The 126,529-nt window shown below is 62.4% G+C and overlaps 14 protein-coding genes and 2 long non-coding RNA genes across 46 annotated transcripts in view; 9 read left to right on the forward strand and 7 right to left on the reverse strand.

Moving 5' to 3' along the window:
- Positions 1 to 13,364: 13,364 nt before the first annotated feature.
- LOC125127660 (uncharacterized) lies at positions 13,365 to 25,506 on the reverse strand. 3 transcript variants are annotated; one of them, XR_007135022.1, is made up of 5 exons: positions 16,505 to 17,137; positions 16,126 to 16,277; positions 15,174 to 15,274; positions 14,201 to 14,594; positions 13,365 to 13,582 (listed from the first exon to the last, which is right to left on the reverse strand). It is a non-coding gene; the product is annotated as an uncharacterized LOC125127660 (long non-coding RNA). The 3 variants fall into 3 exon arrangements; XR_007135021.1 differs by lacking the exon at positions 13,365 to 13,582 and adding an exon at positions 25,384 to 25,506 and having other exon boundaries at positions 14,167 to 14,594; positions 16,505 to 16,896; XR_007135020.1 differs by lacking the exon at positions 13,365 to 13,582 and having other exon boundaries at positions 14,167 to 14,594.
- Positions 25,507 to 30,995: 5,489 nt separating this feature from the next.
- On the forward strand, positions 30,996 to 33,174 carry GNG13 (G protein subunit gamma 13). Its single transcript, XM_047781035.1, has 3 exons — positions 30,996 to 31,358; positions 32,731 to 32,862; positions 33,005 to 33,174. Exons 2-3 carry the CDS (start codon positions 32,765 to 32,767, stop codon positions 33,108 to 33,110), a joined length of 204 nt encoding a protein of 67 aa, XP_047636991.1. The 5' UTR covers positions 30,996 to 31,358; positions 32,731 to 32,764; the 3' UTR covers positions 33,111 to 33,174.
- On the reverse strand, positions 33,152 to 42,034 carry CHTF18 (chromosome transmission fidelity factor 18). The gene is made up of 22 exons (XM_047781033.1): positions 41,899 to 42,034; positions 41,479 to 41,679; positions 41,257 to 41,407; positions 40,948 to 41,116; positions 39,676 to 39,774; positions 39,529 to 39,581; positions 39,247 to 39,385; positions 38,531 to 38,740; positions 38,022 to 38,119; positions 37,611 to 37,734; positions 37,374 to 37,525; positions 37,186 to 37,279; positions 36,858 to 36,956; positions 36,617 to 36,747; positions 36,236 to 36,407; positions 35,337 to 35,561; positions 35,107 to 35,256; positions 34,887 to 35,017; positions 34,231 to 34,375; positions 34,018 to 34,131; positions 33,578 to 33,635; positions 33,152 to 33,494 (listed from the first exon to the last, which is right to left on the reverse strand). The coding sequence occupies exons 1-22, from the start codon at positions 41,990 to 41,992 to the stop codon at positions 33,358 to 33,360; spliced, it is 2,946 nt and encodes a 981-aa protein (XP_047636989.1). The 5' UTR covers positions 41,993 to 42,034; the 3' UTR covers positions 33,152 to 33,357.
- A 212-nt stretch (positions 42,035 to 42,246) lies between these two features.
- On the forward strand, positions 42,247 to 45,474 carry RPUSD1 (RNA pseudouridine synthase domain containing 1). Of its 3 annotated transcripts, XR_007135023.1 has the most exons (7): positions 42,247 to 42,408; positions 42,947 to 43,157; positions 43,231 to 43,354; positions 43,486 to 43,588; positions 43,729 to 43,830; positions 44,258 to 45,001; positions 45,164 to 45,474. XR_007135023.1 is itself a non-coding variant. In XM_047781036.1 (6 exons), the coding sequence occupies exons 2-6, from the start codon at positions 42,955 to 42,957 to the stop codon at positions 44,683 to 44,685; spliced, it is 960 nt and encodes a 319-aa protein (XP_047636992.1). In that variant the 5' UTR covers positions 42,247 to 42,408; positions 42,947 to 42,954; the 3' UTR covers positions 44,686 to 45,474. The 3 variants fall into 3 exon arrangements, 2 of the variants coding, with proteins under 2 accessions (XP_047636992.1, XP_047636993.1); XM_047781036.1 differs by having other exon boundaries at positions 44,258 to 45,474; XM_047781037.1 differs by having other exon boundaries at positions 42,947 to 43,136; positions 44,258 to 45,474.
- Positions 45,475 to 48,519: 3,045 nt separating this feature from the next.
- On the forward strand, positions 48,520 to 57,877 carry LOC125126782 (mesothelin-like protein). Its single transcript, XM_047779179.1, has 16 exons — positions 48,520 to 49,150; positions 49,916 to 49,998; positions 51,016 to 51,136; positions 52,513 to 52,633; positions 53,653 to 53,738; positions 53,853 to 53,979; positions 54,063 to 54,253; positions 54,521 to 54,611; positions 54,821 to 54,962; positions 55,294 to 55,481; positions 55,562 to 55,717; positions 55,786 to 55,913; positions 56,433 to 56,563; positions 56,650 to 56,744; positions 56,936 to 57,191; positions 57,565 to 57,877. Exons 2-16 carry the CDS (start codon positions 49,983 to 49,985, stop codon positions 57,858 to 57,860), a joined length of 2,145 nt encoding a protein of 714 aa, XP_047635135.1. The 5' UTR covers positions 48,520 to 49,150; positions 49,916 to 49,982; the 3' UTR covers positions 57,861 to 57,877.
- Positions 57,878 to 58,310: 433 nt separating this feature from the next.
- LOC125127664 (mesothelin-like) lies at positions 58,311 to 66,594 on the reverse strand. Of its 2 annotated transcripts, none has more exons than XM_047781039.1 (11): positions 66,434 to 66,594; positions 61,523 to 61,610; positions 60,946 to 60,989; positions 60,743 to 60,842; positions 60,330 to 60,508; positions 60,071 to 60,226; positions 59,565 to 59,707; positions 59,359 to 59,486; positions 59,005 to 59,099; positions 58,601 to 58,787; positions 58,311 to 58,523 (listed from the first exon to the last, which is right to left on the reverse strand). In XM_047781039.1, the coding sequence occupies exons 2-11, from the start codon at positions 61,605 to 61,607 to the stop codon at positions 58,429 to 58,431; spliced, it is 1,212 nt and encodes a 403-aa protein (XP_047636995.1). In that variant the 5' UTR covers positions 61,608 to 61,610; positions 66,434 to 66,594; the 3' UTR covers positions 58,311 to 58,428. The 2 variants fall into 2 exon arrangements, with proteins under 2 accessions (XP_047636995.1, XP_047636994.1); XM_047781038.1 differs by lacking the exon at positions 66,434 to 66,594 and adding an exon at positions 61,738 to 63,236.
- A 4,615-nt stretch (positions 66,595 to 71,209) lies between these two features.
- Positions 71,210 to 82,036, reverse strand: LOC125127671 (uncharacterized). 7 transcript variants are annotated; one of them, XR_007135028.1, is made up of 8 exons: positions 81,915 to 82,036; positions 81,209 to 81,280; positions 80,770 to 80,908; positions 80,423 to 80,649; positions 75,058 to 76,555; positions 72,920 to 73,036; positions 72,603 to 72,781; positions 71,210 to 72,219 (listed from the first exon to the last, which is right to left on the reverse strand). It is a non-coding gene; the product is annotated as an uncharacterized LOC125127671 (long non-coding RNA). The 7 variants fall into 7 exon arrangements; XR_007135026.1 differs by lacking the exon at positions 81,915 to 82,036 and having other exon boundaries at positions 75,058 to 75,286; positions 75,595 to 76,555; positions 81,209 to 81,499; XR_007135029.1 differs by lacking the exon at positions 81,915 to 82,036 and having other exon boundaries at positions 75,058 to 75,844; positions 81,209 to 81,499.
- Positions 75,521 to 82,855, forward strand: CIAO3 (cytosolic iron-sulfur assembly component 3). 3 transcript variants are annotated; one of them, XM_047781040.1, is made up of 11 exons: positions 75,521 to 75,621; positions 76,543 to 76,638; positions 78,280 to 78,423; positions 78,728 to 78,860; positions 79,524 to 79,658; positions 79,901 to 80,019; positions 80,148 to 80,277; positions 80,636 to 80,708; positions 81,148 to 81,285; positions 81,643 to 81,867; positions 81,957 to 82,855. In XM_047781040.1, the coding sequence occupies exons 1-11, from the start codon at positions 75,556 to 75,558 to the stop codon at positions 82,267 to 82,269; spliced, it is 1,572 nt and encodes a 523-aa protein (XP_047636996.1). In that variant the 5' UTR covers positions 75,521 to 75,555; the 3' UTR covers positions 82,270 to 82,855. The 3 variants fall into 3 exon arrangements, with proteins under 3 accessions (XP_047636996.1, XP_047636997.1, XP_047636998.1); XM_047781041.1 differs by having other exon boundaries at positions 81,710 to 81,867; XM_047781042.1 differs by lacking the exons at positions 81,643 to 81,867; positions 81,957 to 82,855 and adding an exon at positions 81,411 to 81,585.
- A 24-nt stretch (positions 82,856 to 82,879) lies between these two features.
- On the reverse strand, positions 82,880 to 86,287 carry HAGHL (hydroxyacylglutathione hydrolase like). 3 transcript variants are annotated; one of them, XM_047781055.1, is made up of 9 exons: positions 86,195 to 86,287; positions 85,637 to 85,820; positions 84,793 to 84,857; positions 84,586 to 84,703; positions 84,400 to 84,508; positions 84,221 to 84,324; positions 83,943 to 84,044; positions 83,557 to 83,636; positions 82,880 to 83,241 (listed from the first exon to the last, which is right to left on the reverse strand). In XM_047781055.1, exons 2-9 carry the CDS (start codon positions 85,739 to 85,741, stop codon positions 83,073 to 83,075), a joined length of 852 nt encoding a protein of 283 aa, XP_047637011.1. In that variant the 5' UTR covers positions 85,742 to 85,820; positions 86,195 to 86,287; the 3' UTR covers positions 82,880 to 83,072. The 3 variants fall into 3 exon arrangements, with proteins under 3 accessions (XP_047637011.1, XP_047637012.1, XP_047637010.1); XM_047781056.1 differs by having other exon boundaries at positions 83,943 to 84,041; positions 85,637 to 85,908; positions 86,195 to 86,278; XM_047781054.1 differs by having other exon boundaries at positions 85,637 to 85,908; positions 86,195 to 86,276.
- Positions 86,288 to 86,448: 161 nt separating this feature from the next.
- On the forward strand, positions 86,449 to 90,567 carry CCDC78 (coiled-coil domain containing 78). 7 transcript variants are annotated; one of them, XR_007135024.1, is made up of 13 exons: positions 86,452 to 86,897; positions 87,132 to 87,251; positions 87,329 to 87,415; positions 87,628 to 87,780; positions 87,875 to 87,931; positions 88,060 to 88,118; positions 88,223 to 88,301; positions 88,389 to 88,517; positions 88,718 to 88,905; positions 89,148 to 89,339; positions 89,994 to 90,060; positions 90,139 to 90,235; positions 90,342 to 90,567. XR_007135024.1 is itself a non-coding variant. In XM_047781043.1 (13 exons), the coding sequence occupies exons 1-13, from the start codon at positions 86,838 to 86,840 to the stop codon at positions 90,451 to 90,453; spliced, it is 1,404 nt and encodes a 467-aa protein (XP_047636999.1). In that variant the 5' UTR covers positions 86,458 to 86,837; the 3' UTR covers positions 90,454 to 90,567. The 7 variants fall into 7 exon arrangements, 6 of the variants coding, with proteins under 6 accessions (XP_047637005.1, XP_047636999.1, XP_047637001.1 ...); XM_047781043.1 differs by having other exon boundaries at positions 86,458 to 86,897; positions 90,135 to 90,235; XM_047781044.1 differs by having other exon boundaries at positions 86,462 to 86,897; positions 89,166 to 89,339; positions 90,135 to 90,235.
- On the reverse strand, positions 90,564 to 92,823 carry ANTKMT (adenine nucleotide translocase lysine methyltransferase). Of its 4 annotated transcripts, none has more exons than XM_047781051.1 (5): positions 92,113 to 92,823; positions 91,466 to 91,570; positions 91,252 to 91,353; positions 90,948 to 90,998; positions 90,564 to 90,815 (listed from the first exon to the last, which is right to left on the reverse strand). In XM_047781051.1, the coding sequence occupies exons 1-5, from the start codon at positions 92,806 to 92,808 to the stop codon at positions 90,594 to 90,596; spliced, it is 1,176 nt and encodes a 391-aa protein (XP_047637007.1). In that variant the 5' UTR covers positions 92,809 to 92,823; the 3' UTR covers positions 90,564 to 90,593. The 4 variants fall into 4 exon arrangements, with proteins under 4 accessions (XP_047637007.1, XP_047637006.1, XP_047637008.1 ...); XM_047781050.1 differs by having other exon boundaries at positions 91,213 to 91,353; XM_047781052.1 differs by having other exon boundaries at positions 91,213 to 91,353; positions 91,799 to 92,161.
- Positions 92,824 to 102,427: 9,604 nt separating this feature from the next.
- FBXL16 (F-box and leucine rich repeat protein 16) lies at positions 102,428 to 114,280 on the forward strand. Its single transcript, XM_047781057.1, has 6 exons — positions 102,428 to 102,716; positions 109,118 to 109,758; positions 111,004 to 111,512; positions 111,826 to 111,910; positions 112,213 to 112,276; positions 112,514 to 114,280. Exons 2-6 carry the CDS (start codon positions 109,132 to 109,134, stop codon positions 112,660 to 112,662), a joined length of 1,434 nt encoding a protein of 477 aa, XP_047637013.1. The 5' UTR covers positions 102,428 to 102,716; positions 109,118 to 109,131; the 3' UTR covers positions 112,663 to 114,280.
- A 1,766-nt stretch (positions 114,281 to 116,046) lies between these two features.
- On the forward strand, positions 116,047 to 121,227 carry WDR24 (WD repeat domain 24). The gene is made up of 8 exons (XM_047781059.1): positions 116,047 to 117,219; positions 118,269 to 118,446; positions 118,581 to 119,253; positions 119,720 to 119,838; positions 119,917 to 120,038; positions 120,117 to 120,221; positions 120,301 to 120,641; positions 120,801 to 121,227. The coding sequence occupies exons 1-8, from the start codon at positions 116,739 to 116,741 to the stop codon at positions 121,152 to 121,154; spliced, it is 2,373 nt and encodes a 790-aa protein (XP_047637015.1). The 5' UTR covers positions 116,047 to 116,738; the 3' UTR covers positions 121,155 to 121,227.
- Positions 121,228 to 121,402: 175 nt separating this feature from the next.
- On the forward strand, positions 121,403 to 124,224 carry JMJD8 (jumonji domain containing 8). 5 transcript variants are annotated; one of them, XM_047781067.1, is made up of 10 exons: positions 121,403 to 121,564; positions 121,639 to 121,737; positions 121,941 to 121,989; positions 122,070 to 122,166; positions 122,251 to 122,319; positions 122,411 to 122,530; positions 122,618 to 122,685; positions 122,765 to 122,899; positions 122,980 to 123,075; positions 124,008 to 124,224. In XM_047781067.1, exons 1-9 carry the CDS (start codon positions 121,473 to 121,475, stop codon positions 123,058 to 123,060), a joined length of 810 nt encoding a protein of 269 aa, XP_047637023.1. In that variant the 5' UTR covers positions 121,403 to 121,472; the 3' UTR covers positions 123,061 to 123,075; positions 124,008 to 124,224. The 5 variants fall into 5 exon arrangements, 3 of the variants coding, with proteins under 3 accessions (XP_047637023.1, XP_047637024.1, XP_047637022.1); XR_007135032.1 differs by having other exon boundaries at positions 121,423 to 121,564; positions 121,639 to 121,755; positions 122,765 to 122,894; XM_047781068.1 differs by having other exon boundaries at positions 121,424 to 121,564; positions 121,639 to 121,755; positions 122,498 to 122,530.
- STUB1 (STIP1 homology and U-box containing protein 1) lies at positions 123,108 to 125,769 on the reverse strand. Its single transcript, XM_047781065.1, has 7 exons — positions 125,508 to 125,769; positions 124,816 to 125,014; positions 124,562 to 124,727; positions 123,989 to 124,076; positions 123,776 to 123,832; positions 123,572 to 123,688; positions 123,108 to 123,494 (listed from the first exon to the last, which is right to left on the reverse strand). The coding sequence occupies exons 1-7, from the start codon at positions 125,664 to 125,666 to the stop codon at positions 123,369 to 123,371; spliced, it is 912 nt and encodes a 303-aa protein (XP_047637021.1). The 5' UTR covers positions 125,667 to 125,769; the 3' UTR covers positions 123,108 to 123,368.
- Positions 125,770 to 125,849: 80 nt separating this feature from the next.
- The window catches only part of LOC125127679 (uncharacterized), a 1,414-nt gene continuing 734 nt past the window's right edge, over positions 125,850 to 126,529 (forward strand). The window contains exons 1-3 of one of the 3 annotated variants that reach the window (XM_047781070.1): positions 125,850 to 126,064; positions 126,137 to 126,230; positions 126,380 to 126,529. The exon at positions 126,380 to 126,529 is cut by the window's right edge and continues 10 nt beyond it. In XM_047781070.1, coding sequence (XP_047637026.1) covers positions 125,937 to 126,064; positions 126,137 to 126,230; positions 126,380 to 126,529 — 372 coding nt within the window. In that variant the 5' untranslated portion in view covers positions 125,850 to 125,936. The remainder of the gene's footprint in view (positions 126,065 to 126,136; positions 126,231 to 126,379) is intronic. The other 2 variants (XM_047781069.1, XM_047781071.1) reach the window with 2 other exon arrangements.

Below are 126,529 nucleotides of genomic sequence, written 5' to 3' on the forward strand. Positions count from 1 at the left end.
ACGTCAGGCAGGGCAGCGTGTCCAGCAGCACAGCCAGGCCGCACGGTCAACTGCAGCAGATGAGCTCTGGTCCCCAGCATCAAGGGAGCTCAGGGCCGCGGGAAACAGGACTGGAGGAGAAGGCCAGTGGGGAGAGGAGGGTGGTGCATCCCACTGCCCAGGGGGCGTGATCACCTGCATCTTCAAGGTGCCACTGAGCTCCTGACAATGACAAGAGGCAAGGAGGGGAGTTTCCGTTGTGGCTCAGTGGTTAACGAACCCAACCAGTATCCATGAGGATGCAGGTTCCATCCCTGGCCTTGCTCAATGGGTTAAGGATGCAGTACTGCTGTGAGCTGTGGTGTGGGTCGCAGACACAGTGTGGATCCCGCGTTTCTGTGACTGGTGTAGCCCTGCAGCTACAGCTCCTACTCAACCCCTAGCCTGGGAACCTCCATATGCCACAGGTGTGGCCCTAAAAAAAGAGGAAGGAAGGAAGGAAGGAAAGAGAGAGAGAAAGAAAGAAAGGAAGGAAGGAAGGAAGACAATTCAAAGGTTTTCAGTATTTCAATGTAGTGCAACCATCACCCCCATCAATTTCAGAATATTTTCATCACCCAAAAGAAACCCTGCACTGCTTCCCAGTTTTCCCTCAAACCCCCACCTCCAGTCCCTGGCAACCAGTCATCTACTTTGTCTATAGATTTGCCTATTCTGAACATTTTATAGAAGTGGAACCATGCAATACGTGACAACCACAGAGATACGACACAGGAGAGAAGGAACCTGCCTGCTTCTCGGCCAGTTCCCAGCAAACGTGGCTCAGACACTTCTCCTGATGACACCATCCCCACGGCTGGGGCAGTGAGGCGGCTGTGCCACTCAGGGCCACAGGAGCTGTGTCCCTGGGTCTCTGCCTTGTGAAGACAACTCTAAACAGGGAGGGACCAGGGCAGGGAGACAGCTGCTACGTGGCCACCAACCAGGAAGGGGCCTGCCTGGCCCACTGGGGTGCGGAGAAGGACAGGGCCTGCACGCCAGGGATGAACCCCGCGCCCTGTGGTGACCAGAAGGGGGCCCTCCCTCTCCAGGGCACCGGGTCTGCACCTGCCTCCACCCCACCCCAACCCCCGCTCCAACGCTGGCAACCCAGAAGACCCCAGACTCGGCCAGGCCCTCCACCCACACACCTTTAGCAGGCAACCCTCCCCCACCACATCCAAGGCCTGACCCCCAGCCTGCCAGCCCGCCCTCCGCCCCCAGCCCACCTGACTCCTTCCCCCACGACCCCCCTCAGCCGGGGCCCCAAGCACACCCCTCACCGAAGCTCCACGCCCAGCCTGAGCCCCCTTGTCCCCACCCCGCTCAGCGGCCCCCTGCCTGCTTGTGGCCCCCACCACGCTGCCCACCAGCCAGCTGCTCAAACTGACTGCCCTGGGGACCAGCCGGAGACCCACTCGGCGCACCGTGAATTAACCCGAACCCAGCCCTTTGCCGTACACCCCGGTTCACTCCGCTTCTCCCGCCCCCCACCCCCCATCTCGGAACAGGCGGCGGGGGCCTCTTGTGCCTGGTGCTCAGCCCTCCACCTCCAGACGCTCCCCTCTCTGCTCAGGTCCGACGACACGGGGCAGGGGGCGCAGGGGGCACAGGGCAGGGGCCCAGGGGAGGAGGGCTCCCAGTGTGGGCGGGGCCTGCAACAGGATGTGACACGGGCAGCAGGCCTCCCTCGAATGCAGCCTGGCGCCAGTCCCTAAGGGCGTCCCACGGCCCCGCTGAGCCTGGTGGAGAAGCTCACACACAGGGATCGCACCTCCCCGGAGGGAACCCCGGGTTCTGGATGAGCAGAGGCCCCTGCCAGCTGGGCAGGGACCCCACCTGCCGAGCCGAGCCGCCGTGGTAAAGAGGCGCGGTCCCTGGCCCCAGGGATCCACCACAGGCACAAAGGAAGCATTGGCCCCATGGGTGGAAATACAACAAAACTGCTCACAACGCTCTAAGTCCACAGACCATTAACAGTGTCAAAAAGCAAACAGAAAAAGACTTCCATGTGGAAATTTCATTTTTTCCTCTTTTTTTTTTTTTGCTTCTTAGGGCTGCACCCACAGCATATGGAGATTCCCAGACTAGGGGTTAAATCAGAGCTGAAGCCACTGGCCTACAGCATGACCTGAGCAACACAGGATCCAAGCTGCAACTGTGACCTACACCACAGCTCATGGCCACACCAGACGCCCAACCCACTGAGCGAGGCCAGGGATCGAACCCGAAACCTCACGGTTCCAGGTCGGATTCATTTCCACTGTGCCATGACGGGAACTCCCATGTGGAAATTTTTTGAACTATTAACTCTTGGATGAGTGGGGAAATACAACCAAAATTATAGAATTTCTAAAAAATAAGGATACAAAAATGCTACCCATCAGCATCTGAGATGCATTTAAAGAACTGATCACAGAGACAATTCACGGTAATAAATACTGTTGTTTAAAAAGATGAGAAGGAGTTCCCGCTGTAGCACAGCTGGGTTAAAAATCTGACGGCAGGAGTTCCCGTCGTGGCTCAGTGGTTAACGAATCCGACTAGGTACCATGAGTTTGCAGGTTCAATCCCTGGCCTTGCTCAGTGGGTTAAGGATCCAGCGTTGCCGAGAACTGTGGTGTAGGCTGGCGGCTCTGATTCGACCCCTAGCCTGGGAACCTCCATATGCCGTGGCAGCAGCCCAAGAAATGGCAAAAAGCCAAAAAAAAAAAAAAAGTGTAACGTTTGGAGTTCCCGTCGTGGCGCAGTAGTTAACGAATCCGACTAGGAACCATGAGATTGCGGGTTCGGTCCCTGCCCTTGCTCAGCGGGTTAACGATCCGGCGTTGCCGTGAGCTGTGGTGTAGGTTGCAGACTCGGCTCGGATCCCGCGTTGCTGTGGCTGTGGCGTAGGCCGGTGGCTACAGCTTCGATTCGACCCCTAGCCTGGGAACCTACATATGCCACGGAAGTGGCCCAAAGAAATAGCAAAAAGACAAAAAAAAAAATCTGACGGCAGCGCCTGGGGTTGCTGTGGAGGTGCAGGTTCAATCCCTAGACCCGTGCAGTGGGTTAAAGGATCCGGCGTTGCCACAGCTGTGGCAAGGGTCGCAGCTGTGTCTCAGACTCAGTCCCTAGCCTGGGAATTTCCATATGCTGCGGGTGGCGCCATAAAGTTGAAAGAGTTTTAAAAATTAAAAAATATAAAAATGAATACACACTAAAACTTCAAACCAAAAAAGCTTAGAAAAAGAAGTCAGTCAGTCAATAGAGAGCATAAGAAAGGAAATAATCAAAATGAAAACAGGCATTATGTGGTAAAGAACAGAGAAAAAACACAGCCATGATTAGCAAACCAAAATCCTCTTTTTTTTTTTTTTTTGTCTTTTGAGGGCCTCGCCTGCGGCATATGGAGGTTCCCAGGCTAGGGGTCCAATCGGAGCTGTAGCAACGCAGGATCGGAGCCGCATCTGTGACCTACACCACAGCTCCCAGCAACGCCGGATCCCCAACCCACTGGGCGAAGCCAGAGATTGAACCCAAAACCTCAAGGTTTCTAGTCGAATTTGTTAACCACTAAGCCACGGGAGAACTCCAAAGTCCTCATTTTTAAATTAACGGAATAGGTCATCCATTAGTTAACTGAGGTAAAAGGAGAAAACCAAATACACAAAATAAGAAATAACAAGGGGAAATCAACAGTGAAACAAAAGCAAGAGTAAAAATCCCGAAGGGCCACTTTGCCTGGGTGTCTACAAATAAACTGGAAACCTGGGTAAAAGCGAGAATACCCTAGGGCAGCACAGCACCAAACTGGCCCTGCTAGAGGTGGAAGTTTAGACCTGTTTCCACCGAAGAAGTAAAGTTACCGGGAACCACCTCTCCCGCCGCCCAAAAAAACGCAGTGGGCCTGGATAATTTCACAGAAAAATTCTACCAAATCCTTAAGGACCGGGTGGTCTCAAAACTTTACAGGTCACCCCACAGCACTGGAAATAAGGGGGCAACTTCTGTACCGTTTTTTCTAACGCAGGAAAAACACCGGTAACCTAACCATGATAAGAGAGTATGGAAGAAGTATCGTTTATGGACACTGAGGCAAAAGCACTACCGAAACATTATCCAACAGAGTACGACTGCGTGCGAGGAAAATAAAACACTGCAACTGGAGTTCCCATTGGTGCTCAGCGGTTAGCGAACCTGACTCGCATCCCTGAGGACGTGGGTTTGATCCCTGGCCTCGCTCAGTGAGTTAAGGACCCGGCGTTGCCACGAGCTGTGGCGTAGGTGGCAGACGAGGTGCAGCCCTAAAAAGAAGAAACCACAACCAAGGGCGATTTATCCCAGGACTCCAAAACTGTCGCACCGTCAGAAATCTCATACATGAAATTCACTATATTGAGATTCGTGAGAAAAGGCACATGATTCCCTCATTAGGTACCAAAAAAAAAGCCCTGACAAAAGATAATGCCCATTTGTGATTAAACATGTATAGGCAGTAAGGAAGACAGCAACTGATAGATATTTTCTTCACGTAAAAACAAACACACACCGTTTCCTAAACCCATCGCCCCGGACCGAGAGACACGACACTGCATCTCTGCACGACGCAGCAGCCACTGCCGTCAGACCAGAACCCCCAGTGAGGACCCCAAGAGCTGGAAAAGAAACCAAAGTGTCTCTCTTCGCAGAGGCGATGATCGTGCACGGGAAACCCCACAACAACGCGGTGCAATTAAACATCGCGTGATGACGGAACGTTCCGTACCCGCCACAGCTGACACACTCGGGACCCGATGGCACGTGCAGCCACTGAGCCTGGAAAGGGGGCTCCTGCGCCTGAGGAACCAAGCGATTGGTTTCATTTCATTTTATTTTTCCACGCCTGTGATGAACTACAGCAGCCACCCAGGACTATCAGGCGGGACGGCAGGCTTGGCCCGAGAGAGTCAACGGGGAAAACGGACTCAAACAAAAAGCAAGTTCCGTGGCAAGAAATGAACACAGAGAAATCCAGAGTGTCACATCCGCACAAAATAACTGGTTGGGGAGTTCCCGTCGTGGCACAGCGGAAACAAATCTAGCATCCGTGAGGACCCGGGTTCGATCCCCGGCCTCACTCAGTGGGTTAAGGATCCAGGGTTGCTGTGAGGTGGGGTGGAGGCCGCCGGCTACAGCTCTGATCAACCCCTAGCCTGGGAACCTCCCTATGTCGACGGTGTGGCCCTCAAGGGCCAAAAAAAAAAAAAGAAAAGAAAAAGAAAGAAGGAAGGAAACCAAGAAGATGAAACATTCGGAACAAAGTTAACACGTGTGCAAAAGTCATTATTTGGGGAGTTCTCTGATGGCCCAGTGGGTTGAGGCTCTTTTCTCACCACTGGGCCTCCAGTTTTCGCTGTGTGCATAGGTTCAACCCCTGGCCCAGGGGTTCCCACATAGTGCCTGTGTGACAAAAAGAAAACACACACACACACAAACCCCAAGAGAGAACCTGAAATAAACACCATAACTCTTATTAAAAAAAAAAAAGTCAGGAGTTCCCATCATGGCACAGTGGTTAACGAATCCGACTAGGAACCATGAGGTTGCGGGTTCGGTCCCTGCCCTTGCTCAGTGGGTTAAGGATCAGGCGTTGCCGTGAGCTGTGGTGTAGGTTGCAGACGCGGCTCAGATCCCGCGTTGCTGTGGCTCTGGCGTAGGCCAGTGGCTACAGCTCCAATTCAACCCCTAGCCTGGGACTCTCCATACGCCGCGGGAGCGGCCCAAGAAAATAGCAACAACAACAAAAAAAAAAAGAAAAAAAGAAAAAAAAAGTCATTATTTGGTCAAGTAAAGACCTGTGAGCACAAACGGCAGACTAGAGGACATCTAGCGCTGCACCAAGGCCTGTGCTGGGGCTGCCGGGGACACATGCCCCAGGCTTAGGAAACACACCCTTCAAATGTCTAGGATGCACCCATGACGCAGCTTAATCTCTGAGGACGAAGCAGACACAGGAAACCGGAGTGATCTGGGAGAAAGGAATGCAGGATCCACGGTAATCTTGTTTTTTTTTTTTTTTTTTTTCTGTCTTTTGTTGTTGTTGTTGTTGTTGCTATTTCTTGGGCCGCTTCCGCGGCATACAGAGGTTCCCAGGCTAGGGGTCGAATCGGAGCTGTAGCCACCGGCCTACGCCAGAGCCACAGCAATGCAGGATCCGAGCCGCGTCTGCAACCTACACCACAGCTCACGGCAACGCCAGATCGTTAACCCACTGAGAGAGGGCAGGGACCGAACCCGCAATCTCATGGTTCCTAGTCGGATTCGTTAACCACTGCGCCACGACGGGAACTCCAGGATCCGCGGTAATCTTTTCACGACTCTTCTCAAAACAGGCGATCATCTCACAAGACAAAGTTAAAAAACTGTACTATACACGTCCAAACTCTACAACCCAGCACCTCCTTGCAGGAACTTGGGTCACACGTGAGCCCGTGAGGGGAGCTTCTACAAGATACTTGGTTGGGTCCAGACTTTGCTACTATCTTCTAATGACACTCAATTGCCCACATCCACACAGCAGCTCCTGACGCTGACCCAGAAGGGCTGGGCAGGTGCAGACAGCGCCCCCCGCAGAGACCACAGAAGGTGTGAGGGGAATGTGGAGGGCTCTGAGCTCCCACAGTACCCCCAGGACACCAACAAACATGGGGAGGTGGCCGTCTCTTGGGGAGGAACTGGGAGCACTGGGAAAAAACTCATGTTGTTGAGGGGACAATGTATTTCCCTAAAAATTAAATTAAATGTTTTAAAACTGTAATAATTTCTCTCTCTTTTTTTTTTTGTCTTTGTCTTTTTAGGGCCACACCCAAGGCATATGGAGGTTCCCAAGCTGAGAGTCAAATCGCAGCTGTAGCCGCTGGCCTACAGCACAGCCACAACAACAGGGGATCAGAACCATGTCTGCAACCTACACCACAGCTCAGGGCAAGGCTAGCTCCTTGACCCACTGAGTGAGGCCAGGGATCGAACCTGCGTCCTCATGGATGCTAGTCAGATTCACGTCCGCTGAGCCACAACAGGAACTCCAAAACTTGAGTATCTAATACCATCAAATACAAGAGCGTAGAGCCGGAACCCTCTGTGGGCTGAATTATGTCCCCAAAACAGAGATCTTGACACCTTGACCCCAGCATCTCAGAACGTGACCTTGTCTGGAAATAGTCTTCGCAGATATAGTTAGTTAAGAGCAGGTCCCACTGGAGCAGGGTGGCCCTAACCAACCATGACCGATGACCTTATGGGAGGAAGAGGAGGAGGGGACACAGACACAGAGGGATGAGGAGGAGACGGAAGGGGGACGTGGCCACAGGCCAGGATGCCAGGGTTGTGGGCAGCAGTAGAAGCTGGAAGAGGTAGGAGAAGCCTCCCCGGAGCTTCAGAAGCTTCCTGGTTGATCTTGACTCCTGATCTTGACCTGATCCTCACCTCCAGACGGCGAAGGGATGCGCTTTTGCGGCTGGAAGCCCCCAAGCCTGTGGTGTCTGTCAGGAAGCCCTGGGAAAGTGACACAGACGATGCGTCCAAGGTGCAAATTCCATCCAAGGCCCAGCCAGCCTGGGCCCCCTCCTCCTTCAGTCCCTGTCACAGGATGTAGCCGGGGCCCCAGGCTGCAGCCAGAAACCATCTCGGGCTTGTTAAGTGCAAATGTGGGCTCTTTGAAATGCTAATAAGGATGGGGGGGGACCGAATAATGGGCAAGGCTGGGGCCTAAAGGAGCTGGGAGGGGAAAGAGGCACAGGAGGCAAACAGGAAGCAGGGGTCTGCACACACAGTGCCACGTCCATGCCCCGCCTGCCCGGCGGGGGTGGAGCCCAGACCAGAGAGCGGAGGGGACAGCGACAAACGCCCAAGAGGAAGTCGAGGGACAGCTCTGCCCAGCATGGGTCAGGACTCGACCACAATGACATCTGCTGCACAGCCCCAGGCAATCAGGGAAGCTAAACAGAACTGTGTCCACCAGGAGAGGTGTGTACACACACACACACAGACCCCCAGGCCTGACTCCATCTTTACGTAAATGACCTCATTCCCATAAGCCAGGCCTCCTTAGTATCCCAAACGCTGGAGGAGGAGACGAGGCAGGCGACGGGCCTCTGCTCACCAAAGTTCTGAGCGGGGGCCAGGCCCTCAGCGCCCAGGTCCCTTCTGCCTCTCTAGTCACCTGTTCCCAAACCAGCTCCGCCCTTTCTGGAATGCGCAACCCTGAAGGTGCTGAAGGAGAGGACGAGGCAGGTGTCCTTACCGAGGAAGGGACCACAGAGCCGGTGGTCACGGCTGTGGGGCTGGGCGGGGTCACGGGCCACGGACCAGGACGGAGAAGAGACAAGACCTCTGAGCAGCGGGCATGCGAGTCCGCGGCTGAGACCCAGGTCGCACACACGCAGCGGCAGCACCCTGAGCAAGGCTGTGGAACTGGGTGGAATCCGAGGCACAGTCTCAACATAAGCGGCTGCAGGGCAGGTGCACAGACAAAGGTTCACATGTTCCGAGCTCCCCCCCCCCACGGCCCCTGGAATACCCGCCAATCCCTGCCACCCGCTGAAAGGCACCGGGTTCTGCAGAGCAGCCACAACCAGGGCAGGGCCGGGACAGCAGAGCCGCCACATCTTCAGTCCAGACCATCAGCACTGACCCACGAACAGGCGCAGGGCTCCCCACAGCCGAGGCGCGGACACTGGGACAAAAACACGAACTAAGAAACGGAACGAGCAGAGAGAATTCAACAAGGAACAAGACCTTTCAGGCTTCAAGGTTACTGAGGGGGAAGGAGGCCTGGTGGACACGGTGCTGATGGAACCATCAGGGGGACAGGCCCAGAAACAGGCAGCGTGGAGATGGCCCTGCGTCCTGCCAGGCCGTGCTGGGGGCGGCCGTCCAGCCCAGTGTGAGGCAACATCAGGCAGATGCCAACTGGGGTCCCTGGAAGGCCAGGCCCCCTCTCTTTAGAAACTGAAGGTCACCAAGTCCAGACAGCGGGGAGCTGTTCCCACACTGGCCAGCCCGCCAGGCGCACCACGCGTCCCTGACCAGCACGCGGTCCACCTAGGCAGCCCTGGGGTGCGCTGCCGATGTGTCAGTGTCTCCCCTTCCCCAGAGGACCCCGCAGCCCAAGAGAGCTTCCACGCTGAATTTACTTTGTTTTTCCCTAAGAACTTGCTGACCCTCCCCCAGCACAGAGACCATTCCAGAATCTAGGTGGGCCTGACCCAGAGGGAAGACCCCAGGGTCTTAGCTCTGCTCCAAGAGATCTGAGCTCTGCCCCTAGAGCAAGTTCCTCCCTCCCAGGGGGGTGGCCAGAGCAGCGGCTCCCTCCCTGGCCTCCACCCCGCCTCCCCCATCCCCTACCCCTTGTCCTAGGGGCCCCCCTCTCCATTCTCCAGCTGGTCCCCCATGGTGGCCAACGGGACCCCTGAGGCATGGTCACCCTCTCTGTGTGATGAGAACTGAGACAAGCTGTGCTTTCCTGGCCAGTGACAATGAAAGCGAACCTCCCCCTAAAACCTCTATGGGGGGATGGACCCACGTGGCCCAGGCCGGGGTTCCAGGCAGCAGCGCCTCCTCCCCCACCGTGCCCCCCGAGGCCCATCCTGCCCACTCACCCTCCGCGGCTGCCTGGTGCAAGCTCACGGCTTCTGTCTGTATTTTCTCTGGAGCCCGACCCACGGGCTCTTCTGAATTCTCTTTGAGATAAAAATCAAAAGCAAATCTTTAAACGCCATCTCCAAAAACCACAGAATGGCTGGAATTAAAGAAAAATAAAGCTTGTGGTTTTCCTCCCAGGAACTTCCTGCTAATCTGAAACGCACTGAGTCAGCAGCACCTCAGAGCCCAGACGGAGGTTCCCGGGGCCTCGGCCTTGGGACGGAGTCATCCCAGCAGGTGACCGGTCACTCTGTCCCAGCATGCATCAAGGGACATGGACAGGAGCCAGACCTGCTGGCCTAACGTCCTGTGTGCAGTCCATGTGGGGGACTGAACAGGGTCCCTAAGGATGGCCAGTCAGGTGGGGCCACAGAAGAGAGACAAACAGCTCGGGAAGACAAAGCTTATTAGAGTCGCAGGTCCCAGAGACGGGGTCACACACACAGGGCCATGGAGAAGCAGAACGAGGGGAAGACCTGGGACGCCTTTCTCAGTTCCAGGGGGTAGGGGCACAGCTGTCCCCACCCGTCTGATCCCTGGTCCTGGGTGACTTCAGGCAGGAGTTACACTGGCAGCATGTAGGAGAGGTGGATAAGGAAGTGCTGTGGCATCTGGAAGTACATGGGTTTTTGTTTTGCTTTTTAGGGCTGTGCCTGTAGCATATGGAGGTTCCCAGGCTAGGGGTTGAATTGGAGGTACCGCTGCCGGCCTACACCACAGCCACAGCCACAGCCACAGCCACGCAGGATCCAAGATGTGTCTGCGACTGCGCCACAGCTCACAGCAACACCGGATCCTTAACCCACTGAGTGAGGCCAGGGATTGAACCTGCGTCCTCATGGATACTAGTCAGATTCGTTACCACTGAGCCACAACAGGAACTCCTGGAAGTAGGTTTCTCATGAGGTCAAAATATCACAAAATACAGAAAATTGTGAAACACGATGAGTATACATGAACACTGGATTATGACATTTTTGGAAACGGGGTCCTTGAGCATGCAATTAGGTGAAGGATCTTTAAGATGAGGTCATCCTGGATCAAAGTGGCCCTAAATCCAGTGACCAGTCTCCTAACAGAGGAGAAACCACGTGAGGACAGAGGCAGAGGCTGGAGAGACGCAGCCATAGCCCAGGCACACCTGCAGGCCCAGGAGCTGGACAAGCCCAGAAGGAACCCCCAGAGCCCTTGGAGGGTCGCAGCCCTGAGACACCTCCACCTCTGACTCCACTCCAGACAGAGAGAAGTCTCAGGCCCCCATCTGTGGGCATTTGCTGTGGCCGCCACGGGACACTCATTCAGTCAGGCTCTTGACTTCTGCCTCCAATGACCCACCAGATGCCCTCACGCTGTTTCACCCGCACGGCAGTCACAGGGGGTGCCCTCGGCCGAGCCAGGCGTCCTCCTGCTCCTCCTTCTCAACCAGATGCCATCTCCACGCCCGGGGGCCCAGGAGTCCCACCCAGGGAGTGGTTACGAGGCCAGGAGATTCCCAACCCAGCTTCCACGACAGACATCGGAGCGATGCACCACACCGTGATCCACGCCTGCAGCAGGACGCGGCTCAGCCCGCGACACAGGCTGCCGTGTGGGCAGAGACAGGCTGCGCGGTGAGAGAAGCCAGACACAGACGGACAGACAGCGTGCAGTTCCTCTCACTCAAGGACCAGAGAGAAATTGGAAGGTGAGCAGGACTGGGCGCAGCACAGCTAACGGACTCGGACTCGGGGTTCCAGGTGGGGCAGTAAGAATCTTCTGGAACCAGACAGCGGTGGTGGTTCACAATGCCGTGAACAGGCTAAACGCCTCTGAGCTGTTCACTTCGAAATGGCTCTCCTGTGTCACGCGGACAGATCCTCAAAAAAGAGAAGCTGCAGGAGTTCCCGTCACGGCACAGCGGAAACAAATCCAACCAGGAACCATGAAGTTGCAGGTTCGGTCCCTGGCCTTGCTCAGTGGGCTAAAGGATGCGGCGTTGCCATAAGCTGTGGTGCAAGTCGCAGTTGCACCTCAGATCTAGAGTTGCTGTGGCTGTGGTGGAGGCCGGCAGCTGCAGCTCCGATTCGACCCCGAGCCTGGCAACCTCCATATGCCTCGGGGGCGGACCTAAAAAAAAAAACAAAAAAAGAAAGGAAAAAAAAAAAGGAGAAGCTGCAGGCCCCTCAGCGGAGCTGGACAGGAAGTCATGAACGAGGCCTCCCCCCGCGCTGTCTGGGGGGCTCTCCCTAGCTGCTTTCGCCGGGTTCCCTGGGGCCCTCGCACCCCTCCACAGCTCAGGCTGTGCCAAGCCCCTCCACCTCTCCTGTTTTCTCAGCACCGCCCCCACCACGTGCCCAACTGATACCCCTGCCCGACAGACCTCACCCCCCAAGAAGGCAAGAGGAAGACCCCAAACCAACAGCACGGCCACACCTCCACCTGTCTCAGGTGCACCCAGAGGGGCCAGGCCTTGAGCACCAGAGGCTCCCAGGTGCAAAGAAGGACCTCAGGCCCCAAGACCACACAAGCCGGCCCCACGCTCTGCCTGGGCTAAGTGAGCTCTGGCCTCATGCGTAGCAAAGGCCTCGGGCGCCCAGAGCCACCCAGAAAGGGCCTCGCAGGAGCAGAGATGTACGCCGCCCCGGCACCCAGCACCAGCAGCGCCTCTCCAGGAGGTGACGGGCGCAGCTCGCAAGGCAGCCCCGGGGCAGTGAGAGCAGGCATCAGACGCCCTGTGCCCACGTTCACAGCAGCACAGCCCAAGCATCCCTCCAGGATGAGCAGAGCGTCCGTCCACACAGGGACTGTGACTGAGCCTCAAAAAGGAAGGACACTGTGACACGCGCCACAACACGGATGCACCTCGAAAACACAAAGCTGAGAAGCCCGACACGTGAGGCACCAGCGCCTGACTCCACATGGAGCACCCAGAACAGACGGGTGCACGGCGAGAGCAGAGGAGGAGGCGCCAGAGTGGTGAGCAAGGAGGGGCCATTGATGGGGACAGGTTCTCTTGAGGGATAAGAATATTAACCAGGAGTTCCCGTCGTGGCGCAGTGGTTAACGAATCTGACTAGGAACCATGAGGTTGCGGGTTCGGTCCCTGCCCTCGCTCAGTGGGCTAACGATCCGGCGTTGCCGTGAGCTGTGGTGTAGGTTGCAGACGCGGCTCGGATCCTGCGTTGCTGTGGCTCTGGCGTAGGCCAGGGGCTACAGCTCCGATTCGACCCCTAGCCTGGGAACCTCCATATGCCGCGGAAGTGGCCCAAAGAAATAGCAAAAAGACAAAAAAAAAAAAAAGAATGTTCTAGAACCAGGCAGAGGAGGTGGCTGCACAACTCTGTGTCAAATCCTACTGAACTGTTGAATTTAAAATAGTTAACATGGAGTTCCCGTCGTGGCTCAGCAGTTAAAGAATCTGACTAGCATCCATGAGGACACGGGTTCAATCCCTGACCTCAAGCAGTGGGTTAAGGATCCGGCATTTCTGTGAGCTGTGGTGCAAGCTGCAGATGCAGCTTGGATCCAGTGTTGCTGTGGCTGTGGTGTAGGCCGGTGGCTACAGCTCCGATTCAACCCCAGCCTGGGAACCTCCATATGCCGCAGGTGGGGCCCTAAAAACCAAAAAAATAAAACAAAATGGTTAATTTTACATGATATGCATTTCATCTCAATTTTTAAAAAAGAAATTGGTAGAAAAAACCAGTGTTTTCATTTTGAACGTGGAAAAGTGGTGGAGAGAGGGCTGGAGCACAGGGGCTGGTGAGTCTCACTTCCTCTGGCGTCTCTGCCGGACACAGCAAGGTTCTCAGCACTGTGAGCAACCCGGGACAATCGGGACGGGGCGGTACGTGTGTGCACCTGTGGGTGGGCTCTTGTGTTTGTGTGCACACGTGGGCGTGTTCCAAGAAGGCGGGCTCTGTCCAAGAGAAATATCACATAAGCAACGGATACATTTGACGTTTTCTAGCAGCCACGCACATTCAAGAAGTCAAAGACGACAGAGGAACTCCCTTGATGACTAACCCAAAAGATCCGGAGCATCCCCACCTGACCACGGAAGGACCTTCTGAGACACTAAACCGCTGTCACTGTCCGGCACCAAGCCTCCGCCTCCCGAATGCATTCGCCTGTCCCGAGCAGCCACCCCTTCCTTCCAGGGCTCAGCGGCCGTGTGTGGCTGGCAGCGCCAGGAAGCCACCCCAAATCTGCTCCCCGCCAGGCGCCCCGCACAGGGGAAAAGGGACAACCAACCAAGAGAACAGCCCACAGCTGCCAGTGGCCCTGTGCGTGACAAAGGCAGACTCTGTCCCAGCGGCTGCCGTAACCGGACACTGGCTCCAAGGTCTGGTCCAGAGCCCCAGGGGCAGCCAGTGGTCACACCTCACCCGTCAGGGCCCTCCCGCCTCTGGGACTTCACTCATGTCCCCTGAACCCACGATCCCACAAATGTTCCAAGAGATCTGGGCACCCCCTTGAAATAACAGCAAGAAACCAATAAAATTGTTCCTTAAACTTTCAGCTGCCAAAAAAGTACCTCTGGGACGTTAAAATTCGGGGGCGGGCATGGAAGGAACGCTTTTTGGCGGGTGTCCCGAGTCTGCCGAGGCTGGCACCGCAGAATGGGGAGGCTTTCACCCCCATTCGTGACCAGGTCCTTCTGCCCACAGGGGTCCTCTCAGGCTCCCAGGCACATGCGCTAGGATTTGCCCGCGTCTGAACACAGCACAAAAATCTCCTTTGCTGCAAGCGGGCCGACTTCTTCCCACGCGGTTAACTGAAAATGCTGGGACATGTGGGGGCGAGACAGTCTGAAATCTGCTCAAGGTCTCTGCTGAACTCCATGTGGAGTTGAGACATATCCACTGATTGCCGGGAACAGATTTATTATCCCACCGCCTGCGGTCCTTCCCAGCGGCGCTCACAGGCATCTAGTGGCAAGAAGCAGAAGCGCGGGAAGTCAGGCGAAACGGAGACCCCGGCAGCCTTGAGGCCGCCTCGTGCAGTCCTCACAGAAACCCCACCCTGACGCGGCTCTCCCCAGCCTTGAGGATGGCTCTCAGAACCTACACTCCACACAGCTTCACCAACCAAGGCTGGGCCAGGCGCCCCAACCTACAGTTCGTCGTGTGAAATGAACGTAGGTTTTATTTTTATACATTTTCCCAAATGCAAACCATAGCTTTTTTTTTTTTTTTTTTGGTATTTTCAGGGCTGCACCCACAGCATGTGGAGATTCCCGGGCTAGGAGTCGAATCCGAGCTGTTATCTGCCGGCCTACACCACAGCTCACGGCAACGCCAGAGCCTTAACCCATAGAGCGAGGCCAGGGATGGAATCTGAGTCCTCACGGAGACTAGTCCGGTTCGTTAACTGCTGAGCCACGGTGGGAACTCTTTTTCTCTTCTATTCTTTTTGTGTGTGTGTGTGATAGCATAAAATTTAGTGTGATTTTTTTCAGGCCAGGCCATTTTGTCTTGAAATCCTGACAGTGGGGGCAGGGTACCCACCTGAACATCACTCTTCTGGAAACGCCGACTCACACATTTGCACGTCATCCTTGCACAGGGGCCATGCTCATGCCTCTGTCATTCCAGTTTCAGTGCGTGCGCTGCCGAAACAAACACCACATGGAATTTCATTTAAAGAAACTGACAGTCCCATGAATAACCCCCATGTCCGCTCCCCCTGCCACCTTAGGGGGCTTCCCCGATGGTTTCGTCGGCTCCTCCAGACCCATCTAAGCTGGTGTTCCTGCAGAATAATCTTTCTTCCTTGTTGTGGCGCAGGAAGAAATGGCAGCTGCCTTTGTAATTCACCACATCCCCAAATGGTAACACAAGACGGTTGCCTATTGGAACCCAGCTCTGCTCAAAGCGGCAGGTTGGGAGGCAAACGCTACTATATTTAGAGGGTAAGACAGGGGGTTAACTTTGCCAAGAAGGAGACAGACAAGGAATTGGATTAATTTCTTTCGTGCAGCAAAATACTCTACCGGCTTACGGCTCTCAAGGACTAATGACTAACAAGCTTTATTTACTCAAGAGAAGAGAGGAAAAACACCCTCCCCAAGGAGGAGCCCAAGGCCCAAAGCTGTCCTAGGCCTGAGGAGATTGGAACAAAAGCCAAATCCCTCGTGCATCGAATGCAGAGAGGCTCCCGGAGAGCTGCGGGCCTCAGGGCTTTTAGTGAACACACATCCGCAGGCACCTGTTTGCTGGGAACCAAGGGAGAAAAGCAAAGACCCTGAAAAACCAGGGGTGAGGGGCGGACCAAAAGGCCTTGGGGACCAAAAGGCATCTAATTTTATCTGGCTTCTTTCCAACAGTAAAATCTAATCCATCATTTTCTCTGGGTGAAAGCTCTTAATGAAAATGTAAAGAGTGCAAGTGAAATTTAGAATCCTCTGAGGGTTCTGCTGGGAAGATGTCTAACAGCCACACAAGACTCGCTGCAGACAACCTGCCAAGAGAACAGGCCATGTGGGAAGCGGTAGCGCTGCAACGTGGCTCCCAGGGGTCCACGCCCTTCGCCATCTCAGGAAACAGCTCCTCCTGCCGAGGGTGGGGGGTTGCTTCCGAGACCCCAAAGTACAGCTCTCGGCGGGAGAATCCCTGTGGGAGAGGCTGGGTGACGAGAGGCAGCCTCTTGGCACCCACACACGTTCAACCCTGACACCGTCCCCCCGCACTGTCCCCGCTCAGAAAGGGAGGGAGTCTCGCTGGTCTCCCTCGTGCCACCATCACCCCTGTCCAGTTCCAGACGTTTCCATCGCCCCAAAATGAACCTTGCAGCCATTAGCAGTCACTCCCCACCCCCTCACCCAGCCCCTGGCACGCACCGCTCTGGTCTCCATCTCCGGATGTGCCTGTTCTGGACGTTTCATACAAGGGAACTCAGGTCAAATACCTGACAGTGGTCCCTGTGTCTGGTCTGTGGAGGGACCACACTCTACTTATCCATCACCCGTCGTCGTCGTCGTCACATGGGGGCCGTTTCCACCTCGGCTGCCGTGACTGCGCAGGAACAAAGGCGGGCAGGCAGGGGTCTGGCAAGGGCCTATCTCCAGTTCAGCTCTCTCAGGGGTGGACCCAGGCATGGAGCTGCGGGGTCACCTGGGAACTCGGTGCTTAACCTTCTGAGAAACCAACAGTCTTCCACAGCAGCTGCTCTGTTTCACATCCTCATCGGCCACACATGAGGGTTCCAATGTCTCCACATGCTCACCAGCACCTGTCATTTTGCAATTCTGTGTTATCACAATCCCCAGAGAAGGAGGGAACGGTTCTTGCGGCAGTTCTGACCTGCACTTTACCAGCAATCTCTTTGGGTCCTTGTTGGGCATCGACCTATCTTCTCTGGGGAAATGTCTGTGCCATTTTTTTTAATCTTTATTTTTTGCTTTTTAGGCCCACACCCGCGGCATATAGAGGTTCCCAGGATCAGGGTCGATTCAGAGCTACAGCTGCCGGCCTGCACCACAGCCACAGCCACGCCAGATCCGAGCTACTGTCTGCGATCTACACCGCAGCTCACGGCAACACCAGATCCTTAACCCACTGAGCGAGGCCAGGGATCAAACCCACGACCTCGTGGTTCCCAGTCAGATTCCCTTCCACTGCGCCGCTATGGGAACTCCTGTTTGTGCCATTTTTTTTGACCACACCTGCAGATATGGACATTCCCAGACCAGGGATCAAACCCACACCTCAGCACTGACCCAAGCCACTGCAGAGAAAAAACCAGATCTTTAACTGGCTGCGCCACAAGGGAACCAGCTTGTGCATTTTTCTTGCTTTTTAGGGCTACACCCATGGAATATGGAAGTTCCCAGGCTAGAGGTCCAATTGGAGCTGCAGCCACCAGCCGACACCACGGCAACACGGGATCCGAGCCACACCTGCGAACTACACCACAGCTCACGGCAACGCCGGCTCTTCAACCCACTGAGCGAGCCGGGGATCCCCATGTCCTTGTGGATGCCAGCTGGATTCATTTTCGATGCGCCACAATTCCCTCTGTGCACTTTTTAATTGGGTTATTTGTCTTTCTCCTGTTTCCACCTATCTTTCTTTAGCCCTGTACTGAAGGCAGCCCTGGGCATGTGGGGTCCCCATGCCCACGTGAGGCTCAAAGGGCCCTCCCAGGATAAAGACTGAGACTTTTGGTCAGTATTTAGAAACTGGAGGTGGGTTGATCTCAGCCTGTGAATGATTTCCTGGGTGTTCCTTGGTTAAGGATTTTTCATCAAAAGATATTATCATCAGAATTCCCATTGCGGCTCAGCAGAAACAAACCTGACTAGTATCCATAAGGACGCAGGTTCGATCCCTGGCCTCGCTCAGTGGGTTAAGGATCCGGCATTGCCGTGAGCTGTGGTGTGGGTCGCAGACGTGGCTCGGATCCCGCGTTGCTGTGGCTCTGGCATAGGCCGGCGGCTACAGCTCCGATGAGACCCCTAACCTGGGAACCTCCATGTGCTGCAGGAGCGGACCTAGAAAAAAAGGCAAAAAGACAAAAAAATAAAATAAAATAAAGGAGCTACTAAATGGAAGCTCCCTTGTGGTACAGCGGGTTAAGGATCCAGCACTGCTACAGCTGTGGCACAGGTCACCACTGAGGTATGAGTTCAATCCCTGGCCCGGGAATTTCTGCGTGCCAAGGGTAGGGTCAAAAAAACAAATTAATAAACAAAGCTACCCCAAATTCAGAAACTATGTTCTTATCTATACGAAAATATGGCTATGACCTCTCGGACTTGCAACCTGAAAAATAAGGTTTCTATACAAACATTCCGACTCACTGCAGCACGCCTCTGGCCAGCACCTCCGCACCTGGTTACGGTGTGGCTTGCAGGAGGGGCGGTCAGCTGCTGCTCGCAGGTCGCTCCCAGCTCCTCCTGAGGCCAGAGGTTCACCAGAGCTGGCCAAGGCCGCGTGTCTCCCATTGGCCCAGGCAATGCGGCCAAGGGACTCACGGGTCTCTCTGAGCACCACGGAAATGACCAGTTTGGGACACAGGAGGTGGTGCTCGGCCCATCTCCTTTGTGTTTCCTATGTAGGACATTCTGAACCCAATTTAAACCAAACACAGGAAAAAGCTAAATTTTATTTTTCAATTTTCCGCTATGTGTGGCTTCCCAAGATGACAACAAACTCCCCACCCTGCAGAAGGCATGCCCCTCCTTCTCCACGGCCTGCACGGGTCCCCTCCTGCACTGGAACCTCTTTTCTCACCCACCTTCACGGCCTGACAATGGTGGGTTTGGGATGAGAACCCATCACTTGTCTGCCAAGGGATCATCTTGATTCTCCCACGTATCCTGGCGATTTTTGCAAGTGTGACGTCCCACACAAGGCGAGTGGGGCAGAAGGAGGGTGCGGGGTCCCCAGCCCCTCCTCTCCCTCTGCCTCACCCACATCCATGTCTGGCCAAGTGACGGAGCCTCTGTGGTGAAGGAGGCTGGACGCAGGAAATAGCTTCTCCTCTACCCTCTACTGTTCAGTAAAACTGAGGTGTGTGGACGAGAGGGACAACACATTAACAGGAGAAAAAAGTTCATTCATTCATGTTTTGGCACTTGGGTGCCAAGCAAAGTAGCTGGCTCTGGAAACGGTTTCAACTGGATGCTCACATACCTGGTTCAACAGGGGAAAGAAGCTGGGAGAAAAGCCTTCTTAGAGGAAAGACAAGTCTCTTTAGAAAAGACGACTGTTTAAGAGAACAATCAAACATAGGAAACTCTGTGATGTGTCCGCCTACACAGGTCGGAGCGTCTTTCCGTCACTTTCAGGGCCGCAAAACTCCCCCCAGAAAGGGACGTGGGACAGAATTTAGTCACAGCATCCCCCGGGAGCAGGCCCGCCCTGCAGGAGGAATTTACGGCAGCCTTGCTGCCCAGAATCTGCTCTCAGTTGGGTAAGGGACGCTCCAAGAAGGCTTCTTTCTGCATCTACCGATTCTCACTTGCCTTCAGCTCAAAATGAACCTCAAGCCAAGGTGCTAGGTTTCGGCGCAACCGGTGCCCTTCACAGCCCTTAACCAGAGCAGGCTCAGCCCATCACCCAGCGCCACGACCAATTCCTCCTGCTATGCGGGCTCCAGCTCCGCCTTCCGCTGAGACCAGGCCCAGCGCATCTTTCAAGGGCCACTCCATCTCCCGAGTGAGGGTGAGGAGGGCACCCAGTGAAGGAGGAACCAAGAGGAGAGCGTGGCCCTCATGGCAGCCCGGGAGCCCACCGTGGAGCAGGGGCGAGGTACCGCGTCTGGTCTTCAGTGCTGAGGAAGGGGGCGGCCGGACATGCCAAAGACTCCCCTAACCAGACCCACAGGCTGCCCCAAGTAAGTACAGGTCACGAGAACACCCTCTGACAGAACCCCTGCAGCTGGCTGCTTCTGGGCACCGGGCTATGCTGATAAGCATCCTGTCCCTTCACCTGCAGGGTTTACTCTTCCAGTGAAACCGCGACTGTGTTTAGGGCACCTGATACCTCTCTGTGACAATAACAAAAGGCGAGGAGCTCCCACTGTGGCTCGGGGGTTACGGACACAACATAGTCTCCCTGAGGACATGGGTTCAATCCCTGGCCCCGCTCAGTGGGTTAAGGATCTGCATTGCCACAAGCTGCGGCACAAGTCACAACTGCAGCTTGGATCTGAATCCCAGCCTAGGAGCTCCGGTCACTGCTGCGGCACAAGTCTGTTCCCTGGGTGGGGAATTTTCATATGCTGCAGGTGCAGCCAAAAAAAAAAAAAGAAGAAGAAAAGAAAAAAAGAAAGGAAAGCCAGGAGCCTTGAGTCTTACTCAGGATCCTCACTCGGTAAGGACGTGTCAGCAGAGAGTGATGGAACGGAACCTACATTTTCTAGGAAGGAGACACTCTTCCACAAAGCAGTTGTCACCAGGACAGTGTGGGGTGAGGCCCAGATGGCCGTGGGACTCCAGGCTGCTCCCACCCCAAGCACTGGGAAGGTGGCGAGGATGGCCTGGAGCGGGGGCCCCCCACCTCTCAGTCCAGCCCACTCCATGTGGAGCACCTACCAGTGCCTACAGTCACCCCCTGGTCCATGACACACCCTCGCTGCCCGCCTCCCCTCCTGCCTGCTCCCCGTGGAGCCTGGCCCTCCGCAGGAGCCAGTCTCCTGTGACCAGCACAGCCAGGGTCCTCGAAGCCTCACGTGGATCCTAAGGGGCGAAGCCGATGGAAGCAGGCTTTCAGAGTGAGGCCTCCCAGAAAAGCCAATGGGGGAGTTCCTGCCGTGGCTCAGCGGTTCAGGAACCCAACCAGGATCCATGAGAACGCGGGGTCGTGGCCTCACTCAGGGGGTTAAGGATCTGGCGTTGCTGGGGCTGGGGTGTAGGCCGGCGGCTGCAGCTCCAATTGGACCTCTAGCTCAGGAACCTCCAGATGGTGCGGGTGCGGCCTTAAAAAAAAAAAAAGAAGAAAACACCCAAGGGGGATTCCGAGGAGACAGCAGCCCGAACCCATAACCCCATTAGCTTCCCGGAGAGCAAGCCCAGCCGGGAAAGAGCAGGCTGGCTGGGCAGGGGTACCCGCCGGATCCAGGGAACATGGGCTAAGCCAGGGGAACATGTGCTCTCTGGACAGAGCCCAGCCACTGGGACCAAGGAGCCCGTCCCCAAAGCAGAGCCTCCGCTCCCCCTGCTGCAAGGCTCCCAGCCAGGTGCCCGGGTCAGGTGCTCATGGGTGTCAGGCCCTCATTTCCCTCAGCCCTGCTTTGTCACGGCTGCTTCTACAACATTGTGAGCTCTCCCCCCCACCCCACCGCTGCCGTCCCCTCGAGCACCCATCGCCCCCCACACTGCCCGTCCCAGGTGAGGTGTCTCAGGGAGGGAAGCAGGACACAAGAGGCCGCGGTCCGAGAAGCAGTCAGCGTCTCCTCGCCCAACCACGAGAAAGACATTCGACAAACCCCAGCTGACGGACATCCCGCAAAAGCCCCGCGCGGCGCACTCGCAGGGGCTGAGGCCATCGAAACCATCCCTGAGACCCTGTCCCAGGGGAGCCCAGGGGTCCCGGGGCGGGAAGCGGGCACCGGGCTGAGCGCCAGTCAGCACCGTGCTGCTATCAGCTCAGAATCCTGACAACCCTGCCTGGTGGACACAGAGGTGTGACACGGCATGAACGCGGCAGGGGGCACAGAGGGACTCCGTGCCTCCAGCTCGGTTTTTCTATAAACCTACAACTGCTCCAAAAAATTAAAGTCTATTAACTATGGCTTAAGAGTAGCAAGACACCAAGAGAACCGCAGCAGCCCGATCTCTCCACAGACCCTCTGCCGCAGCCCGTGTCCTGGGTCCTCCGGGAATCGCAAAGAGCTGGGCCTCAGCGAGACCGAGGGGCAAGGCAGCCCTGACGACAACGCAGATTTCCGCAAGCTCGTCGTGCCTCAGAAAACTCTGCTAAATGTTCCCGTCTGACCTTCCTCATCGACAAAAAAGGAATCAAAAATCAGCACATCAACGTGGACAGAACACCAGAAAGGGTGCAAGGTGGCCACACATGGTTCTCGAGGTGCCTCCCGGGCCATGAGGTCCGACTTTCACGGGGCTGCTAAGAACTGTCTTTCCGGAGTAGTAGTATCCGACTAGGAACCATGAGATTGTGGGTTCGATCCCTGGCCTCGCTCAGTGGATTAAGGATCCAGCGCTGCCGGGAGCTGCGGTGTAGGTCGCAGACGTGGCTCGGATCTGGCGCTGCCGTGGCTGCAGTGGAGACTGGCGGATGTAGCTCCGATTCAACCCCTAGCCTGGGAACCTCCATACGCCACGGTGCGGCCCTAAAAAGCCAAAAAAAAAAAAAAAAAAAGAACTTTCTTTCTCACGCCTGTTCTCCAGAAAGGATACACGAGATGCTCCTGAGGCTCCCTACGTGACAGGTGGAGTCAGAAACGCCTGAAGGCAGAAGCCGAAACTGCAGCGCCTTTAAGCAACGTGCACAAGCCTAAAACCACAGCTGAACAAAACTGTTTTTTGTTAAGATGCCACATTTACCTGCAGCGGATTTATCATCACCGGTTTTCCGTTAAAAGTATTAAGTGTAACAGCGTCTCCATTTTTGTTCCTAACACAGTAAATACCCTGCTGTCATCTCATAACAGGAGCTTGAAAAGGTTCAGAACCAAAGGGTCCCGAGACAGAACAGGAAAGGCGGGCCTGGCCTGCGGACATGGGACAGCGACAGCGGCTGCATGGGCCTGTGTCCCCACCTAGTGGCAGGGCCAGGCAGGCAGGCAGGTGCACCAGCTGACCCAGGTCGGAGCCGCGCAAAATTCCGGGGCCTCAGGAGATGTCATTTTGGATGATTCAGGTGACGGGAGCGTGAAACTGTCCTGACAGGGCTGCTGGGACACTGGCGGGAGACCTAGCTCCACAGAGCTCGGCCCAGACCCGCTCAGGGCCCCCAGACACCGGGGAAGCACCCCCCCCCCGCGCTGCCACTGGCACATCTGCCCGTCAGAGACCGACCCCGGGAGGGAGATGTTGACCCAGGCACTGCCCAGCACACAGCGGCTGTGGAGGAGCAAGAAGCGGCCTCAAAGCCAGAACTCTGGACTCACCAAGCCAGGGTGGCAGGGGCGCGTGGGTGCTGAGCAGCACCTCTGGCCTCCACCCACTCAGCACCAGAACTACTCCCCATGTGAGCCGCCGTCTACACCCTGGCAGACGGTGGCAGGGCAAGACCCGACATGGGTCCCAGGAGAGCAGGCTCACGGCTCCTTTCCTGGGCCCTCATCTCCTGGACTCTGTCTCCAACAGGCCCCTTCCACTCCCTGCGAGCCTCGCCCACTTGCCGTCCAAGCCACAGGCCGCGCGACAGCGGCACCTGGAGTCCACCACTGACTCACATCACAAGACACCCTTTGTCCTCTGCACCCAGCTTGCAAATCGAACGCAAATCTGCCTCGTGTCCAGCTCCCCGACAGACCTCAAGACGCAGCCAGAACAGTCATTACACGGCTCGCTCAGGTCTCTAGAACCCTTTGGGGGGAAAGGGGGTCCCTGAAGGGGACAGAGTGGGTGGGGAGATCTGGGATCAATGGAAGTCAGAGGGGCGAGATGGGTGGGGGGCCTGAGAGAGGACTTGAAGGGATACATGGGTGGAGGAACCTGAGAGGGAGAACCTGGGGGGGGACCTGAGGGATGACACAGGTAGAGAAACCTGAGGGGGGGGACCTGAGAGGAGGGAAGGGAGGGAGGACCTGAAGAAGACCTGAGGGGGGGACATGGTGGGGGAACCTGAGAAGGAGAACTGGGGGGGGACCTGAGAGAGGACATGGTGGGGGGACCGGAGGGGAGGGACCTGAAACTGGGGGGGGACCGAGGGATAACATAGGCAGAGGGACCTGAGGAGGGGACCTGAGAGGAGGGAACGGAGGGGGGACAAAGTGGGGGGACCTGAGAGAATAGGGGGGGGCCTGAGGGATGACACAGGTAGAGAAACCTGAGGGGGGGGACCTGAGAGGAGGGAAGGGAGGGAGGACCTGAAGAAGACCTGAGGGAGGGACATGGTGGGGGAACCTGAGAAGGAGAACTGAGGGGGGGGGACCTGAGAGAGGACATGGTGGGGGGACCGGAGGGGAGGGACCTGAGAGAACCTGGGGGGGGACCTGAGGGATGACACAGATAGAGGGACCTGAGGGGGGGACCTGAAGGGGGGGGACCTGAGAGGAGGGAACAGAGGGGGGACATGGGGGGGAACCTGAGGAGAACTGAGGGGGGGATCTGAGAGAGGACATGGTGGGGGGACCAGAGGGGAGGGACCTGAGAGAACCTGGGGAGGACCTGAGGGATGACACAGGCAGAGGGACCTGAGGGGGGGACCTGAGAGGGAGAACCTGGGGGGCGGACCTGAGGGATGACACAGCCAGAGGCACCTGAGGGGGGGACCTGAAAGGAGGGAACGGAGGGGGGACATGCTGGGGGAACCTGAGGAGAACTGAGGGGGAGGGACCTGAGAGAGGACATGGTGGGGGGACCGGAGGGGGAGGGACCTGAGAGAAACTGGGGGGGGACCTGAGGGATAACATAGGCAGAGGGACCTGAGGAGGGGACCTGAGAGGAGGGAACAGAGGGGGGAAAAGGTGGGGGGACCTGAGAGAACTTGGGGGGGGGCCTGAGGGATGACACAGGCAGAGGGACCTGAGGGGGGCACCTGAGAGGAGGGAACGGAGGGGGGACATGGCAGGGGAACCTGAGGGGGACCTGAAGACCTGAGGGGGGACATGGTGGGGGAACCTGAGGAGAACTGAGGGGGGGACCTGAGAGAGGAGGGAACGGAGGGGGGACATGGTGGGGGGACCTGAGAGAACCCGGAGAGGGGGGGCTGAGGGATGACACAGGTAGAGGGACCTGAAGGGGGGGACCTGAGAGGAGGGGACAGAGGGGGGACATGGCAGGGGAACCTGAGAAGGAGAACTGAGGGGAAGGGACCTGAGAGAGGACTTGGTGGGGGGACCGGAGAGGAGAGAACGGAGGGGGGACATGGTGGAGAGACCTGAGAGAACCTGGGGGGGACCTGAGGGATGACACAGGTAGAGGGACCGGAGAGGAGGGACCTGAGGAGGGACCCCCGAGGGGAGCCACAGACGGCAGACTGAGAAGGGGACGCGGGCTGGGCAGCGGCGGCTCGCCCGCTCCGTCGTCCGTCTCCAACGTGGCCCCTCTGGGCACGGAGCTCCGCGGCCGGTCACGCTCACCCATGGCAATGTCCGTCCCCCTGCGAAGCCATCGGCCATGACCTAACTGGGGCCAGAGAAGCCGGGTCAAGGGAACCCCGAGAGCCGGAGGCGCCAGCAGCTGCCTCCACGCCACGGCCGCCCCCTTTCCCCATCCCTGACCCGGAAGGGCTGTCCCGAGGGGCGGGGAGATTCGAGCTCCGCGGGGGCCGCGGCGGCGGTGGGGCTCGCGACCCTGGGCTGGGCTTCGCGGCCCGCGGTGCCCGTGACCCGGACGGGTGCGGAGCCTGCCGGCAGGCCTTCCCCCACAGAGCCGCAAATAACTGTCTCCGTGATGCACACCCACGTTAATGCCATTAAGAGCCCCGGAAACCTTCGTTCGGCTCGAGTGCGCTAGACAAACGAGCCGTCCGCCTCCGTCCTAGGGCTCAGTGACGGCATTTGTCGCGTCGCGGTTTCCCGTCGAATCCCGGCCTTGCGAGGAACCCACCGACCCTGCTCTGCGGCCTGAGGTCGCGGCGGATGAGTTTGGGGGGACCGCCGGCCCCCTGCGCTGCCCGGTCCTCCCCGGGCCGGGTCCCCAGGGCAGACTCGCTCTGGGCGAACCCGAGCAGCGAGCCTGGCGCACCTGGGAGCCCAGAGCGTGGGGAGGGCCCGGCGCGTGCCCGTCCCCGCCCCGCGAGGTCCGTGGTCCAGGGCGTGTTCCCGGGACAGCCGCAGGCCAGAGCTTGCCCCTCTCGGGGATTGCAGTTCGCTTGATCCTCTCCCGCGTCAGACGACAGACCTTCTCGCCGGGAGATTTAGTCCCAGGGGTGGAGAGTGTCTAGATTCCTGTAGATCTGCCGTCTGCCTCTCAGACTGGGCAGAGGAGGCCTCTGCACAGACCCCGTCAGGAAGTGGCAGGCGCAGCCCAGCTGAGGGACCCCAAACTGGACCTGGGCGAGTGACCGTCCACCCTCCCGGTGGAGACCCCGCCCCCTGGCTCAAGACAGGGGTCTTTTCTGAAAGAGACCTCGGGGATACTTTAGGGTCCCCATTCAATCACTTGGGCTGTGTGGTCACCAGAGCTTCTGATGAGATAAGCAGATGGCCAGGAATTCCAGGTGTTCCAGGTGTTGGAGGGAAGAAGCCACTTCAGTGAGGGACACTAAGCCTGCAGAAGAGGCTGGGACCTGGGGGATAGCCCCAGAGCCCCAGGCCTCAGTTTCCTGCTCAGCCAATTGATCAGACTTACCCTGGGCAGCGAGCAGGCTGGCATCTTGCGCGCCTTGGGGCGAGGCCCCCACCTGACAGGGCGATGTCCCTCCAGGTGTCCCCCTCCACTTCTGTGGAAAAGCTCTGGACACGGAAGCTCTTTCTAGGAAGCCTCTTCTGTCCTCCTCCACGTGGCAGGTATTGCTGGGGACCAGAAACACACCTGTCGGAGTTCCCATCGTGGTGCAGCCAAAACGAATCTGACTAGGAGCCATGAGGTTGCGGGTTTGATCCCTGGCCTCACTCAGAGGGTGGGGGATCCAGCGTTGCCGTGAGCTGTGGTGTAGGTTGCAGACATGGCTCGTATCCCGCGTTACCATGGCTGTGGTGTAGGCTGGCAGCTGCAGCTCCAATTAGATCCCTAACCTGGGAACTTCCATATGCTACAGGTGTGGCCCTAAAAAGCAAAAAAAAAAAAAAAAAAAAAAAAAAAACTTGCTGAAGCCCCAAGTCCCACCCCAACTTGGCTGCTGGCCCAAGGAGGTATCCTGGGTGGTGTGCTAGGCTGGTCGGCATTTGTTTCCTCTGGAAGGCAGCAGGGGTGAGCTGTTCCTGGAATTGGCCCACAGCTGGCTGTGCTCATGCTGGACCAGCCTGGCATCACGTCATCAGAGGCTGTGTCGGGTCAGCTGTGAGACAGTGCAAGGGGCCCTCCACAGGCCCCCAGCCCCACTTATATGGCCACATGCTGCCACTGCCCCATGCTCAGGGAGGACCTGACAGTGCAGCTGCAAGTTGAGAGAGAGGGCCCCCACGGTGACCTGACGTGTGCCTCTACCCTGCTCACCCAACTTTGTGGCACCTTTGGGGGTGCAGACCTGTAGACTCACCAGCAATGCGAGGGACGCCTGAGTGGCATCTGCCTCATCAGGAGGGGCCCCTTGTGACCTGTGGGCACTAGAGTGTTCTGTGCTTGGGCAGGTGCAGACCCTGGGCCCCAACTACATGGTGAGCTGGTCCTGTTCCTGAGCCCCAGGAGTCCTGAAATACAGACCACGTGTGTCTTCCCACGCCCCATGCTGGCTCTGCCAGCACCATGACAGGACTGGAGCAGGAATGAGATGGAGTCACCTATGGACCACAGAGCTGTCACGTCCCTGAAACTTTGTGACTCAGAGGCCATGCTGACTAGAGTCCATGATTCCCTGGTGTCATTTGTTGTTTGTTTTGCACATGTGAGTCTAAGAGCTTAAGTTACTTTCGAAAATCATTTTCAGGGAGTTCCCCTTGTGGCTCAGTGGAAACAAATCTGACTAGCATCCATGAGGATACAGGTTCGATCCCTGGTCTTGCTCAGCAGGTTAAGGATCCAGCGTTGCCATGAGCTGTGGTGTAGGCAGCAGACGTGGCTCAAATCCCACGTTGCTGTGGTGTAGGCTAGCGGCTATAGCTCCGATTCAGCCCCTAGCCTGCAAACCGCCACATGACACAGGTGTGGTCCTACAAAGACAATAAATAAATAAATAAAATCAACTATACTTTAAAAAAAATCATTGCAAAATTTCAAAGATTATCCAAGAACTACCTTTTTTTTTTTTTGGCTTCTTAGAGCCAAACCCGCAGCATATGGAGGTTCCCAGGCTTGGGGTGGAATTGGAGCTACAGCCACCGGCCTACCCCACAGCCACAGCAACACTGGATCCAAGCAGCGTCTGCAACCTACACCACAGCTCACGGCAATACCAGATTCTTAACCCACTGAGCGAGGCCAGGGATCAAACCCACATCCTCCTGGATGCTAGTTGGCTTCATTAACCGTTCAGTCTCGAAGGGAACTGCAACAACTACCTGTTTTTTAAGAGCTCTGTTTAACTGGGGGAAATAAAAAACCTCTCTGGTATCTTCCAATGCCCGCATTTGCCTATGCCAGTTTTGTTTCCAGGGATAGGAAATAAGTTGGTATGCCCCCTGTGGCCACTGTCACTGTGCTTCAGGAGGGGGCTCAGCCTGTTGTAACCCCAAGGGTCCCATGTCCACCCTGGGATGGAGTGCTGGCAGGCTGGGCCCCTGCCGTCCCCCACCAGGCCTGGGTCCTGCTGTGTAGGCCATTTGTCTTTGAGTTTCCTCACAGGAGGCCAGGCCTGTGGCCCTGGGAGGACTATATGTAGGATCTGTCCCACCAAGGTCTGAAGAGAAGCTGCAAAGGGGAGGTGGTCTCACATGGGCCTCGTCACACCTGCACATCAGGCTGGATCTGCCGGGGCTGTGTGCTCCCTTGCTGGGGCGCCATGCATGGAGAGCCCCGGCCTCCAGAGGACCCTGAGGGAGAACTGGCAGCAGTGGGGATGGCGCTGGGTCACCAGTACTCCCTGCACACTGAGAAGGGACTGGGTGAGAGGCTGGCCCTGGCCCCAGCCCCTGCCCGGCAAGGCCATGGGGCAGTGTGGCATCTAGACAGCACCAGGCTGCAGGCGCCACCTGGTCAGGACATGCCCTCCTCCTGCACCCCCATCCTCCTCAGAGACCCGCCCCACACCTCTGATCCTTCCTGAGCCCTAAAAGCGGCACACGGGGACCCCAGCTCAGGGTCTCCCTGCCCCCGACCCCAGCCCGCACTGCCGCCCCAGTCAGGACTGGAGGTGTGCAGCCAGGAGCTGCCGTTTCTAGGCCAGCAAGGAGCCTTGTTGGTTCTCACCAGTAGCCCAGTTAGTGGCACTAATTTCAGAAAGGCTGCTGGTCTCCCTGGACCTGCCCTGGGTGACTGCAAGGAGGCGTCAGACGGAGCACAAGCCTCACTGCTTCTGGAGTGTCCTCCTTCCACTGCGAAGCACTGCGCCTTTGCTCGTCCCAAACCCACCCGGACCCCTGGAGAGTCTGGGGTTCAAAGTCCACCCTCCCACGAAGGTAAGAAAGAGGGGTCTGCTGGGCCCCCGGACTCACCAAGGATGAGGGCTTCACAGGCTCCTGAGAGCAGCCTGTGTCAGCTCGAGCGCCGCAGGGAGCCGTGGGCTCCGTCACGGGGTGCCGCCGGGGTCAGCACAGGGACCGCTCTGAGCACCAAGGGGCCATCGGGCAATGGGTGTGACTGGCATTCCCAGACGGAAAACAGCACCGCTGAGTTGGAGGCCAGGATACTCTGCCCGCCACAGCTCCCACCCGGGCCCAGGTCCCACCTGTAGGTGGCGCCATGAGGACACAGGTGTGTTCAAGCATCACTACTAAGGCCTCTTAGGTTGATTTCAGCTGTGGTCTCGATGGAGCTCTGCTCCAGGATGAGGAAATCAAACAGTGCCCGCGGGAGTTCCCGTCGTGGCTCAGGGGTTAATGAACCCAACTGGCATCCAGGAGGATGTGGGTTTGATCCCTGGCCTCGTTCAGCGGGTTAAGGATCTGGCATTGCCGTGAGCTGTGGTGTAGGTAGCAGACGTGGCTCGGATCCCGCGTTTCTGTGGCTGTGACATAGGCTGGCGGCTGCAGCTCCAATTCGACCCTTAGCCTGGGAACCTCCACATGTCGCAGATGCAGCCCTAAAAAGACAAAAAAAAAAAAAAAAAAAACGAAAAAAGTGCCTGCAAAGCCAGCTATAGGGCTACGGCCTCCTGGGTCACATCAGGGCTTCTCCCAGGGGGGCTCTTGGGAGGGACAGTTGGCAAGGACTGGGTGCCCGTTGTGCCCACACCCTCCAAGAGGAGGTGCAGCTGGGTGGCGCAGCCCGCCTGGCCTAGGTCTTGCTCCAAACCTGAGCCAGTTCTGGGGGTTCTCACCCTGCCTTGAGCCCCCACCCCATGTGAGCAGGGATCGCAGCCACAGGAGAGCCCCAGGCAGTCCAAGTGACAGGATACACAGCCAGTCACAGGGCACCTGAGGGGCCAGGAAGCGGGGTAGAGTGAGGCCAGTGGCACTGCCAGCCATCTGCCCTGAGGACACTGACACCCTCGGCTCTAAGCACCCCCTCCCCCCATAAATCCATAATAAAAATAATCCCTGGTTTTCCCCACATGCCCCAGTTCCAGAAGTACCGCCTGATCCATCGTCACGCTGCCGTGCAAGGGGCCGGGGAGGTATAGCTGACCTTGTTTTATGCAAGCACAACAGGGAGCCCAGGAGCCCGAGGGGGAGGGAACACACCGACAGGTCCTGACTTCCATGTGGGAGCAGAGCCAGGGGCCTGGGCCAGGGGCCCTGGGAAGCTGTGGGGACTGGTTAGTGAGCTGGGCCCTGCCACCCTCTGCAGCTCCCCAGTCTGACAGCTCCTAGCCTGAGAATCAGGGTCAGGGGCCAGAGCAGAAAGCTGTTCCATATAGGTCCAGGACCCCAGCGTCACACCATGGGGGGGCCAGCTCCGGACCTGTCAGTGGACACTGCTAAGGCCCCGGGAGGCACAGCATCTTGACCCATCCCCGCCTCTCCCACCTGTCCAGGTGACTCCAGCCCATGAAGGGCATGGGGGGCTGGGGTATGACCTCAGATCTGAGTCTTTGGTACTGAATCACGTGGCAGCCCAGGAGGCCACCCAGCCCAGCCGGAGGACACCTCACTGCCCAGGACAGGAGCTGAACCTGCACTGTTCCCAGCCGCATCTTCCCCCCACAGAGGCCAGCAGAGCTGCCTGGCAGAGCCAGATCCCGGGAGTCAGCCCAGCCCCAAGGAGGGAGGGCAGAGGCTGGGAGTGGCGCCAGGGCTTGGCCCAGGTGGCAGGAGTAGGCGGGGCCCCTGCCTGGGCTCTGTCCGCCTGAGTGTCAGGCTCACTCGTCCACCACTTCGCCCTCGCCATCACTGCACCCTCGCGGTCACCATCCAAGGTAGGTCTGGCGAACCCGCCCCTCATGCTGAGTGGGAGACCAAGGCCCAGGGATCTGGGGCTTGCCCAGGTCCCGCTGGGCTGACCTGGACCATCCTAACCCCAGAGGCGCCCCTGCCTGTCCGTCTTCGGACAAGGGCAGTGGCTTTGTGTGTCCCAAAGGGCCAGCCCCACCGGTGGAGAAGACCCCTCGGTCTGCAGGCTGGCCGCGTCCGAGCGCCGTGCACGCCTCCCGCACTGCCGCTCGAAGCAAGCACCGTGGGCGCTGGGGCTGGGGGCGTGCGGGGCAGGCGGCAGGCTTGGCGACGGTGGTGGCGGCTGTGAGCAGGTAGGGCTGGCGGCGGCAGTGGGGGATGGGACTGCGGACAGGACCGCCCCTGCCCCCCAGCCTGGGACACCCCTGCCCACGTTACTCTGAGTCTGGTGGGATGCTAGTACTTGGGACCTCTGGGAGGGGAGCCTCCGCTCATCCCCACGGGCAGGGCTGCCCCTCCCAGAAGACCCCCTCCCCAGCTGGGGGCAGGCGGCAGCCCCTGCCCATCCTTTCTGGGTCAAGGAAGCCTGGCAATGAGGGCAGAGGTCGGAGGCAGCAAGGGGCTCCCCAGACCCTTGAGTGGGAGGGGGTGGGGGCGGCGAGGAGCCACCTGCCCACTGGACCCCAGCCTGCCGGGTCTCCTGAGAGCTCTGAATCTGCAGCTCTGCCAGGCAGGCTCACACTCAGAGACCCGCAGGGGGCTCGTGCGCAGGTGCAGGAGTCCCATGTCCTGGGCCAGCTGTGCAGCCTGTGACCCCAGGAACCTCAGCACTTGCCCCCAACCCTGGGCAGAGATGCAAATAGCCGCCTCACCTTCCCATCCCTGGATTCCCCTGGCCTTGGGACCGGCTTTGCCCATGCAAAGCAGGAGGCGTGCGGGCAAGGGCGTGTGCCATGGCTTACACGACGGTCTGGGCTGTCCCTTCCACATTCAGGTGTGGGAAGTAGGCCTCACCGATGGAAGGGTGAGGGACCCATCCTGCCCTCTCCCAGGGCCCCATCCCTCTCCTACTCAAAGGCCCGGCCTTGGTGAGGCTCTGCTGGCGGGTAGCGGGTAATGGTTCAAGGCTAAGGGTGGAATTTTTCTCTGCAGTTAATTAGCCCCATGGGAGGTGGGGCGCAGGCAGATGGGGCCTCATTAGCGGGGCCTCAGCTCTGAGCCCTGTACGCCCGTGGGTAGCACGAGCCGTGGGGACCTGCCCAGGCAGTGAGCGGGTGTCGGTGTGCGAGGGTGGGGCTCCCTCCCTCCCTTTGTGTGTGTGTGTGTGTGTGTGGGAGCATCCAGGGACTGACTGCAGCCAGCAGCGCCCTGGCTCTGCTGCTCCCTCCTACCCTCTAGCCCCAGGCTGGCCACCTCCGAAGCCCCTGACACCATGGAGGAGTGGGACGTGCCCCAGATGAAGAAGGAGGTGGAGAGTCTCAAGTACCAGCTGGCCTTCCAGAGGGAGATGTCATCCAAGACCATCCCCGAGTGGGTCCCCAGGCCACGGCCGACTTTTGCATCTCATTTCCCTGCCCCGGGCTCATTTGCATGAGCCGGGACCACACCCCCTCGCGCGGCCATCAGGCAGCACTTGGGGGGGCAGGCGCTCACCCCCCTCCCCGCCCCACAGGCTCCTCAAGTGGATCGAGGAGGGGATCCCCAAGGACCCCTTCCTGAACCCGGACCTGATGAAGAGCAACCCGTGGGTGGAGAAGGGCAAGTGCGCCATCCTATGAGGCCCCCCGACTCTACCTCCCGGGAACCAGGACAACTCTGCGAGGGTCGGACTTTTATAAAGACTTTCCGAGGAAGAACGTGCTCGTGTCCACTTTCTAGCAGAGGGCACACCAAGCGTCCGGTGTGGGCATGGGGACGTCTGGCGTGGATCGGGGTGGCCGGCATGGATCCTGGGTGTCCGGTGGGGGTCGGAGAGGCCAGCGCAGCCCAGGGTGCCCAGCAGACCCCTGCTCAGGGCGGCCCCAGCTAGAGCAGGTCCCTGATATACACGCCGCGCCGCACAGCGTTAGAGACGCCCTCCTTGAAGCGGAACCAGACGTCGCTCCTGCCCACGGCGGTGCCCATGCGCCGCTCGGCCGAGTCAGGCTCAGGGGCTGTGTCCTCTGTGGGGGCCACACGGCTGCGTTGTTCCTCCACCCAGCCCCAACCCCGGTCCCCCCAGCCACCCTCCACCGCCCCCACACACCTGAGCTCACGGCTGCTGCTCTCCTGACGACCACACGGCCGAAGAAGTCCCGCTCCGGCTGAAGGAGACAGGTCAGTCAGGCTCTTGGGGACTGACCCACAGTAGAGAGTCCCCTACCCGGGAGGGGCCCAGAGTCATCTCCCAGGGAGCAGGCATCTCCAGGCACCTCTGGGCAATGGCCCCTCCCTCTCCACCACCCTCACGGCCACCTGCCCCTTGTCAAGGTCAGGCCCAGGGCAGAAGGTGCCAGCATCCTGCCCAGAGCATCCTGCCCAGCGCATCCTGCCCAGATGGAAAACTGAGCCCAGGTGGAACCATCGTGCTGAGCACAGGGAGCCAGAGCTCCAGGGCTCAGAACCAGCCCACCCCAGCTCACCTGGCCCACACCCACCTGGCCCCACCCTCTGGCCACCTGGCCCCGCCCCCACATCCACAGGCACCTGCTCCTCCAGCGTGGCTTCCTTCAGGACGCACTCCAGCCGCTGCTTGTGGCTGCAGGGGGCTGGTGGTTGCACCCCTGTCCCTCCAGTGCCCCCCAGGGGACCCCTGTCCACCTGCAGAAAGTCGAGTACAGTGAGAGTTGACCAGGCAGGACCATGCCCAGGAGCATGCACTCTAGGGGCACTGCCCTGCCGGCCCCGGGGTGTGCTCACCTGGGGGCCGTCCCTGGCCCGGGCCAAGGCCTCCACCCGCCGCATCTTCTCCACTTCAATCTCGCGGGCGATGAGCTGCTTGGCCTGGTAGGTGAGGGGCTTGCGGGCAGGCAGCTCAGGAAAGCGGCAGACCTCCTCCACGTTCCTGCTCTCGGGGGCAGGGCAGGGCATGGCAGGATGCCAGGGCACCAGTCAAGGACGGGGCCAGGGCTCCTCACCACACCTGCCCCCGCGGCCGCGATGCACGAGCCAGGCGCTGCCGGGCCCCCACCCCGAGGCAGCACGTGGGTTACACACCCGAGCCTCGGGTGCCCCACGTACGTGGGCCTGCAGAGCGCCACACGGAGAGAAACCGACATAGGAAGGCAGGGCCTGGGGCCGAGGACCTGAGAAGCACCACTGTTACTGCCTCTGAGCCCTGCACCCAGACGCCATGCCCATGGCCATCTCAGGACAGAGAACCAGAGCCCTGGGCAGCACGAGGGCCCTCTGGGGGCCCGACGTCACGGTCACATCAAAGGGCTGAGCTAGAAGTGACCCCGCCCTCCAACAAGGAAACTGAGACACACACACCTGACCAGGGCCCAGGGCACCTGGAGCCCAGCCCCCCACCCCCAGCCCCCAACCCCTCCAGCCCAGGCCCCGCGCAGACTCACGGCTCCAGCCTGTAGACGTACTGCCCGTCGGGCGTGCGCTCCTGGCGGTAGGTCAGGCTGTAGGCAAGCATGGTGCCCACGAGGCTGGCCAGCTGCTGCTTCTCCCGGGTGCTGTACAGCTGCGTGCTCACCTGTGGGCCAGTGGCCGGGGACACTGAGCGCGGCCAGGGGCCTGGCCCCTCAGGAGTCCCAGCCACCCACTTTCAGGTGAGGCACTCACGGGGCGCAGCTTGGGCGCGAGGATGTCCAGGAGCAGACAAAGGGTGTCCAGGACGAGGGCCTGCGGGGCAGCCCGGCTTCGGGTGGCTGGCGTGATGCCAGACACCAGCGTCCCGATCAGGTTCTGGGTCCGGCTTATTCGGTTCTGGGCCTGGGGCAGAAGGTGAACCAGGACCGGGTCACCCAGGAGCCCTGGACGAGACCCTGGGCACGGGCAGGGCGTGGGCGCACCTCCTGCTGGCTGCTGGGAAAGGCGATCCTTGGCACATGGCTGGTGGCGAAGAGCAGGTGGAAGGCCGGGGGCAGGAAGGGCAGGTAGCGGAGCAGCTGGAAGTTCTGGCCGTGGTGGGCGGCCCGGCCCAGCAGGTCATCGAAGGCCAGCCAGTCAAGGGCCACGCACACGGTGCCCAGGCTGGAGTCCCGCAACCTCAGCCGCAGAAAGTTGTCAAACAGACCCTGCGGGCAGGTGGGCCGGTCCCTGAGCCCCTCCAGCCTCCCGCCCCCCACCCACAGCGCAAGCACCACCCAGGGGCTCAAGTACAACCCCAAACACCAGCGAGCGGCCACAGGGCCCTGGGCGGGGGGGGGCGCCAGGAAGCCCGGCCCGGAGAGGTGCTGATGAGGAGCCCCCGCCCCCCCAAAGGAAGTTCTGTCCACCGGAATTGAGGGCACGACGTCCCACGCCTGCTCCACGTGGGGGCACTGCCCTCCGCACGGTGGATTTCCGGATTTGCAAGGATCCCCGGCTGTAATCCTAAACTGCTTAGCCAGGGAGGCAGCTGACACCAGGCTTCCCAGAGGGTGCGGGGGGCGTTGGCCACGTGCTCTCCACCCCACGTGCACCCCTGTCCCCGTCCCTGCCACGCACATCCAGAATCCAGCCCCTGCTGGCCGCTGCTGCCGCTGCTCTTCAGACAATTCCCAGACAAGTCAGAGCGACCCCGCAGACGACCCCCACCCTGCTTCTCCACCACGCTAGCCGTCCCCCTCACGTCACGGGCCAGTCCTTCTCCAGACGCCCCGTGTCTGCTCTCCCCTGCCCCCCGGTCTGTCTGCTTCTCCTCGGGCTCAGCACCACCTGACCGTCGGGGGCCCCCAGACCCACAGAGTCTCGAGTGGAGGGCCGTTACCTGGACCACCTTCTCGTGCTCGCCTGCAGAGGCCGCCGCGTGCAGAATGTGATAGAACCGCTGTGAGGCCATGGTCAGGGGCGCCTCGGCAGTGAGGGCTCCCGAGCCCATGTGCCCGTCGCTGAGCAGGAGCGTGGGGGTGGGCACGGTCAGGTCCTGACACACACGGCGCCTGCAGAGAGGGGCTGAGGCTGGAGCGGGCCCAGCCCAGCCCACCTTACCCCTTCCAGCAGCACCGGCTCGTGCACCTTTGCGACCCCCTGAGGTGGCACAGGAAGGGCAGTGTGGGAGGCCGAGGCAGAGGCAATCAGCCAAGGCAGAGCTGGCAGGCACCCAGGGCTGGGGTCCCGGGGACGTCCGGGCCGATGCGGGCCTACCTACCTCTGAGCCCGGGGCAGCTGGAAGACCTCCTGCCACACGGAGAAGAGCCCCTTGCGCTGGTCCTTGAGGCCAATGCGTGTGGTCTGCACAGCCTGGACGCTCAGCTTCCGCCGGCCCCGCCCATGCAGGAACTGGACGTGGGGTGGGGGGGGCGTGAGGGCCTGACCACCCCCCACAGACACTGGACATCGGGGGAGGGCTGGTTGCCTCCCACCTCCAGCCCGCCCCGGCCCCCGCCCACCTGCAGGGCGTTGATGCAGGCGCGGATGTCATTGTCCGTCTTCTCGCAGAGGGCCACCAGGGCGCCTGGGTCGGCCTGCATGCCTTGCCGCTGGGAGATCTGCAGGGGGCGGGAAGGTGGGTGGGCAGGCATCTCCCCCAGAAACCCCCGTGCAGTCACCTCCCCTAGAAACAGGTGAAACGCGCTCAAAGGCCGCAGACCCCTGTGGAAGGGCCTCCGTGCAAGGGCCTCCATCCCTGCTTGAGACCACCCATGACCAGAGACCAGCCAGGCCCAGCACCTCCACCCATGTCCTGGGGCCAACAGGGCGGGGGCAGCCCTCACGGACCTCCAGGAGCCGCTGGATGAGCCTGGAGGGCAGCGTGGGCGGGAAGTGGAGCAGGAGAGCCTGCGGCTTCAGCTGCCTGAGCGAAGGTGCAAACCTGCAGAGCAAGCGGTGTCCACAGCGAGCCCATGGCTGGGGGGCCAGGTGGGGCCGGGGGACAGCCTGCCCAGCGGAGACCCCGCCCCACTCACTGGTCATTGCAGATGCAGATGATGGGCCTCATCAGGAGCCCCCCCTCGGCCCGGCGCCGCCGCCCCCCGCCCCCGGCCATGGCCGGGGCCCCCGGCTCTGCCTCCTGCGGGCCCTTGCGGTCCAAGATGCTCAGGAGGACGTTGATGGCAGCCTAGAGGGATGTGCGGATGGCATCATGAGCTGCAGACCCCCCTGCCCGCCCACCTGCCCGGCCACCGCGCACCCAGGAGGCCCACCGTGGGGGCCCCGTCGATCTCGTCGATGACCAGGCAGTTGGGCCTCCCGCCGGAGCCCAGCACCGACTCCATCTGCGTGGCCGCCTCGATGCGCGTGCGGAAGGCCTCAGGGCTGCGGTCGTCACTGGAACCGTGAGGCCGGGGAAGGGCTATCAGGGTGGCCGTGGCCTCGGCCCGGGTCCCTGAAGGGCGGTCTCCCAGGACGAAGCCTCCGGGCCCACACATCGAGGAACTCCACGAGGCCACCCCACCCACTGGGGCCGAGTCCCTGGCAGCCCCGAGGGGGGGACTAGCCCCACCTCCAACCCGCACCTTCAGGGCTGTGTCCCAGATGCGACCAGACACGTCAGGACCGAAGCCCCCAGCCCTCACTTCGCGTGCACCTCCACTGCACAGCACCCGGCCCCTCACCTGGCATTCATCTCCACCACATAGTACCCAGCGTGCCGCGCGATCACATGGGCCAGGGTGGTCTTGCCCAGCCCCGGGGGCCCACACAGCAGCGCCACCTGCAGCCAAGGCAGAAAAAACGCGCCATAACCAGCACCACCTCCTGAGCCCCTGGCCCAACTACCAGACTACAAATCCTGTGCCACAGGGCTCGATGCTCAGGGAGGTCCTCGCGCCCTGGTCACCAAAGGGGAACGAGCCCCAGCCCACGGGTGGCCCAGAGAGAGAGAAAACCTTGGGTGTAGCACAGGACACCTGGACCCAACGAGGACACGGCCGCTACGGACGTAATCGACAAGCAGGATCCCCCCGGAGGCCCATGTGTTAAAGGGGAGGCGCAGGGCCCTGCAAGCAGCACTGACTTCACCTGACGCCTGGCACCGGCCCGCCCGCAGAAGCAAGAGCAACCAGCGTGCCTCAGGGCCCCCAGAGGCTGCAGAGGCACCCGCCACCCGGGGAGCACAGCTCACCTTCTGCCGTGGTCGACCGCTGGGGTCCGGCTCAGCCTCCAGCATCTCCTCCAGCACCTGCTCGTGGCTCTTCCACTTGCTGGAGGCTGTGCCCTCCTTGCCACCACGGGCGGGTTCCGCACTGGGCCTGGGCTTCCGGGTAGGCCTGTCTCGGCCGAACACCACTGGGTCCCAAAGCTTCAGCCACTTGAGGAGGCAGCGGTTAGTGAACTGTAGGAAGAGAAGCCTGGCCTGGGGGGGGGGGGCCACAAGCACCAAGGGCCCCCCGTGCCTGCCCCCTCCCATCAGACTGCTGTCCTGAGCCCAAAGAGACACACTGGGATGCTAAGGCTCCGTGACAAGCGACTGACGTCTGGTCACCCTGCCAATGAGGAGCAGAGCGGGGCTCACACCCAGGCCTCCTTCCCCAGTGCCCCGGCCTTGACCCCTCCAGGAGCCCCCACCACCCCCAAGAGCATCCCCTCGTGAGCTACTGTGAGCAGGGAAGAGAAAACAGGCTGCGGGCAGGGGGCATCCTGGATGCCCCCCCAGGCCAGTGCCTAGCAAGACGCCGGCCCCGCACGGACTGGGCCGCCTCATCCATGACTCTACAAAGCTGACTCTCCCCTAAATCCTAACACCCCCGCAGGCTGGCAACACAAAGGCGTGCCAGGCCCGAGTGCTTTCCTCTTGGCCACGAAGGAGCCAAGCACACTTGAGCAAGAACAAGGCCTCACGTCGTCACTGAGCAGCTCCGTGTAGCGCTGGGGCGCGAACTCATCCACCCAGAGGCAATGCTCAGAGGTGTCCTGGCAGGGGGCCGGCTCCTCCGCAGGGGCCCCTGTGGGCTGGGCCTCCTCCTCCACCTCCTCTGCCCTGAGACGAGACAGCAACGTGCCCTGAGCCACCGGGCCTTAACCCCAGGCAGGGACGGCGCCCCGCTGCGGGATACAGGCTTGTGGGGGGGGCAGCCCAAGCACCGGCCAGAACTCCAGGGGTGGAGGGCCCCCCCGCATCACCTGCACAGAGTGTCGGAGAGCTGCTGGGCCTCCTCCAACAGGCGCTGCCGCCGCTGTGCACACAGTGGAGTTGGGATCAGGACGGCTCCACCCGCCAGTCACCCCCGAGCTGCCTCTCCCCGCCCAGCAAACCCCAGCAGACACCACCTCGCTGTCGACTTTCTCCTTCAGGGAGGCGAAGGACACGCCCAGCAGGTCCAGCGGGCCACGGCCATGGCCACACCACCAGATGTCAAGGAAAGGGCTCTGTGGGGAAAGGAGGGCAACGGTCACCCCCCCTTAGGTTATGGGGTTCCCACAGCATCCCTCCCAACAGTGCTCAGGAGCCCAGGCGGCATTCCCTAGTTCAGCGGCTCATGAGGAACCCCCTCTCCCAGGGACCCCAAGCGGAGAAACCCCGACTCTACTGGGATAGCGGCAGGTCCAAAACCGAGGGAGCATTAGAAAGGAGAAAGGCAAAAAAAGAAGAAAAAGGAAGGAGGGAGGAGAAGGAGCGAGGAGAGAGAAGAGAGTGAGGGAAAAAGAAGGAGGAAGGAAGCAGGAAAGAGAAGGGAGAAGAAAGGAGGAAGAGGAGGGAGAGTGAGAAGGGAGAAAGGAGGAGGGAGAGGGAGGGGGGAGAGGGAGGAGGGAGGGAGGGGAAAGTGGGAGAGGGAGGGGGAGGAGGAGGAGGAAAAGGGAGGAGGGGGGAGAGAGAGGAGGGAGGAGGGAGAGGGAAGTGGGGGAGGGAGGAGGGCGGGGGGAGGGAGAAGGAGGAGGGAGGGGGAGGAGGGAGAGAGAGAGGGAGGAGGGAGAGGGAAGTGGGAGAGGGAGGGGGGAGAGGGAGGAGAAAGAAGGAGGAGAGGAAAAGGGAGGAGGGAGGAGGGAGAGAGAGGAGGGAGGATGGAGAGGGAAGTGGGAGGGGGGGAGAGGGAGGGGGGAGAGGGAGGAGGCAGGAGGGAGAGAGAGGAGGCAGGAGGGAGAGGGAAGTGGGGGAGGGAGGGGGGAGAGGGAGGAGAAAGGAGGAGGAGGAAAAGGGAGGAGGGAGAGAGAGGAGGGAGGAGGGAGAGGGAAGTGGGGGAGGGAGGAGAGAGGGGGAGGGAGGAGGGAGAGGGAGGAAGAGGGAAAGAAGAGTAGCCTAAAAGAAGAAAAGGAAAGAAAGAGAAAGAAAAAAAAGAGAACAAGAGAGAAAGAAAGAGAAAGGAGAAAAAAAGGGCAGGAGGAGGAGAAGGCAGCAGGGGGAGGGAGAGAAAAGAGAGGAGCAGGAAAAAGAAGAAAGAAGAGAGAAGGAGGGAAGAGGAGAAGGGAGGGGAGAGAAGGGAGAAGGTGGCGTTCCCAAGCATCCCCTAGGGACCAGAGGCCAGGTGGTCCTCCTGAGGGGTCCTCGTGGTCAGATTCGGGATAGGCTGTGCAGGCCCCTGCTTGTGGCTGCACAGAACCCACCTGCACCACAGTGCCCACTGGGTCATCCCTCAGCACCAGAAAAGCACGGTCGCCGCCCGTGGAGGTGACGTTGATGTAGTCCTCCAAGACAGGGGGCCGCCTCAGGACAGGATTACGGGAGGCTGGTGAGGCTCCGATGCAGCCCCCCTCAGCCCCGGTGTCCGAGGGTCTGGGAAGGGACCAGGGCCATCTCGAGATCCACCCTCGGTTACCCAGCCCTCCCAAAGGCACAGAGCCCTTGGGATCTTTGTCCCAGGAACAGGATCCTTCCAAGGTCCCCCCAGGAAACCTGTGCCCTAGGCCACACACCCGCTGCCCCACAGCTCAGCGGGGACCTCAGGACTCGGTGGCGGAGTGATGTCCCGAATGGGGGAATCAGGAGGCAGCAGATCTTCCATTTCGTCGGGCCTGAAGTTCAGCCTCCTGGCGGCCTCCAGCCTGGACCGTTTGATCCTAGGGGCTGGGGAGAAACAGCGGTCCTTCCCCGGCCTCACATCCCACCCCTACAGCTTTGAACCCCTGCAAACGTACTAGGAGGCAGGGATATGGCCCCCTGAACGTCAGTCGTCAGCTGCCTCTTCTTGGCACCTCCACTGCCGCTCCTTGGAGGTCTGCCTGGAGAACAGTGAGTGGCAGCGTCCCCTCCAGCAATGGCCTCCTCGAACGTCAGGCGGGGCCGGCCCATGGTGGGGGCAGGCCGGAGGCTCCTGGAAGGTGTCAGGGCGGCTGTTCCTGCGGAGAGAAGACTCACTGCAGCCGCTCAGGGCAGCCCGCCGGCACAAAGAGCACAGCCACAGCTTCTGTGGTGCGCGGCGCTGCAGCGCCGAGCTCTCTCTAAAGGTGGTTCCCGCCTCCCGGCCTTGGCGCTTCCCCTCCCCTTCCAGCAGCCCTCCCGAACGCCCCGGGCAAGCCGGGACCCTCCCGAACTACCGGGGACGAGCTCGCACCCACCTTCCAGCTCCGCCAGCACCTCCAGCTCAGCTGCGAACTGGCTGTCGAAGTCATCATCCTCGACACCATACAGCTCCCGCTCGTAGTCCTCCATGGCCCGCCAGCCACTGGCTCCGAACCTCCCGCGCCGCGCGCACAGCCCACGCCCGGAACGTCCCGGCGCCGCCAATCAATGGCAGGCGTGCCCGGCGGCTCACGCCATTGGTCAGTGGGCGGGGGCGGGGTGGGGCGGGGGCGGGGCTGCGCGCGCAGGCTGGGCGGGCCAGAGTCTGTGCGCTGGGACTGGAGCGGTGGATCCCAGGCGCTCTCCATTGGTCAGCAGGGACGCCAATCCGTGAGTGGGCGGGGACGGGGGCGGGGCTGAGCGCGCAGGCCCAGCCCTGCGAGGCTTAGCTCTGCGGTCCCCTCGGCAGTTCCTGTGCCCCTAGGCCACAAGGCGTGGAGACTCGAAGGCAGGAGCCAGGGCCGGTCAGAGGCATCGGGGTCCTGGACGGCGCAGCCGAGCTGCAGGTCGGTTCTGGAGTGGGCCGGGGCGCGGGAGGGGCTCACAGCCGGAGTCCGACAAGCACCCCTCGGCCTGTGCCCATCGGACGCGGGAGGCTGGGGTTCCACGGAGCGGAGGCAGAGCAGGGGGTGTCTACGTGGGCGATGGAAGCACTATTCTCTGCCCTGAACCCAGCCTCACTCGGAAAAAGGCCCCTGTCGCGCGGCCGGAGCCTCTCCGGGAAGGGCTCCAGGAGGCAGACTGGAAAGCAAGATTGCTTCTCCCCAGGCCCAGGTCCTTGGGCAGGACGGCCCCACGCGAGCCCAGAGCAACTGGCCAGACACACACCCCGCCCCCGCCCCCCCCCCCAAGCTGGTAGACACTCTGCTACTTGACTCAGGGGTGAGGGTGCAGGCACACAGTAGGTCTACGAGCTTGCCTGCCAGATAGCTTCCACAGTTTCAGACCCAGGACCCCGGGGAGCCAGGGTGTCCATGCCAGGTGAGCAGAACTCCGACGTGGGCGCCCAGATACCCCACTCCACGCACTTCCTCCGTGTTGCAGGCGCCACCATGGAGCCAGGCAGCGTGGAGAACCTGTGCGTTGTATACAGGAGCCATGACTTCCTGGTGGTGAACAAGCACTGGGACGTGCGCATCGACAGCAAGGCTTGGCGGGAGACGCTGACCCTCCAGAAGCAGCTGCGGCACCGCTTCCCAGAGCTGGCTGACCCTGACACCTGCTACGGGTTCAGGTGTGCAGGAATGGGGCACAGGTACCCACAGCAGCCTCTGCGGGGAGGAAGCAGCCCCCAGCCCAGCCACCGCTGACCCTCTGCCCTACGCCAGGTTCTGCCACCAGCTGGACTTCTCCACCAGTGGGGCGCTCTGTGTGGCCCTGAACAAGGCGGCCGCAGGCAGTGCCTACAGGTGCTTCAAGGACCGGCGGGTCACCAAGGCTTATCTGGCGCTGGTAAGGCTCAGCTGGCCACTGGGGCAGAGGACTCCAACTCTCTGTCCGCTGTGACAGGCTCTGACTGTTAGCCGGGCTCCCCAGCAGTGGCTGGTGGCCCCTTTAGCAACATGTGACTTCCTGCCTGGCAGGTGCGGGGGCACATCCAAGAGAGCCGGGTGACCATCAGCTATGCCATCGGCAAGAACAGCACAGAAGGCCGGACCCACACCATGTGCATTGAGGGCACACAAGGTGCAGAGGGGCCAGGGATGGGGGCCAGGGACACAGGGACCTTGCATGGGCTGGGGCAACCCAGGCGGGTGGCCTGGGCTGGGGTGGACTCGGCCTTGGAGCTGGCCCAACCGACTCGGAGCTTGCCTTGCTCCCCCTAGGCTGTGAGAACCCCAAACCAAGCCTCACAGAGCTGGTGGTCCTGGAACACGGGCTGTACGGAGGTGATCCTGTCTCCAAAGTACTGCTGCAGCCTCTCACAGGTGCGTCCAGGGCAGGGGCCAGGCAGCTGCCCAGCTCCTTGCCCTGCTGACAGTTCTTGCCCCGGGCATCTTCTCACGCAGGGCACTGAAGCATCCCCTTCGTGCAGAAAAAGAACCTGGCTGGTGTTGCCCAGCATCTGGCCAGGCGACTCCTCCCCCACAGTCAGCCTTGCACCCTGCAGGCTCTTGCCCCACGCAGGGTCTCTCGTGCCCGGGTTCTCCAGCAGGTCGAGCACGGCCCTGGCGCTGCCCTCGCTCGGGGCCCCCGTAGAAGCCACTTCCATTCTGAGCTCTGCCATCTTTGGGCATGAATCAGGGAGGTCTGCTGTCCCCAGGAGCTCCGTGAGGCGCCGAGGCCTTGACGGGGGACTGTGGTGGTGGGCATGGTCCCTGCTCCCCCCTGACTGGCCCCATCTCCTCCCCAAAGGCCGGACACACCAGCTGCGCGTGCACTGCAGCGCCCTCGGCCACCCCATCGTGGGAGACCTGACCTACGGCCAGGCCTCCAGTCGGGAGGACCAGCCCTTCCGCATGATGCTCCATGCCTTCTACCTGCGCGTCCCCACGTGCACGGAGCGCGTGGAGGCCTGCACACCCGACCCCTTCGTGCCTGCCCTTGATGCCTGCTGGAGCCCCCACACCCTGCTGCAGCCCCTGGACACGCTTGTCCAGGTCCTGCAGGCTGCCCCAGACCCTGGCCCCACAGAAGGGGGCGCCGGACCCTGCAGCCCCTCTGCACCCCTGCCTGGGCCAGGCCAACCCCCACTGCCTCCTGCCAAGCCCCCTGAGACAGAGGCACAGCGGGCCTCGTGCCTGCAGTGGCTGTCGGAGTGGACGCTGGAGCCGGACAACTGAGAGTGGCATGATGGGTGGGGGTGGCAGGCCGGGCCCCCGAGGCAGGCGGGGTGGGGGGGGCTGTAGGTGAGAGCCCTGGACCTACCCCTGCAGCGGCCAGGCCTGGAGAGGGGCCGGCAGCAGGAGCCCTGCAGCCACGATTCCAGAGGATGGAGTTCTTAGGCTGTGGGTCCCCCGTGGGCCTTTCTCCCAGCAACCCACCCAACCGGCCTCAGAGCGCCTCCCAAGGTCTAGAGCCTCATTCCGAGGGGCCGATGTGTAGACTTGATCGGGGCCACCCTAGAAGAGGTGCGCCAGGACCTGGGCCAGCCTCAAGGTGGGCTCCTCTTGGGCCCCCAGCCCATACCCCAGTGCGCCCTGCTGCCCACTGCTCTGCTTGGACCCTCTGCGCCCTCACCCCAGCCTGGCCAGGTCTGCACCTGCAGACCTCGCGCCTCCCTGCCAGGCTGGTCCTACCTTGTGCCTTTGCTTCTGCCAGACGCTGCTCCCTGCACTCGCATCCTGAGTGTCTCACGCAGGTGGATGTGGCCCCACCCTTGGCCCCCACCTCCCAGGCCATCCCTCCAGACCTGACACCAGTGCTGCCCCTGGGGGGGGTCTTCTGGGCCCCTAGTTGTCGCCGCTGCCTCCGCTGCCTGCCTGGAAGTGCCCAGGAAGCCACGGGTCATCAGACCTCACCCCAGGAGCAAGGGTAGCCAGCCCCCGCCTCCGCCATCCCACAAAACATTCTCACACGGCCCTGGCCAGAGCTGGGCTCCGAGGACTGGGAATAAACGCTCAGTGACTGACCCTGCAAGTAACCATGAATGTGCCTGGTGTGGGGGCTTCAGGGAGCCCCAGACCGCCACCTCCATCCTGCACTGGGCTGACCTTTGCCCAAAGCCCCCAACATGAGCCAGGATGGACAGTTGTGGTCCTGGCTGCGGGGACCCCACCCCCACCCCCCACTGCCACCCCATGCAGTGAACACCCAGGAGGGGGTCTGACCGGGGGACAGAAGCTCTGTCGGCTGCACCCCTGGAGGACCCCTGTGCCCAGCCACCAAGAGCAGAGCATCTATCTGGTTTCACCAGACCTCTCATAAAGCTGCTGCCCCCATGGTGCCAACCTCAGGGCCCCCCAGCGTCTCAGAACATGGGGGAGAGCTGGTGGGCTGGTGTCTGTCTGGGCCTTCAGCCAGTTGGAGGTCACACACCCTGTCCTGTGCCCAGCTGGGCCAGGCCCCTTCTCTCGGGCGTTGGGATGTTGTGGGGCTCCTGGGCTCCCCACTTGGAATCCCAGCAAGATCTCAGCCAGATGGAGCCAGAGGCGACTGCCTGCCTGCCTGCAGCGCATCTGCAGAGACCAGGTCCCAGCCCCTGCTCCCAGCACCTCCTTATCTGTAGCAGGAGCACCGGAGGGGACCAGGGGCGGCAGCCCAGACAGGAGGCTGTTGTGACGAGCCCCCCATGACCCCTGGGACCTCCTGGGGCTGGGGTGCAGGGGGTAGCATCCCCTTCCTGTCACCCCCCCCAGCCCCACCTCCTCGCTGAAAACTGCCCCGCCTTTCCCCACGGCCTCCACCCTCTGCCCACATCTCACTCCCTGCCATGCAACACCCCTCACCCAAAACCCCTCATTTGCCACCAACTCTCCTCATTCCACGCCCTTGCCCACGTGCCATGCTGTCTCCTCACATCTGTTCAGAGCATCAGCCCCCAAGTGGGCCCTGCCTGCCTGGCTCTCCACGGAGCCCCTCACCCTCAGCGCAGGCCTGGCCCACAGACGCTGCTCAGCAAGTGTCTGTGCAGAGGGTGAAGGATGGCTCCCAAAGGACTCAGGGCAAGGAGCCCACCTCCAGCAGGCTTTCTGCCTCTCCCCACTACCCCTCCTCACACCCCCACCCGACACCTCCAGGGCGGTGCTCAGCTGCTGCCATGCCTGCTGCGGCCACACGGGGTCACTGCTGACCCCGACATCCGCACCCTGACTGCGGGTCTGCAGGGTGGGAACTGCGGGCTGGGGAGGGCCCTGGAGGAGAGCCGAGAGCAGGCGTGACTGGCCGCAGAGCCCTGCCGAGCAGGCGACAAGACAGACAGAACAATGGGTGGACTGGACGGGCAGACAGGCAGCCATGGAGTGGGGGAAGGCAGGATGGCAGGGCAGGCAGGAGCCCACGCCCAGGAGCTGCCCTGGGGATGCTTCGTGGATGTTGCCCCCCAGCCTGGCTGCTCCCCCTGAGCCCCCCAGGGGCCAGACCCTCACCTTGCTCCCTGCCGGAAAGCTGCCTCCCCCACGGCTGGCCCTGGGCTAAGGCCTCACAGCCAGATACAGGGTCCACCCGGCCCACCTGCCCTGGAGGGTGCCCAGGCGCCCAAACCAGCCGCAGGGCCCAATCCCACTCCTGCTCACCCAGTGCGGCCTGGGGCAAGCCGCTCCGCCACAGCAGGCTGCAGCCTCCTTCTCTGTAAAGTGGGCACTCCTGAATGAAGCATTAAAGCAGATGGACTTCATAGATATTTACAGGACATTCCATCCCAAAGCGGCAGCATCCACATTCTTCTTAAGTGCATACGGAACATTCGCTCAGATTGATCACATCCTGGGCTACAAATCCAACCTCGGTAACTTAAAGAAAATTGAAATCATATCAGGCATCTTTTCGGACCACAATGCTATACGACTGGAAATCAACCACCAGAAAAAAAACTGCAAAAAACACAAACACGTGGAGACTCAACAACATGCTGTTCAGTGGGCATTGTTTGCCCACCACTGGCAGGGGCTGGGTTCCAGGTGCACTGCGTGGGAGAACTGGGCACGGGGCTCAGCATGCCCAGAACTTGGTCTGCTGCCTGCAATTGTTTCTCCAACCTGGGCCTGGGGCTGCCGTGGGGGCAGAGACCAGGTAGGGCAGCCGGCATCCGGCCTTCTGCACTCGCCGGTCTGTAGGGAATCTCCCCCAAATGGTAGGGTTAGGGCCCTGGAGTTGGTGGGGACCTCACCACCAAGTGACAGCCCCTCCCCACAGACCCCTCGGCGTCTAGAGCCCCAGCAAGCCCTCAGCCAAAGCCTGGCCCCAGGCAAGGGCCTGAGAGCTGACGGGTCAGCCTCAGGGGGTCAGGGCTGGGGCCCAGGGTGAGCCTGTCCCCTCTGGACTCTGGGGGTCACTGCACTGCCATGTGCCCTGCCAGATGGAGCTGTTGGACCTGTGTCCCCAGCTGCGCTGGTTCTCCTGGTGGCCAAGGGGCCCTTGGAGGCCCATTCTGGGCCAGCTGGATGGGGACTCACGGGACAGTTTTCAGGGACCTGGGAGCCCTCCAGCTCTAGATGCTGCGCCTGGACTCCCATGGGGCCTGTCCGGGGGCCGGGGAGCCATCCTCAGCTGCTTGCTCCAGCTGCTGGTTCCCCAAGCCCAGGGTCAGCACCTCTGCTTGTCCGTGGGGCTGGCTTAACGGGCACATGTGGCCCAGATGGGGATGCCAGTCATTCAGTGTTGAACCTGTTGCCATAGGGGCTCAAGACCCCAGAACCCTCCCGGCCCCACCAAGCAGGGGCAGGTGTGGTGAAAGCTGGGGCCAAAGGCCAGCCTGGGGCACCCAGCCCCTAATGCACCCAGCTGGGGAAGCAGCGTCCGTGGGCACTTGGATCCCAGCCCTCCTGCAGCCGTACCTGCTGCTCTGCCTTGGAGACCTGCCCCATGGAGCCAGCCCCATCCTGGGCCCCAGGGGGCTGGGCACCAGGGCATGTGTGGCAGGCACAGCCCTCCCCCACGGAGGACACATGTGTGGCATGCATGGCCAGCTCTGCATCCACAGCACAGAAACATGCTACGCATGTCACCCAATCCAAGTGCCATGGGGGGGTCCGCATGTGCCTAAGGTCCCTGCCAGGGACAGACATGCCCTGTGTGCACCACACACGCATGTAGATGCATGTGCTCCTGGGTGCACACATATGGACAGGTGTGCTCACACACAGATGCCAGCACACAGTCAAGCGCAGGTGTGCACGTGTGCAAGCCCACACACGACCCTCGGGCAGGAACACCGCTGAGCCAGGCCCCCCAGTGAGGAGACGTGTGCCCTGGGCAGCTGCCAACAGTGAGCTAAGCCTCCAGCTCCCCTGGGCTTGGGAGCAGGTGCCCGCTGCGCCTGGGGCCCCCAGGGGCTGACAAGGCAGCGTCACCTGGCATAGCCCCGGCCCCTCCCCTACGCACCTACCTGGCGGGTGTTGCTGCGGGAGTGGGTGGCCGGCAGGGCAGGGTGCTGAGCAAGGCATGGAGATGAGTGGAGACCCCAGTGCCCCCAGCCTGCACCACCCCTGCACCCCGAGGCTCAGTTGCAGGAGCTGATGCCAGGGAGGCTGGGAGCGCCGGTATCTGGAGCCCTTGACGCCTGGTCTACAAGGTGCCCGCATCTGCCACATCCGCCGCCTGGGCTTGGAGCAGCCTCCCTCTAGGACAGACGGAATCCTTAGTGCTCAGGTGAGGGACAGGGGCTGGGGCGGGACGCATAGGGTCCCAGCTGTGATTCTGGCCTCTGAGCAGCCCTGGGCAGGTACCTGAGGCCCTCTGAGCCACCGTCTTGCCCCGTTCGTGAGGTAGTAACCTCCCTGCCTTCCTCCCGGGCTGTGCAGAGTCCAGAGGCCCACAGGTGCCCCAAGCTGGCAGCCCAGACAAGTGTGTGGCCCAGGAGCCAGCAGCGTGGACCAGGCTCCCTGGCGCAACCCCACCCCAGGACTCACTCTCCTGGTCTCCAGCATGATCGGGGCTGCATGCGGGTGGTTCCCCAGGCCAGGTCCCACTGGGCGTCGGAGGCCCTGAGAGAGGATGGGCAATACCTGGGCTGCCAGGTGCAGGGGTGGAGCCAGGGCTGCACCAGGGCAGGGGGTGCCACCAGGCCACTCGCCTCAGCTGCCACAGGGACGCCCTGGGACCACCACTCACCCCCCACCAAGAGCTGTCAAGAGATGTGTCCACTGGAGACCCGGAGCCCAGCCCGCAGGTCCCCTGGGCCCCGAACTGTGATAAGAAAGGCCCCGGAATTTGGCCTGGATCCCCCACCCCCTCACCCCCTTTGTTCCAAAGATGCGGCTTGTGGGTTGTGCTCTCCCCAAAAGTGACAAGACAGGGCTGCAGCCCAAGGTTTGGGGTCACCTGCCCTGCGTGGCACCTCTTCTGTGGGACCCTGGATGGCGACCTCCCCTCTGTACCCTGCCCTGGCCTCACTGCCTCCTGTCTCCGCTCCAGCCTAACCTGGACCCCTGCCTGCCACCCCAATACCTTCCTGCCAGGACGACCGTGCACACCTCGAGCCATGGGCCCCAGAGCAGGTGAGCTGACTCTCCTTCCTCCTCTTGGGGGGCAGCCCCCATGACCAGCTTCCCGGCGACAGGGTCGCCCCTCCTTCCTCCTGAGCCTCTTCTCAGAGGTCCTGCCCCTGCCCGAGTCCCCCAGTAGAGCTCCGGGAAGGGGAGGGGCTGGCATGGATTGGGCACTGGGCTTGGGGGTCCTGGCGTGGCCAGATCAGGGCCACGGGGGGCACTGCGAGAAGGCACTGAGGACCAAAGGGCAGGAGGAGGAGGTGGCCAAAACCTGTCCCTCTGCTTGGGGGTCTTGGGGCTCAGACTGTGAAGACAAGGCCCCAGGGTGGAGCGTGGGGTCCACACACATGCCCACCTGCCAGGTACATACACGTGGACACCGGCAGGCACACGTACAGGCTGTCACATGTATGTGCATGTGCTTCCAGACACACACTTAAGGAGTTCCTATCATGGCTCAGTGGTCAACGAACCCAACTAGTATCCATGAGGACTCAGGTTCAATCCCTGGTCTCGCTCGGCAGGTTAAGGATCCAGCATTGCTGTGAGCTGTGGTGTAGGTCGCAGATGCAGCTTGGATCCCACGTTGCTGTGGCTGTGGTGTAGTCTGGCAGCTACAGCTCCGATTCGGAACCTCCATATGCCGCAGGTGCGGCCCTAAAAAGACAAAAAAAAAAAAAAATCCAGGCACACACTTACATGCCACCAGCTACACCTGCCTGCTTAGCCTCACACACGTGTGCACACCGCCACACACGTGCACACCCCGCCACATGTATGAATCCACCACCCGTGTGTACACCTCGTCAGAAGCATCAGCGCTGTGTGTGCAGGTGGACACATGCTCACACAGTCACCTGGGCAGAGGTGCAGCACGCAGGCCCAGGCTGGCACACACGGCTGGCCGGCACTGTGAGCCCCCGAGGCCTCCGTGTCGGGGGGCTCATGCTCCTAGGATGCAGGGAGCCCCGGGCAGACGCACGCTGGCCACTCTCACCCACGTGCTCATGTCCTGCTCTGTTCCAGGTGCCCTGGTGAGCCCGGGCCTCGCCCTCCTGGTGTCACTCACAGCCCACTGCTCTCATCCCCAGGCCGAGGGCACCTCTCAGGGAGGGCTGGATGCCAGCTGGGCCGACCTGTGGGTCAGGTAAGCGAGGCTCTGAGCCCACCACCCAGTTTCCTGAAGCGGAGTCCCCTGCCAGCCTGGGTGGGAGTGAGAAGGAGGGGTATCTCCGGGGCCTGCTGGTGAGGGGCCGGGCGTGGCCGGGGCAGGGCTCCGACGTGCAGGGCCTGGTTGGCCTGCCCAGGTCACTGGCCCAAGATGGCCTCAGAGTCACACCCACAGGGCTGAAAGAGGTCCCCAGGCCATCGGGGGCTGGGGTCGCCCTCCTCGGCCTGGCAGACAATCACTTCCTGCCCTGAGGCCCCAGCTTTCTTTTTTGCACCCCAAGCCTGGCTTCCCTCTCGAGCCCCAAACTGAGACTGTCCAGGGGTCTTGTGTGTGTGGGGGCGGGAGGTTACTGATCTGCCACCCATCGATTCATCCATCAGTTGACGGATCAGGCAGAGCCAGAGGCCAAGTTGGACCAGCTGGGCCAGGCTAAGGTCACATGAGGCCCGACCCTGTCCCCACGCACAGATCTTACTCAATTCACGTCAGGAGGAAGGCCTGGCTGCATTCACCCAGCCGGTGTCCCCCAAACTCTCAGCCATCACCAGGACCACAGAGCCCTGAGCTCTGGAACACGGGCTTGGATGAAGCACAGACCCAGGGACTGAATGAGGCTTTTTGTTCTTGTTTGTTTTTTGCTTTTTAGGGCTACACCTGCAGCACATGGAGGTTCCCAGGCTAGGGATCAAATTGGAGCTCTAGCCGCCAGCCTACACCACAGCCATAGCAACACAGCATCCGAGCCGCACCTGCAACCTACACCATAGCTCATGGCAACTGCTGGATCCTTAACCCACTGAGCGAGGCCAGGGATCAAACCTGTGTCCTCAAGGTTCCAAGTCAGATTCACTTCTGCTGTGCCGCAACGGGAACTCCCGTTTTGTTTGTTGTTTGTTTTTTGTTTTGTCTTTTTATACCTGCAGCATATGGAAGTTCCCAGCTAGGGATCCAATTGGAGCTGCAGCTGCCAGCCTACACCACAGCCACAGCAACGCTGGATTCGAGCTGTGTCTGCGAGCTGCATTATGGCTCAAGGCAACACTGGATCCTTAAACCCCTGAGCAAGGCCAGGGATCAAACCCGCATGCTCATGGATACTAGTCGGGTTCCTTACCACTGAGCCACGAGGGGAACTCCTGGATGGGGCCACTTGAAATCCCCGCTCAGTGCTCAGGGCCTGGCACCAACCGTGCGCCTTGGGGAGACACGCGTGCACGCGTGCGTGTGCATGTGCTGGAGGCCCGAGCCTTGCGCCCACACCCCCATGTTGAGGTGTCTTACCACCACCCCGCATGCTGCAGTCTGGGGGCGCCCCCAGCCCCCCACTCTCTCTGCCCCTCCTTTCTGCCCAGTGCCAACACCTCCTTCCTGCAAGGCTTCTGGTGCCAGCCGGCCAGCCAGCTGTCTCGGGAGCAGCTTGCCGCTCTAATCAGGCGGATGGCAACACAGCGGGTCTTCCTCAGAGCCTGGCAGGTCAGTGGCCGCGGCTGCCCAGAGTGCCTGGGTGGGAGGGCAGGGCAGACTCTGTGGAGCAGGGCCCTGGGGGCAGGGGGACAGCAGGGACCGTGCTGGACAGCGGCACCACCGTGTCTGGGCCAGCCCGCGATGTGCCTCTCAGGTCCTGACAGACAGGAAGCCAGCCTCTGTGGTCAGCTTCTCCGTCCCTCGGGTGACTCTCCAGCGCAGCCCCCCTCGGGCCGCTTCTAGGACTCCCCACCCGCGGCCCGCAGACCCCACCTCTTGTTCTTGTTTGCCTACCCGGCCTCCATCTGGTCTGGCACCTGCAGCCGGCCCTCCAGGATCCAGGGGTTGGGGGTCTTCCCGCCTGCTGGCCTCTCCCCTACCTGGGCTCCAAGAAGGGCCAGCTGAGCCCACCTGGACCCCTAGCTCACCCAAGCGTCACAAGCCCCTGAGTTTTAAAGAGGGAAGGAAAACCACCATCTCGTCATGTTATAAAACGCGTGTAAAATCAGCAATGCGTTCCGGGAGTTCTCTGGTGGTGCAGCAGATTTAGGACCTGGAGCTGTCACTGCAACAGCTTGGGTTGATGTGTGACACGGGTTCCATTCCTGGGCCTAGGACCTCTGCGTGCCGCAGGTGTGGCCAAAGGAAAAAAAAATTAGTAATGAATTTGAAAAGGCCTCAGGGCAAGCCACATGGGGGGACCAGGCGTCCAGCCAGGGCTGGGGGGGTGCTGGACTTTTAGTGAGTCCCTGCAGTGCTATGGGGGTTGCGGTGGGCAAGGGACCGATGCCGGAGGGGAGGGGGCTCTCAGGCTGGGGGTGACGGGTTCAGAGCCACTGCTCGTGTGGACATTGAGGCAGGACGAGGAAGCCGTGCGGTCCTGTGTCAGAGAGCCCTCAGGGAGGGTGGGCGTGGGGGCTGACAGGTGGGCGGGGGCTTGGGCCTGAGGGAGGGCCCCACGCTGAGGGGAGGGTGCTGGGCAGGCCCCTGGACGGGTGAGGAAGTGACATCCTGCCCACCCTGCCCAGCTCAGCTGCCTGGCCAACCTGGCCGCCTGGCAAGGCCTCCAGGGCGACTTCGAGCTCCACCCCCCCGACCTGCTGCTCTTCTATGAGTGAGTGCCCTCCCTGCCCAGCCCTGGCCACACGGGCCGAGCTCGTTCCCCAGGGATCCCATCACGCAGGGCACCCCCAGCTCCCACCGCCCATAGCCCCCAACCTTCCCACAGCCTGACGCAGGTGACAGAAGCCGACTGCCGGGCCTTCATCCGCCGTGCCGCCCAGGGTGACACGGAGCTGCTGGCCAACCTGCCGGACCAGAGGGCCGCCCTGCAGCACAGGGCCTTGGCCTGCCTGGTAGGTGCCACGGGCCGGCCGGGCGGGGACAGGTCGGGCGATGGGCAGTGGGACCAGGCCCACGCAGACTTGCTGTCCCGCAGGGAGGGCCCCGCCCGAGGCTCAGCGCCTCTGACCTGCTGCTTCTCGGGGCCCTGGTGTGTGACATGGACGCCTCCAGCATCGCGGCCGCAGACCCGCAAGTGCTGCACAACCTGCGATGCTGCCCCCGGCTGACGGACGCCCAGCAGGCCGCCCTCAACAGGCTGCTGGCCAGCGGCAGGAGTGCGCTCGGGTGGGTGGGCCCGTCACCGCTGCCCAGGCCTCTCCCGCATCACAGGACCTCCAACCTCTGGCCCAGCTCCCACCCCACCGGGGCCCCACAGCCTGTGGGGTGTGGGTTGGGGGGCTGCCACCCGTGCTGGGCCCTGAAATCCCCCCTCCCAGAGGCCTGGCATCGGAGTCTCTGCTGGGCAGCCCAGGGAACTGCATGCAGGGAGGCAGGCACCTTCAAGGGTCTGGGGGCTGCTCAGGGTCCGACACAGCCCCCTCCACTCCCCAGGCTCCCTGGCTCCTGGGACCTGGAGGGGCTGCAGGCTCTGGGACCCCTGGCCACCTACATCAGCCCCGGCCTGTGGGTACAGGTTCAGGAGGTAGGATGGCACCCTGGGGTGGGTGGGCGAGCCAGCCGACCTGCCACCAGCCTGTCCGGGCCTGAGGGTCAGCTGCACGGCCACTCTGATGCCCAAGGGGCGTGCCCCTCGCTCTCGATCACAGAGCTTCTGTCTGTGGGGAGGGAGGAGGGCCCCGGGGGCCCTGGTGGCCCACCCCAGGATGTGGACTCTCCAGGCCCGCCTGCCAGGCCGTGGGCCTGGACTTCTTTGGCAGCATAGTGGCCGCGTACCGGGCAGGGCAGCTCAGCCAGCGTGACGCCCAGCGCTTCGTCACCGGCTTCCTCAAGGCCAAGGCCAAACTGGTGTCCTCACGGCCCAAGCGACACACAGGTCAGTGTGGCCATGGCCTGCGGACACCCCGATCCGGCTCGTCCCCCCAGGGGGGGCACCAGAGACACAGACCCCTCTGCCTGGGCCTCCTTAGCCTGGCCCAGGGTCTGCGTCCAGGCTGGGGGGGCGTGGGCAGAGTCCAGTGGGGCAGAACTGGGAGCTGAGGTCGGCTCAGAGTTGACTTAGTCTGGTCTAGGCCAGGTTTTCGGCTAGGGCTCAAGCTTGGGGAGAGTCAAGGTTAGGAAGTGGGGCCCGAAGGCAGCCACAGTGGTCAGCTCAAGCTGAGGCCAGCCAGCCAGGTCCTCAATGCCCACACCCTACCCAGCTCCAGGGAGACCCTGCACCCGTGGCGACATCACCGCGGCCATGCTGCACGATGACCTCTTCCTGGTGCGCTACGACTGTACTCAGCTGGAGTCCTGCCTTGACAGCCGCATGCTCAGGACCAACCTGGACCCCCTGCTGCAGCAGCCACTGCCTGCCGAGTGCCAGCAAGTCGTCAAGGCCAAACTGATGCAGGTGTGCTAGGGACCAGCACTGAGAGGCAGGTGGGAGTCTGGCGGGTGGCCTGACCCCCCCCACCCCATCCCGCACCGCAGGTCTACCCCGGCGGCCTCCCTGAGGATCAGCTGCGGCTCATCCCCTCGCTGGCCTACCTCTACTCCCGCGCGGAGATCGGCCAGTGGCACGTCACGTCCAAGGACACGGTCGTGGCCCTGCTGTCCCCAGATGGGGCCCTGGAGAACCAGACTGAGGTGAGGGCAGGGGGGACAGGCAGGGGGGCCCTCTGACCTGGCCTTGCTGACCTCACCCCTGCTCGCAGGCCGTGCTGCAGAAATTTCTGGACCACAACGGCACTGTCACGGGCGCCCTGCTCGTGGCTATTGGGGGCTCCCGCCTCTGCTGGATGAGCCCCCAGCAGATCCAGGCTATCAGGCCCTCAGAGTTCCGGTGAGCCCCCCAGCCACCCACCCCCACCCCTCGGAGCCCACTCCACTCTTTATTTCACCTTTTTTTTTTTTTTTGGTCTTTTTGGGGCTGCACCTGTGGCATATGGAGGTCCCCAGGCTAGGGGTCTAATCGGAGCTGCAGCAGGCACAGCAACACGAGAGCTGAGTCATGTCTGCGACCTACACCACAGTTCACACAGCAACGCCATATCCTGAACCCACTGAGCGAGGCCAGGGATCGAACCCGTGTCCTCATGGATGCTAGTCGGGTTCGTTAACATCTGAGCCAGGACGGGAACTCCAGCATGGCCCCTGTCTTAATTTGATCACATCTCCCAATAGGAAAGATCCTATGTCCAAATTAGGTCACATTGTGAGGTTTGGGGGGACGCGAATTCGGGGGAGACACTATTCAGCCTAGGAGAGGGCAAGAGGGAAGCTGTGGTCCAGGGAGAGCCGACCAGGCCCGGCGTCCAGAGGAGAGGCTCCGGCCAGCCCATCAGCCTCCCTCGCTCCCCAGGCTGGCGGGGGCCCTGGATGTCTCCTCCTGCCCTCAGAGCCGCAAGAACGTGCTCTACGCCAAAGCCCGCGAGGCCTTCGGCAGCGCCAGGACCACGGCCGCCTACTACCGCTTCATGCGTCCCTACCTCGGTGAGCCCCCGCCCTGCGTGGGGCACGCCTCCCGAGGCCCCGCCCTCCCGAGGCCCCGCCCTCCCTCATGGCTGCCCCGCCCCCAGGCGGCGCCCCGGTGGAGGAGCTGCGGCATTTGGCCCAGGCCAACGTCTCCATGGACATCGATACCTTCACCAACCTGAACCCCCGGGTGCTGCAGGTGGGCCCGGGGGGCTGCCCGCCAGGGCGTGGGGCGGGGCTGGCCCAACCGGGGAGCCCAAAGTCAGAGGTGTGCGGGCCTCGCGGGGCCCCAGGCCGCTTCTCCAGGCTCCCTCTGCAGGTCTCACCCCTGCCCTCGGGCTAAGCCTTGACCCGGCCCCTCCGCCCACGACCCCCTCGCTCCCCTCGCAGAGCCTGAGCGTGGGCAACGTGACGACGCTGCTGGGCCAGAACGTGGGGGACCTGCAGAAGGCCCGCAGCCACCCCACCATTAGCTCCTGGCTCCGCAGCCTCAACCAGTCGGCCCTGGGCGAGCTGGGCCTGGACAAACACCCCACCGGCCCCACCAGACCCACCCACTCGACCACCGGGACCCCCAGCACCACCCTCTGGACTCCCCATCCAGGGCTCACCTCCCACCGGCCTGGGGGCCATGCCCCCAGCTCAGGTACGCTGGCCCTCCCCCTCCTCCCAGGGACTGTCCCCCCTCTGCCCTGTGTGCCCCAGGCGATCCTGGCTTCTGTCTTGCGCCCAGTCCCATTCTCTGTTGTCAGACTCTTTCCATCTGCCTTCTCGGCGACATCTGGGTGACACTGGCTTCCCCTGCATCGCCGGTTGAGTTAGAGAAGGACAGAATTGCCCTCCCCCAAGACCTGCTGAGCTGCAGAAAGTAGGGGGTGGGAAGCTTTGAGGGCCCGGTCAGAGACAAAAAGAGCAGCCGTCCTTGGGGGTCCTTCTTGCTCTTCCCCACCCACAGGGCTGGTGTGTGCCCTGGGCTCCCGGCAGGACTGAAGGGTGCTCCCTCCATGTTCCACCTACAGGCAGCCCACCTGTCCCCCTGGGTCACCTGCCACTTGCTGTGGCCCTGCCCTCAGGCCTCCTGTGGCTGCTGTATAGGGGCACACTGTGGCCCAGCTGGGACTGCTCACATGGCCTCCAAGGACAGTGCTGCCCCAGCACCACAAGCAGGAAAGCTGGCGCTGGCAGGTGGAGCTGGACGCCTGGCCAGGCCGAGATGCCAGCTCCAGGCCCAGGGGACCTGGCCATGTCCCACATCCTAGGACCTACAGGGCCAGCCCCTGCCCACACCCAGCTCCAAGAACAGGAGCCAGACTGAAGCCCTGGGCCCGGGGCCACTGCCTCAGCCGGGGGGGGGGGGGGGGGGGGCGCCGGCCTTGCCTTCTGGCTTCTTCTAAAAACTGGGGCTGGGGAGGGGACGTCTGTGGACTGACTTTGCCGAACTTTGAATAAAAGACAAGCTGACCATCCTGCCTGTCCCTTTGCTCTGAGCCTGAGAAGGGACCCAGGACCCTCTTGGCTGGGGTCAGGACAACCGCCTGCCAGCCCCTGGGGTGGCAGTGTCACCGGAAGCCACCCCGAATGTTGACCTGGCCTGGGGGAGACCTGGACAGGGACGCAGCATCAGGAAGGGGACAAGGGCCCTCCTGCCTGGAGTCCAGTCCCTTCCTACATGCAGAGGAGGGGCTGCACCCCCAGGAGCCAGGCGGCCAGGGTCCCGGCTGTCAGGGCTCCGCCACCCAGTCTTCAAAGCACCACAGGGCGCTGCTTCCAGTGGGAACAGGTCTTTTATTGAGCTCTGGTGTCCTCGGGTGGGACCACCAGGTCTGCTCTCGCCAGGCGGGGTCTCCACAGTAGGGTCCAGTCCCCAGGGTGCAGCCAAGGGTTCATTTCGGGATCAAGGCCAGGAGCAGACTTGGGGTCAGCGTGAGCACAGATGCAAGTCCTGGTCTGAGGGGGTGGGAGCCTCCCGAGGGGGCCTCTGCACAGAGAGGGGGCAGCTCAGACCTTCCCCTCCGCTCTGCCCGGATCCCACCCAGGGCCGTCAGCCCAGCCCACCTCGGATGTTGATGTCCAGGACCAGGTAGCCGTTGGGGATGCCGCCCTGGAGCCCCAGCCCCAGCCGGTCCAGGTCGTCCTGCGGCTGCCGGGAGATCCAGTCGCGCACAGGGCTGTTCTCCTCCTCCGCCTTCAGGCCCGCCAGGTGTGGACCCAGAAGTTTCTGCACCTCAGTGATGGTCAGCTTCTGCCAGAGGCCCAGACAGGGGTCCGGGTCCAGCTGCCTTTTCCCGGAAGGCTGCTGGCCTCTGCGGTGTCCAAAGCACCCCATGCTGCCCCTCCCCACCCCCGACCCTGCCTTGGCTCCTCCAGACTTGGGGGGGCGCTTTGCCGGCACTTCGCCCTCACTCCGCGCCTAGAGACCCCGCCCCGGCCCCGCCCCTGCCCCGCCCACTCAGCCGTACCCGCAAGACCTCCGTCTGCAGCTTCTTGAATGTGGCCATGTCCAGGCTAATGTTTTGCCGACTAAGAGCCCGCAGGTCCTCCGTGGGGGCCCCACCTACCCACAGGGAGAGGGACCCCCAAGTGTGAGTCCTTGCAACAGCCCCCAGGCTCACCCTCACTTCCATTTCCTGAGGAATTCCTGGGCCTCAGGTTTGCCCACTGACCACCTGACCCCGGGGCTGGAGGAGAGGCTGGAGCTGTGGAGAGCTCACAGGGTCTCAGCCCAAACACACTTGGAGGGACAGAGGGCACCTTGACCCCCGGACACACCACCAGCAGGCATCGTGCCCATCCCCACGTCGTGCCGGGCTCACCCAGGTAGGGCTTGATCCTCGCCAAGTATTCAGACCCACTCATGTTCTGGAAGGCAGAGCGGGCCTTGGGATAGAGGACAGCCACCTGCAGGGGGCTGCACGCGTCCAGGTCCGGGGGCCTGGTCACCCTGGGGAGGCAGCACAGGACAGGACAGTGAGCGCAGAGCGCAGCACACCCACCACACCCGGCAGCACCCAGGACTCACCGAACAACGCTGAGCTGTATAGAGCTCAGCTGCTCAGGGCTGAGGAAGCACAGGTAGGTAGGGCGGAAAGTAGCTAGGATGTCCAAGGTGGCGCCGTCTAGCTGGCCCCCTCCCCCTACATAGCGGGCAATCAGGGCGGCCACCTGCGGGAGGAGGCCGCTCAGTGGCATGGGGCAGAGACATGCCCCCCAGGCCCGCACAAGCTCACCCCCCCGCGCCCCCAAGGCCCACACAGCCTCACAACCCCACACCCCCCAAGGCCCACACAAGCCCACCCCCCGCGCCCCCCAGGCCCGAACAGCCTCACCCCCCGTGCCTCCCAGGCCCGCACAGCCTCACAACCCCACGCTCCCCAAGGCCCACACAAGCTCACACCCCACACCCTGCAGGCCCGCACAAGCTCACCCCCGCGCCCCCCAGGCCCGCACAGCCTCACCCCCGTGCCCCCCAGGCCCCCACAGCCTCACACCCTTGTTCCTGCCCCGCCCGCCCCCACAGCCAGTTACCTGTGCATCCATCCCGCGCCCTTTGCTGACTTTGAGCAGAGATTTCACGGTCTCCAGGGATGTCACATTCCACTTGCAGATGTCCTCGGGGGTGACCGAGAGGAAGAAGTACCTCAGGCGCTGGACCAGGGAGGTGGGGTAGCCCTGTGGGTAGAGCTGTTGGGGGGGCGGGGGGGGGGAGCGACTGTGAGGGCCGCCGCCCCTCCCCGGGCGGCTGGGGAGGCCTCGCTGCAGCGGGCAGGCGGGGGCTCTGAGTTACCTCATCCAGTTTGAGCTTGAAGACATGCAGCTGCTCGTAGGTGAAGGGGACCAGGTTCACCTGGTCCATCTGATCGGCCAGCAGGGCCCCATCCACACAGGCCTCCAGCTCCCAATCCTCGTAGAACACAAGGTGTTCATCCACCACCTGGGCCTTCCGCCCCGGGGGGCAGGCCCGCTCTGCAGGGGCAGGCAAGGGGCAGGGGCTGGGATTTTCCCATCATCCTCCTCTTCCTCCCACATCCACGCTGCGCGAGTCCTCATTTACCCAACAGCACCATGAGGCACTGCGGTGGCTCTCCTGGGTTGTCATGATTGGATGAGCCGAGGGGTCAGAAAGGGCCACAGGTGTGGGCAGGTGAGCCCTCCCAATGCCAGCCCCCCACCCCCGACAGGGGTGGGCTCTGCACTCACTCTCTGTGCCCCCCTGAGCCCTTGGACGGATGGCCGTCAGCTCAGGCGGCTGCCAGGACAGATCCCTGGAGGTGTGCTGCAGCCATGGGATCAGGACACCCTAAGAACAGAGCAGGGCTGGGATGAGCCGCAAGGGGCCTGGGGTTCGAGGACCCCCACCCAGGGCCAGAACACCCTCCCCTGATTCCCCAGAGGGGCCTTACCTGTCCCGTGTCTGCAGCCTGGGCCCTGGAAGGTGGCACCCACCCTGCGGGGGAGGGGACACAGGCTCGATGAGACCCCCCACCCTGGGGAGGAAGGAGGCCGGCCCCTCCCAGCCCCCTGCACAGTTCCTGCTGTGGATGCAGAGGGTCAAGCCCCTCCCTCCATGGGGTCACGGCCCACAAGACCCCGGCGGAGAGCACGAGCCTCCCACGGCCTCCTCCTGGGATGCTGCTGCCAGGACAGGCAGACCCTGTCCCACGGGCACCCTCAGTTTGGCCTCAGCCTCCAACTCCGTAGGGCATGGGGGTCCAGTGTGGGGGTCTAGCGGGAGCCCAGCGGGGATGCGGGACACAGTCCCGCCTGGGGGCAGAGATCTGGCTGACGACCTGCCCGGGACACGAGGCACCTGCATAGACTCAGGGGAGTCTGCCAGGGTCGGGGCTGGGGGCACTGCCCGCAGTCAGGGGAGCATGCCTAGAGCAGACAGAGCCTCTCCTGAGGCCCCGCGCCCTCCAGCCTCTCTGCCCCCAGCTCTCTGGCTCTCCAGCGTCTTGCGGCAGCCCCCTCCATACTCACCGAGGCTGAGAAGGAGGAGCAGGAGGCTTCCAGGAGTGCGGGTCCCCCGGGATCCCAGGTGGGGCCGAGCCGTCTGCAAGGCCATGGTCTGTGGAGAACAGCCCCTCTGATGCCCCTGCAGCTTCCACCCACCCCCACACTGCCAGTGCCAGGCCAGTGCCAGGCCTTGTGGGGCTGCTGGGGTCTCAAGGCCCCCGGGGGCTCCCAGGTCAAACCTTCATGGGCCTCCAGGGTGGCGTCTGTGCACCTCTGGCCCTGCTCACAGGACCAACCAGCCCTCCTGCCACACCCCCTCTGGGAATGGACGGCCCCTCTGCCCGGGGCTCTTGGGTCTGAGTCAGCCCGGCCCCCAGCTGTGAGAGCCCAGGCTCTCCACCCGCAGGGCTGGGCAGGGCTGGGCAGGGCCGGCCGGGCTGGGCAGGCAAGTTCCATGTGTGGAGGCTGGGCTGCCCCCGGCTGGCCTTGGTTTCCCCACTCGAAACAGGGGAGCCGAGGAGCCCGGGGCTGGGGGCTCATGCTGAGTGACCCCTCACCCGCAGCGTGGCCGTCCTCACCTCACACCCCAGTCCCAGGTGCTGGGCTCCATGCAAACTCAGGGCCCCGGCCCGTGGACAAGGCCAGGGGCTCGCAGGCCCCCTGGTTTCCTGCTGACATCCCTCCCAAGACAGAGGCCTGGGCAGGGCCGAGACGACACCCCTTTCCACCTGCCAGCCCCTTGGGTGGGGCAGGGGGTGGGCAATCTGGGGAGACCCCCAAGCACTCCCCGGGGTGGGGGGCCTTGTAGACCCGTGTGAGTGGGAGCTGGATGGGAGCTTCTTCCTGGAGAAGATTGTCCCCAGGTGACAGGTGGGGGCCTGCAGGAGACCAAACCACCTTCCACACTCTTCTCCCTGCAGGGAGGCCCAGAGGGGGACCCCCCAAACCTCCACCCAGGCCTGTGTCAGTTTAGGCTTCAGCAACCTCCTTCTGCAGGGCAAAGAGCCAGCGCATGCGCATGTGCAGAGTATCCTGGGAAGCGGCCCAAGCCCCAGCGGAGGCTTCCCCTCCGCCACCTGGCCCCCAGACCAGAAAATGGGCAAATGGGCAGTCAAGTGAGGCGCCTGCCCCTGGGGTGGGTGAGACCAGGCTGGAGCTGTGCCTCCCCCTGCTGTCTGCCCTCAGCCTCCGCTCCAGCCCCATGAAACCAGGGACCCCAGCACCGCAGGCAGAGACACTCCCTCAGGGCCTCTGCCGGCCACTCTGGTTCCCAGAATCCACAAGCTTCACACCCCCTCCCCCCGGGGAGGCCAGGTTGGGCCCACAGAGGCACCCCAGGTGTCTTAGGGCTGCAGATTCCAGAGTGGCCCAAGTGCGATTCAAGGACAGGTGCGTTTGTGTGACAAGGGAGCAGTCGCCACGCAGAGCCCTGTCTCCCTCTGCAAGCCTTCCCTGCTTCCCTTTCTGGTCCTGGGGACAGTCCCATGGGAGTCCTTGAAGACTAGCTTCCCCTGGTCATCTGTCACTCATTATCCACCTGCCCAGATGCTGGCCTGCCCTTCCCCACTAGCAAGTGGGGTCTGGGGGCTCGGTGGGCCACTGGCTCATCCGAGTGGAATGAGAGGGAGAGGTGGCTATGGCTGTGACAGAGGAGTGGCCAGCTCCAGCCTCCAGCCCAAGAGCCACGAGCTCACAGCCGCCAGCAGGTGTGTGGCTGCAGGACACTGGCTGAAGCTCTGTCCTGCCCCACCTGTCACCCCCACATGCAGACCCTCCCAACCCAGCCCAACTTCAGTCCCCAGGGTCTGGCCGACAGGGATGGAAAAAGACCCGGAGTTCCCATCATGGCGCAGCAGAAACAAATCCACCTAGGAACCATGAGGTTGTGGGTTTGATCCCTGGCCTTGCTTGGTGGGTTAAGGATCTGGTGTTACCATGAGCTGTGGTGTAGGTCACAGGTACAGCTGGGATCCCACATTGCTGTGGCTGTGGTGTAAGCCAGCAGCTGCAGCTCTGATTAGACCACTAGCCTGGGAACCTCCATGTGCCATGGGTGTGGCCCTAAAAAAGCAAAAAAAAAAAAAAAAGAAGTCAGACCACATTCCCTGCCAGCCTCAGACCTCTCTCATGAGGGCAGGCAGGGGCACAGATCACAGGTTTAGATGCTTAGATGCAGGGTCACTGAGTCTGCCCCAAGCACAGAGATACCATGTGGCTGGCCTGGGACCACACAGCGTGTCAGGAGCAGCTGGGGCCAGGGTAGAGCTGACCTTGAGGACACAGCCCTCTGAGAGCAAAGGAGATAGTCCTTGCCACTCCCCAAGCGCAGGGGAGGCAACCGAGAGGGGCAAGGGTGCGGCTGCCCTCCCCGCGCCAGCCTGCTCGTGTGGGTCTCAGTACCAGCCTCCACCTGGTCCCTGCCCTGAGCCAGAGCCCCTTGGCTGCAGGTACTGACGGAGCTCCCTCCCCACGTCCTCCTGCTGACTCCACCCCCCATGGATGAGGCCCTCAGGAGCCTGGCCCCCAGGATCTGGGGGGCCCTGCCCATGGCAACAGGTGTCCCAGGGCCAGTGGCCAGTTCTGAGCCTCCTCGGGCTTGGGTTCCTCAGCTGGGAAGCAGTGGGCCAGAGACCGGAGCCTCCGGGGTCTGTTGCGGGAAATGGAGGGGGCCTGGCTGGCCTCTGGGAGGCGCAGGGCTTGGGCCACAGGAATGTGCGGGTGGGGAGCCGATCCCTGTGTGTGGGCGCGGGCTGGGGAGCGCGGGCTGGCTGACCTCACCTACCAGGCATGTGCCAGAGCCAGGCCTTCCTCCTAGGTTCTTACTCTCCCATTTCTCAGGCGGTGAAACCGAGGCTCAGTGCCGCAGAGAGGCCACTGTCACACGGCAAGGCCAGGGCGTGGTCTCCCAGCTGCGGCAGCCAGGGTCTCGACCGGCCACCCCTCCAAGCCAGAGTCAGTGGGCTCTGGGTGGTGGCCGCCAGCCAGTGACTCCCAGGAGTGAGCCCTGGGCTCAGGGCAGTGTGAAGTGGTCGGGTGGGGCTGCAGGGCCTGGGGCCCGGGCCACCTCCCAAGGGGACACTTCCTGCTGCTGTGGCCGCAGGGTGGACAACATGCGTCCTTGTGCGGGCTGCACCCCAGCGTCCGTACCCGTCCTGACTTTGCACGGCAGCCTTGTGTGTGCCCCTGGAGCCAGAGTCCCTGGCAGCTGCCACCCTGCCCCCCATGCCCTCTGATACTTTTGTGAACGAGGGTTTCCTGGGTGGAAGCTATTGGCCCTGCACACCTGCAGAAGTTTCTGTTTGCTGATCTGCGCATGGCAGGCTGCCCATCTCTGACTTTTCTCCACAGGCTGGGCTTCCTCTTACGTGCAGTCGAGCCAAATGCTAATTAATACAGATTTCAGGAAGGCTGCCAGGTTAAAGCATCTTAAAAAAAAAAAAGTCTCGAGAGTTCCCCTTGTGGCTCAGTGGTAATGAACCCAACCAGTATCCAGGAGGAGGCTGGTTTGAGCCCTGGCCTTGCTCAGTGGGTTAAGGATCCGGTGTTGCGTGAGCGGTGCTGTAGTCACAAGTGCGGCTCGGATCCCGCATTGCTGTGGCTGTGGTATAGGCTGGCACCCGCAGCTCCGTTTAGACCCCTCACCTGGGAACCTCCATATGCCACAGGTTTGGCCCTAAAAAGCAAAAAAAAAGAAAGAAAGAAAGAAAAAAGTCCCATCTGCAGACAACTGAACAATTGTGGACCAAATGTAAGAAGCCACTTCCCTGAGGGCTCTGGGAGTAGAGGAAAGAGAAATTGATACTCGAGGGACGATGGGCGGATGGCCCCCTGCCTCCCTCCCTCCCTGTTGGTGGCCCCACCCTGTGGTGTGGCCCGCTCAGGCTCCCGCAGAAATCTGGACACCTTTTTGGCTGAAGGAGCCAGAGGAAGAGTCCAGAATAACCAGAGAGCAGAGAGTGAGAGGAAGACGCTGACAAGGAGAGACGGGGGGCAGGGACCCCAAGTTCTGTGTATGCACTCTGCCCAGGCTTCTGGCTGACCCCCGAATCACGAGTGTGCCAGGCAGACTCGAAAAGCTCACGTGGCAACCTGGCTGAGGCTGACCTCGGGAGGGGCAGGGGTCACGGCTCACATCTGACCAAGTTCACGGCCCACCAACGCTGCAGCAGCGACAGTCTTTGCGGGACAATAACAAGAGGCAGTGTGTACACAAAGAAACCATCACACTTGTGATAAAATGAGACAACGAGCCGGCACAGGGAGAGCTGGGAGGCTGTGGCTCATTGTCCAGGTGGAAGAATCTACTGAGGCCCCGACGAGACGGCATCAGCACTGCCAGACCAGTGTGTCTCGGGTGTGGGTCAGCTGACGGGAACACAGGGTGACACCTGCTTCTGCCTGGCTTGTTCTCAGGAGGTTAAACATACCCCCAGCCGTAGCTCCTGCATCCTAAGTAACTGCTCCAGAGAGACCAGCCCGGGTGTGCAAAGCCCCAGAGGTGAATACACACTGTGGCCAAAAATGGGGAAAATCCGACTTCCACCAAGAGACCAACGGACAAATGAAATGGGTACTTTCACTCAGCGGCCTACAGGTCAGAAAAGAGGGGACAGGGAGTTCCCGTCATGGCGCAGTGGTTAACGAATCCGACTAGGAACCATGAGGTTGCGGGTTCGACCCCTGGCCTTGCTCAGTGGGTTAACGATCCAGCGTTGCTGTGAGCTGTGGTGTAGGTTGCAGACGTGGCTCGGATCCTGCGTTGCTGTGGCTCTGGTGTAGGCTGGCAGCTACAGCTCCAATTAGACCCCTAGCCTGGGAACCTCCCATATGCCGCAGGAGCGGCCCAAGAAATGGCAAAAAACAAACAAACAAAAAAAGCCAAAACAAAACAAAAAAGAAAAAAGAAAAGAGGGGACCGATGACCCCTGCACTCACCTACAGGGAAGGATGAGTCCCAGCATCCACTGTGCCCAGTGAAAGGCAGACCTCGAAGCCTACACGGAGCATGATTCTCTTTCCGCAAGAATGTTAAATCGGAGGGTGTTCCCCGTCGCGGCTCAGTGGTTAACGAACCTGAGTAGGATCCCTGAGGACACAGGTTCGATCCCTTCCTGGCTTCGCTCAGTGGGTTAGGATCCGGTGTTGCTGTGGTTGTGGTGCAGGCCAGCAGCTGCAGCTCCGATTGGACTCTTAGCCTGGGATTAGGGTGCGGCCCTAAAAAGGGGAAAACAGTGTTAAATTGAAAACAATCCATTATGACAAAAAGTGGATCAGTGGTGGCCAGAGGCCAGGCAGCTTCGCTAAAACTGAAGACTCCTGTTCGTAGGAGTCGCAGGGAGCACGCTTTCGGGGGAGATGGAGGTGGCCTGTCTTGGCTGGAGGGGAGGTTTCATGAGCATGCGTAGTGGCCAAAGCTCTTTGGAACGTAAACTTTATTTTTTGTTTTTTTTTTTGTTTGTTTTGCTCCTTAGGGCCGCTCTTGCAGCATATGGAGGTTCCCAGGCTAGGAGCCGAATCGGAGCTGCAGCTGCTGGCCTCCACCACAGCCACAGCAACGCCGGATCCGAGCCGCGTCTGCGACCTACACCACAGCTCACAGCAACGCCGGATCCTTAACCCACGGAGCAAAGGCAGGGGTCGAACCCACAACCTTATGGTTCCCAGTCGGATCTGCTTCTGCTGTGCCACGGCAGCAATTCCCTGGACTGTAAACTTGAAATGGATGCCTTTATTGTGCATAAGTTATGCCACAAGAAGATTGATGTAAAAATCAATCATTTAACAAGCGCTGGCAAGGATGTGGATAAATGCCGAAATTATGCCCTGTTCGTGGGGACCTGAAATGGTGTGGTGGCTGCAGAGTCTGACAATCCCCGCGAGGCCAAGGGCAGCCAACTCCCTGGCGGGACGCACGTTCTCAGCGGGCAGGAGCCAGGCCCCAAGCTCAGGAGTTTGGCTCCTGGTCTGATTTCTCAAAAAGGCTTCCCCCCAGTGCCCGGAGCCTGGGGCCAGCCCGTCAGTGGCCTCTGCTCCAGGTCACCACTTCCAAGAAGACTTCCTGACCCCAACTCAGCTGGCCCTGCTGGCTGTGGCCGAGGATGGGGCTGTCCTAAGTTGGGGGCTGCAGAGGGGGCACAGGACTGCCCTTTGCCCAGGTGACTCCTGTTCCTCATGCCCGGCTGCCCCACTCTGCCCGGCTGCCTCCTGTGAACCACTGCTGCCACCGACTGGGGCCCAGGCTCCCGGGGCGTGGCAGCAAGGGCACTGTGCTCTGCAGCCAGCCGTGCCTGTGGCCCTTCCTGCTGGTTGTGGATGGCACCGTCCCAGCCCCGTCCTGGCAGGCACCTCCGTCAATGCCTTCTGGCAGATGTAGGAACAGGCAGGCTGGGCAGCCCTGGCACTGGGGGAGCCTGGACAGCAAGCCCACCCACATGCCCTGACCCCAGAATGAGGGGCTACAGCTATGTCTTCCTGCTGCTCCCAATGCTGGTGCCCAGAGCATCTGCAGAAACATCCTGACCTGCAAGTCGTCTGGGGTCAGAGAGGGTGGACAGGGCCACCTTAACCCTCGGGGGCCCCACTCACCGTAGTCCGGGGTCCTGGGGCGGTTACTGGGGGCAGCGGGTGGGCAGGGCTCAAGGGGCCCTGGCTAGAGCCAGTGGTCAGGCTGGGACCCTGGGGGCCCATCTTCGGACCCAGGCTTGGGCGCTGTCTCCCTCACAGGTATGTGAACCCAGCGTGGGCACCGTCGCGGGGACACACATCCAAGGGCCGCAGGGGTGCAAGCTCTCAGCTGAGGCTGGACAGGCACCTGGGAAACAGCTTGTCTCCAACTCGGCACCTGCAGGGCTGGAACCCGAGGCGCGTTCAGGGGCGGGGGGCAGGGGAGACGTAGGCAGACAGGTGGGAGGACAGACGCAGGGCACGACTGGGCTGACAGGTGTCAGGAGGGGGTGCTATGTTCAGGTTGACGGGCAGTGCCCATCCCAGGCCCAGGTCCTGGTGAGACTCGTGCCAGCCCAGCTGGCCACCTTCTCCATGGCCGCAGGTGCCATCACCCGGAAGCTGGACGTGGACCAGCTCTTCCTGGGACTTGCCAGGTGAGCCTCAAGGCTGGCCCCGGGCCTCAGCACGGCAGGTGTCCTGGGCACCTGGGGTGGCGTGCCCAGCCGCTCCCGCCCTGCCCTCAGGCCGGTCTGTGCCCCACTTGGGACCACCAACCCCACACAGTAGGTCCTTCTTCAGCCCTGAGCCGCCTGCAAGGCCCCCACTGTGTTCCAGGACCACCTCTGAGGGTGAGTGGCTGAGCCATAGTGGGGACCACCATCACAGCTCTTGAGGTAACTTTGCTTCCCCATTGTCCTCAGGCTCCTGGAATGTTCCCAGTTCCAAAGGAACACAGGCCACACACATACCCGCCCTCTGCCTTGGCCACCTGCAGGGAGGGTGGCCTCGGGGAGTAGGGCCCAGTCTGGGGTGTGTAGGAAGGTCAGGGCTGGAGGGCGGAGGCTGACCCTGCACAGGCTCTAGGTCGCCACCGGCACACCCACCATGGAGGGCAAACCAAGGCAGAGGTGGAGAGACAGGCCAGGGCCTCCGAGAATTCGGGGCCAGAGCTCTCCTGGGCTGGCGCAGGAGAGCAACCCCCCACCCCCCAGCACACAGGGGTCCCTGCTGGGGTCTTGGCTCTGCAGAGTGGCTCCCATCCCCCCCACACACACTAAAGCAGCCAACTCCCTCCCCAGGTCCCAGTGTCCCCAGCCCCTCATCTTCCAGGGGCCTCAGGGGACCCCAGATGCTGCGGCCCTGCAGGGTGAGCAGAGACGGTGGCAGGGGAGCCTGGGGGGGGTGTCTCCTGAGGAGCGCTCACAGTATCACAAGCTGGGGGCTCCCAGGCTGGGCTCCTGGGGCCGAAAGCATATTTCTGGGGTGACCCTCCCTCAGGCGGTGGTCAGACCTGACCTTCACAAACCAAGAAAAGTAGCCAGGCTAGGCGGCCTCGGGTCACAGGCAGGCCAAGCCCCCAAGCTGTCCCCTGCAGCGGGGGCTGCCTGAGCTACCCCCATTGGGGAGCAGCCTGGAGTGCCCACCTTGGAAGGTTGAGATCAAGCAGGGAAGGGCCATCTGGGGTGGTGGGGACTGGGTGACAGGTGACACGATGGCATCTTGGACCACACAGGGGGTCAGACGTGGCAGCACAAGGATGATGCCTGTCCCCCCGAGGAAGGGTGGCCCTGCAGACCGTCTGGTGCTGCTGGCCACCCGTGTGCCACAGCTGGCCATGTTTGTGACCTTCAACCCCAGGGAAGTCCAGATGGGCCTCTGGACACCCCCCCACACCGCCACCACCTCTCCAGAAGCCAAGCCCCCAAGACCTGCTGGGCGACTGGCAGACCAAAGGCTGCGGAGCACCACGGGGTGTGTGGGTGGGTTGCACACTCACCCCGCCCAGCAGCCCCACTGCCCTCCCGCCAGGCACACCCTTCCTCACAGGCTCCGAGGGCCCTCTCGATGGGGCCGAGGATGACACATGGGTGCAGGGGCACGTCGGGGCTGCGGGCAACAAGCCTTGATGCTCTAACACGGAGGCCTGAGTTGCCAGCGCACAGGCCAGATGCAAACCTGCCATCGGGACGGGCCAAGGTGATGGTTTCGTAAAGGTCCCAGGGAGTCGCGCCACGCAGGCCAGCTCAGCGACCGGCACTTGTCTTCTGAGCGCAGGCCAGGGGCCTGGCTGTGCTCCCCAGGCCCAAAGCCCAGTGGCCCCGTGGCCGAGCGTGGGGCTGTGCCCGGCACCTGGTCAGCTGGTGGAGGGGCCAGCCCTCCCTGCCTGTGGATGTGCACAGCCCACCTGCCCTCCCGAGGCCTGGAGCATCGCCAGCGCACGACGAGGTCCTTGTGTGCTCAGTTCTCCCGGCAACCCCACGGGGCAGGAGCAGCGGGGGCCCCTGCAGGGCCGCGTGCGCTCCCCGAGCCCCCTCCTCTCGGGCCAGGCCCTGGCTCCGAGCAGGTCACACAGGCCCCTCATTAGCCGCTAATTGCATCGTGCGCAGGGCCTCCCAGGGCTGGGGCTGGGTTCACACCTGTTGACAAGCTGTGGCGCCCCAGCGGGACAGCGCCTGGTGTCGGTGATGCCGCTAATGACGTGCCCATTGCCCGCGGGAATTCCCGCCAACAGATACAGCGCCGCTCAGCCCAGGGGTGCCCCTCGCTTTCAAAGGGCCCCCAGGACCAGCAGACACCTGGGCTGATCTTCCCAGAGCCCCCGAGGGTGAAGACCCTCAGCTCGTAAGAAGACCCCTAGTCAGCCACTCACACCACCAAGTGTGGTCCCCGGTTTATAAAAGGCACGGGGTGGTCTCAGAAGGTGCGACCCACTCGGCCCCTGGGACTCATGTCCCCAGGTCCACATGACAGTGGGGCTTGCGACCCAGCAGGGTCCCCACTCCTCCCATCCGGCGGCTCCTGGGACCCCAAACTTAATACCAGGGACCAGAGCCGGGGCAGCAGCAGGGGCCCCCCGACCCCATGCCAACGGGGGTGACTAGGTGGGTCCTATGGACCAAGGGGACCCTGACCGTGTGAGCTGCACTCTGGACACACCTGCTCCTACATCCAGCCACGAGCAGCCCTGCTTATGCCCCATCTCTTGAGGAGCCTTCATCCATGATAAAGTTCACCCCAAAGATGACGCAGTAAATGTCCTGAGAGTGTATTTAAGAAAACCTTCAATTTATTTTGGAAACGGTAAAATACCTGCTACTCGTCCCCACCCGGGGTCACTTCATTCCCTCCGCACACAGGCTGTCCGCCTCGGACACACAGCTGCTGGCCCAGCCCTGGGCTGGCGGTCCTCGGCTCGGGCGGCCCCTCCATCCCACTGGTCCCCTGAGGGCTGGCCAGGCCCTGGGGGTGGGGGGCTACCGCCTGGTGAGACACGCCCCGTTGTTCAGCTGTCCTGGGACCCCCAAGAGTCTCACAAAAAATCGGACTTGTCCTGCGGGAGACTCCCTGATGAAGCCCCAGATGTTTTTCGAGTGGGAGGCACCTCACTTGGAAAAAGAGTCTTTGCAGGTGTCATGAAGCTACAGCTCTCCCGAGAAGAGCGTTCTGGATCAGGGCAGTCCTAAATCCAAGGCTGCATCCTTATGGGATGAGAGAGGGAAGAAGACACACAGGAGCCACGGGACCGTGGAGCCCGCAGGGACCTGGCCCAGCTCAGGGACGCCTGGTGCCCCCAGAGGCTGGAGGAGGCAAGAAGCCCTTGGAGGGGCCGCGGGGCTGCTCACACCGCGATTGCAGCCTTCCAGCCCCCAGAACCACATGAGAATCGCTTCTGCTGCTTTAAGCCTCCGGCCGCGGTTCTGCTCCAGCAGCCGCACGACAACAACAGGGGTCCGACTCCTGACAGGGTGGCACTCAGGCCAAGCTGCCGGAGGGCCAGCAGCTTGTCACACCTCAGGAGAAAGCCCCCCTACTCCCATCGGAGGGCGATGGGCATGGTCCACTGTGGGCACGTCCAGAGCAGAGGCCGGGAGGGCGCCTGCTCCAGTTCAGAGAAAGGGGGGCCCACCGGCCCCAGCGTCAGGGCAGCTGCACGGGCTGACCGGCCTGGCCTCCGGGCCTTGGCCCCGCGCCATGGCCTCCCCCGGCCCTCTCGGTCCCCCGCGTGTGTAGACTCTGCGCTGCGCATGGGCCGGTAAGGACAATGATGAAACCACCTGCAAAACGTGAGAGCAGGTGGCGGCGGTGAGGTGTGAGGTTGGCACAAGAGCCGAGGTCTCTAGGGACGTGGCTGTGAGTCAGTAAAAGACCCTCGAGGGGCTGAGAAGTCCCCGCTCCTGGCTCCACCCACAGCAGGCAGAAGAAGGCCTGCCCTCAGCTGGGGCGGGGCGGGGCGGGGCGTGGGGTGTGTGTGTGTGTGTGTGTGTGTGTGTGTGTGTGTGTGTGAGAGAGAAACCTCCTGCTCAGACGTCTTTTTTTCTTTTTAGGGCCGCATCTGAGGCACACGGAGGTTCCCAAGCTGAATGAGAGCTGCAGCTGCCCGCCTAGGCCACAGACAAGGCAACACCAGATCCAAATCCAAGCTGTGTCTGCAACCTACCGCACAGCTCACGGCAAAGCCGGATCCTTAACCCACTGAGCCAGGCCAGTGGACCCCGAGTCTTCATGGATATGGCTGAGCCGCAATGGGAACTTCCCCCGCTGAGATGGTTTTAAACCAGAAACGCTCTGGCAGTCACCCCGGCACTCCCACAAGGGCACTGGAACGACGGCCTGCAACTGGGCAGACCAGGGTGTACTTACCGCCTGAGTCTCTGAGGGTCTCCTTGGGGCGGCTAGTCTGAGTGGCAGGCTCCAGCCCCCTTCGTTTTGTTTTTTTTTTTCCCAATAGTTTTACTGAGACATAAATTCACATACCGGAAGTTTCCTCGTGGTGCAGCAGGTTGAGGATCCAGCATTGCCACCCCAGCTGCAGCACAGGCCGAAATGCCATGTAGCTTCCCTCCCAGGAAGCGGCCCAGCAACTTCCACTTGCTGTGGGTAGAGCCGAAAACAAACAAGTAAATTCACACACCACACAATTTGCCCAGTGAAAGTCCACAACTCAAGAGTTTTTAACATATCACATTATTGAGTTTGCAATGTGATAACGTGCTGCATTATTTTGTTCAAATACACATAACCAAGTTTGCCACTGTAACTATGTTTAAGCATATGACTCGGTGTTACATTAACAGTGGGTTTCTTTTTTTTTGGTCTTTTGACAGCCGCACCCGTGGCATATGGAGGTTCCCAGGCTAGGGGTCAAATAGGAGCTACAGCCACAGTCTATGCCGTAGCCACTCGGAATTCACGCTGCATCTGCGACCTACCCCACAGCTCACGGCAACGCTGGATCCTTAACCCACTGAACGAGGCCAGAGATTGAAGCTGCAACCTCATGGTTCCTTGTCGGCTGCGTTTACCCTGCACCACAATGGGAACTCCTCCAAAATGTTTTCATCATCCCAAACTGAAACCCTCTTCCCGAGGCCTCTGATCTACTCTCCTTTCCCACGGATTTGCCTGTTTCCCACTTTTCACAAAAGCAGAGTCACACGAACGGTGCTGTGTCTGGCTCCCTCCCTGAGCCCAGCGTCAAGGTCCGTCTAGGTTACAGCGGGTTAGTGCTTCATCCTCCTGCAGCTGCGTGGCCGTCCGTGGCCCGGGTGGGGCCACGTTCCTTTAAGCACATCAGCTGATGGGCCTTCGACCTGTTTCCATCTTCGACTCGCCCCCCCTTTGCTCCACGGATTCTAGCCAAAGGTGGAAACTGCCCTGCACATCTAAACAGCTAACCTCCCTCCAGCGTGAGAAGAACCAGCCTTTGTCCCCCAGCCTCAGCCAGAGGTCCCTCTGCTATAAACCCTACCCATCGCCCCGGCCTAACTGACCCTAACAGCACTTACTCTTCTCACACATTTCTTGTAAACTTCCCCCGGGGTGTTTCAACGAAGCTGTGTTTATTTTGCATTTTGTCTGTTTATGAGCAAGACTGTTGAGGTTTCAGGCATCATGTCCCAGACCTTCATCAGACACTGCTAGGGTTGAGGATGCGGGGGCCTGGAAGCCCCTGGGGCAAGCTCCTCTCACTACTGAGAAGGAGGGTCCTGTCCTGGGAGGTGCTGCAGGAGGCAGTGCCCCAGGCCCCTGGACCCCAGTTAACCCACAGGCAGGTTGTGAGTTGCCAGGTGGAGCCTACCTCAGGACAATAACCCCAAGAAGAGCACAGGCTGGAAGGGACCCCTCTCCCCAAACGTGACATTATGCTCAGCGAATGTTCTGGAGTTGAGCCTGCCAGGACACCGTCAGGCCGGGGTACAGGTAGGGCCTGGGGCTGTGCCAGAATCGACCACTGGAGTTTTCTGGAAAGCTTCCATAAAAAATGGTCATTAAATGTTGGAGTTCGTATCATGGATCAGTGGTTAACAAATTGGACTAGGAACCATGAGATTGCAGGTTTGATCCCTGGTCTTGCTCAGTGGGTTAAGGATCTGGCATTACTGCTACCTGCGGTGTAAGTCGCAGACGCAGCTCAGATCCCAAGCTCCTGTGGCCACGGCATAGGCCAGCAGCTACAGCTCTGATTAGACCCCTAGCCTGGGAACCTCCATATGCCGCGGGTGCCGCCCTAGAAAAAGACCAAAAAAAAAAAAAAAAAAAAGCATATACCGAGTCTAGCCAGCAAAGGTCCTGCGTCAGAACCTGTGTCATAAAACTCACAGGGAGGAGTTCCCATCGTGGCGCAGTGGTTAACGAATCCGACTAGGAACCATGAGGTTGCGGGTTCGGTCCCTGCCCTTGCTCAGTGGGTTAACGATCCGGCGTTGCCGTGAGCTGTGGTGAAGGTTGCAGACGCGGCTCAGATCCCGCGTTGCTGTGGCTCTGGCGTAGGCCGGTGGCTACAGCTCAGATTCGACCCCTAGCCTGGGAACCTCCATATGCTGTGTGAGCGGCCCAAGAAAATGGCAAAAAGACAAAAACAAAACAAACAAACAAAAACAAACAAAACTCACAGGGAAATGAAGTTTTCTCAAGCTGGTCTCCAAAATAACCGCGAGCTCCCTCCTAGAACCCCAAGGCTCTGCACTGAGCTGCAGCATCGGGAAGAAAGACGGCCCATCCGAGTCATTCTCATTTTCCTCTTTCTACAGAAGTCGCGCACTCCTGCGTGCCAAGCGCTCTTCTACGTTCTTGGGCTGCGTCCAGAACCAAATAAAGCAAGTCTGCTGCCTCTGCAAAATCCTAGGGCGGAGAAGGAGGGGGCGGGTGGGCTGCACACCTGCCTGGCAGGTGAGTCTGGAACCGCGACGGAGGCCCCCCCCTTACCGCGCAGCTCCTCCGCCGGCGCGGAGTAAGATGCCCAGGCCCCCCAGAAGGGGGCGCGCGCCTGCCACTAGGCCATTCGCGCCTGCGCCTGGCGGGCGCTTTCCGGCAGCGTGGCGGAACCGCCTCGCCGTTTTTGCAGCGTTTGGCGACGCCTGCGCGCGGTGACCCGACGGCAGTGTGGCGCCATGGCGTCGCCCTTCAGCGGGGCCGTGCAGCTGACGGACCTGGACGACTTCATCGCGCCGTCTCAGGTGGGCGGGCCGGGCAGCGGGGAACTCGGGATCGGGGCCGCGGGGCCGCACAGCCCAGGGGCGATCGCGTCCTTTTCCCGGGCGGGCACGGCAGCCGGTGCCACCCAGCTCAGGGCCCGGAAGACCCTGCTGACCTTCTCTGGCCGGTTACTTGCGTGTGAACACTGCAAGGGCGGAGGTGGTGGCCCTCTGGAGTCACCGCGGTGGTGGTCGTCGGTGTCACCTTCGGGGAGGAAGCTAGAGCTTGCCGCCAAAGGCACAGGGCAGCTGTGCTTGATAGCCGGCCGCCCTCATGGGGTGTCCCCGCTTATCGATGCCACCAGCCGCGCAGGACCAGGCCTCCAGAGGGCCGAGGAGTCCCCTGAGAAGGAGCGGGTGCGGCTGGTTCCAACCAGCGGCAGGGGGGAGCTCGGACAGGCCTGCTAAGGCGCTCTGGGGCTGGCCCTCTTTGGGAAGGTGAGGCCAGTGAGGTTCTCCCAGTGATGAGAGAGACAGAACTCAAGGAGTTGGGGAGAGAAGGGAGCCTTTTTCCGGGAACTGGGAGGGCAGGTGATCTCCAAGCAGAGCATTCCTGCCCACCCTTGGCTTGCTCTCAGCAGCCAGTGGCCCTCTGGGCGGTGCCACGCATCCGTTTTTGCTGAGGAAGGGTCAGGGTCAGGGTTGGTGTCTGCAGACAGGTTAGCGTGCAGGCCCCCATCGCACTTCCTCCATCTACGGTGACCTGCCGAGGAACCCGGCAGGCAGGGTGACTGGACTGGTGGGAGTAGGGTAAGCAGCCATAGCGCTAATTCGGCGGCTGCAGCAGGAAGACAGGAATTGGGGCAGAGCCTTCATCCCAGGCAGCGGTGTGGCCATCGGGTCGGCCCTCTTCCCATGCCTCCGTGCACTCAGGCCGGTCTTTGGGGTCTCTTACTGGTACAGGACTGCATCAAGCCTGTGAAGGTGGATAAGAAGCTGGGAAGCGGCGGGGCCAAGATCTACATCGAAGATGATGGGAATTACTTCCAAGTCAATGCGGTAGGTTCCAGCTCGGCTGACCTGACACACATCTCACTGCTCTGTCCAGCGACAAGTGCAGGGACCATGGGCCTCCTATACCTGGACAGTTCTTTCTCACTGGTCAGATTCACTGACAGCTGGGGAGGCTGGGAGAGCAGGGAGGGAAGCCTGGGGCGGTGAGGGGGCCACAGAGGCTGAACACAGAGTTTGATTGGTTCTGCAGAGGAAGCTCTTTTGGCAGAGATGTCCCCATGTCCCGTTCTCTCTCTCCGAGCTCTGTGTGAGGTCTCCAGGTCCAGACCACCTGTTCTCTCACGCCTTTAAAGGTTTTCAGACGTCAGCAGTGCCGACGTGTACCCCGATTGTGTGCCATCTGGACCCTCGAGAATGTCTATGGATGGCAGGCGCCAGGCACACAGGCCCAGGGACACCCCGCCCCCACACAGGGGAGGGGACACAGGATGGCTCACGGTGGGGCCAGGCAGCGGGATCCCGCGTTCCCAGATCCAGGCGCATTGCGTCGGGTCTAGGAGAGTGACCCAGCAGCACGCCAGGGGCAGCCCAGAGCTGCTGGGCTTAAAGGGGAGAGAAGCTAAAAGCACAGCGGCCTCCTGGTCAGCACAGCATCACAGCCTGGCCTTCAGGCCGCCTGGACTTGGAAAACGGTAGCTTTGGGGCCAAGTGAGGCCTAGTGAGCTGGACCGGAAGGGAGTTCTGGTCTCTTCAGCGCCCTGGTCACCTTCTGGGTCCTGAAGCGTACCTGGCCAGACCACTTCTGTGTGGGCAGAGGGGATGAAGGGGCCCCACTGGGATCAGCTGCATCTCCGAAGAGGCTGGGGACTGCCTGGCAATCTTTTGTTTTTTTATGGCCACACCCGAGGCATATGGAGGTTCCCAGGCTAGGGGTGTAATTGGAGCTACAGCTGCTGGTCTCCACACCAGAGCCACAGCAACACCAGATCCCAGCCTCATCTGCGACCCACACCCCAGCTCACGGCAACGCCGGATCCTTAACCCAGTGAGAGAGGCCAGGGATCGAACCTGAGTCCTCGCGGATGCTAGTTGGATTCGTTTCCACTGCGCCACGGCGGGAGCGCCTGTCTGCGGAGTCTGGGATGGGCCCACATGTCTCTGCTGCTTCTCCACTGCCAGCGCTGGGGCCTGGGGCGCAGGCGCCCGCCGTCGCCTTCCTCTGCCCCGCTCCTTGTCCTTCTGTCCTTTCTTCCTTCATCTGCACCCTTGCTTTGCTCTTCCATCTTCGAGGGCCTGGCCGGTGGCATTTCCTTGTCCCCACAGCCCCATGAGTGCAGCTTGGGGACCAACAGCCATCAGGACTTCTGTGATGTGTCAGCTGCCTCTGCAGATTTAACACCTGTCTCCCACCCCTCGCGGGCAGCACGCCTCTTTGATCCGATCGGCTGGGCCAGCCACGTCCGTACCGGTTCGACTTTGGTGCCACGGGGAAAACCTAGAGTGTGTAGCGGTGTTTCCGTGAGAAATATTTTCCGATAACTCCTGGCGTGTAAAGCCAGCCACCTAGCATGTTGGTTGTCGCTGCTGTGAGCCAGAGGATAAAGGTTTCCTGTGGGTCCCATCACCCTGAGAGCTCCGTGTCCTCACGCCAAGGGGCCTCGGGGTCCCGGCTTCTCGTGCTTCCAGGACGGAGGGACGAGGAAGCTGGAGAAGGCCAAGATCTCGCTGGATGACTGCCTGGCGTGCAGCGGCTGTGTCACCTCGGCGGAGACCGTGCTCATCACTCAGCAGAGCCACGAGGAGCTGCGGAAGGTTCTAGACGCCAATAAGGTGAGCCGTGGGTGGTCTTGAGGATGCCGCTCTAACCCCACGTCGGCCCAGCGGCCCCACTCATGTTGTCAAGGCAGCTCATCTTGGTGCTGCTTGTCCTGTGTCACCTGGTGGCTCCTGGCACGTTCAGGTCTCATCCGTGGGACCTCCGTGAGTCACCATTGTCAGTGTCTCGACACCGAGCTGCTCGCCCTGAACCCCGAGTCCCGCGTGCACGACGCAGTCAGGGCCTGGCCGCACCAGCTCGGGCCCACCGGGAGCCTGTGCGGAACACGCAGCGAGCATCTTGTCCCTTGTTTCGCAGACGGCAGTGCCTGGTCAGCAGAGGCTGGTTGTCATCTCGGTCTCACCCCAGTCCCGAGCGTCGCTGGCTGTGAGGTTTCAGCTGAACCCCACAGACACTGCCAGGCAGCTCACTGCGTTCTTTAAAAGCATAGGTAGGCGGTCCAGCTCGGGCGCGGGCGGGGGCTCGGGCCTTCTAGGAGAAGGCCGTTTGGATTCTGCTGCTGCGCTTCCCGTGTCTGGAGTCCAGCCACTCTCTGCATTTTTTTTTTTTTGCCTTTTCTAGGGCCACTCCCACGGCATACGGAGAGTCCCAGGCTAGGGGTCCAATCGGAGCCACAGCCACCGGCCTATGCCAGAGACACAGCAACGCGGGATCCGAGCCGCATCTGTGACCTACAGCACAGCTCAGGGCAACACCGGATCCTTAACCCACTGAGCGAGGCCAGGGATCGAACCCACAACCTCATGGTTCCCAGTCGGATTCGTTAACCACTGCGCCACGATGGGAACTCCCAGCCACTCTCTGTATTGACTTCACATCCCCACCACCAATGAGCACCGCCCAGGCCTGAGCTGGGTTCTGGCTCAGACCAGCTTTGGTGGCCGCTGCATGCTGGGGGGTGGCTGGGAAGACTCGGGGTGAGCCCCGGCGAGGGAGGCTGTGACTGGCGCTAGGCAGGGGGCTGCCTGCTCCCAGGCAGCCACCAAGCTCAGAGGATGGAAGCCGTGGAGCGTGTGTCTCCTCCTGGGGCAGCTGGCAGTGCCTGGCGCTCTGGCTGCCCTTCCTGGGGGTGAGGTGGCCGCCTGCCTTCCAGGGGCACACTACGTGTTTGACACCGCCTTCTCGAGGAACTTCAGCCTCCTTGAGAGCCAGCGAGAGTTCGTGCGGCGATTCCGAGGACAGGCCGGCTCCCAGCAGGCCCTGCCCGTGCTCACGTCCGCCTGTCCAGGTGTGTGGTCGCTGCAGGCCGAGGTCGGCGGCCGGACGGGGGCGCCGGTGCTGGGGGTGGGGGAGCTGCCAGAGAGTCCCCCGGCGTCGGCGCACTTCCCGGAGGGGGGATCACAGGGACGCTTGAGGCGGGTGCCGGTGACAGCAGTGGGCACGTTGTCTGGGGGGCCCTGACTCTTTGAAGCTGGTCCCCTCCGGAGGGTCACGTCACTGCCCCACTCGCTCCCTCCGTGTCGGCCTCAGGCTGGATCTGCTACGCCGAGAAGACCCACGGGCACGCCCTCCTCCCGCACATCAGCACCGCCCGGTCCCCGCAGCAGGTCATGGGCGCCCTGGTCAAGGACTTCTTTGCGCAGCAGCAGGTAACGGGAACGTGGTAGCTGGGTCTAAAGTGGGCCAAGACGGCCGCGGTCCCGGAGCCCCCAGCAGAACCGTGCTGTCAACCCGGCCTCAGCCCAATGGCCCCTTCGCTGCCGTGTTCCCCACACAGCATCTGACCCCCGACAAGATCTACCACGTGGCAGTGATGCCCTGTCACGACAAGAAGCTGGAAGCCTCCAGACCCGACTTCTTCAGCCAGGAGCACCAGACACGCGACGTGGATTGTGTCATCACAACAGGTGACAGACCCTGAGCCCCTGGCGCCGGGTCCCCGGTTCAAAACCCAGCACACTCCCTCGAACTCTCATTGGTCACCCTGCCTGTAAGTGGGGCAGCCTCACAGAGGCTCCCAGATGCTTAAAAGACGGAGAAATGTACACCCACCTGGGAGCCAGGCAGCGGGGGAGGTGGCCCTCCAGGGACGCCGGGTGCTGTGTCTCCGGGCGCATCCAGGGTTGGGGCGGCGGCCTGCGGAGGTGCAGGCGCCTCCAGCCGGGGTGGACGTCCAGCCCCTCAGGTCACCGTGGGTGCTCTTGGGGGGACTCTGTTTTGCCCGAAGCTCAGCCGATGGGCATCCGTGCTGTGCTCTCGTCGCAGGAGAGGTCCTCAAGCTGCTGGAAGAAGAAGGGGTCTCGCTGTCCGCGCTGGAGCCGGCTCCCCTGGACAGTCTGTACGTCGTCACCCACGGCAGCGGAGGGCAGGATGCTTGTCCAGTGTCAGGGTGCCCCCACCTCGGGGCCGCACAAGGGACGCTGTTCGGGGGGGGGGCACTGTCCTCCCTCTCCTGTGCCACGGCTTCCTTCTGGCGGGTCCTGTATCTGCCCCATGGTCTGTCTCGGTGCCCAGAGACGGCTGAGTTCACGAGACGGGCTGTGGACAAGGGACCAATGGTCCCCAGAGTTGTGACCCCAACTGCTTACAGGTCTGAGCTCCCAGAACAGGTGATGTGACCGAAGAGACAGGCCTTTCCCCCACAAGCCTACTCCTGACACCCCCACAAAGTCCCTGGGGTCTGCGACTCCCCTTCCCCTTAGAAAGCAAATGCTCTCAACGTGAGACAGGTGACCCAGAAGCCGCAGCAGACGGCCTGAGGCTGTGCCCCTCTGCAGGTGCAGCACTGTGTCCGACCAGGAGCCCACCAGCCATCGGGGTGGAGGCTCAGGGGGCTACCTGGAGCACGTGTTCCGCTACGCGGCCCGGGAGCTCTTTGGAATCCACGTCACCGAGGTCACCTACAGACCCCTGAGGTCAGTGGAGGGCAGGGGCTCAGGGCACGGCAGCACAGGGGGCACCAGGCGGGAGATGCCCCCACCCCACCCCTGCCTCACATGAAGGGGCCAGTGCTCCCCTGTCACTGGTCTCCTCATCATAGGAGTTGGGGTCCGCTGCCCACAGCACAGCAACCCAGAGGCCTCTGGCAGCAGGACGGTGCTCCTGGCACAGGCTCTGTCCCTCCTCGAGGCCCCTTTCCAGGGCTGGGGGAGGGGGGCCAGACCTTTGGGTCTGACCTTGAGAAGAAGCTCCCATTCTACACACCAGCAAACTGAGACTGGGGCGGCGGCCCCCTGCCCAGCTCGCAGAAGAGAGCTTTCTCCCGTCCCCAGGCACCATGCCCCACCTAGGAGGGAGCCTGGGCACGCCACAAGGACAGCCCGCTTTGCGTCCCCTCAGGAACAAGGACCTCCAGGAGGTGACTCTGGAGCGGGAGGGCCAGGTCCTGCTGCACTTTGCTGCAGCCTACGGCTTCCGCAACATCCAAAACCTGGTGCAGAAGCTCAAGCGAGGGCGTTGCCCATACCATTATGTGGAGGTCATGGCCTGCCCTGCCGGTAGGTGCAGGTGGTGGGGGCCCCCCCGGGACCCAAAGTGCCAGTACCCTCGCCGTAACGGCACTCCGGCCCGGCCATCTTTGCTGCAGGCTGCCTGAATGGCGGAGGCCAGCTCAAGGCCCCCGACACGCCTGGCAGGGAGCTGCTCCAGCAGGTGGAGAGGCTGTACACCATGGTCAGGACACAGGCGCCGGAGGACACGCCCGGGGTCCAGGAGTTGTACAGGTGCTGGCTACAGGGCGAGGGCTCGGAGCGGGCCAGCCAGCTGCTGCACACAAGCTACCATGCGGTGGAGAAGGCTGGCTCCAGCCTCAACATCAAGTGGTGACGCCCAGGAAGGCGCGTGGGGTCCAGGGGAGCCACACCCGCGGCCCCAGGACACACCCGCAAGATGCTGGCTGAGCTGCAGGAACACGGACCTGTGGAGAAAGGGGACTCCAGGCTCCCGGCCCGCAAAGACGACCAGCCTCCGCTCACCTGGTCTCCGCGCTATAGGGCCCGGAGGTTCCACAGACTTCCAGAACCTCTCCTTGGGCCCAGAGCCAAGGCTGGTGCTCTGGCTCCTCCTGGTTGTGACAGCTAAGCTGTGAGGGCTTCCACTAGACCTGTGGGGAACTTAAGGCAGAGCAAAAGGGGGTTCCTCATCCCCCCCTTCTAGAGTCTGAAGCTGCTATGTGACGGCGGTGGCAGAAACAAGGTGCCAGCTGGCCAAGCTCACAGCAGAGCCGCAGAGGGCACTGGCCCATGAGCCCACTGGGTGGCGGGGGGGAGCGTCCCCTCCACCCAGGCCAGGGGGTTGATGTAGCTGCATTTGTGGGGGGCTGAGTCCAGGTGGGAAGCAGGCTCTGAAGGGACCAGGCTTCAGGAGTCTGTCCACCAGGTCCTATTCATGGCTGGAGCCCCACTTATAGGAGCAGGGGGAGGGCAGGCGGGTTCCAGGCCTGTCCTGGGGAAGCTCACCTCCAGTAAAAGGACCCCTCAAATGGTCTTTCTCCAAGAGTGTCTTCCCGCGTCAGAAAAGAGGCTTTTCAAAGCTTTATTCAAAGCTCGGGAGCCACTAGGCTGCTTCCCAAACACCCGGGTCTTGGCGCTCACTGTGGCCCAGAGAGGGGCCTGGGTGTCCACCCGCCCAGGCCGGGCCGGGCTGAGGAGGGCGCGACCCTCCTGTGGGTCAAGGGAGGAGGGGCACGGGGGCCACGCAGAGCTCACTTCTGTCGCGGCGCACTCAGGAGCCCCCACTGCAGCGCGAGCAGCGCCCGGGCCTGCGGCTGCAGCGGCTCCGCCGCCCGCTCGAAGCTCAGTCGCTCCCTGCACAGCACTTGTAGGACTTCGGCTGGGGCCACCTTCCCTGTGAACTTGCGCACGGGCTCCTCTCTGCAGGGAGACGGGGTGCCGTGGGGCTCTCGGGGAACTGCTGGGCAAGCTAGACCTGGTGGTGGAGACAGAGCCGCCGCAGCCAGAGGGCCTTCAAGAGCAGCATTTAAATAATAACCAGTCCCCCGACATCTCCCTCAGTGTCCAAATGCCTGCCAGGAGAGCCCAAAGGACAACAGCCAGCCCCATGCCAGCCTGTTCAGCAGCGCAGCCCCTGGGGAGGGCACAGGTCCTCCCGAGGCGCGCTGGCCCAGGCCTCACTGTGTGCTTCCCAGCCTGCCCGCGGGAGGGCCCAGGCCGCTGGCCAGTACTCACGCCACCCGCAGAAAAGGGTTGTAAAGACATTCCTCGCCCAGGGTGGATGGCACTGTGGGCACATCGTCCTCATCCCTCTTCTGGAATGACCACGAGACCTTGTCACAGCCTTGTCTGACAGCTCCAGGTCACCCCCAACCCGGGGGGCTTGAGCCTAGACCCTGAGGGCAGGCACTCGTGGGCCAGGCCTGTAGGCTGCCCAGCTCCCCATCCGAGGCCACCAAGCCGCCCCCTCACCAGTGGAATCCCCGGCTGGCAGGACACCCAAGGCCAAGGCAGCTCTGGTGACTCAGGCCAGTGGCAGTGGACGGTCCTCGCGATGCCATCCTGGTCCCGGGGCTGCCCCACCCTCCAGCCTGCCCCGGAGAAGGGGGGAGTGGCCGCACCTTGGCCCACGACAGCTTGGCCTTCACGTGGTCGTTGCAAGGCTCCACTTTTTGCGCAAACTCGAGGTTGCCCACCGTGTGCTCGTGCCCACAGAACACCTTCTGGAGAAGAGAGGCACGTGGAGCGCGCAGGCCGAGCTGCTCACCCCGCTGGCCGGGCGGCTCCCCACTCGCAGCTGGCAAGCAGTCATGCCACATCCTGGCACGAGGCAGGTGCCGAGCCCACCAGTCGTGTGGGACGCCAGGCCGCGCAAGTGGGGAAGGGTCGGGCTGCTCACTGTCTCAGCGGGCAGTGTGCCCAAGGTCTCCACCAAGCTCTGGTACATCAGCTGAGCTGTGCTCTCCAGGCGTGAGCCGCAGCCGGCCACTGACAGTGCATCCCCTGGGGAGTTGGGTGGGTCAGAGAAGGCGGATAGGGCAGGGGGAGGTGGGGTGGGTGGGCACGGACAGCGAGTACCTGAGAACACGGCGGGGGGGTCTGGACACTCGTCTTCCCACAGAAAGTAACTCATGTGGCCGGAGGTGTGGCCAGGTGTCAGGAGGCAGCGCACGTGGATGGCACCAAACTGTGGCAGAGAAGCAGCTGGGCTGTGAGGCAGCTGGGCCCAGGCGCTCTCCCCACCACTCCTGGGGGCGTGCTCACCTGCAGCTCCTCGCCATGCACCAGCCTGCGGGTCAGCGCACAGATACGTTCATCCGCGCCCAGCACCTCCAGCCCAGGCAGCAGCCTTGCCAGCTCTGCGTTGCCACGAGCGTGGTCCCTGCAGATGGGTAGAGGCAGAATCGGGAAGGGTCGGGGTGGGGTAGGCGTGACACCCTCCTGCCCCAGCCTGTCCCCGGTGGCACTCACCAGTGGTGGTGGGTGGTCAGCACGGTGGTCAGTGACACCCCCTCCCGGCCCACGATCTCCAGCAGCTGAAAGGGACCGGAGTCAGGGTGATCCAGACCGTCCAGGTGGCTGCCTGTATTCAGGCACCAGGCCTGGGTGCCAGCGCCACGGGCAGGCCAGGATGGGGCTGGGGGTAGGGGAAAGCTGGCAGACAGCACCCAGGAACGAGCATACAGAAAAGTTGGGCATTAGACAAAGAGAAAAGGGGAGGCTAAAGACAGTTCTCCTCTTAGAAAAGATCTAAGATAATCAAGAAACTATAAACAGGGAGTTCCCGTCCTGGTGCAGCAGAAACAAATCCAATCAGGGACCATGAGGTTGCGGGTTTGATCCCTGGCCTCGCTCTGTGGGTTAAGGATCTGGTGTTGCCATGAGCTGTGATGTAGGTCACAGACGTGGCTCGGATCTGGTGTTGCTGTGGCTGTGGCAGCAACAGCTCCAATTAGATCCCTAGCTTGGGAACCTCCATATGCCGTGAGTGAGGCCCTAAAGAGACAAAAGACAAAACAAAACAAAACAAAACAAAAACCATTAAACAGGAGTTCCCTGGTGAGGATCCGGCGTTGTCACTTCTGGGGCTCAGATCAAGGCTGTGGCGGGGATTAGATCCCTGGGCTGTGAACATCCACAGGCCACAGGCCCGGCCAGCAAAAAAAAAAAAAGAAACGACAAATAACCAGAGGTCAGAGAACAGAGGAAGGGGTCTGCCCCCAGCAGTGTGGTCAAGGGAGCATGGACTGGCAGTGGCAGCCTAAGATGCCCAGGCCCTTAGGTGGTGGTCCCGCCACTCAAAGCCTCCCCTCACCCTTTTGGGCACAGCCACGTCCACGGCCAAGGCCTCCCGCGTGTGCTCCTCGATGACCAGGTACATGTAGTTGTCTTCAAGCACTGGGATGACTTTGACCTTCATGGTGGCAGAGTTCCGCCACCCGGCTCCTCCTGAGCCCCTTCCTCAGGGTGGGGCTACCCTCTCCAGACCCTTGGCAAGACTGTGCACAGACGGGGTCAGCTCCACACACACCACAGTAGGAACCAGGACAGAAGCTCCGCTCCCACTGCCGACCTTCCCGGAGGACCCTGGTGGAAGCCCACGCTCCAAGACGAAGCAGAAGAACACCGCCCCCCGCCGCGCGCCCCGCCCACCGACCCCCGGCTCCGCCCCCAGCCGGGCCGCGGCCCTGGATAGGACCCACCTGCTTCCCAGGCCCCGCCCCCCAGGCGCCCCCGCCCCCCGCCGCCGCCAACGCCGCCGCCGCCGCGCGGCCCCGACCAGCCCGCTCGCTAGAGCCCGCCCCTCAGAGCCGCCCGCCCTCTCCCGCCGCAGCGCTGCGGGGCCTCCTCTTTCTGCCCGCCGCCCACTCACCCGCCACAGGCCGCGCCCGCCGGTCGCGCCCACAGCCCGAAGGACAGCCGGACCGAGGCAGGCCTCGGGCGCCGGTCACGGAGCCTGGACGGGGCGCGCCACTCAGCCTGGCCGCCGCCAACGGGCCCGCGCCCCAGCGTCGCCCGCCCGGAACCTGCGCACAGAGGGAACCCGAGCACGGCGCAGGGAGCGCGCGTGCGCGGGAGTCAGCGCGCACGTCCCGCCCGCCGCGCCGGGCACTGCGGTGCTTCCTCCGCGAAGCCTTCCTGGTGCTCCCGGTCCCGGATTTGGGACGCGTGGGCCCACTCCTGTCACGCTGGGGTGGCGGGGAGCGGTGCCTCACCTCCCCAGCTGGGCCCTTCTGTGCACTCCTGGTTCCACCTGCGCCCTGAATAAGTGCAGAGGTTGGCATGTACATTTCCCAGGAAAGGAAGTCAGAAAGACTGGGTCGCCAAATGGGAAAGGAGCTGAGAGTTTGGGCCACCTCCCCAGCCACTGAATTGCCCCACCTGCCCTTGTGGGTGGAGCCCTGAGAGTCTCCTGGGATCAACAGAGACCTTAGCAACAGGAGCCACTGTGTTGCAGAAACAGGCCAGTAGGCGAGGTGGCACTGGGTTGAGGCAGGCGGGAGTCCCCTTTGCTTATGGAACACCTGGCAGCCCCAGGCCCCAGGCCAGAGGCCCCACCTCAAGCCATTAAGAATGTGAGTCCTCTGAGGTCGCTGCTGCTTCTGGAGCCAGCGGTTCCCCTTGTCCTCTAAGGCCAGGAGGGCTGTAGGTCCTCACAGCCTGGACCTGAGCCTGGCTATGGGAGGGCCTGCCACAGCACTGCCAGGCTGTGTCGGGGGGGCGGGGGGATGGCTACTGGCTTCAAGGTAGTGGAGGCCACAGCCCAGAGCTGAGATGCAGTGGCCAGATGGGTGGTGGTACCTCCCTAGGTTCTGCCAAGGGCTGAGGAATGGCTGCCAGGAGTCCCTGGGTGTACCCCAACCTGGGCCACCAACCTTGAGACCGGACTTCCCTCAGATCTAGAGCTGAGTGAGGAGCAGCGGCTGCAGGTGGGTGTGGGGGCGCTGGTGTGCTGGCAGGAGGGAGGGCACCCACAGGCACCCCCTCTCATCCTGGTCACCCATAGGTCTGCAAGGAGGTGGTGGACCTGCAGATCAGAACCCATCACTTGCAGGAGCAGCATGAGGCTGAAATCTTCGAGCTGAGGAGTGAGGTGGGCACCGCCACATGCCCACCTGTGCCAGCCTGAGGGCATGGGGCAGGGTGCATACCTAGGACCAGCAGTGTGATGGGAGGGGTGGCCATATGGGTGTGCACACTCATGCAGTGGGAGTCCCCGCCTGTCCTGTATGTGTTGTGCGTCCCTGTAGATGCCCAGATGGTGATGACCTGCCCCGGGTGACCAGGCTCCTGACCACCCTACAGGTCCTGCGGCTGGAGAGCCGAGTGCTGCAGCTCGAGCTGCATGGAGAGCAGGCAGCCCCAGTAAAAGCTGACCTGGGACACTATCAGGCACTGGGACAGGAGCTTGGGCACAAGGCCTGGGGGCAGGGACACTCTGACCAGCGCAGACTCCAGGTTATTCATGAGTGCACAGAGGGCCTGGCTGGGTGGAAGCTAAACAGGAGCCAAGAAAAGGCAGAGTGGGGCTGAGGCCAGCTCTCCTGTGCAGGCACAGCCCAAGGACTTCCTGACCCCTGAGAATGAACAGCAGAAGCTGGGGGACAGCGTGAGTGTGCCACCACCAAGCCCGGGCATCTGCTGAAGTTTCTCCCAGTCCAGAGTGGGGTGGGGCAGCGCCGGGGCCCCAAAGCTCGGGGTCTCAGCCAGCCAGCCCTTGTGTACCCCACACTGTAGGGAGCAGAGCGGGTGCTGGAACAGCACAGGGCTCGGCAGCAGGCGCTGGAGACGTGCGTGTGAGTGTGGTCCCACCTTGGACGGGGAGGGCCCAACAAGGCCCAGGAGCTGTTCTCAAGGGACAGGGGGCGTCAACCTGGGTCCCTCACACCCACGTCTGCAGGGCAGCCCTGGGCCAGCAGCTGCAGGGAGCCCGGGAGGAGGCCAGGACAGCCGGGCAGCAACTGACTGCATGTGCCATGGTGAGGCCCACCCCAACCTCCTTTGGGATCTGGCTCAGCAAAGGTCCACCGTGCAGAACCCAGGTTCAGGGTCACCTCCACCCCCAGGTGCTGTCTGCCTGCCGGGGCCAACTCCACCAGGCTGAGGCAGAGAACGCCCAGCTGCAACTGCAGCTCAAGAAGCTAAATGAGGAGTACGCCATCCGACTGCAGCATCGCGCGCGAGCCGCCGTGGCTGTGAGCACCGGGCAGGCTGGCCCTGTGGGGGTGGGAGACCTCTGGGTCCTGGGGAGCCCAAGCCTGGTCTGGGTGTGCTAGGGCACTGCAGGGAGACTCTGCCTCGTGGGAGAGGAATGGCTGCCCAGCACAAACCTGGAGAGAGACGGGGACCCAACCAAGTCCTACCTTCCCAGCCCCGCCCATCCTGTCCCTGCCAGGAGTGTGCAGACGGTGCAGGCCCAACGGCGGCGGTCACAGCCCTTCGGACATTCCTGGAGACCACTCTGGAGGACATCCGGGTGGCACACCACAGTCGTGAGCAACAGCTGGCCCGGGCTGCTCGCACCTACCGCAAGTGCCTGGCAGATCTGAGCCAGAGGCATGAGGAGCTGCTAGCTGCACACAGGTGGGCCTCTCCCTGAGATGGGCATCTGGGTGGGATGGCCCCATGTGACCTGGTGTGGGACGCAGTGTGCAGCAGGTGATGGCGGACCCCGATGGGGCACCTGAGACCCCCAAGGCAGCCAGCTCAGGCCTGGAGCCACTGCCCCTGCACACAGTCAGCAACTCCAGCTGCTCTGAGAAGGTCGAGGCTAGGCTGGAGATGCAGCTCTGGACGCTCCGGGCCCAGGTGACCCCTCCCTGCAGCCCCGCACCTTACCACAGGACCCATCCCAGGCTCAGCAAAGCCCCAACCCCAGGGCCTCTGAGCAACCTCCTCGTTCAGCAACCGAGACTCCCTACCACAAAGCCTGTACAGCCCAGCAGACTGGCGACGCTGCTCTCATTCCCACAGAAGGGACCCAGGGAAGCCACCCAGGGGAGCAGGCTGGAGCCACGGTGAGTACCCTGACCTGGGTGCTGGAGGAACCCATTCATCTGTCATGTAAATTAACTGCTGGGTGGGGTGTAGCCACAGTGAATGAGGTGGCCCGTGTGTTCTCCAGGCTCAGTCTGCTTAGGAGACACTGACAACCGCAGGAAAGCCAAATGCCTGGAGTGAGAGGGGCTGGCCTTGCAGGGGAGGGGCAGGGAGAGACCCTGAGGTCCAGACCCACGGGGGGATGGCTGGTAGAGAGCCTGGCCCCAGGACAAGGCAGGAGCAGGCTGCCTGGTGACTGTCACATCCTTTTCCTCTAGGCCTTCATGGCCCCAACTGTGCACTGGGTAGAAGCTGGCACAAGCCCACCTCCCAGGGTTTGGGGAGACAAACCCCCAACATGGGGGAAGTCCCCCCATAAGTATCCTCTCAGACACTGAGGCCCGTTTAGGCTGGCCTTGCTGCTTGGCTGCCCTCGAGTGGCCCGTGGGCCCCCCACACACAGATGGCGCCAAGGCCCAGACAGTCTGCAGTAGAAAGGCAGATCCATGCTGCCCCCAACTCCCTCCCAACAGGCATGGCAAGGACCTCGGTGCCCTGACTTGGAACAGGATCACGAGCCAGCGCCTGGGTTGATACCAGCTCTCATGCCCACCTCTCCCCTCCCCCCACAGGGGCTTGGAAGCTGCATCCTGGGCCCAGATCCACCAGAAACTACAGGACTTCTCCCATGGCACCCAGGTAGTAGACAAGCCCTGGCCAGAGACCCCTCCTCGCATGGTGCCCGACTCAGGGCTTCTGTTTCCCTGTGCCAGGCAGAGCTGGAGCGGGAGCGGGCACAGCTGCTAGTCCGGGCCACGATGGCTGAGGAACAACTTTCTGAGCTACAGGAGTATGTGGACCAGCACCTGGGCAGGTGGGCTCTAGGGAAAGTGGGCTGAGTATGACACGTGAACTTCGGTCCCAGGCTGTAGGGCTTGTCCACAGCCAAGCAGGTGACTAAGCCTGGCTTCTGTGAGCAGGTACACACAGGAGATCCTGAGGCTGAGGAAGCTGGTAGGGCCAGGAGACACCGGGAAAGGGGGGGCCACACCTCCAGCCAAGCCCCAGCGACCAAGGACTCACAGCCGCTAGCTGGTCATCAGATAAACTTGGAGCAGAACTCTCCACAGCCAGCACGGAGCCTCCTCGCAGCTTCTCTTTGCGAGACCATCCCCCTGGCCCTCCCCCAACAAGAATCCGGGTGGAGCCCACTGCGTCTTTATTGTGTCCGGTCAGTCAGCCTGAGAACTGGGGGCTCCAGGTACGGAGGCGGAACTGGGTCCTGGGACGGCCGGCCCGGCCGGCCCGCCCCTGTGGACATCATAGGCCCAGACGCGGTCCAGACCCTCACCCACCACCGCCACAGGTTGCCAGGTGGGGAGGGGGAAGCGCCCGGACACGACTCGGGCTCCCACAGGCAACTCTGCCTGCAGCTTGTCCTCCAGCAGTGGGAGCTGTGGGAGAGAGCAGGAAGGGGTGGGGTGGGCAGGGTGGAACACAGGGGCCCCTACTCAGCTCCTCCACACCCAGCACCTACACGGGGGATGACCTGGTCACCCATGGGGGCTGGCGAACCCCAGACCTACCACGCTAGGAGCCAGGAACACAGACACGTTGTAGCAGTCCCTCAGGCTCACCTGCAGGAAGAGAAAGTCACCGCAGCAGGGAACAGGACCCCAGCAGGGAAAGAGCTCTAGTGCGCAAAGGGTCACTGCAGCTTCCAAGTCCCAGCTCCCTCCAGCCTGCCCAGGTGGCAAAGGCACTTGGCACTGTCGGCAGGGTGGCCAAGCCAGAACTGGGAGCATGGCAATCAGGGGTGAGATGTGGGGGGTCCAGGACTCCCTGGGTTACCTTCCAGAAGTTTTCACGGCGGTAGGAGACATTACTCACACAGCCTGCCCTCCAGGCATGCAGCCACGCCAGCCTCACCAGCCACGGGTTCAACTCATAGCCCACAGCTGGGCGGAGACCACACTTGTGGGCAGCCAGCACCTGTGGGCAGAGAGCGAGGGTCAGGACCAAGATGTGGTGAGGGGCGCTCACGGGGGGGGGGGGGGGGACCCAGCAAAGACGCGCCCCTCCCCCCAACGCATACGGTCCTTACAATCCTGCCATCGCCAGAGCCCAGGTCCACCATCTTTCCAGAACGGCCTCGCAGCAACGACAATACATGCTCCACCTGCCTGGCACTCGCGCCGACATAGGGCACCTGGGCAAGGAAACGAGCGGAGCTGTGAGGGAAGGGGGTGGGGGCCCTGCCTCCTGGGCTTCCTTTTGCTTAGAGCGGGCGGTCGGCCCCCACCTGAAGCAGGTAACCCACAGCCTGGCCGGCCCTTGAGCAGCAGCACCCGACCCCGACGCCAGGGCTCAGCGCCACAATCTAGGCCCCGCCTGGCCAGCGGCTGGTCCTGACCCACCACGCCCCTCGGCCCCGAACCTGCAGCCGCAGCGGCACACGGCGGAAGCCCGGCTGCAGTAGCAGCGCCCACACCGCGTAGGCGGCCAGGCCCGAGCCCGCAGCCACCTGTAGCAGCTCCAACGCGCTCGGCTGCCGCTCGCACAGCTCGGTCAGCGCCTCGGCCGGGTGGTCCTCCTCCATAGCTGCGCGAGGGCGGCTCGGAGTGGCCCCCCAAAGGGCCCTCCTCCACTCAGGTCCGAGACCCTCAGGCCGCGCGGCCCAGAGCTGGAAGGGCCCGCCCTCCCTGCGGCCCCCGGCCAGTACCACGCCCCTTCTCGCAACCCAGCGCCCACCGGCCAGGGCTCCGACGCCGGAAGAGGCGGGGAGGCTTCGTGGCCAGACGCCGGAAGCGGCCGGCGGAGCCTGCGCCGCGGGTCCGTTCGCGTTCTGCTCCGCTCAGGTCGAGACCCCGTCTTGCAGGTTCCGGGCCGCGGATCCCTGGGGTCAGGGTCGGCCCTCGCGGGTTCGGGCGGCAAGGCGGGCTGCCGGTAGTCCGCGGCACTGAGCCGCGTTGGCCCACTGCGCAGATGGTTGCTGCGGGCCTGTCCTGGGCGCCGTGGACCCCTGGGCCGCACATCCCACCTCGGGGAGACGCCCGAGGGAAGCGGGGCTGCGGATCCCGCTGCTTGGCAGTGGAGGCACGTGCGATGAGGCTGGAGCCCACCGGCGGCGGTCAGCCAGGGGGTGAAGGACTCTCCGGGGTGATAGCCAGCCAGCCAGCCAAGCCCAGGAACAGTTGCCGGGGAGGCCACCAGGACCCTCCCACGGCTAAGGGCGTTTAGCAGGAAACGCAAGCTGCGCTGGGGTCTGCGAGGGCGGGGGCGGTGGGAGTCGAGCAGGAGGTATTTAGCAGAACCGAGAAGACAGATGTTGACTGTCTGAGATGGGAGAGGAGCCGGATGTGAGGGGCCCTCTGGCAGCTGGCCCAGCCATGGGGATGGGAGGAAAAGCCCCAGGAGCTGGAGAGACCACCTTCTAGATAAAGACATCACACACCCACAAGATGGAGTTCCTGGAGATGACCTGGCAAAGCCTGGGAATGGGGGAGGCAAGTGGGGGGACAGAGGCAGGACCTCCTCCATCCTGAGGCCAAACAGCCTTGACTGGCAGAGACTTGATTGCACAGAGGCCCTTGCCTGGCTCCTCAGGCATTTTCAGGAGTGCCAACGGGGACAGAGGCCACTTCAGACAATGTGGGCCTGCAGATTAGTGCTCCCACCCCCAAGAGCGGGCTGCTGCACATGCCTGCCCGCACTTGGCCCCAGCTGCCTCCAGCCATTAAAGGCAGGAAAACCCAGTGCCCCAGAGAGGAGGAGGGCTGCCCCCTGCCCCATCTCAGAACCTCTGGCCTCCTTCCTGGCTGTCACTGGGCTCTACTACGGCCGGGGGAGTGCTTACAGCATCGCATTCTAATCTCTTCTGTTCCTCAAATTACTCCTGGCGCCTAGAGCAGCACACGGTACCCCAAGAAACTCAGTAAATGCTGGCTGACTGAATAACCCAGACTCCCCAGTGGGCACACCCACAAGGCCCTCACCTTCACGTCCATACTCTGCCCCTTGCCTCTGGGCAGTGGGCATGAGCACGTACCCCACAGGCACCTGCTCCCATAGCCCTAGCCTACATCCTTCCCCTGGGGCTGTTGTGAAGCTCCTGGCCCTGTTGGCCACACCCACCTCTGCCCTTCCTGCTCCTTAAAGGGCAGGTAGTGAGAGGCCAGTGTCCAGCCAACCCTGGAGCAACTGCCCCATATTTTCATGGACAGGTGGTCCCACGGGCAGTCCACGGTGACCGCTGGGTGTGGCCATGGGCCTCTGTCCACACAAGAAGTTGTGGGGAGCTGGCCAGAGAAGCAGGACAGGAGTCAAGAATGAGGTGCTTGTCAGCTCTGGAGGAGAGGCCCTGGGGCCTGCCTAGAAAATGCAAACCTCTGGAGATGGGGGACAGGAGAGCACTCTCACCTCCTCCTCTGGTCTTTACTAAGGTGCTCTGGGGGGCAGGGGTATAAGGGTCTGCAGTCCAGGAGAGAGGTCTGTGGGGCCGTTGGCACCTTGGCAGTACTTAGAGCCAGGAGGCTGGCCCAGCTCTGATGAGGGGATGTCAGAACGGCCACGGAGAAGAGAGGTCTCGTGCCTGAGCCCTGAGCAATCCAGGGTTGCGAGCTTGAGCTTGCGGAGGTGAGAACAAGGAACACAGCAGGTGGGAGGAACCCAGGGGAGCCTGCCATGCAGGGTGACTGCTCCCGCCCACAACACTCACCAGCCCCCCACTGCAGGTGGCCGGTCCAGGTGAAAGGAGGGGTCCCCCACGCAAATGCATCTGCAGACAGCCCATCCCACGGAAACGCCCCCACTGGAGGGGGGTCCTGCCCAGACTTGTTCCTCTCTCAGCCTCAGATCCCACCTGAAAGATGCTCCTTCCCCAGCGAGGGCTGCCAGGTGGAGATGAGAAGCTAATTCAGCTATTTCTGGGACTCAGCTCTAGCGTCCCCCAGACTTGCGCCATGGCCCTTTCCCAGGAGCTGTGGGGCCAGCTCAGCAGAGTCTGCTCGTTCCGGGTTTGGTAGTCTGGCATCCACAGCCATCCTGGATCCTTTTAGCCTCGGGGCTGGCAGCCTTGACCAGAACTCACTGGCCCTTTGTGTGTCTGAGGCTGAGGAGGAAGGTGGGGGCGGTCCTTGGAGGCCTCACTGTGTCCCCTGCCCCCCGGGAAGCAGGAAACAAACAGGACCCCGCAGGAGAGACCCCCACAGATGTCGGGATGCTGGGCACATGGCAGGGGCCTGGGGGCAGAGGGGCCCATTCTTCTCCGAGGGTGGCGGGGGGTGAGGGGGGTGAGGCAGGTGGCACAGGAAAGTCAGAGGCCCCTTCCTCTCAGGTTGGGCATGGTGCTGCCTGCCTGCCCCCGCAAGGGCCCACACCCACCTCAGCGGGAGGTCACGCCCCTTTTCCACCACTGGCATTGGGAGCAGGGGCAGAAGAGCCACAGGGTTAACGTGAGGAGGGGTCCCCACATGCCCCCCCGCCCAGAAGCAGCCCCTCACCAGGGTGCAGGCTGAGGGGTATCAGACGTGACACCACCGCCCCTAAACCTCAGCCTCCGGCTCTGCGAGGCAGGAGCAGGCCCAGGACTTCGGAGAGTCAAGTGCAGTGAGGCGGGCCAGGCCGTGTGCTGGCTAAGCAGTCAGTGCTTTTATTGGCGATGTGTGGGAAGTCGCACAGCACCTGGGCAGAGGCAGCCTCAGCAGGTGCGGCTGGCAGGGCCCCGAGGCCGCATCCCCAATCGCAGCGGCGCTCTTGAGGGTGAGAGGACCAGCCTGAGGCCCGGAGGCTCTGGGGAGGGGGATCTGCGGTCCGAAGTAGTCCATGTCGCCTCCCGGCTCCCACCTGCCCCGCCCCAGTCTCACTTTGCAGGGCCTTCCTGGGCCCGGGTGGAGATGGTACCCCTGGGACTGGGAGGAGGGTTATGTGAGTGGCTGTCTCCCAGAGTGAAACCTGGGCTTCCATCCCCAAGCTGCCCTGGCGGCTCCCCACAAGCCCCCCAGTTGCCCCCGGGTGAGGTGGGGAGCCAGGCACCAGGCGCTGGGAGTGCGGGCCCCACGGAAAAGCAGGAACAAGGACAGGGGTGAGAGCTGAGCCCCAGGATCAGGCCCCCAGCAGGGCAGGGCAAGCTGAAATGGAGCCCATGGTCATAGAGGAAGCCTCCAGTATCAACAGGGAGGGAGTGGGGGGGGCGGTGGGAGGGGGGGGACAGAAAGAATGCCTGGCACAGGGGAGGAAGAAACAGCCTTGGCAAAGGCCCTGAGGTGTGGACCGAGTGGCCGGGCCCCCATCAGCCTGGTGAAACCCTGGGGTTGGACTACAGAGGCCTTAGGCACAAACCCAGGACCCCAGGGGTATCCTGGAACCCCTGGGGTCCCTGAGAGCTTTGGCCAACATAGACTATGCCATCTGTTTGTGGGAAAGCTTTACCCCACTGTCCCCTGACCCCAGCTCTTCTGCTGCTCTGGGCCAGCAGAAGACGTAGGCAGATGGCACCAAGGGCAAAGGGGGACAGTGGAGCTGCTGCCACCCCACCCCTCACCCCAGCGTCCTTCCAGGCCAAAGAAGGGCAAGATGGCTGCAGCCCGCAGCTGGCTCCTTGCCCTGGGCAAGGTGGGGTGAGAACCACCTACCGTGAGGGCCAAAAGGTGGACACAACCCAAGTATCCGCTGACAGATGATGGATAAGCAAAACAGGGTCCGTCCACACCGTGGAATATGATTCCGCCTTAAAAAGGAAATTCTGGGAGTTCCCGTCATGGCGCATCAGAAACAAATCCGACTAGGAACCATGAGGTTGCGGGTTCGATCCCTGGCCTCACTCAGTGGGTTAAGGATCTGGCATGGCCGTGAGCTGTGGTGTAGGTCACAGACGAGGCTCAGGCCTGGCATGGCTGTGGCCGTGGCTGGCAGCAACAGCTCCAACTGGACTCCTAGCCTGGAAATCTCCATATGCTGTGGGTGCAGCCCTAAAAAGACCAAGAAAAAAAAAAAAAAAGGAAATTCTGGGGCATTCCCTGGCAGTCTAGTGTTTAGATATTGGTGCTTTCACCGCTGTGGCTTGAGTTCAATCCTTGGTCTGGAAACTGAGATCCCACATCAAGCCACTGCTCACTGTGGCCAAAGAAAAGCAAAACAACCTAGAGGTCATTAGGTTCAGAGACATAAGCCAGTCATTGGCGGCGTGTGGCGAAGGGAACGGGGGCTTGACAAGAGCGAAGCCATCTTGCTGCCTCCGTCCATCTCGGTGAACTAAAGGTGATTCATACGAGGGCTCTGAGAAAAACAAAGTCAGTAGGACTTGAGAAACTCCGGGCCCGACTGTTCTAAAGAAATCCAACAATAGCTAGATTGTACTCGAGGTTAATCCTTAAAGTCACAATACAAGACCTTCTGTGCCGCTGTACATCTCCCTGGACCCTGCATGTAACTATAGGTTCATGTAGCACATTAGACATGGAAGCAAGCACTGTAAATGCATCTCCCCCTTTCTGCTCGGGATCCGTGATTGGGAAGCGATTCCCCGGGGACCCGCTGGCGTGACAAAGCGGCTTTCCATCTTCCTCGAGTATCCTCTGAGGTGACTTCTGGGAATTCGACAACTTCATAAAAGGACAAGTGTGATAAGACCGTACTCATATGAAATACCTAAAAGAGCCAAATTCACAGAGAGAAAGTAGACGGAAGGTTGCCCGTAGCCAGGGAACGGGGAGTTAGTGCTTGATGGGGACAGGGGACAGGGTTTCAGATGAAAATGTTCTGGGGAGATGGTGGTGACAACTGTACAGCAGCGCGAACGTGCATAAGACTCCTGCAGACTTAGCGATGGGTAAGATGCTAAGTTTTATGCATATTTTACCCAATTAAAAATTTTAGGGCGTTCCACAGAGTTCCCATTGTGGCTCAGTGGTTAACGAATCCAACTAGGAACCATGAGGTTGCAGGTTCCATCCCTGGCCTCGCTCAACGGGTTGAGGATCCGGCGTTGCCGTGAGCTGGGGTGTAGGTTGCAGATGCAGCTCCGATCCTGCGTGGCTGTGGCTGTGGTGTAGGCTGGCGGCTACAGCTCCGATTGGACCCCTAGCCTGGGAACCTCCCTATGCCACGGGTGCGGTCCTAAAAAGACATTAAAAAAAAAAAAACTTAGGCGTTCCCATTGTGGTGCAGCAGAAACAAATCCAATTAGTATCCATGAGGATGCAGGTTCGATCCCTGACCTTGTTCCCTGGGCCGGGGATCCGGTGTTGCTGTGGGATGTGGCGAAGTTTGGAGACATGGCTCGGATCCCACGTGGCTGTGGCTGTGGTGTAGGCTGGCAGCTGCACCTCCAATTTGACCCCTAGCCTGAGAACCTCCATATGCCTCAGGTGCGGCCCTAAAAAGCAAAAAAAAAAAAAAAAAAAAAGAAGGGGTTACACGGGACCTGGTCCTGGGCACAGAGGAGGCAAAAGAGGGTCCAGTAGAAGGGAGAGGGCACCCCAGCTGCCACAGCTGCCCTTGACGAGAGGGCAGGTCCATTTCTAGCAGGTCACTAGGGCCGCAATGGCCTTGCTCCAGGCGCCCTCTGGTGCCAGTGTGAGGAGTCAGCCTCAGCCTCAGTCAGCCTGGGGCCTCCAGCTCCCAGGCCTCCCCCACCCCCTCCCCCTCCCCCAGAGGATAGGCCAGTACCCACAGGTGTCTGGAAGCAGTCCCTGGACGGTGACCTGGTCTGGAATGGACATATGTCTGGCCTGAGCTGGCCGCTCAACACCAGGCTTCTTCTGCCTCTTGCCCCAGCTGCTGCTCCAAGGGACCCTGCAGAAGACCAGACAGGGGCTGCTTCTCCTCACAGCTCCTGGCCCAACCCAGGCAACCAGTGTCATCAGCCATCAGAGTCTGCTGCCCCCAAACAGAGAGACCAGAAGGCCCTGCTCGGCCCCCACTGCCGTGCGTGCAGGAGCAGACGCGCCACAGGAGCTTGGTAAATCTTGGTGAATTTGAGGGATGACACCCCAAACCTCAGGTGACCCTCCCCACGAGGTCTGTGCTCAATTTGTTCTTGTTTTTGCTTTTGAGGGCCGCACCTGTGGCATAGGGAGGTTCCCAGGCTAGGGGTCTCACCGGAGCTTCAGCTGCCGGCCTACACACAGCCACAGCAACACGGGATCCGAGCTGTGTCTGCAACTCACACCACAGCTCATGGCAACGCCGGGTCCTTAACCCACTGAGCAAGGCCAGGGATCAAACCCGCAACCTCAGGGTTCCTCCTCGGATTCGTTTCCGCGGCGCCACAACGGGAACTCCTTTTTTCTTCTGTGCTCAATTTGGAGCCTCCTTCGCGTGCCCCCAGCTCCAGACCCGCAGTGCCCTGACCCCCCAAATGGGCCTCTCTCCATCGTTACTCAAAACCTAGGTCCTGGCGGGGGGACTGGAGCAGACCCAGAAGAGCCCGCCCCCCACCCCAGGAGCACGCATGGCATGACCAAGGCACTGCTGGGCCAGCCCAGGGCCCGGGGGAGCAGCACAAAGGCAGGGGAGGCTAGTAGGGGCCGAGGGATGGGAGAGGGCCCCAGGTTTGGCAGGAGCTTAGGGAAAACTGGGGCCCAGGAGGGTGGCCGCTGGGAGGCAGGGCTTGGCTTTGAGGGGACAGGGAGCAGAGCTCTGAGGAAAGGGTGAGAGAGCCCAGAAAGAGGGTCGAATTCTCCCAGTCGCCCAAGACCTCCCACACGGGCCCCCATTTCAGCAAAAGCACTCGGAGGGAGAACGTGGGCTGAGCGGAGGCCACCTTGACCCCTGCAGCCCGGGCCTCTGGAATGTGCTGCTCCAGCTGGCCCAGCGCAGGGTGCTGCACCCCTTAGACAGGCTGCGGACAGGGGACGACGGGGGCAGTTCCCACAACTGAGAGCCAAGGGATGCCAGGAAGCTGCCAGAACCTGGGCCGCCCAGTGACCTGCCCCAATGGTGCCCACCATGAACACTGGCCTGGAGTGCTCCTGACCTAGGGCGCCTCGAGGAGCTGGAGCGCCAGCCCTCCTAGAAACCCCATCAGGGAGACGGCCATCTCCGCCAACTCTTCTGGGCAACCTGAGCAACCTCTGCTTCCCTTCACCTGTACCGCCCCCACCCCCAGACGGAATCTGGCCTCCCTGCCTAGGAGCCCAAGTTCCCTCCCTTTGATGAGAAATCCACCTGCCCCCCCCCCACCTTGCATCTTCTCCAGGAGCCAAAAATGCAGCTGCAGATTGATTTGCAGCTGAGCTAAAAATAACTAGCAGGCTCCAGCCAGGACCCGGGAAAATATCGCATTGCTAGGAGACGACCGTCACTGGGAGACCGCCATTGCTAGGCAACAGGGTTGCTGTGGCAACAGCTGGGCCCTGAGTCATCCTCAGCCCTGGCCCTTCCGCCCCTCCCTGCCCCTGGTGAGTGGGGCCTGTGTCCCAGAGGAGGGAAGGCAGGGAGCCGAAGGTGGAAGCAGCAGAGAAGCCGGCTGCCCACTGCCCACTGCCCACGGCTGCCCCACCACCCCATGCTGCGAGGTTCTCACACCCGTGACCAGCCTGCCCCACATGGACACGGTCCCGGGCGCTCTTGCTCCTGCAGAAGCAGAAGCATCGAGGGGTACAGGGTCCATCTGTAGGAAGCAGGAAGCTTCCGAGCCTAATCCCTAGGGGCACGGGGCTCTCACCCCTGTGCTACACCAGCATCTTTTTTTTTTTTTTTTGTCTTTTTTAGGGCCATATCTGCGGTATATGCAGGTTCCCAGGCTAGGGGTCCAATTGGAGCTGCAGCTACCGGCCTACCCCACAACCGCAGCATCGCAGGATTGGAGCCGCATCTGCGACCTACACCACAGCTCATGGCAACGCCAGATCCTTAACCCACTGAGCGAGGCCAGGGATCGAACCTGCAACCTCATGGTTCCTAGTCGGATTCGTTTTCACTGCGCCACGATGGGAAGTCCTGCGCTAGGACCTTCAGGACAACCCCTTGGACACCAGGCTCATTTTCCAGGAGGGGAACGACTTGTCTTAGGCCCCACCCAAGGAGGGAGGATTTGGGCCCAGGCGTGTGTGGGGCTTGAGGGCACTCATATCACCCCAGAACCTCCCAAGAAAGGCCTGAGGACCTCCTGTGAGGAGCCCCCGGGAATTTCAGAGCCACTGCCCCAGGCCTCAAGAGCCAGGAGGGGTGACGCGATGGAAGCAGCCGCATCCCCGGCTGTGGCAGCAGCTCCCTCCCCTCTAGCTCTGCAAGGTCTCGGGACCGGATGCACCAGCAGCCTTTGGTCCCTGCCTCCTCAGGTCCCCAGGGCTGGAAACCCCCAGCTGCCTGGACTGGGGAGACCGCCCCCCTGACTTGGCATCCAGTCAAGGGGATGCTCCAGGTGAGGGGGTGCCTCAGGTGAGAGGGCACTTCAGGTGAGGGGGCTCCGGGTGAAGGGGACTCCAAGAGATGGACTACTCCAGGAGAGGGACATGGCCCCCTCCTGACTCTAGAGGGTGGCTAGCATGGCTGCAGCTCCGGGAGCAAGGGGTGCAGGGGCCAGGGGCCAGGGGCCAGGGGCCAGGCGCAGGGCAAGGCTGTGGGCCGGCAGTGCCAGAGACTCGGGGCTTTGCAGGCTGTAGCAGAGAGGGGAGAGCCCTGGGAGCACAGGGTCGGCATCTGCACTCTGAAGTGGCGCCTTGCACCTGGGAGGACAGCTGGGGGCAGAGGAGAAGAGGCGAGCGGGGCTCCCAGGTGTCCCAGAGGCCCCCCAGCGCGTTTCCCATACCCCGAGCAAGCGTTCTTCATGCATATTCTCCCAAGGCAGGCGGCCCCTCTGGTCCCTTTGAGAGCACGACTTGCCCTCTGCCTTGGGGCCCCGGCACCGGCTGAGGAGCAAGCACCCCGCAAGGTGCGAAGGGAAACCCTGCCTACCCGTCAGGGCACGGTCCACAGACAGGGTCCAGCCCCCCCACACCGGACCCCTCTTCCCGTCAAAACGTCGCAAACACGAGCTGCTTTCAGGTTCCATTAAGACTCTCAGGGCAGCCGCCTCAGCCTTGAGATGCGCTCCCTGACGGGAAGACCCCACTTAGCGCTCCCCACACCTGGCTCCTCTGCCATCTCTGCTCCCAGGGGACCCCAGGATGGCCCACTATTAGCCTCTGTCCTCTGCCCTGAGCCTGCTGGGAGGCCAGACGGAGCTCTCCAGACCCTCCCGCCACGCCGCACCCCACCCTCCCTCCCAGCCTGTCCCTACAAAGCCGCCACCACCGGGGCCTCCAGTCCATTCCAGGAGGAACCCGCGGGGCTCCTCAGGACCTTTGGCGCCCCCTTCCCGGACAGCTTCCTCTGTCCTCTCATCCTTGGGGGACTCAGCTCAAGTGTCATGTCCTCGGCAGCCTCACGACTGCCGCCACCCTCGAGGGTCACCATCAAGTGGCCCTCTTGGACTTTCGTCGCACTCGTCACTCTGAAATAACCAACTGGTCACTTGTTTCTAGGCTCCGCGGGCGTGCCACCGAGGGAGGTTCCCGGGCCGGTCCTCCCGCAGGGGCGCGGGAGATGCCAGGGCTGTTAAGGGGGGCCTGGCCGCCCGCTCGGCAGCGGGGGGGCCGGGAGGGGGAGGGTCAGGCCCGGGAGTCCTCTTGGCTCCGCAGGATCCGGGGTGCCCACCGCTCCGCACAGGCAGCGCTCGCTCGCTCCAGGCCCGCTCTTGCTCCAGGCGCCCAGCCCTTCCCCCGCCCCCCCTCCCTGTCCCGCCTTCCGCGGCTCTCCTGTCCCCTCCCTGCCCCTCCTCGCCGTGCGCCCGGGTTTGTTATTGTGCGGGCGCCCGTGGCGAGGGGTACCCGGGGGCGTGCAGGCTGGCGCGTGCCCGCGGGCGCCGCGGCGGGAGCGCGCCGGAGGGCGCGGCGGGGCGGGGCTCGGCATCCTCGGCGCCCCCACCCGGGCTCGCCCACCCGATTGGCTACTGGCGCCGGGAGCGCGCGAGGGCGCGGCGCGTAAGGCCGGGCGGGGGGCGCGCGCGGCGCCGCCGGCGGTCGCGGAGGAGCGCAGGGAGGAGGGCGGAGGAGGAGCGCGGGGAGGAGGGCGAGGGGAGGGAGGAGGCGCCCGCCGGCTCCCTGCAAAGCGGCCTTATTTATCTGGGCACAGCCTCAGCCTCCCCGGTGGGAGGCTCGGGGCAGCCAATCCTCTCCCACCGGGGAGCTCCTCTCGGGGCGCGGCCGAGGGGGCCGGCCAGGCCGGGGCGCAGGGCGCGGGGAGCGGCCAGGCCCTGCGGGCCAGGCCAGCACCTCGGCCGCCTCCCCGCTTTGCCGGTGCCCATGCCGGGCTCCCCATGACGGGAGGACGGCCGGCGGACAGCGTGGCATGAGCCAGGATCCCGGGCCGAGGTAAGGTGTGTGTGCTGGGCCAGGCTATAGGGCGGGGAGGGGGCCAGGCCACAACACCCGGGAGGCCACAAAGAGGAGGAGGCGGGGAGGGGGCTCGGGACAGTGCTGCTGCTGCCTCCTCCGAAGGGCTTACGTTACATAACCGCAGCCCCTTCCCTGGCTGCTGCAGCTGGGCCTCCAGCCCTGCCAGGCCTTCCCACAGCCCTTCGGCCCAGTGGCTGGCCTGGTGGAGCCCTGATCCTCATGGCAACTGGACCAAGGCTGTGGGTCGGTGCCACCTTACTGTGGGGTCCTGCTGTGGAAGCCGAATGGCAGGCCCCCAGCTGGGCTGCCTGGGTGAGGTCCTGGAGTCCTCTGCTTCCCATCCCCGCACCATGAGCACCACAGGGGCGTGAGGCAGGTGTTGGATACAGTTACACTCCAGGAGGAGCCTGTGAACCTGTGGCCTGGTCCTGACCTGCCCCTGGATGGCAGGATGTGGGGAAGGGAGGGGGCTGGCCATGGGCCTGCTTCTGGAGGAGCAGTCGGGCCCTGGCCAAGGCTGAAGGGCCCCAGGAGGAGGACTGGGCACCTGAGATGGGCTGGGCGAGTCCTGTCCTTCCGGGGGTGTGAGTGGGTGGGGAGAGTCCCCCAGCCAGGACCCTGGAAGGAGAGGGCCTCGTCGCTGGAGCCTCAGGGAGCCCACAGCCCCGTGGCTACTCCCCCAGCCCCTCCTGGCCTCTGCAAGGAAGCCTTCCGTCCGTGGAGGTAGCAGATGGCTGAGGCCGCTTCACCTGCTGCCTCCCAGGGCCCACTGGCCAGGTCAGGGTCAGGGTCAGCTCAAGACCTCTCTCCCAGCAGGCTCCTTGGGGGCTACTGGAGAGCCGCCTTGAAGAAGAAGGCCTAGGCTGGGTGGGGACCCTGAGAGGTCTGGGGTCCCGCAGGCCAGGGCAGAGGCCCAATGGAGACCCGCTGGCCCGGCAAGAGGTGGCCATGGGGCTGGACCATGAGCTCTGGGAGAAGGGAATTCACAGCCCGCTGCAAACATGCGCAGCGCAGGGGGCCCGTGCTGGGGGGGGGGGGTCCTCAGGACTCATCAGCCTGGTGCCTGCTGCCACCTCTGCCACCCCTCACCTTGGGCCAGGCCTAGGGGCGTCTCTAACGCTGGGCACGTTCACGGGTCAGATACCACCCTCCTGCTCACACTTGAGCAGGGCACTTGAGCAAGTCTCGTCTCCCACTGATCAGAAGGAAACCAGTGAGCCCCCAGGTCGGGGGAGCTGGGACACTTGAGCTGGGACACTTGAGCTGGGCCTGGCCTCAGGGAGGCCGCACTGCAGAGAGGGGGAGGCAGCTCACCCAGAGGTCGAGGAAGGGGGTCCTTGGCTGGCACTGCCGGCTGTCCACCACCCCTGTCCATCCTGTCCTACAGGTGGGCTGGCTGCCGTGTCCCAGAGGGCTGGCCTGGGGAGAGAGAGGAGCTGTTGGCCAAGGAAGCTCTATGCAATAAGTGGGTGGCCCAGGAGGAGCCTCAGCCAGGCCGCCTGCAGACCCTGTGTGCCACCCCCCCTGCAGCGTTTGAGGCAGGACCTTAAGTGGCCTAGGCTGGGAGCTCAGGTCCTTCAGAGCAGAGGCCAAAATGAGGACTGCAGCCCCAGAGCCACTCACCAAGGCACCCAGTCCCTCGGGGGGCTGAGTGGCCCCGAGTTGACCACAGGGCTCGGGCTGCTGGAGCAGCACCTCAGCTTGCTCGAGGCCCACGTGCTCCCTTCCCAGAGCCCCCGTGCATGGGTGGGACAGCCTGCACTCCGGAAGAGCTGGGGGCGGGAGGGGAGCGCGGCTTCTGGGACATGTGCAAGGTGGCACGGATGTGGATGTGTCTGAGTCACGGGGCTTGTCATGGAGTTTGTCATTCTGCGCTGTGTCCCCAATCCCAAGCCACCCGTTGTCACCGCAGCACACCCGACTCTACAGCCCTCAGTGTGCAGGGGGCACTGGTCAGTGTGGGCCCTCCCGGGCCAGCCCCCCAGGCACACGGCGTGAGCTGCAGGCGGCAGGGATAGGGGAAAGAGACCTTGCAGCTGAGGGCCATGAGGGTGGGGGCGCCCCGGGCGTGAGCTGAGGAGGTGTCCCAGTGCCCCATACGCAGCCCACAGGAGAGCAGGGGCATGCCAGGGAGCATGGTGGGCGAGACCCCCGCCCCAGTGCCCAAAGGCACAGGGTCCGAAGCAGAACACTGTAGAGAAAGCAGGCAGCAGCCAGCTAGTGGGTCCCAGCGTTGCCCCTGGACAACCATGCCTGGCCCGAGTCTTGAGAGTCAGACAGAGACGGGGGCCTTGGGGTCAAACCTCAGCTGTGCGCAGCTTCGGAAAGTTCCCTCTCAGCCTTGCTGTCCTCACTTGTGCTCAGACAGTGTGGGAAGGGCTGAGACCGGCAGTGGGCGGGGTGGGAAGAGCCGAGCAGGACCCTGTCTCCCTGTCCCCTTCCCCCTGGGCCCAGCCAGACTGTGGGGAAGAGCCAGCCAGCTTCCTTAACCCTGCAGCTCTCAAGGGGGGGACCCAGCTGCAAAGGAGACAGAGCTGCCCTCCCTCCAGAGGTCTGAATAAGGCAAGGCCCACCCAAGCCCCAGGGTCTTGGGAGCCTCCTGATTGTCTCTGGCACCAACCCTCCCCTTCCCTTCCCTGTGGACACTGGCCTGTCACAACCAGGCCTGACAGGTTGAACCACGACTCTTCCAGTGACTGTCCTCCACCCCCCTGGCAGCTGCACCCCTTTCTGCGTGACCCTGATAAAGGGACTGCCCTTCTTCATTCCTTCGGCAAGCACTCAGAGGCCACTGAGCCATCATGCAAGGAGTCCCCAGCTAAGGAGAGGCAGTCAGGTAGAAAGTGGCGATAAGCCACGTGATGGCAGACACTCTGGAGGTCCTGGCTCAGCGCTGGGGGTCCCGCAGGGAGAGGCAGGGGCGGTGTACACCCGGAAGGGTGGAAGAGGAGGACTTGGCAGGGGTGGGGTGCAGGGAGGCGTCCTGAGCCAGCAGGGGGACCAGCATATGCCCAAGCAGAGAGGGCAGAGGGAGGAGGAATGCAGGACTGGAGGTCTGGCCCGGCTGCGGGTGAGAGCTGGCAAAGGGCCAGAAGTGAGGCTGGAAAGTGGACCTGCTGGGTCTTGGGGCCTGGTGACCTGACCCGCAGAAGAGGCAGCTCCTTAGGAAGCCCCAGCATGACGATGTGCAGACTGTTGGCCTCGAAGCCCCGTAGGCGCCCCCAGGACCCCATCACGTCCCCCAGGTCCACTCTGGCCCCCATGCAGCACATGAGTCTGCTGGAGAAACAGAGGCCATGGCTGGCTCTTCCAAGCCACACGCTGATCCAGCTCTGGCTCGGGCTGATGAGGACACAGCATCTAAAGGGGTGACCATCATCTCCCTCCTCCCCCTGGAGAGGACCCGAGGACCTTGAGTTCCTGCAGCCTCTCCCAGAGGACCCATCCCCTCAGAATCCACTCGACAGAGATATAACACGCCAGGGCTTTAGGCTGAAAATAGTGCAGACCTCGCCTTTTCTTTCTTTCTTTTTTTCCTCTTTTCCTGGTGCTTATCCCCACAGGGGGAAGTAGTCCCCAGTGGTCAGGCTAGCTGCCTCTGCCCCATCCTGGGAGGAAGGTCCCCGCAGGGCCTCCTAGCCCCCTTGGGTGCAGTCACAGGTACCAGGAGGGTGGGAGGGCCTGCAGTCCATCTGGCTGTGGGTGGGGCCAGAGCCAGGCAGAGGGGCCCTGGTCCCAGCCCCCCAGGGACCTCTAGAGCAACTGGCAGGAAGACCCATGTCCCGTGTGAGCCTTCTCCCAAAGACCAGACCCCCCAGGCCAAGTGTCATTGTCTCTGGTTTTGAGCTAAAGAGCCAGGGCTCAGGCTGCATCCAGGGGGCTGGAGGAGGAGGAGCAGCTGGAGCCCAGGAAGACCCAGGATGAGGCCGGGAGCAGCAGGGCTGCCTCTGTGGGAAGGCAGCTCCAGCCGAGGATGGCGAGCGGGGGCTGGGCACGCTGCCAGGTAGCTCTTGTGCCTTCTGGCCCAGGATGGACGTGCGGGACCGGGGCAGGCAGGCGGCTTCTGACACTCCCCGCAGGCTGCCGAGGGCCATGCTTGGCACAGCCCTCGCTCCCGGGGTCTCTTCCGTGGGGCAGCTCACCTTGAGCCCTGGATGGGACTGTGGGTGGAAACGTGAGCTCCGGTGGGGGCCGGGAAAGGAGCCCTGCAGATGCCCGGGGCATACACGTGACCCCCCCCCCCCCCCCGCCTCTGGCACTCCACGTGCACAGTCACAGGCTGGGGGATTTTCAACCTAAATCGGCACTGCTCGAGTTATTTCTCCCCTGGTGCTGCCTCCGCCACCGCCTCCTCTGGATCTTAGCTGAGCGGGCGTCTCCTCCTTCCCCCCCCTCCCCAGACTCCAGGGCCCCTCCCTGCTGAGCTGGGTGTGCCAGGCAGCCCTGCTCCGCACCCCACCCTGCCGCTGTCCGTGGTGGAGCGGCCTGGCCTGGCCTCCGAGCCGGCGGGAGGCGGTGGGAGCGGCGCTGTCCATGGTGCTGCCGCCGGGAGTCAGGCCGGCAGTGCCTTTTCTGCCGGAAGCAGGCTGCCTAGCTCTGGGGACCCAGAAGGGACTCAGGCTGGGGGTGCCCCTCTCTACCCAGCACAGCCCACAGGAGGGAGCTGTCCGGACAACCTCTGCCCTGGCACCAGGAGTGGGAACGGGCTTCACCTGTTCCTCCACAAGAACGCTGCTCCCAGGGTGGTCCCGCCCAGGCACTGGCCTGAAGGGCTCTGGCACAGCCCTCATGTCAGGCCACCCCGCCCCACACTGTGGGCAAACCGTGAGCCCAGGTTCCTAATCTGAAAACGATGGAAACAACCGTGCTTCCCCCTGCGCCCTTGCCCATGCCCAGGCCACTGTGAGGCTGAAATGCAGTGACCCCGGTGGACAGTCAGACAGCGAGGCTGCTGCTCTCAGGTTCTGAGCCACAGGGGAGGGGCAGTAAGAAGCGGGAGCCCCCGCTGGGGAGGGAGGCCCCGGGGGGGAGCGCCAGCCTGGAGGTTCATAGGCGCCAGGGCAGCAAGGCCTTTGGACGCGAAGCTGAGCTGGCAGCCACGAGGGCCGCGTGTCCCAGCAAGATCCTGGGGCCCAGCCCAGGATGCACCCCTCCCCAGACAGGGAGTGCCCGCAGGCGCTGTCCTGTCAGGGACTGGAAGCCGGTGGAGGGCGCCGTGCTGGGATGGGCAGGGCAGCGCCCCCCGCCCTCCCGCCTCCTGGGAGCTCCCGTCCTCTCTGTTCAGGGAGGCCTGGCTCAGCGCGGGCTGAGCTCCGCTCTCAGTCCTTCCCACATGCTGTCCTGCGCGGTGGCGCCGTCCCTGCCTACGCTTTCAAGTGAGGTGGGTGAGGCCGGGAGAAGGGACAGGCTCCCTGGGCCATGCGGCCAGGGTGTACATGACTTCCCGGCCGAATGGGACCTGGGATGGGCTGGCGACCAGAACGCAGGACCGATGGCGGCATGGGGAGGGCCCGCCGCCCCCGCTCTCCGGTTGTCTGTGCCCTGTGCCCTCTGCCGGCCGTTTACAGCCTCTGAGGCCTGAGGAGGGGAACCGGGGGTGGCCTCGGCCCCAGGCGGTGGGCAGCTCCCCACACATAGTCATCCGCAGCCAGCGCTGTGTCCCGGTCTTGGCTCCGCCATTTCCCATGACCTCAGGCAAGCAATTCGTGCTGCCTCGGCCGTGATTTCTGCACCTGTACAATGGGTACAGTCCTCAGAGCATCATGCTCCGTGGGCTGAGAGGACTAAAGAGATGGGCTGTGTGCAGGGCTCACTGTGCTGGCATCATGGTGGGCACCCTGGGAAGACGCTGCCCTTTCTTTGAGCATATTCTGAGCCACAGAACTTCCTGCAGCCACTGAGACTCTCAGGGGCTGGTGTGCGAGTCTCAGACAGGGTACTGGGACCACTCCACTGGTACCCCATGGAGGAGAGGCCAGAGAATGCCTCGAATCCCCTGTTCCCCAGCCCCCGCCCAGCAGAGGCAGGCCTGGCAGGCACTGGAGGTGGGCAGCAAAGGTGAAGGGAGCAGTCACGGGTGAGTCTGTCTCCCTCCGCCTCTGTTCTGTCACCCGTCTCATGGGAGTCACAGTCCCTAGGTGTCGCAAAGCTCTGTGAGTGGGTGGAGGCTGAGCTCAGTGCATACAGCAGGTGCTCAGGGAGAGTCGTGGTCATGAGCAGCCCTGCCTTCCTGCAGCTGCTCAGTCGGGGAGGGAGGGGCTTGGGCTCAGATCGTGCCTGTTGCGGGAATGGCGTGGGAGGGGGCGCGCAGGGACGGAAAGGAGCCTGGCTCTGCCCTGGCAGCAAACTCACACCCTCTCCCTGGGCCTCGTCTGCAGACCAAGCGAGGAAGATGTCAAGCCCGGGTGTCGGCGGCGACCCCAAGCCTCCATGCCTGCCTCGCAACGGCCTAGTGAAGCTGCCGGGCCAGCCCAACGGCCTGGGTGCAGCCAGCATCACCAAGGGCACACCAGCTGCCAAGAACCGCCCCTGCCAGCCGCCCCCGCCCACCCTGGCTGCCCCGCCGGCCCGGGCTGCTCTGGCCGGGGGCCTGTGCCCCACGGCGGGGCTCCCCCTTGGGGGACCAGCCTCAGCCCCAGTGCCTGGGCCCCCAGCGGAGCGGCCGCCCCTGGCCACAGACGAAAAGATCCTCAATGGCCTCTTCTGGTACTTCTCGGCCTGCGAGAAGTGTGTGCTGGCTCAGGTGTGCAAGGCCTGGAGGCGCGTGCTGTACCAGCCCAAGTTCTGGGCCGGCCTCACGCCCGTGCTGCACGCCAAGGAGCTGTACACAGTGCTGCCCGGAGGTGAGAAGGAGTTCGTGAACCTGCAGGGCTTCGCGGCACGCGGCTTCGAGGGCTTCTGCCTGGTTGGCGTCTCTGACCTGGACATCTGTGAGTTCATTGACAACTATGCCCTCTCCAAGAAAGGTGTCAAGGCCATGAGCCTCAAGCGCTCCACCATCACTGATGCTGGCCTGGAGGTGCGCCCTGCCGCTGGCCCGGAAGGGGCAGGGATGGGGGGCAGGGCCAGGCAGCATGTGGGGGGCCTGGAGCATGGGCAGCAAAGCAGCCGGTGGGGGGGGGGGGGCGCGATGCCCTGCGGAGGAGGGTCACTCTGGGGTTGGGGGAGCAGGCCTGGCTACGCACTTTGGGGGACCCAGGCCAAAACGAAAATCCAGGCCCCTTGTTTAAAGATGACTAAGAATTTCAAGATGGCAACAGCAAAGCAGCCCAATAAATGTGAGGTCCCGCATGCCTGCAAGGCCCACCTTGGGTAGGGAGGAGGCTGTAGGAGGCCGCAGGAGCAGCTTTGCAAACGGCCTCTTCCCCAGGACCTGGACTCTAGTCATCAAGACATTAACACCAATGGCTCTGAGCACCTGCTCCAGCCAAGCCCAGGGCCCCCGGGTCCCCTGCGCCCAGCCTCCTCTTTTATTTTTTTGTCTTTTTTAGGGCCACACCCGTGGCATACGGAGGTTCCCGGGCTAGGGGTCGAATCAGAGCTGTAGCCTCCGGCCGGCCTCCACCACAGCCACAGCCACGTGGGATCCGAGCCGTGTCTGCGACCCACACCACAGTTCATGGCAACGCCGGATCCTTAACCCACTGTGCGAGGCCAGGAATCCAAGAAGCGTCCTCATGGATGCCAGTCAGATTCGTTTGCACTGAGCCAGGACAGGAACCCCCCAGCCTCTTTCATCATGTTGTTCAGGGGTAACAAACACACTGTCAAGGAGTTCCCGTCCGTGGCGCAGTGGTTAACGAATCCGACTAGGAACCATGAAGTTGCGGGTTCGGTCCCTGCCCTTGCTCAGTGGATTAACGATCCGGCGTTGCCGTGAGCTGTGGTGTAGGTTGCAGATGCGGCTCGGATCCCGCGTTGCTGTGGCTCTGGCGTAGGCCAGTGGCTACAGCTCCGATTAGACCCCTAGCCTGGGAACCTCCATATGCCGTGGGAGCGGCCCAAAGAAATGGCAAAAAGACAAAAAAAAAAAAACAAAAAAAAACCACACACACTGTCAAGCGCGCTTGTCAGAGTAAAGCTTGTTGCGCAGTTACACCATCTACGCTTTCAAGAACACAGCCTTCTGCCCCTCAGTGGGCTTCTTCCGCCCCCTCTCCTACCTCCCGACCCCGCCCCGCAGGGAGGGGCACCCCTGGGGAGACGGCGCTAGGCTTGCGCGCGGTGGGGAGGGAGGGGCTCCTGACTCCCCGCCCACCCGCAGGTGATGCTGGAGCAGATGCAGGGCGTGGTGCGCCTAGAGCTGTCAGGCTGCAACGACTTCACTGAGGCTGGGCTGTGGTCCAGCCTGAGTGCCCGCATCACCTCACTGAGCGTAAGCGACTGCATCAACGTGGCCGACGACGCCATCGCAGCCATCTCGCAGCTGCTGCCCAACCTGGCCGAGCTGAGCCTGCAGGCCTACCACGTGACGGACACAGCGCTGGCCTATTTCACGGCGCGCCAGGGACACAGCACACACACCCTGCGCCTGCTCTCCTGCTGGGAGATCACCAACCACGGCGTAGTCAACGTGGTGCACAGTCTGCCCAACCTCACGGCGCTCAGCCTCTCGGGCTGCTCCAAGGTCACCGACGACGGCGTCGAGCTCGTGGCCGAGAACCTGCGCAAGCTCCGCAGCCTCGACCTCTCCTGGTGCCCCCGCATCACCGACATGGCGCTCGAGTACGTGGCCTGCGACCTGCACCGCCTGGAGGAGCTCGTGCTGGACAGGTGCGCACGTCCCCCACCCCGGGGCCACGGAGGCCGGGGCCAGGCGAGGCCGGCCGCATCTCTTGGCAGAGAGCCTCGGCTAGTGCACGAGCCTGTGACCAGGCGTGGGCTGCGGCGGGGGGAGCCCGGGGCCCAGGAACAGGGCGGCCTCGCGAGCCCGGAACAGGAGTGGGGCGGCGCTGTGTCCTCCCAGCAGGGACCAGGTAGGGGTGGAGCCCGGCCGGGGCGGAGCTTCGGGAAGGGCGGGGCCGAAGCGGAGGGGCGGAGCGAAGTGTTTTGAAGGTTGGGCAGCCCGGCTCTGTTGCATCCGCAGGTGTGTACGCATCACGGACACTGGCCTCAGCTATTTGTCCACCATGTCGTCCCTCCGCAGCCTCTACCTGCGATGGTGCTGCCAGGTACCAGGCCTCCGCGCCTCCGGAGACCCGGGAGTAGGCAGGGGAGGTGGGGGGAGCGGGGAAAGCCGCCACTCGGAAAGGACGCTGACCCGCACCCGGCCCACTCAGATCCTGTAAGGAAATCCGGGACCCCTCCACACACGCACTGGCCGACGTAAGCGCAACGCGTGGTGTCCCCAGGGCCCCCGCTGACTCAGTGGCGAGCGGAGACACCACCCCCCGCCCCCTGTGTACTGGCCCTAGGCGTGCGGGTCCCTTAGGGCTCGAACAGAAATATTAACGCGCCCCGCCCTCCCGCTCAGGTGCAGGACTTCGGGCTGAAGCACCTCCTGGCCATGAGGAGTTTGCGTCTCCTGTCTCTGGCAGGTGAGACCCCCCCCCCCGCCCGCCCCCCTGCATAGTGAGCACCCACCCCCACCTAGCCCGACCGCGCCAGCCCCGCCGCGTGCCCTGTGCCAATCCGTACCTGGGGCTGACTCGCCGTGTCCCGGGTCCCAGTCAGAGGGCGGAAACGCCGGGCAAATGGTAGCCCTGCCGCGCCCCGCCCTCGGAGCCCTCGGGCCGCGCCCACTCAGCCGCCGCCGCCTCTCCCGCCCGCCGCAGGCTGCCCTCTGCTGACCGCCACCGGGCTGTCGGGCCTGGTGCAGCTGCAGGAGCTGGAGGAGCTGGAGCTGACCAACTGCCCCGGGGCGACGCCCGAGCTCTTCAAGTACTTCTCGCAGCACCTGCCCCGCTGCCTCGTCGTCGAGTAGCGCGGGGCCTCCCCGCCCCTCGGCCCCTCGCTCTCCTCCCGGCCCCGCCCCGAGCAGGGAGGGCGGCGGGCGGGCCAGCCCCGCGCACGCACGCACGCACGCTCGGGGACTCTGTGCATGCCCCTCGCGCCCGCACTGCACGCCCGCCCTCCGCCAACGCGACAGCCACCTCCATCGTTCGCCCGCCCCCTGGGGGCGGGGGGCTGGGGCTCGGTCCTGGGGGCGCTTTGAGCTCGCCAGCCGGCCGCCGTGATCGCCGTCCCCGCCACACCCCGCTCTGTCTCCCCGCCGCCCCCCAACCCGGGCAGGGCCCAAGGGGGTTGAGGGGAGCTGGGTCCCCCAGGACGCAGGGGCCCGGAAGAGCCCCCGGGGCTTCCCGCATCTCCCCCTGCACCGCGCCTGGAGCCCTCGGAGGAGTGCGAGGGGAAACAGGCCGCCGCCAAAGCCATGGCCCGCCCAGGAGCCCAAGTCCCAGCCAGCCTTCCCCCACCTCATGCCAGCCTGATCCCAGCGACCTCGCCTCTTACTTGCCGCCGTGTGAGACCAGCCCTGCTCGCCCCACCCCCACCCCAGGCCTCAGGCCCTTGGGTCCTGGCTCGACTCGGGCGGAACTGGACTAGGAGAGGGGCTGGCAGCTGACAACACAATCGTCGACATTAGCCGCAACCTAGGGGTGGTGCGACTACCCGGAGAGACCTGAAGCGGGTAGTCAGCCTCAGGGCCTCCGGGCCTTGGGAGCCTTCTTGGGTGGACCCCGCCCCACAAGCCCTGTAGCCAGCCCGGCCCGGGCCCCTCAGCACCACCCTCCATCCCGGGCAGGTCTCTGTCAGGTGGAAGCTGGAAAGGGGGCCCCAGCCAGCGACTCTGATCTTCCGGTGGCCAGCACACCCTCACCACCAGGGGGAGGGAGGGCTCCTTTCCAGCCACGCCCCCCTCCCCAGTTTCCCAAATCTCTACCTGCCCACAAGGGGCTCACCGTGTTCCGCCCAATCCCAAGACACTGGGAGGTCCTGGGGTGCTGGCACATCTTGGCAATTGCTGAGGAGGGGGCTGGGACCCCTTTCCATCCCAACCTTGAGCCCCAGGATTATCCAGCACCCATAGCCAATCTTGGGACACGCCCTCCCCCCCATCTGGTTGGAAGAGAGTAAGCAGTTTCCAGAGAGCCAGACAGAAAGAGAGAGAAAGAGAGAGAGAGAGAGAGAGAGAGAGAGAAAGAGCGAGCGAGAGATGCTGTTGAAGAGAAACAGTTCAACAGCCCAAAGATTTCCCTGCCCTTGGAGTGCTGGTCAGAGGCTCCAGGGCTGCGGTGGTCAGGAGCCAGTTTCTGCAGCCCCTCCTCCCCACAGCTCCCTAGTGGGGAGGGGCAGCTGTCCATTTGTCCAAAGTATTAATGCAACTGAAGCTGTGATATTTCCAACGATTGTAGGAGGAAAAATTAGGGGGAGAGAGGAAAACAAAACCAACCAACCCCTAAAACCATTTTCTTATTGTACATAACGACCTCATTCTCCTGTATATGCGGAAGATATAACCTTATATTTGGTAAGTGTTTCTTGTGCTATTTTATCACGTGACCTGTTTATAAAAATATATATTAAAAAAAGTTGTAAAAACACGTCTGACTTGTTTGGAGGTCATCGGATCATGCTGGGGGAAGGTGTACCGCTCCTGTGTGACCCGAGTCTGAATATGTGTGCAGCTCTCAGTGCATCCATTACTGGTTCTTTCAACAAAGAGGCAGAGGCTGGTCACACTGTGCCAGGCGGGAAACCCAGCTGGGACCAACACAGAAGGTCCCTGACCTCTCATTGCTTAAATCGCTAAAATCATTACACATAGTATTCGCCCAAAATATTTAGGATCCTGCCCATCCTTCCAGAAGGGCAAAAATGAGCCCTGTTTGGGAGTTCCTTTGAGGCACAGCAGGTCAAGGATACAGAGTTTGTTGCTGCAGCAGCTTTAGTTGCTGCTGTGAGGTGGGTTTGATCCCTGGCCTGGGAACTTTCACATGCCCTGTTTCATGCACAGGGTCACGAAGGTTAAGAAAGGTCAGAGGGGAGTTCCCGTTGTGGCACAGCGGAATCGAATCTGACTGGTATTCGTGAGGACGTGGGTTCAATCCCTGGCCTTGCTCAGCAGGTTAAGGATCTGGTGTTGCTGTAAGCTGTGGTGTAGATTGCAGACACTGCTCCCATCCCGCATTGCTGTGGCTGTGGTGTAGGCTGGTAGCTACAGCACCAATTCAACCCCTAGCCTGGGAACCTCCATGTGCCCCAGGTGTGGTCCTAAGCAAAACAAAACAAAACAAAACAAAACAAAAGATTCTCAGGAAGGGTCAGGGGGAGTTCTTGTTGTGCCCCGGCAGGTTAAGAACCTAACACGGTGTCCATGAAGATGCAGGTTCAAACCTTGGCCTTGCTCAGGGGGTTAAGGATTTGGCTTAGGCCTGCAGCTGTAGCTCCGATTCCACTCCTAACCCAGGAACTTTCACATGTCCCAGGTGCGGCCTTAAAACAAACCAAAAAAGGGGTCAAGGATGTCTTAAAAACTCACTGTGCAGCTAGGACAGATGAGGACTCATACCCAGGAGAGAAAAGGAGGCTCTGGGAGGATCACTGATGTAGCCAGTTGTGTGGAACAGGTCGGGGTCTGGCACAGGAGCTCTTGTGGGCAGAAACAGACATGCTCCCTGCCTGGTAGGGTTCACACTCATTTGCAACAGAAGGTAACTAGCATACAAAGGGAAGGGTCGTGACAAGTGCTGTGACGGTAACAGTTGACTGTATGGGCCACGTTAGATGCGGTGGCCCAGAAAGGCCCCTTAACCAGCCACTCAGCTGAACCCTGCTAGATGAGGAGACGCAGCGGAGGGCGAGCGAGCCCGTGCGACGGCCGCGAAGCAGGAGAGAGCACGGCCGGCTGGAAGCCGCCATGGCTGGAGGTGCTCGGGGAGAGGGAGAGACCAGGAGTTTGGGATTTCTTCACAGCGCAATGGGGACTTAAAGAGAATCTTAGGCCGACGAGTAGTACCTGTACGCTGTGCGCGTTCGGATCAGGGGGAACGAGGGACGCAAGGAGAGCGGTTACGGGGCTGCTCCCGGGGTCGGGTGGGAGGGAGAGGGAGGGGGCGGAGACGACGGAGGGACTCGGGACTCGTTTAGGGTTGCCCGGACTTGCTGACGTACCTTCGCGGAGAGATGAGCACTGGTGTTAACATACTGTAATAAAAAGACTACCAGCCGAGGCGGAACCGAGGGAGCCCCTCTACCCTCGTCCCGGTCCACCCCTCCGCCTCCAGCAGCGGGGCTCCTCTACCCGGAACTTTTGTGGTGTGGGACCCGCTTCCGGTGAGAGACTGGCAAGAAAAGGACCACATCCGGTGAGTGGCGTGAAAGAGAAGGAGTGCTTCCGGTGCGGCGGTTCCGGCCCGGCAGTGTTAGCGAGGGGTTCGGTTTCTCTCCGAAGGAACGACTTCTCCGTTCGTCTGGCTCTGTCTCGGTGCCGGCTGCCCCCGCTCCCTCGCAGCCTCTGTGCCGCCGGCCTCTTCTGCTTCCGGTCCCGCCAGACCCCCCTCCGCGCCCCGGGACTCCTTAAGCAGCTCGATCCTTGAAGTCCCCCCGTGTCCCCTGTTCCTCTATAGCCTGTGTTCTCCCATCCCCTCTAGTCCTTCTGCCCCCTCCCCTGAGGGCGGCTCCCCGGGCGAGACAGACCGACCGAAGGCCCAGTGACGGTCCTGATCTGGCAGTTGGGGGTTTGGAGAGGTGGCCTGGCCTGGGCCTGACCAGGTAGGGTCTTCTTCAGAAGTGAGACATGGGACTGACTGGCCTCGAGGCAGCCATGGCGCCTTCTGACTGCCCAGCCAGGGGGATGGAACTTTCCTATCACACTGATTAACCGTGGACTGCCCTGGACCGGCTCCCGAGACTGACCAACCGAGGCCTAAGCCGTTTTGAAGGAACTACCCAGGGCGAACTACCCAGCTGACAGGCACTAGCCAATCCCCCCTCTCCCGCCCCCGCCCCCATCAGGCCTGCCCACCTCACTGACCTGTCCCCACCACCACGCGTGCAGCTATGGAGAAGATGTCCCGGGTGACCACAGCCCTGAGTGGCAGTGCACTGACAGGTCGCACCATGCACTGCCACCTGGACGCGCCAGCCAACGCCATCAGTGTGTGCCGTGACGCGGCCCAGGTGGTCGTGGCTGGCCGCAGCATCTTCAAGATCTACGCCATCGAGGAGGAGCAGTTTGTGGAGAAGCTGAATCTGCGTGTGGGCCGCAAGCCCTCGCTCAACCTGAGTTGCGCAGATGTCGTCTGGCACCAGATGGATGAGAACCTGCTGGCTACGGCGGCCACCAACGGTGTGGTGGTCACCTGGAACCTGGGCCGGCCGTCCCGCAACAAGCAGGACCAGCTGTTTACGGAGCACAAGCGCACTGTAAACAAAGTCTGCTTCCACCCCACTGAGGCCCATGTGCTTCTCAGTGGCTCCCAGGATGGCTTCATGAAGTGTTTCGACCTTCGCAGAAAGGACTCTGTCAGCACCTTCTCGGGTGAGGCCCTTGGAAGCGAGTCGGGCCGGTGTGCATCTCTGCAGGTGCCTGGCCTGTCTAGGCAGGCTGGGAAGTGCCGTGTGCATCACAGGCCCTCAGCTGTGCTTCCAGAGGGCTTCCTGGAGAAGGGGCAGGCTGAGCTGGCACTGGAAGAGTGGGTGGAGGTCAGCGGGGGGGCGGGGGAGGCCTGGTGGAAGTGCGAGGCGCATCTGGAGTGCGCTCACAGCTCTGATGCACTTGTGGGGCCAGCTAGAGCTGAGGCTGAGCGTGGGATTGGGGAGAGGGCAGAGCCAGAGCAGATCCACAGCCACCCTGGGGAGCTAAGCAGTCTGTTTCTCTGCCTTGTCTTGCCTCAAAGCTCCAGACCACCTCATTTGCACAAAGTCTGCCTCCAGGGTCCTCAGCCCAGGGAAGCAGCAGCAGCACCGTGGTGTGTGTGTGTACACACTGCCTCGTCCCTCCAGAGGTCTTTTTCCTGTAGGCCCAGCTCCCTGATGACCCACCTCGAGCCGGCTCCCCCTTTTCCACCTCCAGGAGACCAAGTGAAGCACGGGGCAGAGCCTTCTGGGAATGGGGGGCACTCAGGCCAGACCTTGAGTTGGCTGTGCTGGGAAGAGCTGGACACTGCCCTCGAAGGCTCTTGGTGTGGTGGCCCATGGGGGTGGACGTGGACCCTCGAGGGCTCTGGTCCGCAGGGGCTGACCCGGCAGCTCCAACTACAGGGGAAGGGACTGGGCAGAATCCCGGCTGCCCCATCCATTGCCTCCTTGGGCCCGAGGCCCCCAGAGGAGAGTGGACAGATGGCCCAAAGAGGCTCCTGTTCCCACAGTGCTCTGATATCCAGTCCTGAAGCTAGGCACAGCTTTGCACAAGGACTGATGTCAGACACAGAATCCAGGGGAAATCGAGGCCCCAGAGCCAGGGCCGAAAGCCACCCGACACCTGGTGTTCCTCTTGCTGGCGCAGGCCTCGTGTCTGCTCCGTGAGGCCTCCTGGCCTGGGCGAGGGCCCCCCACTGACCTGCTCCCCCACCGACGTCCTGCCCACAGGCCAGTCCGAGAGTGTGCGCGACGTCCAGTTCAGCATCCGGGACTACTTTACCTTCGCCTCCACGTTCGAGAACGGCAACGTGCAGCTCTGGGACATCCGGCGGCCCGACCGCTGCGAGAGGATGTTCACGGCGCACAACGGGCCTGTCTTCTGCTGCGACTGGCACCCCGAGGACAGGTGGGGGGCGCTGGGGCCGCGGGGCAGGGCGGGCGGGGCCTGTGGAAGGGCTCTCCCCGCCTCGAGCCCTCTGAGGTGATTGGGAAGCCCTCCCCTCGCAAGAGGACCCTGAGGGCTTCCCGCGCCTTCCGCAGGGGCTGGCTGGCCACGGGTGGGCGCGACAAGATGGTGAAGGTCTGGGACATGACCACCCACCGCGCCAAGGAGGTGCACTGCGTGCAGACCATCGCCTCCGTGGCCAGAGTCAAGTGGCGGCCCGAGTGCCGCCACCACCTGGCCACGTGTTCCATGATGGTGGATCACAACATCTACGTGTGGGACGTGCGCCGGCCCTTCGTGCCCGCCGCTATGTTCGAGGAGCACCGTGACGTCACGACAGGCATCGCCTGGCGCCACCCACACGACCCTTCCTTCCTGCTCTCGGGCTCCAAGGACAGCACCCTGTGCCAGCACCTGTTCCGCGATGCCAGCCAGCCTGTTGAGCGCGCCAACCCCGAGGGCCTCTGCTACGGCCTCTTTGGGGACCTGGCCTTTGCGGCCAAGGAGAGCCTAGTGGCTGTGGAGTCGGGGCGCAAGCCCTACTCTGGGGATCGGCGCCACCCCATCTTCTTCAAGAAGAAGGTGGACCCTGCCGCGCCCTTCGCGGGCCTCGCCTCCAGTGCCCTCAGCGTGTTTGAGATGGAGCCCGGCAGCGGTAGCATGAGCTGGTTTGTGGACACGGCTGAGCGCTACGCCCTGGCCGGCCGACCGCTGGCTGAGCTCTGTGAGCACAATGCGAAAGTGGCTCGGGAGCTCGGCCGCAACCAGGTACAGGGTGGGGTCGGGGTGGGGGGGCACAGGCTGAGGGCCGTGACCTCACACAGGCGCTCCTCTGACTGCTGCGCCCAGACCCTGCCCCAAGTTCAGAGCGCCAACGGAGCTCTTGCCCAGGTAACTGAGGGTGTCGAGAACCCAAGACTGGGCCAGATGCACCAGCGCCGTTTTGGGATGCAGGTCTGAGGTGCTGTGGCTGGAGCCCTATCTGGCAGCTTACTCTGGCTTTTAGACTTCCCAGGGTGTTGGCCCTGCAGAGAAGGTGCGCACACTGCCTCTCTCATCACTTCCCTGGGACCCCAGGCTCCCTCCTTTCTTCTAGGCCCCTGCAGGGTCGAAGTGAGGCTTTTTCCTTCTCATGGTCCTCAGTTTCCCAGCTGGGGCAGGCCAGGACATGGGTCCCTGGGGCAGCTGAAAGCTGAAGGGTTTGTGGTTCCATCCAGGGCCCCCCCCCCAATAGGTGGCGCAGACGTGGACCATGCTACGGATCATCTACTGTAGCCCTGGCCTGGTGCCAGGCACCAACCTCAACCACAGCGTGGGCAAGGGCAGCTCCTGCGGCCTGCCACTCATGAACAGGTAGATGCCTGGGGGAGGCTCTTCTCAGAAGGTGGCATTGTTGGAGCCCACCCACCCACTGGCCTTTCCTGCTCTCAGTTTCAACCTCAAGGATATGGCCCCAGGTCTGGGCAGCGAGACGCGGTTGGACCGCAGCAAGGGTGACACGCGGAGTGACACAGTGCTGCTGGACTCCTCGGCCACGCTCATCACCAACGAAGGTAGGCTGGGGGCAGGGACAGGGTGTTCACGGCAACGGGGCAAGGGCATCCCAGAGTGAGCCGCCCTCCCTCCGGCAGATAACGAGGAGACGGAGGGCAGCGACGTGCCTGCCGATTATCTCTTGTGCGATGTGGAGGGTGAGGACGATGAGCTGTACCTGCTGGACCCTGAACACACGCACTGTAAGTGAGGGCTTGGGGAGGGGGGCGGCAGGTGGGGTCAGGGGCTCAGACCCAGCTGCCCCCCACCCCTGCATTGCAGCCGAGGAGCCCGAGTACGTGCTGCCTCAGGAGGCCTTTCCGCTGCGCCACGAGATCGTGGACACTCCCCCCGGGCCCGAGCACCTGCAGGACAAGGCCGACTCGCCCCACGTGAGCGGCAGTGAGGCAGACGCGGCCTCCCTGGTGCCTGTGGACTCTTCCTTCTCCCTCATCTCGGTCTCGCACGCGCTGTATGACAGCCGCCTGCCACCTGCGTTCTTCAGCGCCCTGGTGTGTGACATGCTCCACTTCTACGCTGAGCAGGGGGACGTGCAGATGGCTGTGTCGGTGCTCGTTGTGCTGGGGGAGCGCGTGCGCAAGGACATCGACGAGCAGACCCAGGTGGGTGGGTGTCTCCTTGGAGCAGCTGCCACCCCCATGACCCCCCCCACTCCGCCTACACCCACACCCCTGTCTGTGCCCAGCACACTTGGGTGAAACCCCTCAGTGTGCCCGCCAACCTGGTCTCCTACCTCCCTCCTCCTTTCCCTGCACCACCAGGAGCACTGGTACACATCCTACATCGACCTGCTGCAGCGCTTCTGCCTGTGGAACGTGTCCAACCAGGTGGTCAAGCTCAGCACCAGCCGCGCCATCAGCTGCCTCAACCAGGCCTCCACCACCCTGCATGTCAACTGCAGCCACTGCAAGCGGCCCATGAGCAGCCGGGGCTGGGTCTGTGACAGGTGCCACCGCTGCGCCAGCATGTGCGCTGTCTGCCACCACGTGGTCAAGGGTCTGTTCGTGTGGTGCCAGGGGTGCAGTCACGGCGGCCACCTGCAGCACATCATGAAGTGGCTGGAGGGCAGCTCCCACTGTCCCGCCGGCTGCGGCCACCTGTGCGAGTACTCCTGACCCCCCTGCGGGACCGGGAAGGGAGGGGTGGGCTTTCGAACCAAATAAAGGAAATGGGAACCGCGCGGTCTAAGCTGCTTGTTACTTGGGTGCGTCGCTCACGGCCCGGGTACCCGGGTGGGCGACTCCGGTACGTGTGTGACTGTGTGTCCTCAGCCGCGGGCAGTAGCCAATAACAGCTCTAGGTGCGGCCCTGGCCCCGCCTTTTCGGACGTGCCCTCTCCTTCCGGGGCGGGCCCAGAAAGCTGTTTCCGGCAGCCGGGCCATTGCCCTAACAGCGGGGCTCCCAGGGTGCCTCGCGGCAGCGGCTGCAAGCTCATGGCGACGGGGGCGCGGCCGTTCCTGCTGCTCGCGCTCTGGGCGCTGGCGCGTCCAGCCAGGAGTCCCGAGGAAGAGGGCGACGGAGGGTGGTGAGCGATGACGGGCGGCCGGGCGGGGCGGGCGGTGGGGCGGCAGGGGCACTGATGAACGGCTGCGTCCGCAGGCGGCGCCGCGAGCCGGCGGCGCCGGCCGTCGTGGCGGAGGAGGAGCGCTGCACAGTGGAGCGTCGGGCGGACCTCAGCTACGCCGAGTTCGTGCAGCAGTACGTGCACCCTCCCCGGTAGCCACACTCCCCACGCTCCAACACCTGTCACTAGGGCTCCCCCTGCACCACTGAGCCGAGAAGCTGGTCTGCCGGCCTGTCCTCTCGAATCTCCCCAGAGCGCCTCCCCTTGGGCTCGGGAGGGCCAGGGCCAGGGCGGCGGGCGCCCGTCGGACCTGGCCATAACCTGCCCTTCCTTCTAGCTACGCCTTCTCCAGACCTGTCATTCTGCAGGGGCTCACTGACAACGCGGTAAGTGCTCACGCCCGTCCTGGCCACCTCTGGCCCCTACCCCGGGCCTGGCCCCTAAGTCCTCTCCCCATCCCCCTCAGAAGTTCCGGGCCCTGTGCTCCCGTGAAAGGCTGCTGGCCTCGTTTGCGGACAGCATGGTCCGGTTGAGCACTGCCAACACCTACTCCTACCAGAAAGGTGAGCTGCCCCACTCTGCTTGCAGCAAGCACCCTGCAGGCAGCAAGCACCAACCAGTCCTGACCACCCTCTTTTAAACTGCAGTGGACCTGCCCTTTCAGGAGTATGTGGAGCAGATGCTGTACCCTCAGGACCCTTTCTCCATGGGGAACGGTGAGCCAGATTTGGGTGGCCATGGGGTGAGGTGACTCAGCGGTGCCCACGTGCCAAGATCCCTGCATTCTCCTGTGTTCTCTGCTGGCAGACACCCTGTACTTCTTTGGGGACAACAACTTCACCGAATGGGCATCACTCTTTCAACACTATTCCCCACCTCCATTTGGTCTGCTAGGTACCACTCCTGCTTACAGCTTTGGGATCGCAGGTGGGTATCCTGCAGGACCAGGGGACGTGGAGACTGAGCGGGAGCGGGTTAACCCTGCTGACCAGTTACATGTAATTCACTCCACAGGAGCCGGATCTGGAGTGCCCTTCCACTGGCACGGGCCCGGGTTCTCGGAGGTGATCTACGGCCGCAAGGTCAGCACAGGGTGAGGGCTGAACCTTGAGGTTTACTGACCACAACACAGCATGACCTTGTTGCTCCTTCCACCCTCAGCGCTGGTTCCTGTATCCCCCTGAGAAGACACCCGAGTTCCATCCCAACAAAACCACACTGGCCTGGCTCCGGGACACATACCCGGCCCTGGCACCATCTGCACGGCCCCTGGAATGCACCATCCAGGCCGGTGAGGTCAGTGGTTGGCAGGCAGGGGCCGGGCCAGGCCAAGGGCCTGCAACCAATCCTTGTGCCTTTCTCACCCCATCCACTAGGTGCTGTATTTCCCTGACCGATGGTGGCACGCCACACTCAACCTTGACATCAGCGTCTTCATCTCTACGTTCCTCAGCTAACCCAGGGGGTGGCTGGTAAGCCCATTGCACACCAGCACACGCCCCCATAGTGCTCACGGATTTTATTACAGGGACAGTGTTGGCAGCAGCAACGTCGGCCTGGCCCACCCTCACCTGCCGTTTCCGGCACAGGAGGATGGGGGAGCCTCATGGCCCAGCAGAACTGGTGGGGCTGGGGCTGGGGATACCAGGGTGGGGATCCAGGGACACGAACTATGTACAGAGGCTGGGGGCTACTGCCCCAAGGCCCTCCCAAGAAGCCAGGATACTGGGCAGGGTGGGTGAGGGGCCTGCCCACTTGCCCTGCCTCAGTAGTCCTCCACCCAGCCATTCTCCGAGATGAACGCATCAATGACCTCCTTCATGGCCAGGTTGGGGATGAGCTGTTCCTGGGTCAGGGGGCTCCGAGTCACAGGGTCAAAGTGGCCCACGCGCTGCAGTGGCAACAGGATCAGAATGAGAAGATGCCCAGTGGGTTTGGGCCCTGCCCCCAGCGGCTACGGACCCTTACCTGCAGGTGCTCCTCAATGTCCTTGCGGTCATAGGTGATGCCACTGGGCGTGATGCACGGCTCCCGCATCAGCTCGAAGCTGATCTTGCCACACAGGTAGTCAGGGATGTCTCGCTTCTGCAGCACCCAAACTCAGGTCAGGAGCGGGAAGGGGCACTGCCCTGGCTCCTGCTACCCACAGGGCCCAGGGAACGGGCAGCTTACCTTTCTCTTCTCATCCACCTGGGAGAAGAGCTCATCCATGTCTGCCAAGTACTTATCCTACAAAAAACCAGGCAGCTCCAGAGAAACTTGAGCCCCTGTCGCCTTTCCCCAGGCACCCCCCCCCCCAACAAAGACCCAACAGGAGCCAGGGTCACCTCACATCACACACGTGCAAATACACACAGGACCCACACGTGGGCGGGGCACCCTCACATGCTTGGCCTCGATGCAGGCCTGCTGGGCCCGGATGTGGCCGTCATCCTCTTCACCCTCGTGGTTCCGCTGACACTCCTCCAGCTCCCTGGGGTGGACCACACAGCTGATCAGAGATGGATCTGGCCAGAGGAGATCAGACTCCACTCCCACCTTGGGCTGATTCAGGCCCTGTTCCCTCATCTCCTGCTTGCCCAGGCTGGTCCTCAATAAACGCTTATGTTCACGACTCAGAATGGTGACTTTTGCGAGTTCCTGTCATGGCTCAGTGGTTAACGAATCCGACTAGGAACCATGAGGTTGCAGGTTTGAACCCTGGCCTTGCTCAGTGAGTTAACGATCCGGCGTTGCCAAGAACTGGTGTAGGTCGCAGACAACGGCTCGGATCCCGCATTGCTGTGGCTCTGGAGTAGGCCGGCGGCTAGAGCTCCGATTGGACCCCTAGCCTGGGAACCTTCACATGATACAGGAGGGGCCCTAGAAATGGCGAAAAGACACGAAAACAAAAAAACAAGGAAAAAAAGAATGGTGACTTTGGGAGGTGGGGTGGAGCCTATGAACACCACAGCCCACCTCTCACGCTCAGCCACAATGAGTCGAGTGAGGTAAGAGTGCAGCTCGTTCTCCTGGTGGATGCGCCGCTCCTCGATGCTGTTCCAGCGTTTCTTCTTGGCAATGCGCAAAGCACTGGGGATGTCATCCCCAAAATTGAGCCGCTGCTCCTTGGCCAGGTTGTAGGCTGGGGGAACAAAGGATCCGGGTAACCCTCGAGCCAGTCCCCCCGCCTGGTCCCAGGCACCCTGGAACAGGCCAGCCAGCAAGCCCACCTCGCTGCAGGTTGGCAATAGCCTCATCATAGCTCTCCATCTCCAACTGGCACTGCCCCAGGAAGAAGTGTGCTTTCACAGACTGGCTGTCCAGTTCCAGGGCGCGCCGGCAGTCAGCCAGGGCTTGCTCGTGCTGCTGCATCTTCAGGTAGCACAGTGCCCGGTTGGTGTAATACACTGCCACCAAGGGATTCCGGGTCTGGGGACCAAGGCCGGACCAGCCAATATGAGGGAGTGAGTTCAGCCTGCCCTTTCTGTCCTAGCTTGAGGCCCACGGCTGGAAATCAAGACACTAGAGGTTTCTCAGCACCCAGGTCTCTGGGCGCGGAGGAAGGGTGGAGCCTACCTGAGCCCGCCCCCTCGACTCCAATGAGTCTTGCGAAGACAGGTTTCCCAGACTCCTGAAAATCCCCAGCTTTGGGCTTGGGCCCCCAGCCCGGTGGGCTGCAGGCACCCTGAAGCTCCCACCCGCCACAGTTCTCTGACCACCAACCCTGGCTCGGGAGCCGCAGCCTTGGCCTCTTTGAGAGAAGATCACTCAGTCCTCAGAGCCGAAGCGCATCCCCTCCGAAAGTCGGGTAGGGGCGGCCAGACAGGGGCTCCGGGGAGGACGCGGGGCCGAAGCCGCGGCCCGGCCCGGCCCCTCCCCCGGCCCCGACGCCTGCCCCCTCCCGCGGCCCGGGCGCACTCACGATGGCGCGGCCGTAGCAGGCCGCCGCCTCCGGGTACTTGCGGCCCACGAAGAGCCGGTTGCCCTGCTCCTTTAGCTCCTGCGCGCTCGGGCTCTTCTCCGGGCTGCCGCCGCCGGCGCCCAGCCGCGCGCCGCTCTCCTTCTCCTCCTTGCCCTTCATGGCGCCGCGCGGCACGGCCTGGGCTCCGCTCCCAGGCTCCGCGCCCGGCCCGCCCAGCGCCCGCACTCCGAGCCCGCGATCCGCTCGGGCCCAGTCCTGCGCTCCGCCACCGGAACTTCCGGCCGCGCTGTTGGGCGGGGCCTCGCGTGCCCCCAACGCGCCGCGGGGGCGGGGCCGGCAGGGAGCGTGCGGTCGCGGCGGCTCAACGCGCGGCGTCGGCAGCCTGAGGAGCGCCGAGGTCGTCGGGGCGGAAGCCCGCCCCGGCGCGTGATGGCGGCGGCCCGCGGCCTTTGGGGCTGTGAGGACCCGAGCCTCTGGGCCGCCGTCCTGGGCCGCCACGGGGGAGTGCTCCGAGCGCGCGCGGGCCCCCAGGGGCGGCTGGAAGCCCTGGACCGATGGTAGGGTGATAGGGGCATCGTGTGGGCGGGGGACCCCCGTGGCCCGGAGTCGCCGTCACAGTTCTTCTCCAGCTATCGAGAGGCGTTGCCCGCAGCCATCGAGGGCCGGGAGGAGAAGCACGTGACTCGAGAAGAGCTGGGGCAGCTGCTGGCTTGGAAGCTGGCAGTGAGGAACTTCCCACTTGGGGGCGGGGCCTCCTTCCGGGGCGGGGCGTAGCGGCGTGGGCGTGGCTCGCCCGGGGGCGGGCCCTCGCGCTGTGGGGCGGGGCCCCTAGCGAGGTCCAGCACCCGTGACCCCCACCCCGACTTGACCAGCGGGGCCGCTTCAGGCAGCGCCTGCAGCAACTCGTCAGCGCCAACGCCCCGGAGTTGGTGGTGCAGCGCTCGGCTGCCGCCTTCCGCCTCCTGCCAGACATGCACGTCGCGGTCACGGAATTATGCGCCCTGCGGGGCGTGGGCCCGGCC

Source organism: Phacochoerus africanus, chromosome 5 (assembly GCF_016906955.1).
Source record: "Phacochoerus africanus isolate WHEZ1 chromosome 5, ROS_Pafr_v1, whole genome shotgun sequence".
NCBI classification, from domain to species: domain Eukaryota; kingdom Metazoa; phylum Chordata; class Mammalia; order Artiodactyla; family Suidae; genus Phacochoerus; species Phacochoerus africanus.

Coding starts and splice junctions, on each gene's coding strand:
- GNG13 (XM_047781035.1), top strand. CDS start 32,765: ATGGAGGAGTGGGACGTGCCCCAGATGAAGAAGGAGGTGGAGAGTCTC. Junction 32,863..33,004: donor TCATCCAAGACCATCCCCGA/GTGGGTCCCCAG, acceptor CCCGCCCCACAG/GCTCCTCAAGTGGATCGAGG.
- CHTF18 (XM_047781033.1), bottom strand. CDS start 41,992: ATGGAGGACTACGAGCGGGAGCTGTATGGTGTCGAGGATGATGACTTC. Junction 39,775..40,947: donor CAGTGGGCACTGTGGTGCAG/GTGGGTTCTGTG, acceptor CTTTCCCCACAG/AGCCCTTTCCTTGACATCTG. Junction 38,741..39,246: donor CGGAGCTGCTCAGTGACGAC/GTGAGGCCTTGT, acceptor CTCTTCCTACAG/TTCACTAACCGCTGCCTCCT.
- RPUSD1 (XM_047781036.1), top strand. CDS start 42,955: ATGGAGCCAGGCAGCGTGGAGAACCTGTGCGTTGTATACAGGAGCCAT. Junction 43,158..43,230: donor TGTGCAGGAATGGGGCACAG/GTACCCACAGCA, acceptor GCCCTACGCCAG/GTTCTGCCACCAGCTGGACT. Junction 43,589..43,728: donor GTGCATTGAGGGCACACAAG/GTGCAGAGGGGC, acceptor TGCTCCCCCTAG/GCTGTGAGAACCCCAAACCA.
- LOC125126782 (XM_047779179.1), top strand. Junction 54,254..54,520: donor AGCGGCAGGAGTGCGCTCGG/GTGGGTGGGCCC, acceptor TCCACTCCCCAG/GCTCCCTGGCTCCTGGGACC. Junction 55,914..56,432: donor ATCAGGCCCTCAGAGTTCCG/GTGAGCCCCCCA, acceptor CTCGCTCCCCAG/GCTGGCGGGGGCCCTGGATG.
- LOC125127664 (XM_047781038.1), bottom strand. Junction 60,843..60,945: donor AGGCTGCAGACACGGGACAG/GTAAGGCCCCTC, acceptor CTCTGTTCTTAG/GGTGTCCTGATCCCATGGCT. Junction 59,708..60,070: donor GGCGCGGGATGGATGCACAG/GTAACTGGCTGT, acceptor CTCCTCCCGCAG/GTGGCCGCCCTGATTGCCCG.
- CIAO3 (XM_047781040.1), top strand. CDS start 75,556: ATGGCGTCGCCCTTCAGCGGGGCCGTGCAGCTGACGGACCTGGACGAC. Junction 78,861..79,523: donor TGCGTTCTTTAAAAGCATAG/GTAGGCGGTCCA, acceptor CCTGCCTTCCAG/GGGCACACTACGTGTTTGAC. Junction 81,286..81,642: donor GTCACCTACAGACCCCTGAG/GTCAGTGGAGGG, acceptor TCCCGTCCCCAG/GCACCATGCCCCACCTAGGA.
- HAGHL (XM_047781055.1), bottom strand. CDS start 85,741: ATGAAGGTCAAAGTCATCCCAGTGCTTGAAGACAACTACATGTACCTG. Junction 84,325..84,399: donor CCCCCCCGCCGTGTTCTCAG/GTACTCGCTGTC, acceptor CCAACTCCCCAG/GGGATGCACTGTCAGTGGCC. Junction 84,045..84,220: donor GCACACTGCCCGCTGAGACA/GTGAGCAGCCCG, acceptor TCTCTTCTCCAG/AAGGTGTTCTGTGGGCACGA.
- CCDC78 (XM_047781043.1), top strand. CDS start 86,838: ATGGAACACCTGGCAGCCCCAGGCCCCAGGCCAGAGGCCCCACCTCAA. Junction 88,302..88,388: donor AACTGACTGCATGTGCCATG/GTGAGGCCCACC, acceptor CTCCACCCCCAG/GTGCTGTCTGCCTGCCGGGG. Junction 88,906..89,147: donor GAGCTGCTAGCTGCACACAG/GTGGGCCTCTCC, acceptor CCCTCCCTGCAG/CCCCGCACCTTACCACAGGA.
- ANTKMT (XM_047781050.1), bottom strand. CDS start 92,808: ATGTCTTTATCTAGAAGGTGGTCTCTCCAGCTCCTGGGGCTTTTCCTC. Junction 91,571..92,112: donor CGGCGTCGGAGCCCTGGCCG/GTGGGCGCTGGG, acceptor TTCCTTGCCCAG/GTGCCCTATGTCGGCGCGAG. Junction 90,816..90,947: donor TGTTCCTGGCTCCTAGCGTG/GTAGGTCTGGGG, acceptor TCTCTCCCACAG/CTCCCACTGCTGGAGGACAA.
- FBXL16 (XM_047781057.1), top strand. CDS start 109,132: ATGTCAAGCCCGGGTGTCGGCGGCGACCCCAAGCCTCCATGCCTGCCT. Junction 111,513..111,825: donor GAGGAGCTCGTGCTGGACAG/GTGCGCACGTCC, acceptor TTGCATCCGCAG/GTGTGTACGCATCACGGACA. Junction 112,277..112,513: donor GCGTCTCCTGTCTCTGGCAG/GTGAGACCCCCC, acceptor CGCCCGCCGCAG/GCTGCCCTCTGCTGACCGCC.
- WDR24 (XM_047781059.1), top strand. CDS start 116,739: ATGGAGAAGATGTCCCGGGTGACCACAGCCCTGAGTGGCAGTGCACTG. Junction 117,220..118,268: donor CTCTGTCAGCACCTTCTCGG/GTGAGGCCCTTG, acceptor TCCTGCCCACAG/GCCAGTCCGAGAGTGTGCGC. Junction 119,839..119,916: donor GGCCTGCCACTCATGAACAG/GTAGATGCCTGG, acceptor TCCTGCTCTCAG/TTTCAACCTCAAGGATATGG.
- JMJD8 (XM_047781066.1), top strand. CDS start 121,473: ATGGCGACGGGGGCGCGGCCGTTCCTGCTGCTCGCGCTCTGGGCGCTG. Junction 121,990..122,069: donor AGGGGCTCACTGACAACGCG/GTAAGTGCTCAC, acceptor CATCCCCCTCAG/AAGTTCCGGGCCCTGTGCTC. Junction 122,531..122,617: donor TTACAGCTTTGGGATCGCAG/GTGGGTATCCTG, acceptor TTCACTCCACAG/GAGCCGGATCTGGAGTGCCC.
- STUB1 (XM_047781065.1), bottom strand. CDS start 125,666: ATGAAGGGCAAGGAGGAGAAGGAGAGCGGCGCGCGGCTGGGCGCCGGC. Junction 123,689..123,775: donor AGGTGGATGAGAAGAGAAAG/GTAAGCTGCCCG, acceptor TGGGTGCTGCAG/AAGCGAGACATCCCTGACTA. Junction 123,495..123,571: donor ACATTGAGGAGCACCTGCAG/GTAAGGGTCCGT, acceptor TTGCCACTGCAG/CGCGTGGGCCACTTTGACCC.